This window comes from Platalea leucorodia, assembly GCF_965183815.1.
Source record: "Platalea leucorodia genome assembly, chromosome: 8".
In the NCBI taxonomy this organism is placed as follows: domain Eukaryota; kingdom Metazoa; phylum Chordata; class Aves; order Pelecaniformes; family Threskiornithidae; genus Platalea; species Platalea leucorodia.
In genome coordinates this window covers 13,770,176-13,898,022 of record NC_138830.1, presented here as the reverse complement: position 1 = coordinate 13,898,022, position 127,847 = coordinate 13,770,176, and the positions used below count along the sequence as shown (strand labels likewise).

The 127,847-nt window shown below is 45.9% G+C and overlaps 3 protein-coding genes across 3 annotated transcripts; 1 reads left to right on the top strand and 2 right to left on the bottom strand.

Moving 5' to 3' along the window:
* Positions 1-27,896: 27,896 nt before the first annotated feature.
* IL1RAP (interleukin 1 receptor accessory protein) lies at positions 27,897-75,698 on the bottom strand (the record flags this gene model as incomplete). The annotated part of the gene is made up of 11 exons (XM_082320690.1): positions 75,620-75,698; positions 60,207-60,274; positions 47,851-48,136; positions 46,910-47,102; positions 44,962-45,127; positions 43,910-43,981; positions 42,629-42,758; positions 41,514-41,662; positions 39,248-39,397; positions 38,136-38,279; positions 27,897-28,621 (listed from the first exon to the last, which is right to left on the bottom strand). The coding sequence occupies exons 2-11, from the start codon at positions 60,271-60,273 to the stop codon at positions 27,897-27,899; spliced, it is 2,082 nt and encodes a 693-aa protein (XP_082176816.1). The 5' UTR covers position 60,274; positions 75,620-75,698.
* A 24,872-nt stretch (positions 75,699-100,570) lies between these two features.
* On the top strand, positions 100,571-104,676 carry TMEM207 (transmembrane protein 207; the record flags this gene model as incomplete). The annotated part of the gene is made up of 5 exons (XM_082319568.1): positions 100,571-100,645; positions 102,472-102,509; positions 102,928-102,972; positions 103,419-103,561; positions 104,528-104,676. 5 exons carry the CDS (start codon positions 100,571-100,573, stop codon positions 104,674-104,676), a joined length of 450 nt encoding a protein of 149 aa, XP_082175694.1.
* A 7,958-nt stretch (positions 104,677-112,634) lies between these two features.
* On the bottom strand, positions 112,635-119,798 carry CLDN16 (claudin 16; the record flags this gene model as incomplete). The annotated part of the gene is made up of 5 exons (XM_082319977.1): positions 112,635-112,774; positions 113,117-113,308; positions 114,404-114,568; positions 114,822-114,924; positions 119,685-119,798. 5 exons carry the CDS (start codon positions 119,796-119,798, stop codon positions 112,635-112,637), a joined length of 714 nt encoding a protein of 237 aa, XP_082176103.1.
* Between the last annotated feature and the right edge of the window lie 8,049 nt (positions 119,799-127,847).

Genomic DNA, 127,847 nt, shown 5'->3' with positions numbered 1-127,847 from the left:
GCGTTGCCCAATATTGATTCACTGAATTTAAGAGTCCTGAAATGATTTTTTTTTGGGGGGGGTTGTGGTTTGCTTCAAATTCACCAGCTCCCTTCACCCTCCCAGCATGAGTCATGAAAATAGATTTCCAAAACCCACCAAATAGGTTAAACTATCACCAACATTAGTTAGCTCAACCTACCAAGCTAAAGGCTAGGTTAGAAAAATATTAATAATAACAGTGAAGAGAGCAAGTTCCTCCTGAAGTAATGAATATTTTTAAGTATTTTCAACAAGCAGGACGGGTACTGTGAGTTAAACAATTGTCAAGGCATTCACAGAAGCAATCCTAGCTATTTATTCCCAAGAGCAACCGTGTCTGCTATCTGCTAACATACCTCACCCACCTTTACATACTGCCAGTGACAACAGCATCACCTTCAGAATAGGGTCTATTATTGGTAACTCCTGAATTCCAGCCCTCTCTAGTATGTGAACTTATGAAAAGCAAAACAAAGGCATATGGAGCTTGGATAGTACTCTACTAAGTATTTACATTACAGCAGCACCTGGAAACATGACCAAGACCACACAAAGGCAGGTGCTCCATACACACTAAAAAGATAGTCCTTGCCAAAGAGAGTTTACAATCTTGGCATACCATGGGATCTTGGTTAAGCCTATTCACATACTACTGACATCTCCAAGGGTCACAGACCTGATCCTCCCTCTGCCAAGGCTGACTTCAGTGAATGCAGAGTCCTGTCAAGGGCCTGACTCCTGTACTATGCCCAGCTAATGAGCATGTGGAGGAGGCAGCAGCCTAGAACAGGCTGCTGTAACTATTCCTTCTCAAAGCAACGTCTGCATAAGGTGCAGGAGTAGTATATGCCTTAACCCACTTTTGTCACAATAGGGAGGAGACCTTGAAATTAAAGGCATATCTTTAATACATTTACCCACTTTGAAGACTGCCTGGACAATTCCATGGCTAAAACAGGAGATGTAAGAACTTCAGTTACTGCAGAGAGATCTTCTGCATGCAAGGTATCAAGTATATTTGTAAGGACTGACAGGCAGCACAGGGCCCTCATGATCCAGGACCCCATCCACAACACCCAAGCAAAGCAGGCCACAGAAAGCAGCCAGGTTCAGCTGAGAAGCCAGATCACTAGAGAAATCCATGGCAATGAAGCAGGTTTGAAGTCAAACCAGGAAGCCAATCCACAGGTCAGATCCAGTGATGACCAGGCAGGTCCAGGGCAGCAAAGCATATCCAGGGTCAGACCAGGAAGTCAGTCTATGCATTGGGGTCTGGATCAATGGGGTTCACTGCCAGGAAAGAGCATAGCCAAGCTGCAAACCAGCACTCCCCTGCAACACAACTCAAACCAGAACTCACGGAGCCAGCCTGAGCTTAAATAGGATCCCTGGGCCAAAGAGCAAGGGCTGTGGGTAGAGGTCCCAGGTGAGGTTGATCAGGGCAATTAAGAGCTATTAGTGCCATCAGGGCCCCAACCCATGTGTAGAAGCACTGTCTTAAAGGGTGTAATTGTACATTTGTCTACTAGAAGAAAGTGATGAAATTACTCTGGGATCCTTGAGAGTTTCTGCAGCCTCCTGCTTGCTTGTTGCCCATTCCTTAGCATATTAATTCAACCTAGAGAGAGTCCTATGCAGCTGTGGCTTGAATAAGTAAGCAGTTGCCTTTGTAAGATAAGTAGAAAGCTCAAAGAAATTAATAGAAAGCTCCTTTCCTGTGATTTGAGTGGATTTTGAATCATCATGCAACAGCATATGAGCACCTACTGTCTTGGGAGCCACAGGGACACTGTGTGCTGAAGAAATCATTCCCACCACTCATCTGGCTGCTGGGTTAAAGGTTTATGTTGCCACTGCTTTCCTCTCTCCAGTCCCTGTTTCAGTAGTTACACCCATGTTGCCCGTTAACCCCATCACTAGCACTGCTCCAGCTGTCTCTCAGTTGGTGACATATGGAAAAACAGCTCTGATTAATTTTATTTCCAAGTCATTTACCCAAAATGGTATATATTGTTCTGACTGATTTCAACTGGAATCTGTTCATAGTTTTCAATGCAAAATGAGATTAGAGGTCAATATTCTGAATTGTTCATGAAGTGCCACATGGAGATACACTGGGTACAAAGGTCACTCTGTCTACACTCCAGTTAGATATTGTTTGAGTGGTGAAATCTGAGTTCAGGTAAAGGCAAGACAAGTTTGTTTTGAAACAAAACAGTGCTCCTGATTCTGGAAATTAAAAGAAATATTGGAACCTGAGGGAAGAATCTTCATGATGGCACTGCCAGACCAAAGCAAAACTGACTCTGCAAGCCAAGAAGAAATGTTCAGCAACACCCTCAGCTTTTGGGGAATCTACTCCACAGGTCAGCTTTCAAGTGGGACACGATCTGTACCTCCACCAGCTTTATAGATATAGAGACAGCAATGACACATTGCTGGTGTGCTGGCACAGAGGTGGGTGGGTGGGTGGGTGGGTGTGTACGTACGTACGTACGTACACAAAACAATTTGGATTTCCATGACATTCTGATTGTGCTCCCTTTTCCTCCAGTGAAACATCTCTCTGTGACATATCCCAAAAGAACTTAAAAAGTGGAAAAGGAGGAAGAAATGCCTGGCAAAGCAACCAAAAGCCATTTCACCTCAAAGATGCCGGGCAGAATATGGACCTGGCTTGCAGAAGATGATTTCCATTATTTGATTTTTATTTTCTTATTAAAAGAATCACTGAGAAATTTTAGTCTGGTGTTTCTTGTTCCCCCTTGGTAAAAGAGTTTCTCGGCTGCTTCAGTATACTTATATCACTAATTTTTTTTAATGCTCTAAAGCCCAGGATGATGACTTTCACTTGACCTCCTATTTTACCAGACAAAAAGCCAAGTCAGAACCCTGTTGTATTTGATGCAATATAAACAGTGAAAACACTCCAAGAGCTCTAAAAGCTAAAAGAGGTGCACTACATAAAGAAATGGCTTATAGAAGAAGTCAGAGGGAAGATGCTGCACAGTGTATTTCCTATTGGTAAACGTGAGTGTGGTATCCAGCAGCCTAAGGGCTGACAGCTGAACTGCTGGGACCATTGGCTCTCAGAAACTGATCCTATTTAATTACATTCCTTTTGCTTGTTGCTTTGTCTCTATTTGTCTTCCCAGGGCTTCTCCAGTATGTGTCTTTTTGTTATGTGTACACAGAGCTTTTAACAGAGTGGGACTGAGTTTCTCAGAGAGGCTCTAGTCTGCTTGACTAACCACATCACCACGCTCATACCAATAGTCTCCACTCTTGCTCATTAGCAAGACAAACTGTGTGGGAGAAATGCCGTGGAGGGCCTAGGTCAGAGAAGGAAAGCGATACTAGAAGCATCTGGAGAACGAGGACATGGAAAACAGCCACGAACAATTTCCAGAAATGTCCCAGGAGATCATTGCCTTATTCAACGCCTCTCATTTCTGCCAGCCTATTTTTGTCCCAGCCCTGAATGTGTCCATCTCAGTATAAGCAGCTAACTTGGTAATTTTTAACTCATGGCACTAATTGAATTGTTATTGAATGTGATTAATTAGAACTGGAACAAGCCTTTAACAAAGAATTTATCAGATCCTTTTCTGCTCCCTCCACTGACTCACTGCTTCCCAATGGCTTCAAAACTTGCAACTTGGACATGCTCATACAATCCTTGGCAGGTCCGGGGAACCTGAACTCCACTGGAACTTGCTGCCTTATGGGCATGATGCCAGTGTAGGCAGCCTGGCCCTCCTCCGCCCAAATATGAGCCACCAGGTGGGACAGGTTTTTTGCTTACACATTTTCATCTCCAAGAGCACTGAGACTGGCTCAGCAGACCACTGCTTGGAGCTGCAGCACTCAGGTCGGATTAGTCAAGCTGGAATGATGCACACACCATAGGACAACAGAAGGATTTGAAAACCAGCCTATCTAGGCTCCTAGATTTCAATGAAAACTTAGATACTAAGTGCAGATTAGGGTCTAAATATCTTTGTGGTTCAAACACAGTGGCAGAAGGTTTAATATTACATGCAAATGTATTAGAATGACTTATGATAACTCTGGAGATATGTGTGTATGTACACACAGAGATACATATATATTCATCTCAAGTCCAAGACTTTTTATGCATCTTGTGATATTCTTGACCACAATGACGTCAAATAACACTGAATTCCCAGCCTGATTGTACCTGGAACGGCAAATGTAATTTTAATTGGTTTTGAACTTGGCATTTTTTGTTTTATTGGCCATCTCTTCCTCTGTTCCCCATGGAAACAAGCAATGAATACCTTACCTCAGAGGTCCTTGGGCAGGAAAATTGCTATCCTTGTGTCAGTTGCAAGTGTTTGGTAATGGGTGCCAAAGAAAGGAGCAATTTGACGCCAGGAGCTACACATCTTTCAGAGTATGATCTGGGCAGGCAGAGCCTCTGGTGGTTTTGATCTTGTTCCTTTAACTTCTGCTGAGAATGTCTCGTTACAGGAGAGGAGCACGAAGACAACTAGAAGGGAAATTTTAACTGAACTGCTTGTCAACCAAAACAATGTTTTCATCTAAATGAAAAAGCAGTGTAGTAAAGCCAAAAATAGAATGATGTTTTTCTAAATCATTAAAACATTTTTTAAAATCCAATGCTTCCATTTTTTATTTCCAAGTGATCTTTCAAAATGAAATAATAATTGGGTTTTTTTACTTGTTTCAGGGGAAGTCAGGTTTGTTTTTATTCTGGAATTCAAAATATGCTGAAATTATGACTTCTCCTGAAATGTTCACTTCTGCTGTGGGACAGCTTCAGCCCCAAATCAGTCAAAAGCTGGAGAACTTTCAGACTGTTCTACATTGAAAGTCACACAAACTGTGAGAAATTAGCATTCCCCAGAAATTATTTCAAGCACTAACTGAGGTACCTCTTCTGCATGTATAAAATTGAGCTTCTTTTAGGGGGTTGCACGAAACTGAGGCTTCAAATAAACTTAGTCAGGGAAAGTCTTCCATCTTCTCTGAATGTAGATGGAAGAATTCAAGTCCTGACTCAAGCAAACCCAAATTTATTAAGCTAACTCCAAAATATGGCCAGGCAATTGCTAACTCACAGAGAATTATGGCAGTCTGGAAATTAAAAAGAAAAAAACGCAAAAGTATGGCAAAGCTTTCCTGTTGGTCTGTTTAGTGCCCAAGCAAGACACACAAGATATGTTTCCCCCCTGGCCCAGCCATGAAGTAGCAGAGTGCTGGGTGAGTGGCACATCAAAGCTTTGCACAACGCCAGACTTAAGTGCCCGTCCTGTTCTCCTTAGTTGAGTACGTGCTGCGTGGGTATTTAGAGAGAAGAGAGATGCAGCCTGGCATCAGCTCAGCTCAAGCATTATTTTAAAACACGAGGCATAGCACACTTAGACAATTGTACTGAAAAACAAACATAAGTAGGTTGATAGCTATTTACACTAGACTTAGAGTTCCCTTTTATATGATGTCTCAACTTACAAAAAATACACATATTTAATTCTAATTTTCCAAGACCTTCGTATATTCATCATCATGGTAACGTGCTTTGGCACTTGAGATCAAATTAAAAGAAATAAGGACAGAACAAATATATACTAAGAAAGTTCAGTCCCACCCACTTATTTGAGCTAATCGTCTCATCTGTAAACTGCTCAGCAAACAGAAGGTGATCCAAATCGGCTGTCCTCCCTGATTTGCCTGGGAAACATAAAGCAGGTAGAGCGTGTCACCTGGCGGGGTGAGTTCATGGTTATTTCTCCTGCCAGCTTGCCAGAAGTCCTGTTTTGGAAGCATTGGTCTCAAGTGGAGAACCAAGAAAGAAAAAGTGACTTAATATCAAGTTGCCAAGTTTGGAATGAAAAAACCATCTCATTCTTTCATCAGTTGTAACTTCAGTGGATGTTGTGGAGTAACTTGTAACACAAATACGCAGCAATATTTGAGCAATCTCCAGTTCTCTCTCTCTGGGCCTTGGGTCCCCATCTGTACACATTGGATACTAGCATTTTTCTGACTCACAGAGGTATTGAGAGGATAAAGAGGTCAAAGCAGGAGGAACAGGAAGGGGATGTTATCAGATAACATAAGATACTTTCACTGCTGCTCCACATGTAGATATAGCACACTTCAAACCAGCTAGTAACAGCCTCACCAGCAGTACAGCTGTGCCACAGGGAGCTCAGGACCCTGCCCACATCTGGGGACAGATGCTGAGGCAACCAATCCTCACCATCATCTCCTTAGCATTGTCACACTCAGAAGTGTGAACATACCCATCTCTGGATGTGTGTCTGACAGGTCTTGGGGTTGTTAGATTTTGCAATGACCTGTCAAGAGCTCCAGCTCTCTTCTAAGGTCGCAAGATGCAACTCCTGTCCAGTATGGCCAAGACCTGTCCTTACTTTCAATGTGTTTTGACCAGCCAGTGGTGGAACATTTGCTTACTACCACCTACTTAAATTCCTTTTTCCTTTCCACCCAACAAATATTTATCCAAGCCAAACACAAAGAGTTATATTGTACACAGTCTTTGAAATGTACACTTAATTTTCAAGGAGGCTGTTTCAAGGAGGGCAGCATACTTGTAGGCATTTTGAACTAGAAAAAGAAAAAGAAAAAGATAATGCAACAGTGGAGAACTGAAGCATGACTTTTCTGATGTTTGGTTTTTTCTGTGCCAGCAAAGATTCAATAGTGTGGAGGATTTGTCTGCAAAGTCATTCTTTGCCCTTCCTCCCTTTCTTTCCATTTCACCCCCTCTCAGCTGTAGTAGTTCTTTATTCTCATGATAGTTCATGAAATGCCTCATTTGCAAAATAAAGTATCACCAGCACCTGTTAGGTGAAGGAAATCATGGCCAGCATGGTGCTGTAACCTGTCCACAGGACAAAAACAGATCAGCGAGGCGCTCAGGTGGGAAACCCCATTTGGAAACTACCCAGGCTGCTGAAGCTGTGGGTGTTGCAAGATGTGTTTCTCCTTTCAGTCAATTATAAACCACTGTGTTTGCAGAAGCGGTACATAAGCTGCAAAACAGAGGCCATGACTATTCATATTCATTGAGTCGCTTATTTTTGCAAAGTTCAAATATGCCCTTAAATCCCAAGGCTGTACATTGAGTTTCAAGGTCTGTGTTTGTAAGAAATTTCCACATGCAGATCTCATGTCTGTAAGGAAGGCTGGTGGATTAATTCTCTCTGTATCAACTGTCCTTCCATGAAATCTGTGTCCACAGAGGCATGGGAAAAGGATGGGCAAGAAGAGGGCAAGGCTTCTACTGAGATTGTCTGGAAAAGGATAGATCCCCAAAGTCAGATATCTGCCAAAAAGCAACTGCAGTTACACACGTGGACATCTGCAGATTACACAAGAACAGGTAGACCACAAGTTTCTTGGGTGCTGATGGCACAGCACTTCAATGTATCGGGCCTCACTGTTAACAATATTTTACATTTTAATTGCCTGTAATTTCCTTAAAAGTCCTGCAAAAAGATTTAAAACGTTAGGTTATTGAAGCGGTAACATATTGTAATTGAAAGCAAACTTTCAGCCAAAGTGCTTTTGGCAGAAGATCAGAACTATTGACCTTTTCCAGAACTTACTTATTTTTTTAAATTATAAAATATTTTAAGAAAAAATGTATGGCAGAGCTAAACATCAAATTCTGTTCTGATTTTCAGCACCATCATGAACCTCCTTCTAAGTATTCATGGTGACTGGGTTGCTTATGGGTAAAAAAACTGAGGATAAAGTGGTTCGCTCTTATTACTGAAATGATGGTTGACATCAGGTGGGGTGTTAGTGCCTGTGTACATATGTCCCAGAGACAGAAAGAAGTTTACATTTAGTAGTTTTATGGAAAGTCCCAAGGAATAAACCAAGAAACCTTTCACAATCTGCCACTGTGAACTCAGAGATATTGCCAACACTTGAACAAAATGATCCTCACTTCTGGAGGATATTTAATCATTGTGGGTAACGAGGTGGCAGAGGTAGCATCTGCTTTTTTACTTCCATATCCTCTGACTCAGCTCAGAGCAGAACACGCTGCTTGACAGTCGCTACCTGTCCACCAGCCTGCACAGCAGCTTCGTGAGGATCAGACATGTGTCAGCCTGTCTTGCTTGCTTTCTCTTCTCTCCTTCTCAAAAGAATCAGTCTCCATTGATTAGACTTGATTTCTTTGTCACCAGAAAAAAGCAAAGTGTGTACGCTCAGGTGAGAGTGTGAGGCTGGTGCACAGACATCCAGGTGTGATGGCAAGGAACACTTAATCCCACTCCCAACAGCGCAGCCTCCCTCACGCTGCACCCCCCTGTCCCCATAACACTACAGTTACTGTACCTTAGGCAACTCTGACGAATGAAGGATTTAATTACAGTCATCTGAAGGGGCAGCAGAGGTGAAGAGCGTAGGAGGTGAGGAAATGTGGGGATTTGCACTTGGGTGATGCTCGGTGAGTTGTTGGCCCTGAGGCTGAAGGACAAACCGTTGGCAGTGCTGGGATACTGGTGCTGCAGGTGGGCAGGATCGCACCCCAAAGGATAAATGACTTCATGATAAATGGTTTTCTGGATGTGTGGAAAATGTTTTGGCATGAAATTTCTTCCCAGTGGAAAATGTTTTGGCATGAAATTTTGTACAATGCAAAGCTGCTCTTGAAGTCCTGTGGCACATCCAGGTCCATCAGAGGAAACCCAGGTTTGCTTCCTTTCCAAGGACGGTTTCCCAGCCCCAACAATTCAGCATATTGTACAAATAAGAATTTTATTTACATGGAAATGAAAAAGACGACTCATATTTTAAACAATTATTATCTGTCACAGCAGAAAAAGTTGCATTTCTCATGTATTGCAGGCAGACAGGTGACACAAAACACACTTGGCCTCTGACTCATTTAATTTCTTACTGTTACTTTGTGGTTTATGCTGAAATTGCTTAGCCACGAAGCCTTCAAATTCACTGAGGATCGTCTGTGGATTTTCTAAGAATATGTCTGCATTAGCAAGTAGGATGGACTAAGAGGAGGAGAGCCATAGACCAGGAAAAGTTTTGCTGAGGACTTGACATCCACAGTAAATGTATTTCATGGTTGGATTGTTTCCGTTTGGGATTTGTTTGGGGTTTTTTGGGGTTTTTTTTCCCTCTTTTTAATTCATGCCATCCACAGTCTGGTCCTAGGGACTGTTTTCCCAGTAGTGGCTGGAATGGATTAGGGGAGCATGTATTCCAGATAAGTTTCCTCCAAACAGACACAAATTCAAGCATCCTTAAGATGGCACCACAATGCAAACCAATCTATTTCCAAAATGAGCTCCTGATCTGAACTGAAACACTAATGCAGACACAGACTTAGGTCTTCACAATGGTTTTCATTAATGAATCTGTAATCTCCATCCAGATTTAGGAAGAAAATCACAGTTAGCAGTGCTAAGAGAAAAAAATAAGGACTCAGTATTCCTCGAGTATTTGTATTCTCTAGAATCACTTCAGATGAGGCATTAAGGTTACTAAGGATATGAGATGACTAAGGTTTGCTCTGCCTTGATCTCCAAGGTTGTTGATTTATGAGTTTTATCACCCCTCCAGCTACTTATAAAGCTAAAGTAAGAAACTTCCCATCTTGTTGAATAAGGGATGGGCTATTTCTCTTTCTGTAAATCTCACCTGACCTCAGAGGGAGTGGAAGAAAAGCGGCAGGGGACGACTAAGAAAAGAAAAATAAACAAGAAATTAAGCATGGGATAAGATCAATACTACTATTCATTTGTCCTAAGTGTGTGAGATAAATTAAAGAATAGAGATCTCTATCTGGGCAAAATGTGCATCCAGTACCCTTCTTTGCCTCCACTCAAGTAGGAAATTTGTAGTTTATGACCAGCTGGGACAATCTCTACTGAATGGCTTTGAGGCAATAAATCACAGAAGCTGGTTTGTCCACATTTCTTTCTTTTCTTCAGACTGTTTGGCTAAATCTCCCACAGAGAAAGTTACGCCATGCAGGGGATTCGGCAAAATGCATGAAAAATGTACTCAGGTCACCTACAAATTCTTCAGCTCTGGCCAAGGTCCAGTTGTGGCTTTAATACAAGACAATGCTTTACTGCTCTCCTTCCCCGAATCCTATGAGGGCAGCTGTTTAAACATTTATCATTAAATGTTGCAAAAAAGAGCTCACTGTAGTACAATGATGCTATTTGAGCCCTCAAGTTTTGTTTCCGGGACCTACAGAACACATGCAGGTTTGGGTGGGGTCATCCCATAGTCCCACAGTTGGCTTAATTTGCTCACATTCATGCTAAATACCTCACTAATATATATTTTTTCTATATGTTCCCAATTCTTCACCAACTATTCAGCAAATCCAAAGCTGTGGCAAAAACTCAGTTGGGAAAAGGCCTCCTTACAGCTGCACCAGGAGAAGTCGAGCCAGAAGAGAGCTGGCTTGCTTTCTCATGTTGCTTCCAACTGTTCCTCATATGCATTCTCTCTAATTCACTTCTCAGTTTCATTCAGCCTATCCCCATCTAAGGATGCTGTGGGTGCCACAGGACTACACGAGACCAAGGAGGACAGAGAAACTTCCTGAAAGAGAAATGCATTGAGTTACTAAAGACAGAGAAACTCCTGACACTGGCAGTTCCTGAGCAGCAAATAGTTGGGTTTGGAAGAGCCATATGTCCTTGCCAAGTTCTTACATGTTTTCCTGTGGATTGCTTTTGTCACTGCTGGAGACAGCACACGAAGATAGATGGACCTTTGGACTGAGGTGGTACAGCCATTCTCATGTTCACAGGAGACCACTTATGTGCAGAATCAGGGTCCTTCTCCTGTGGACAGACAGGCTCCAAAAAGGACCACAGTCAGCTCATTTCACAGTAGGATACCAAGAGCCACTGTTTGAATGACCTTCCACCCTGAACCACGCATGAGTCAATGATCTAAAAATGTATAACACTGATTGCCACTTTCAGAGGTCCTGTGGGGCTGTGGATCTCCTCTGTGTTCTGGAAACATGGTGTCAGGAAAGGTTTGATTCCTCCTGAGAAGCTGGATTATTAAATGCCAGTGTGGACTTCATGGCCTGAGTTTGAAGGCTCCCAGGTTGCCTGTGCTGTTGCGATGCAGCAGGAAACAGCAGCACGGCCTGCCAGCGTACACCCAGAGCTAATCTGTGCCTCTGTTTGCCTTTCAACAGCCAAATTTCTTCAATCTGGGTGGCTGAAATGAGGCAGCTAATGCTATACTTAATGACCTATTTAATGGCCCATTTTCCAGAAGTGATGAGAACTTACAATTATCCCCATGCTCAGTGTGAGCTGTGGCTGCTTAGCAATCAAAAAGTCCAGAAGAGGCATTCAGATGCTTCATTTTGAATGGGTAAAAGTAAAAAAAAGTAGCCTTAGATCCTTGTCCTTCCTGCATTAAGGTCAAATGTAGATAGATCAAAATAGAATACATCCTTCCATTGACTTTCATGGGACTCTTACTGCGAGCTGGGAGAGTTGGTCTTTCCTAAAAGCAGAGTAGCTCCAGCTAGCAGCTCAGCAACTGCTGTATGCCCTGGCCCTGCTCTGCATCGTGTAGGCTGCACACAGATAGTCGGTCAGTCTCTGCTGAGAGTGCAAATTTGAGCTGGGTGCCTGCCGGTGCAAATCCACAATCCCATTGACTGGAAAGTCCTTTCCAACCTCCTGTGGGTTGCCATAGGCCTCCCTGACCAGTACATGCACCCCGCTTATTTCAGGGATTTCAAGGTAATAATATATCTCAGCTAAATGGCTCTATGTAGGAGATTTGCACAACTCAAAAAGCAATTATCATTTCTCAGTAGCAAGGCCTGAGCACAGGCTTTGTTGATTTTGGCTCAGGGTTGGGCGTACTGACTTGCCTGAGGTGCTATTTATGAGCTGACTTGCCATCTCAGAGTAAAGCCCTACAGACTGAAAAGCCTCTCCCATGCAGGAAAAAATATGCTGGCGCTCTGGAAAGGGAAACCCTGCTGCTCATATGAAATCCCTCATCAGCCCAATGCAGGCCCTTTCCGTCTGGAGCTCAATCCACCCCTATGGCACCAGGTACACCTGCCAACAGCCAAACCGTTTTCTGCCATGTAAGCTGACCCATAGTGACCTCCACTCCCCATATGAGCAGGGCTTCATAAGTGGCAGAGTATGGAGTGATGGAGACTGACTGCAGACATTGATTTGAATCTTGGTACTCAGAAACTTCTAGCAGAGTTGGTTGAAAAACGGGGTTTCAGGTCCGTGAAGGACAGGGGACTTTTTTCACCCAACATTAAACACTTTAAATTGAAGTCTCTTTTGGTCAGCGGATCTTGAAGTCCACCAGTTATTCTGGAAACACTGAAACATTTCTGCTCTTAGTTTTGGGAGTGTTAATATTCACCAAGATGCTGAGAATCGGGAAGTTCAGCAGCACAACTCTCAGGTCAGGGCTTCCTGCTGCCTAAGCACTCTCCAAAGGCATTTTAGTGCACACTGATGTGAAAATAGCTTACTTTTGGAACAGTATCAAGAGAATATACTCCTACACATGTGATACTTAAGGTTTCATTGGCACCTTTTATTGTCCTGGCTTAGGTGGGTTCTCAATATGTTGAGGATGCAGGCTTGCCAAAAAAAAAAATATTCTATTGCCCTAGAGTTGTCATCTCCAGGTTTCACTGTCCCAGTGTCCTCCTCTGCTTTCTTAGTTGACTTTTCACTGGTTAGCTTCACACTGACTTCAAGGGGTGGCTCCTGATCGGTCATGCAGGATGAATGACCTAGTGAAAGTCCAAACCACTGCATACATTAGGGATTTTCATCCCAGAAGAGAAACAAATAGATGAGAACATGGCAGAGCTACTTTAACTCACAAAGGGCTCGCTGAGGATGAGAAGGTGGCTTCAGCTCACTGCCTCCAATATCAGCATGGGGGTACATGGTATGAAGCAAGCAGGCAGCATCTTCGAGGGAAACAAAAGGAGGTATTTTTCCACACAATGCCCAAGTAAACTCTGGGCCTTCTGTGCAAGAGCACTGTAGTTCACTAGGGGCTACTGGGATGCAAAGAGCAATCAGAGAAATAAAACAAAAAACTACATGTTATCTACAGAAGTCCCAGCTTTGCCTCTTGAATTATCTGAGCTGCAGCCCACAGTTGGCTGGGAGGATATTCTGGGGAAAACAGCTCAATGTATTTTTCCCCTTGGCATCTCCTGTTAGCGAGATGCATGGCAGAATGGTCACTGGGCTACAAGGACCCTTGCCTTGACCTTATAAGATGCTCTTACATAAGCAAACCAAGAACAGTCAGGCTGGGACTGTCTAGCTCTGTCCCTGCAGGCAGGACCCCACACGAGAACCTCATGAGCCAAAGACAAGAACTGGGTAACCTGCCTTTGGGCTGCAGGATTGCGTTACAGAGACCTGCTTTGCCCTCTAGTGACTATTAAGCATAAAACAGGAAATTTTGCACCATCTATTCCAATCAATAAAAATCAAGTCCTGCTGCATCTGCTGGCTAGCAGACAAGCAGTGGGGTTGTTCTGACTTTGTTTGGCCTAACTGAGAATATCCCTCTCCTGAGACAGCCTGGTCATTGCTCTGTCTGGGAGGCATGCAGGATGGGGCAAGGGAAGGAGATGCTATTCTGAAAAGTTGAGATCAGGCACCCTAAATTAGGGAATGAATGTCCAAGTGAATTGCAAAGGAAAATCCTCCAGGGCTGATGCTATTTCTAGTCCGCACATGCCTTGGAACTGAAAAGAGGCTATTTGGGGGAAAAAGGAATGGATGAATAATGGAAGCAAAAATAGTCGCTCCACATTCCTCTCCAAACCCGTGTTGCCTACAAACCCTTTGGAAACAATTGACAATTCATCAAAACATGAGCTCATATTTTGTGATCTATGGGGCCATAGACTTTGTGATCTATGCTCTGTGTAAGTGACTATTAAAAGACCTCTTAGCTGGAAAAATAATAACACTGATCTTTGTTTAAACAGCAGCAAAGGAAGAGAGGGATTAGAGTAGATATCTAGATAGCTGCAGTAGCTGAGCTGTATGGAAAGGAAGCTCTTTGAAAACACTGTATAGAAACAAACTCTTTTCCTTTAAATGTAAGAATAAATACTACTATTTTGGATTTTGAAAGTGCTAGTCTGTCTTTGCTTTCTTGGTTTATCTGTAGCAAAAGTATCTCTAAATTAGCAAATGTAGTTAGATTCCTTAGTATCACAGAAATGGAAAGAAATCAAATTTCCATTTGGAAATTCTCATACAAATTCCTGTGGTCAGAAAATAAGGTTATGATTGTGATGAAAAAATACTTTTTTTGTGTGTTTTTATACACAAATCAGCAATTTTATGGAATCTTATACTCAATCTAGAGATTTTGTTCAGTAAATATTCAGTATCTCAAATACTCCGACAAGAACATTAAAAAAGGCATTTTGAATACCAATATTCACTAAACCAAAAAACCCTTGGTTTAGTGGCCATAAATGAATTTTAACAGAACACTTAAGCCCAGAAATAGTCTTGGGTTTTGTGCAAAGATTAACAGATATATTCCAGGCAGACTGGAAGACATTCTCTCACACCACTAAGTAGACTCAGTAAAAATCAAAGTCTATCTATCTCAACTAATTCAAGAATAAAAGAGAGACTGCATTAGACAACTTGCTCAGCTGTCTATTTCAAAGCATATTTTTCATTTGGGTATTACAGCACCTACAATTGCACCTAAGAACTTAGTCTTAATTAGGATTTTCTGCAAATCAGTTTCACACACTGGGATACTGTTGGTAGAGGAGAAATGTTTGGCTCCAGTTGTTAAATCACTTAGACCTACTGCAGAAGGATTTGGAAGAAACTGGGAAAGACTCACACAAAGTCTGTAACTATGTTTGAAACTGCTGCCTGGCTGTCAGCTCCATATATATAATGGATACCCAGAGCTTCACATCAGCATCTGTTTTTTGTTTTTTTTTTTAAGGATGCTCCTTTTCTGGGTTTTTCTGCACAGAAATCACTTTCACAGATTGTTTCCTGCTGGGGTTTTCTAGGCTACAGCTGGCCAAACTCTGCTGCACCATGTCTGTGCTGGGCTCTGCCATGGATTCAGTGGCTTGATTAATGCCAGCAGATGATTAGGACCGGGCTCATCTGATTTTTAACTTTACGATTCCAAGAATAACTATTACTTGCAGTTCTCACTTCCCAAAAATGGGTTGTTCTACAAACTTTGTGCTCTTGTCTAAGAGCTCCTGGCCCCCAGCAGCCACTAGATGGCATCAAGCAAGGCGAGTCGGAGGGGACTGGGTTTGGGCATGGCCCTGCTCTTGCTCAGTTAGTTTCAAAAACGGGTAGATACACCCAGAAGGTATCTTTAAGACACGGGCTGCTCTTCTATGGGCAAATTCTGTTTACCTGCAATCACTGTCAACTACAGTGCACGTGGATGCCTATCCATGCTTAGCTTTACCATCCCCAAGGACTATAAACTAATGCAGACAGTCCTTCCAAAATCAGATCAGCCTGAAAATCCTGATTGGTGAAAACAATGATTTTGAGGCTTTTAAAACTTTCTTTCTTTTTTTTTTTTGACCCTTTGGAGACATAGGAGTGACTGTTCCATAACCCATAGCCAAGTGTTCAAGATCTTGCTTCTGATAATAACCAAGCGCTTCACAGGAAGGAAAACCACAGCAGCAGATGTTTGATAGTCTCTTGCACATTAGTTTGTTATTGCACATTAGTTTGCTACTGATCTTAGTAGCTTGTAACTGATTTAGACCTGGAAAACTAGAACTGAATCACTTGATTGTCATGGACCACGTTCCTTAGCTCTTCTTGACAGCGGCAAGAGGTAGAAAAACATCAGGAAAAGAAATGTGATCTTCTTTTCTGAATAGTGACAGCTGATAGCCATCCCACAGAACAGCTCAGGAATGCCAGGAAGCAATAGAAAGGGTAAATCAGAAGCAGTTCTCCTCTGAGTTTCCATATATGTATCTAAATGAGCTGGTTTCACGCCCATTTCATGTAGACACGTGTCCTCAGCGGCAAAAACGTGAGTATTGCTGGGCAGTTCCAGCTCTGCAGAGCTGCAGGGTAGGCTCAGACACAGCTGAGGCAGCATGAGGCTCCCCTGGCTCCTTGGTGGGAGCTCCGAGGATGCCATTCTCCTTAACCTGGGGAACCCAGATAACACACAGAGAGGTTCAGTCAAACAGTGCTGAAATCTACCCAAGGCAGATCTAACAGCACTAAAATTAGCAAATGCATAAGAGGGCACAAACTCCCTTCAGAGTTGTCCACCTGCACACAAGTGCTGCTGACAAAGTCCCACAGTCCACAAAGGTTTTCCCTAGAGCAGACAGGTGTTATCAGCATGTACATCCCACCTGATTCTCCATCTCTGAAGGTTTCTTTGTGTCCCTTTGTCTATGAAGAGTCCTAAGAAGGCAGTGCTTTGGCCTGGCCATCCACAAGAAGGGAGGTCGAGGTGCAAGGGAGAGAGGAATAGGCTGTGACAAAAGGTGCTACCAGCCTATTACTTCATGGGGAAAGAGAACAAACAGGGAAAAAAAACATGTCAAAGCTGAAGTACTCAAAATTAACCTTGTTCTATTTTTCACAAACAAGTAAATTCTAACGAAGCAATTAAGATGGTTAATTGTATTAAGGGAATAGGTTACTCTGAAGGAGAATAATGGAAGAATGATTTAAAGAAATATCCAGACTTTAAAAAAAAAAAAAAAAAAAACTTATTCAAGCTGGCAAGGGCTGCTGAAATTTCCCCTAGAGTGAATTAGCTGAACTAAACCTCTGAACCATTAGTGATTACATTCAAGGAGGCCAAGGCGACAGCACAGATCCCAAAGGAGTGGAAAAGGGCAAGTGTAATACTTATCTTAAAAAGAGGGCAGAGATGGGCTCTGGTGATTAGCCTTTCCAGGAGCCAGGAGTGATTACCGAGCATCCCATCATTAGTACCAAATGGATAATAAAATAAGGACCTGCCACCAGGGATTTGATGAGAACAAGTGTGTCAAACCAATCTGAATTCCTTCAGAAGGTGAGTGACCTGATGGAGAAGGGGAAACAGATGTGTGCGATCCTAGCTTGAGAGCAGTAAGGATTTCAGTGCTCTTTCCCTCTGCCATCTCGTAAGTGAACTGAGGAATTATGCTAACCACCACTGACTCACCGACACTGATACTGAGCAGCTGGGCAGGGAAGTGCTAATATTGCTGTCATTCCTCTAATAAATTTGCACCCGACCAGTGTCATTATATCAAGAGTATCTTCTGCTTTCTTACCTGCGTAAGCTCACTTCTCATGTCCTCACTGTAACAGGTGAGGCTGGAAGCTTTAGTACAGACCTTTAAAGATCAGCACCTGTGAGGCCACTGCAGACCATAAGTGTAATCAAAAGAACTATATGAAGGTTGAGATAGTCCAGAACAAAAGTCTGGATCTCCCTCGCAGTAATTTTTCTTCCTCAAACCTAGACATAGATTGAAAAAAAAAAAGTTTTTATAAATTCCCCATAGCTTTATTAGCATTTGAGCCAAAAGCCACCTAGGCTAAATATGCACTCTAGCAGTGAAGTACTTTGTGAGCCAGATTCAATTTCTGTGCCCAGCCCTGTGGGTACATGCTCAGTGTCAGCCGAGGAGTAAGGCTCCTTCTCCTTCCATAGGCCATTGCGATGTTTTCCACAACACAGAGAGAGAAAATAATTATAATCTTGAACCACATTCCAGCTGGGGAGACCTGCTTTACCTTTCCCCAGTTTTTTGGGAGAAAGGTACCACGCCTTGGAGTGGTGCAGCATTTTCTGATCATCTCTACCAGAGCTCCCTTCAAATTGGGAGGCATTAGAAAGCAGCTTGGCAGAGCCTACTTGACTAGATTTGACATCTAAATTGAATGTCCAGGCCTCAAATTCCTAGGATTTGATTGAAAAGCCAGTAGGACTGTCTCTTGGTAACTTGTGGACTGTAGAACTGGCTGCATGCTCCTCCAGATAAGGGCTTCTTTGTGCAGCATTGTGTAACGGCTGCCACAGGGTTGATGTGGGCCAGACCATAAATAACTTCTGCATAAATATTTTTAGCAAATACTTTCCGCTCTCTTGAGATACACTGGACAGTTTGAAGTGTGTGCATCTGCATGTGAAGTAGGTGGGGGAAGCTAGAAGAGCTCCCATCCTGAGCACAGAGCAAACATCACAGGACTCCTGATACGCATGTTAACGCAATAGGAGCTGACGCCTCCATGCAAGAGTGTCCAGAGCAAGCAAGACATCTCAAAAGAGCTGCCTTATCAGAGTGGCAAGGTGTGTTGTCCTGTGTTAGAAATGTAAATGAGCCCAGTGCCCATGAGAGGTGGAAGCCAGCAGAAGTGCTCTAAGCAGGACAATTCACAGCCAAGCCCTGTGCTGCCATCCTCTCTGAAGGGCCCCCTGCCAGCCATCTACTGACCTTTCCAGTGTATGCTTAATGCAGAGGGAAGTGCAAACTGCTGGTTGCATACCCTATGAGGATAACCTGCCTTTTAGGCTACACCTGAAGGGCACTGTCTCACTCCATCTATAGAAAACACCACTAATCTCTGTAGATGATTGTCCAGCCCTGGAAATATAGCAAGGGTTAACAGGGAAGCACAGTTGCTAGAAGGCTCCAGCTACAAGGAAAAAAGTGAACCCTTCACCACTATATATGTAGCCATATACAAGGAGCCCAAACATCTCTAAAAATGCAGAACAACAACAAAATAAACTACTCACATTTCCCCCCCACACTCCCCAGGCACTTCAGAAAGGTGTGATACACTCCCAGTGTGTTCATCAGCCTGTACTAGCTACAGCGAATGGCACAGTGCAGAAGGTACAAAACTAGTTATAGATTTCACATGTATTTATCATTAGTGATTATCTGACTACTTCTATGCAGAGCAAGTCATGAACAGAGTGTCAGACTTTTCCAAGATTCTGTGTGCATCTCTTCAGAACTAAAGAGGCCAGCAGAGAAGGAGCAATAAATAGTTGGGTTGGGGGTGGAATCAAGGAAAAAAAAAAAAATTGTGCTTTGGGTTGATCCAGACTGGGATTGTCCGGAATAGGCTGTGCATTGCAACAGCTAGTCTAGGGGAACTTCATTAAAAGGGTTAACTTTACAACAACATGGAGAGAAGGAGAGAGCACTAAAAACTATTAGGCTCATTAGTTAAAACATCCATTTGGCATGTAACAGGACATGAGGATACACAGGAGAGAGCAATCTTGTCTAGTCAGCTCTGTAAGTACTAGGAATCTGGACCCCCAAAACTCAAAGGAGCTCATATTGAAAGTCACAGTGAAGCACCAGCACATTTGCCTTCATTTTTTCTATAGAGACAATGCAGAAGCCGTATTTCAACTGAACAAGCTAAGCTTAATAGACGCAAAATTAATCTCTCTGCTCTACAATGAAGTCTCTATGGAACCAGGGGCAATTATCTAGAGTAAGGTATCTGGAAGTACTTAGATATCCACCTCCCAGTGTTTTTTTTCTTAAGGGAGATAATAAGTCATACTTTACCATTGTGATCTGCAGGAAAAATGATCTCTGATGACCTTCACTTCCAAAGCACACATATGGTGATATACCTCAACCCAACCCTGCTTCTCAGTCATTTCTGTGAGGGCTTGCTTGCCTAGCTATATTCCTCAGACACAGCTGATGTAATTAATAAGCATTGACTGATTAGTTAACGGGGTGAACCTTAAGGGAGTTGCTCGAGTCAGTAAAGGAATTGCTGTAGGTGGGACTGGTTGCAAGGATTCTCCTTGCCATCTGCTAGCAATGTTACTTAATTATTTGGTGCTTTCTATCATTCAAAAATGAAGGAAAATATTGATGTAACTGCTATCTAGTATTAACCCTGTCTGCTCAGCTTTCTCAGCCAGGGATGAGAGGTAGCAAGAGCTTCTAACTATCCCTAGTTATAAGAGGAGGGAGGTTACAGCATATGGTATTTAAAAAGAAAGGCCAAATGCCAACCTGAGAGGAAAGCAATGAAAATCAAATAATGCAGTAGTTATTCCAATGGAGCAATAAAGGTGACAGCAGCTAATGGGAAATGCTGCTAAGGTGCCAGCCAGGCGGCTGTGAATTCTCAACAATAGCCCTAGAGCTTGCTTTTGGGCGAGTTGCTCTTCTTTAGTGCTTCTGTAAAAGCACTGGCTAAACAGGGAACAATAAAGGTTACCTTTAGTCTGTGAAGTGAGTGGCTACAGTTTTACTTTGTAGTGTTATAATGGAGAGCTGCTATTTGCCTGCTAAATGCTGTATTTCCAAAAAAAACCCCTAACTCTACCATAAATAAAAGTACAAATGAAAATGCCAGGATGAATACATTTTTTAATTGGAATGATGTGATCTATTTTTCTGCCACATCTTTCCTTGTTCCATCTCCTTTCATAACATCACCTACCAGAGACTAAATATAAGCTATCCACCAAACTGAAACAGCCGGTGACAAGAGGTGACACCCTGCAGGCTGCTTGGATCTGGATGCTCTGGCATTACGCTGGTAACTGGCAGACAAGTGTCTGCACACAGATTTGGACCACATTTGCTGATGAAGTCACTGCTCAAAAGCATATGTTGTGTTGACCTCTTCACTGTATGCAGGGCCAAACTGGGGAGACACAGTGTACCTTCAGGAAGTTTACTGTCAGGCTATGTATGGCAGCTGGGGTCACACAAAATAAGAGCAGAGCCTCTTTAGAGCAGAAGGTGTCTCCTGACATCTATGTAGCACCTGGCACACACTTCCTTACCCATGGAGGCTGGAGAGAAAGAATATGCTAGAGACTGAATTGTCCAGATACTGTTACAGCAGGGGTATAAGGGCAGGAGGCAAGCTGCTATATTTCAGCAAGGAATAAGTGAGAGAAAGAAAGCAAACAGGTAGGCTGGAGTACAGCCAGACAGTGAGTTCCAACCACCTGCTAAGTCTCTCTCCCTCTAATAGTCAGGCTGGTGTGCAGAGCAGCTGGGAATATTTGGATGCTGCTTGTGTGCATGACAATGGTTATCAGGAAGCTTCAGATACAGACAGGCAAGAACGAGGGGTAGCTAAATTAGAAATGAGGATGGGAAGCTAAATCATCGTGATCTAGTTTACAAGGTGGTGACCTTGGATCACCCCCTAGCATAAAATTCATGTAAGAAGAGTTGCAAGCAGTTGAGCTGGACTGAGCAAAGCGTTAGGTCTGGAGTGAGCTTTGGACATCTTCCCAATGATGTCTGTGTGTAGGAGCTTGGCAGGAGTGAGAGGGGGCCTGTGGGAGAGGTCTGGCTCACTGATAAGAACAAAGCAAAACAGCGGTGCAAGGTGTCCCCAGGGAAAAGGGTAACTCAGCCCGGTTACTTGGGTCTGTTTCCATACATCCCAAAAGAAGCAATAATTAATACTTAAAATTCGAGTGATATGAATGGATTCTGCTGACACTATTGGCATTTATTAAACTGTATCCTTGAAGACCTCAAGGGAAAAGGGAGGCAGGCAAGCAGAAAACTAGCACCTAGCATCAGTAGAGCAGCCCTATATAGGCTCTGATGGTTGTTTGAGAAGCTGGGTAGTAGGTGTTGACATAGCCCAGATGCCCTCACTTTTCTCCATTCAGGTCCAGCTTTGTGCCAAGTGCTGGGCAAAAGTAGACCAACAGAGCATTTACTGTTGTTTGGGTGAACCAGGACTCTGGCAGGATTGTGCTGCCGGAGTGCATGAAACCAGCCGAAATAGATGCAAATATTAGGGGACAATAGCCAAATATATGATTATTTTTTTGTCATATGTGAAAATCTGAAGGGTATAGTGAATGAGTTTGAAATGCTGTCCAATGCCATCAGGATGTTAAATGCAGGTAAATGAACATGTGCCAGTGAGGCTGATACTGAACGGGAGCAAGCAGCTGCCCTCTCATGCATCACCACAAGTGGAGCAGATGCTTTTGAGGCAGAGATGTGAAACAAAATGATGGATGTTGCTCTTGCCTGCCTCCAGAAAGGAGCATGCAATTAAAATGTAAGCATGAATGGAGCAGAATTTTCTTTCACTGGCAACAGTGTGCATTGAAAGAGTGTGAGCAAAGCAGAAGGCATGGATGGCTGTCTTCAGAGACATCTCCATTTGTGTTGGCAATATATAGGAGGAAAGAGGTAGTGAGGCATTATCCACAGCCAAGTTCTTGGACCTGATACACAAACATGAGTGAGATTTGAGGAGCTGATATGATCTGATATGCAAACATGTTGATTTTTTCCAGCTAGCTGTAAGAATACAGTTGGAGGCTTTTCAATTGCTAGAGGGTGGGTTGAGGAGCTCATGGCATCACTGGCCTAATTCTTTAATAAATCTTAGAAGACTGGGAAACTGCAAGCACTGAAAACTGAGAATGCTGGGCCAATATGCAGAAAAGGGCAAGTTTGATAACCAATGCAGATCTGATAGTGTGTTTATAATGGAAGCCTTTTTTTCAAAGGAAAATGCTGTTTTCATTTAAGTCAAAATGTTTTAAAAGGGACTGGTCTTAAAAAAACATGCTGTAAGCAAAACGGAAGTGAAATACCAACACATTTTTGACACTCTTGGTATAGCGCATTTTGAGCTTTGTTTAAAAAAATTTTCAAAACATGTTTATGTTATAGAAAATAGAAGTTAAAATGGGAATCAAATATTTCCCATTTGCTATGGATATAGATTGCTAAGAAAATTTCATGGAAAATTTTGATGTCATTTTGTGCTATTTGTTCTCTGTTTAATGACAGGAGAGGAGACAAAAAAGCCCCAAAACAATGGGATTTCCTGTGAACTGGAAACTCAAGTTCTTTGTGAATCTGTGTGGGTCACTGCAGGCTCGTTCCCCGACTGGTCAATATAGAATTGCCCACATACGGAATTCCAAGGTGTCAGTGTAATTAATTAGTAGCTAGCAATCATGGCTCTGTGGGAGCAGATATTCCCAAACGACCTTTTTCCATCAATAGTATCTCCAGCTGGGCTGGTAACTGTGGATACGTAGATCTGGTGGTGTTTTGTAAGTATCACCCTGTGCACATTAACAGCAGGTTTTTGGTTCTTCATCCATTAACCTATAGATCTCGAAAGATGAGTACTTGTCATTGAACATGTTTCTAATGGGAGTCAGCGTCTTCATGGCTGATCTGGAGATAAATAAAATGTCATTTGCTAATAATCGTGGCAGATGGCACAAAGATTGTCTGTCATCGCTATTTCCTGCTTCACCAAGCATGCAATGTGATCTGGCTTGCCTGATGAACTGGCCCCAAGCGGATATGGTGCAGCATAACAAAAAAATTCATCTAAGATCATGCTGGTGGAGTGCCGGGGGCGGGGGCACCTCAGCCATAACACCTTCTTGGAAAAGGTGTTGGAGTGGATGATCAATGAAGTCTGCTTCCCCACTGAGGTGTGGTGGCATGAAGGAAAGAGTCAGTGGGAAGCAGTGAATAACCGTGGGTCAGGGACTTCACCTCCTTGAGCAGCCCAGGCAACAGGAGAGACATCTCTGTCACCCACGGTCTAAAAACACTTAAATAGCAAAGGAAGAAAACCTTTTGGAAAACTTGAGAACAAACCTTTCATGAGAAATGGATTGCCAGATGATTTGGAAACAGTGTGCAAATACCCCCATGGACAGAAAAATCCCTGAGAAGTCTCTTCACTGCAGCAGAGGAAGGTAGAACAAGAACCCTGCCTGGAAGCAAAAACCAGGCAAAACAATGATCCGGCATGATATTAAGGGTGAGGCTGATTATTCACTTGAACAAATACTGATGAGTTGGAAAACTCTTTAATGTTTTCAAGCCAAATGACTTTGTGGCAAATATGTTTTAGTAAAGTACAAATCATTAGCCTGATAACAGGCATATCAGTGTAAATGTTGTGTCCCCTGTGCCTGGTCATTACCATGTCTGGTATTATGAAGAATTAAAGTCTTATTCTTCTACAAGCCATTCTGCAAGACTTATGTGTCTCATTAACACCTTTACAAAAGGAACCTGAGTGGTGCATTTATTGTGTCTTTTTAGAGCCACAGCCTCTCCACAGCATGACCAGTAACAGTACGTAGCGTGAACACCCACGTGAACAAGTCAAACCTGGCCTCTTTCACATGAATTTGGGCAGTCAGCTATGGGGTCATTCATTGGTGTTTCTCCCTACTCCTGCCACAGTGTTTTAACTCACGCATTTCCAGAACAGCACTGCATGTTCCTGGGTGCCAGATGGGGCCGAGTGCCTGGGTGGTGAGCAAGGGGCACATAGGTCCCCCCAGGCTGCATCTCCATGCTACGGGTGCACCCTCTTGCATACCCTCATATGGTCTCCCCTCGCCTGCTTGATGTGGCTCTGGGTTATACCCTTACACTGGTATGTCACACCGGGCAGACATCATCCCAGAGGTGGTGCTGCCCTTAACAGAAATTTGTGGTAGATGAACAGTAGAAGAAAAAAAATATAAATATAGAACAAGGATTAAGGGTTTGAAGCATTTTTTCCCTATTTCTGGCATCTGTCAGTTCCTTCACGGTCTTGTCATTATTTGGGAAAATATCTGCTATAAATACACTTAGACCAGATGCTCTGAGATCAGCAACTAGTGTAATACATGAGAACAAAATTCTTGTTTATGCTAAGAAGAGAGTTTGTATAAGTTCTTGCAGGTTAGTGGTTCATCCAACATTTCAGATGTAAGGAGCAGCCCATTACTGGCATGTCCAGTGGAACTTGCCAAGGAGAGACCTCATGGGTACCAGAGCTTTGCAGTCACTAAAGTGAAGACAGGTTGATGTTGAGATGGACTAAGTGACTTGCCTGTGTTCCCTAACTGCCTAGCTAGCTCTGTTCAGTGTCTTCATGACACCACCAGCCTTTCACACATTAAAAACCCCTAGGTAACAGCGGAAATATTGTACTACTGGCTCTGCACATTATGACCTGGTATCCTTGTACCCTTGCATGCCATAGGTAGGATATACAAGGTTATAGGAATGTTTTTATATTAGGACATGGTGGAAATTCTCCATGTATACTACCTCTACTCCCCTCCAAACAGTTCTTTTGAGAGGACTGGGTGGGTGCAGGGGGTGATAGTATTGTGCTGACTGTTAACTTTGGAGATGATTGTATTTTTGTATACAACTGACAAATACATGTGTACCACAGCAGTGATTACAGTCCATCTGCACCACTCACTGTCAGATAGGACATGAATAGATTTTAACTGATTTTCAGAGAGCAGAATTCAAACCCTGTGCAAAGAGTTGGATCTGGTCTTAAAGCAGGACCTTATGCTGATGCTTGGGGGTATTTCCAAGCAACATGCTTAGGATGTAGCTTGGAAATACCCCCCAAATACAACTGAAATTGGTTCTAGGGTTTAGTCCCTGTGTCCTTGCTAAGACACCCCATCCAGCACAGCATGCCTTCAGGCTCTGGGAACCTGGCCTCAGGGAACAAAGGCTCTGCACCCACTGAAATCCATCATGTCTCAGTATTTGTTACAAGAGCAACCAAAACCCTACGTCAGTTTGGTGGATAGTAAAAGGGGTAGTAAGACTGCACGAGCTCTGTTGAGGCAACAGGAGAAGCAATGGTCCTTACCAGTTTGCATTTGTTCTTTCATGAAGAGATGACAGTTTGCCCAAAAAGGCTGGAGCTGGCTATTTTGTACATCTGCTACAAGCTCCAGCTGTTGTTTCCTGCATCTTTGGATCGCTATAGTCAACCAAGACAACACCACGGGCAAATAAGGGCAAAGTCTGTAAATAAAAGCTGTTTAAATGCCAACAAATAACAAATATGCTGACTCTGGAGGTTGACTAATTGCAAATTATTTGTATTTTGTAGCTTGTGTTTTCAGCTCTACCAGATTCATTGACAGCACCATCCCACATCTAGTTGTAAGCAACTGGAACCATTTAACCATTTAACGGTACTTTGATTACTTCTTACAAAGCATTCTGCAATTTATCAGCTTGCTTTCCAAATATCTCATTCGTGCTCCTCCTCTTTGATCACTGAGAGTGGCTGCATATGAACAAAACTTTTCTGAGCCATTTACAATGTGTCTGCTTGAAATTACAGAGAAATCCACACCTGGAGAGTTCTCTAGAGTCTGAATTTCTAATTCCTGTAAGCTGGTAGAGGTTTTTTGCCCTTATTTTATTTAGATTGACTCAGCACCAGGTTTCTTGGTTTCTATTTTCTCGGTCTGTTGCAGCAGGTCTGTTAGGATTCAGCTCACAGAGACTTGTAATGGGAGAGCCATCAGCTGTGCTTGATCTCAGAAGAGGACTGAAAAAGTCAGGGCAATAGTGGGGAACAGGGGCTGCTGAGGGAAGGAAAGTGATGTGTGAATTATAACTGGGCTTCAGCACTATTAAAAATGGGTGAGCTGTGGCCCTTCCTTCCTCACAGCTCCAGGACTGCACCTGAGGACATCAGATAAGGGTCTGGTCCTGGGGGCCACAGACCCTGTACCCCAAGGGCTCAGCCCATATTTCCAAGGCAGAAGAAAAATAATTACCTACCAACCTGAGAGGCAAGAATTAGACTGACCAGAGTGATGAAGGAGACCTTTTTTTTGTTTCAGGGAAAGAAAACAAATGCAGTGTATTACTCAGTCTGGCATGTCTGAGCAGCAGCTGAAGGCAGGCAGCCGGCTCCCAGGATTAGCACCCTTCCTCGGTGGGGAGAGAAGCCGTTATACAAAGCAGAATGAGGCAAATGAAGTTTTCATTGCAGATGAAGACTGGGAAACTCTGCTGACAGCCAGCTCAATAGGCTGATGAAACAGCAGCCCCAGGGAGACTGTTCAAAGGCTCTTTTGGTTATTTAATGAAGTGTGGTTGAGTTTTGACCCCTGAGCTTCAATGCCTGAGGTTTTCTGTGAGTGTTTTAGGTCTTGCTCCTATCCCTGAGCTCATTGACTACTCAGAGAATTTTTAAAATCACATTTCCCTAGATTTGTAATGGTTTTCTTTCTTGCTGCGTGAAAGGCCACACAACTGACAGAACAAATTCATCACATCATGAAGCCAGGAGAGGGACAGAGCCCAGGAGCCCACTGGAAGCACTGGGAACAGGAGGGGACCTCAGCCAGCTTGGGCAAACCACCTCCCCAGGCACCGCCTGCTGAACAAGGCTCCGACATTTACCAGTTCCCATGGCACTTGTAACAACAGCAGGTTAAAGAAATCAGTTTTATTTAGAGAGAAGGTACTTGTCTTAAAACTTTTGACCAAGTTCTTTTAAACCACAGTGGATAACGCACCGTACTGCACGGTGCACTCCTGCACTGGCAGGGGCTCCCATTGCCCTCATTAGCAAAGTTTCATCCTTTGCAGAATGCAGGCTTCCTCCCCTTCTCCAGAGGTTACTGCCAGGAGCACAGCTTCTCCCCCCTCCCTCCCTCCCAACCCCTGGCTGGGGACCTGCTCTCCCGCACCCAACCCCAGCAGCAGCCCTGCAGCAAACACGACCACAGCTGGGGAAAAGCAATGCCAGACAAACACATTTTCAGCTCCACTTTGCAATTTAAATTAAGAAGGACCTGGGCAGGCAGCCCCCAGCCGCTGCTCTGTGTATGGCTGCAGGTACCCGGCTCAGCTCACCAGCACTGGTGATATTGCTGCAGTCCTCCGTGCTGGCATGGAACTGATGGTGAACAACACCGCATCAGCCTGTGATATCATAAAAATATCTTGGCTGAGGCTGCAGTGAGTTTCTTTTGCTGGCCCAGCACCTGCAGTGCTGTCAGCCTCTTGGCTAGAGTACGTAGAAGTCGTTGTTGTTCGACAGGTCGCTGTAATGGCAGAGGGCGAGAGCTGGAGCCTGTGCCAGCGGGGGCTCGGGTCGACTTCTGCCCTGAACCCCCTGTGCCACGGGCCTGCCCAAGCCTGGCTTGCAGAGATGAGTGTCCCACCTGGGCTCAGCCATAGCCCGATGCTTTCGCTTGAGTCTGCTGTCACCATTGCAATAGGTCCCACAACACCGGCATGTCAAGAAGTGCTTGGCTCGGTGTTTGGCCTTTGACTCAGGGGCCAGGGCCATCCCCCCAGGAGTAAGAGTCCCTGCCGTGGCACCCCGTGGGTCAGGCTGCCCTTTCAACTGGCTCCTTCTCCTCTGGACGGGGTCCAGGCTGATGTCCGACTGGGAGGAGCAGCTCTCGTTCCAGCTGGTGCCGGCGCTCAGGCTGCGCAGCGGCAGGGCGAGCCGCAACGCCTTCCAGAACTGGGAGCCGGAGCGCTTGGACTTCTCCCCCTTCCAGGTGACAAAGGAGACAGATTCCTTCAGCTGGAGGATGCTAGGGTGGGTGCACTGCAGTGGCCTGTACTCCACCACGATGAGCTTGGTGGCGATGGCGTTCTGGCACATGATGCCCAGCTTGAACTCCAGCAGGCTGATGCTCTTCTCTGTCAAATAATCGGGACTCAGGACCACGATCATCCTGCGGCTCCTCTGGATGAAGTCGAACACAGCTTCAGTGGTATCTAAGAGTGCAAGGACAGAGGAATTGGGGTGCACAAGGGGGAGGGAGTGGGGAGAGAAAAGCTGAAGGAAGCTGTGTAGTGGCATACCTGCACAGATCCCCCCTTCCCACAGAGGGAAACTTGGCACAAGCCCAGTGACTTTTGACTTGCCCACGCTCCTGCTAGCAGGGACTGCAAGAGCAATAGCAGCATTTTTGTTCTGCAGTAGGTTTTGGAGAAGGCTGAAGTGGTAAACAAGAAGCCATGACGGCAGGTTAAGTCAGGACCGTACTCTGACTTCCGCACTGCACAGCATCACTCTTGCCCAGGGAAGTGCAGGTGTTTAATAAAAGGCAGGTCTTGTTCGGGAACCACCTGCCCACAGCTCTGGCAGCCCTTTGCGTGGGGGGAACGAAGTGAAGCAATCACGTCATTGTGCCACAGCTCGCACTGCTGAGGCTAAGACCCACCTCCCTCCCTCTCATGCTCTCTCATCTAGAAATGGAAGCCTCCAAACTTAGAAAGCAAAAATGTCAGCCTTAAACCTCTCCATCAGTTCCCCTAGCCATGATGGGGGGTGAAAATACTGTCCTTCAAAGCATTTCTTGGGATTAATTGCAGTTTGTAAAGCTCAGCAAGATGCTTAGCTGGAATGCTGCCAGGCAAGGGCAGCATCTCTTTTATTATGAATGTTGAAAAGCAGCAAACCTGAAGGATGTCCTTGGACTTCTATCTATGGCTTGGGATGCAGTAAGCATTTTGAAGATGTTGTGGCTAATAGGTGAGCAGTAGAAAGGATGGGAATTAATATGGCTGTGGCACTTAGCAAGTTAACCCAAGCTGATTAACAGGACTGTAAATACTTAAAAGAACTCCACCCACTCACTGAGTGCTGGTGCCTGAGATGGGGCGGGGGGAAAGGGACCAGGGACCAGGGACCAGGACCTGGACCTGGACCTGGACCTGGACCTGGACCTGGACCTGAAGACAACGTGGTTTTCAAGCAGGACAGGGATCATCGGAGTAAGAGCTCTTGCACACTCAGAGAGAAAAACCTCCCTATAGGAATGTCTTGCAAAGAGCTGTTCTGGGGAGATGAGCTACCTGCTGCTTCCATTGCCTTTCACACTGCTAAAGCCTTGATTCCTCACCCTGGAGACTCCTCTCCCTCCCTGCCAGTGGAACACTGGTCTTTTATATAAATAAAAATACTGCTCCTTCCCTGCAATGGCAATGCCTCTTATGCTTCCAGCACTTGGTTGTCCCTTTCCTTATCTCATTGCAGAAGGTGCACTGTGTTGTACCTGGGTGCATCTTATTTTAATATTGTACAAAACAATACATTTTTTTGCAAAGATATATGACTAGTTGTAAAACTCATTGTCACTATATTATTTGGGGACCAAGTACTTGGGATAGGAAAAATGCTTGAACAATAATATCCTAATGGAGAAAGTAAGGCATTGTTTGGTTCTTTAACATAATACTGGAATTTATATAAAAATATTTAGAGTATTTTTTTCTTGTACACCAGGTTTGGGGGGATTTTCCTCCCCAACACACACAGGAAAACACTGATTCATTGAAACCGAAAGTAGATGACAAAGTCAGTTCTGTCAGAATTGTCACTTAACACCGTGAAACATTCTTACCACCCTATTTCAAAGGCACAAAGAATTGGCAGCAATCTCCCAATTTACTGAGTCCAGACCTCATTCAAACCGTTCTATAACTGATTGAGATCTATTTGGAAATCAGCCAAGCTTCAACATTTTGTGAAAGAAAAAGCTCCTCTGCTGGTTTGAAAGGTCCTTCTTTTTGAAACTGGAATCACAGAATCACAGTGAAATGTAGGCAGGAGCAGCCCCTGGGAGGTCACCTATTCTACCCGCCTGCTCAAAAAGCACAGGTTCAATTAATGTGAGCGATTCCAACACTGCTGAAATGAAATGTTTTGATTGAGCTGACAGTGATGGTTTTCTTTTATCAATTTTGAATTTGCAACACTTTTTGAGGCTCGACATTTTTTTGGCAGAGAAAATGCTCAGATTCCCAAAGATAGATTTTATTTCTGAGAATGTGATGCTTTTAGACTTGGCTAACCAGGATACCTTGGGATGTTCAGTTTACAATGTAATCCCAGCTCATGACAAATCCTCAGTGGCCACTTCACAATGTGCAGGCACGATGGTCCCTCTCAGTGACACCAACAGCATGGGATGGGACAGGCAGCAATAACACTGCAGGGATTTGGATACCAACAGAGCTGGGAATTTGATATTCTTGGATATCTGCTTTACACTAAAAAACTTCCATCTTTACTACATGGTTACAAAGGACACTGCGTATTTTTGTTGGTTTACTTGTGTCTCCCCTAATGCACCCCAGAGATGTAACAGAGGATTATAAGAGCCACACATTTGTCCCAGCCCAGTAAAAGCTGGGGGGGTCATAGACCCCGTACCCATACCCCATAGACCCCAAATCCATAGATTGTCACAAGAATTCATTTTGCTAGTGGTCTGGGAGTGCTAGGCTCTCTCTCAACTTACCCGCTACCATGCAAACAAGGGAAAAAGCCAAGAAAGTGTCTTGGATGAGAAAATACGGAGCTGAATGAACCTTTTCTACCCAACTACCTGGAAGGTGATGGGCAAAGCAGCCTAAGAGTGAGTTTGATTTCTGTGGTTAGGGCAGATTTCCAAGACTTCTCTTCAACATTCTGGCTTGGTCTCTCAAGCAAAGGGATAGTGTTTCCCTCCCGTCTTTCTATCTTGTGATAGCTGAGTGAGCGCTCTCCGGGTCAGAGACTTTCTGTATGTGCATGTTCACTGCCGGGTGACATTTAAGTGCTGCGTGGCATGGTGTTTCTGCTTGCATGGCCCTGGTAGTAGTGGTGGTGGCTCAGGATCTCTGCAGGCACACCATGAAACAGCCAGAAAAATGCCCCCCTCTACAGAGGTGTCCCCAAATGATCTGGATGCTTGGACTACACACAGTCATCTTTATTTAATGGCTTTTCACAGACATAATGGGAAGGAAAATGATACTTATGAGAAATGCACAAGGACTGAAATGCAAAAGTGAAAATGTTTTATTGAAAAGCAAAATAAAATAATACTGACACTTCACAGACCAAATATCACAAAGGCAAAAACATACAGAAAAGAGAAGGGAAAACTCTGGAACAGCTGTACAACATCAAATGGCACAGGGGGAAGACATTTTTTCCAATTTGTGCCACACTGTTTCCCCATGAAATAGCAATGAGGAACTCTGTATGAGCTGCATATTGATAAATGTTAGGTTAGAGCACAGAAACTCAAATGAATCAACTGAACTAGACAGACGCTGTGACAGAATCCCATAATGGAAACAACATGTGGCATAGGATGAAATGGTAGGCGTATTGGAGGTGCTTTGCAGATCTGCATTACAGCTGAGACTGGGGTTTACCTCTGGCCTGACAGCTCCCAGCAAAGCCAGTGGTAAAGCTCCTGCGGGAGCAGAGCCTGCTCCAGTGCTATTCCTTCCACGCTGCTCCCTCTCGACCTTTCAGGCCCTCTTCAGACCATCACACCTTTTGCCTTGTGGGTGCTCTGCTGATGTCTCTCAGTAATCCTGTTCTGGGGTTGCAATGGCACCAAGGGCTACTGCAATGTATGCTAGAGGAAGTCCTGGTCCATTGTTTATTTAGAAAACTCTTTGAATAAAACCAGCAAAATAAGTGAGGTGGATTTAACTTCCTAAAATAATCAGACTAACTAAAACATCAGCAGAAGTTCTCTTGGTACCTCAGCCAAAAGTGAGATGGGATGTTAATTGAATTTATGCATATTTTTGAGTCAATTTTTTAAAGATTCAATTGTAATCTAACACAGTTCTGCTTTGGCCTCAGGGCCTTCCCTCTGCCTGTAGATCTGGCAGCTGATTACAGGAATGCTGAAAACACAAATAGGTGAAGCTGAGCAAAATGATGTGGTTGCAATGGCTTCATAAAACTGAGCATGGTTTTGGGTGCTCTCTCGTACAAATGAAGCTTTCTGGAGTGTGGGAAGCAGCTCTGCCCCTCCACAGACAGCCACAGTAGAAAAGCTCGTAACAGCAAAGCTTTTAAGCACCTCTGAGCAGATGAGGAGCTCCACTGCCTTCAGCGAAGCTGACTGCAATTTTACCTGCTTAAAGCAAAGCTTACTTGGGAGGGGGGTGAGGATGAAGAGGAAGGTGAGAAAGAAGCTCTATCTGTTCCACATGTGTACAGTACCTGCCCAATGGCATGGGTGGCTGTGGCTCCCCACTGCCCTGAAATAACATTATTAATCATAAGATGCTAAGAGCATGGGGCTTTGCTGACACCAGGATTCAGCCCCACACCTTTAAGGCTGGGCTGTTTACTGGGACACCCTCGAATCTCGCTGCTCAGCTGGGTGAATAGTGCATAGACTCCAGATTGTAATGCTTTTTTAATGCCATTATGAATGGCTATGCTTCACCCACTGGACACCAACAGAACAAAAGCATGAATCAGAGGTGACTCAGAAGCAACCATTATCGACAAAAAATAAGCATGCACTTAGTGTGTGTAATACTGAATTCCACAATTAAGAGGGTAGGCCATTGCATCAGGAGCTACAGGAGTCTGGAGACACCCCCAGAGCTTGTAGTTTTATATGAAAACATTGTGAAAAACCGTACCAGTCAATGCCAGGGTCTCGCTGTGCTTTGGTCTGTCCTACAAGGGAAGGGATGCCCCCGCCCCAGTCTGAAAAGCCTGTCTGCCAGGGGTCAAATCACCGGGTCCTCTTCTATGCCTGCTGCCTCCCATTGATGCAAGGACTGATACTCAGTGGTTTTTTATATTTCCATTTTGTGCAAAGGTTGCAGAAGCTCAGATACATCTCCTGTTCTGCAACTCTGGGCTAGAAACAAGATGGGTGGAGACTTGCTTTGTAAAGCCAAGGCTAGTTTAAACCTGAGCCCTGAATTATGAGTGGTGATGTTGTTCATACCCAGGCAGAGAACACTGCGTCTTCATGGAATCATAGAATAGTTTGGGTTGGAAGGGATCTTTAAAGGTCATCTAGTCCAAGCCCACCCTGCAATGAGCAGGGACATCTTCAACTAGATCAGGTTGCTCAGAGCCCCGTCCAGCCTGGCTTTGAATGTTTCCAGGGATGGGGCATCTACCACCTCTCTGGGCAACCTGCTCCAGTGTTTCACCACCCTCATCATAAAAAATTTCTTCCTTAAATCTAGTCTGAATCTACCCTTTTTTTAGTTTAAAACCATTACCCCTTGTCCTATCGCAACAGGCCCTACTAAAAAGTCTGTCCCCATCTTTCTTATAAGCCCCCTTTAAGTAGTGAAAGGCTGCAATAAGGTCTCTCCGGAGCCTTCTCTTCTCCAGGCTGAATAACCACAACTCTCTCAGCCCTTCCTCATAGTCTTACTGAGCTGGACAGACCTAGTAGTTTTTAATAAGCTCGAATAAGTTTGTAGGGTCTCCTGGGGAGTTGAACATACATCCAGTGTCACCCCAGAGGCCTCAGCAGCACCTTGCACGATGCTTTCCCCCAGCCAGCAGAACAGAGAGAGTAGGTGGGTTCAGTAGTAAACTGGGGTTCCTTGCAGTGCTTGTTAAGTCCCTGAGTTTACTCTACAAAGAAGCATCTCTCAGACATGCTCCATGGCCTGTACTAATGAGAGGTCTTCCCTGGATTATGAACATTACAGCCATGAAGGATCTGGGGTACGCAGGAGACTGCAGAGTCCTAGAGATTGACCACTTATTAGTAGAAATGCTACAATACAAATATCACTTAGCAGAGCCTTTTTGTTGTTTTTTTTTTTTTAAATGCTTTTGTAAACTATCTGAATGCACCTGCTCCTACAGAAATGTGGGGAGCAAAGACAAGGAGCCTCAAGAGTCTACACTCCCCCCACTGAAGCAGAAATCTGTGATCCCACAGTGATCAGGACTATATAGCTGGGACGTGTATGAAAGGCTCTATATGGGAGTCACCCTTCAAACTGTTCCCCAGCCTCTGCAACAGGGACGAATGACCAGGAAGGAGTGAAGCTGCTTAAGAGAGGAAAGGAGCTCTGTCCTGGATGCTAACGTCCCATAGGAACTGGATCTAGGAATACTGGCCTATACAAATACCATGCTATCACAAGGTGCTGGCTGCATCCCACCTGGATAGCCTGAATTTAGACCTTGAGCCCAGGGCTGGTGTGGCTGACGACAAGGACGTGCATTTGCAGAGAGGAGATGTATGCATCTTTGGTGTCTCTACTGCCAGGGCAGTAGAAAAGCTGCAGGGAAACATGACTGTCCTCTGAAATGCCTGGGACGCAGTCCTTCATGGCAAAAACCCCGAGTTCCTTCCCACTCCCTGGCCTAACCTGTGGATTTTTGACGTTTGTTTTGTTTTGTTTTCTGATGGTGTCAAACATTTTTCAGGGATACGTATGAGCCCATCAAGGCTCAAACTCCTGCTAATTTTTTTCACTGGCATTTCCACCTGCAGCTGCTTCCAGAACCTGCTCTTTGGGAACTTGGATTTCTCGCCTTTCCATTTAATGACAGTCAAGGCCGCCTTGGCCTGCTTCAGTTCCTTCACTTTGCTCTTCTTGATGGCTTTGTACTGCACTAGAATGACTTTGATGTTGCCCTTGGAGGCCATATTCTCTAGACCAGCCTTGAGCTCCAGCAGGGCCTGTGTCCCCTGCAAGACGTAGTTGGGGCTCAGGACAACAAGCAGACGGCGGCTTTTCTGGATGAAGCTCAGGGTTTCGTCTGTGACAACTGGGAGAAAGAAACATTGAGGTGGTTAGTGATGGCCAAGAACACGCTGCTGAACAGCTAGTGTGACACCAGGTGTCTCTTGAAGGGGACAATAAAATCCCTTCAAGGCCCTCTCTAGAGACTATACTGGTGCTTCCCAGCCCTGGAAGCGATTCCAGGTAGGGCCTCCTACACCATGGCTGGTATCCACTGCCCCATACAGTGACATGTTCTACTCCCAGCCCCAGGATGCCTACAGATGTGTTTCCTCCTCCCCATGCCACACGCAGATGCTCGACGTAGCTACATCTAAAAGGCACTGTACCACGTGGCAGCGACACCACCCAATGCTACGAGGATGCCATGTGGCCAAGAGGGCTGCTCTGGTAGGCTCAGATTTTGCTTCCTTCTAGTGAGAGCAGAGAAAGAGACTCTCTGGAACAAAGCAGGAAAATTGCCAGCTGGACAACACATGACCTCAAGGAAAAGACTCAGCCTGAAGAGGCATCGGGAAGCCTGAATGCCTACTCTTACATCCTCCTCTGGTAGATGTCCAGAATGACTCTGGGTAATCCCTTCACTCCTCTTGCCTCAGTTTCCCCACACCAAACACACACAGTAAGTATCTACACCCTCCCTGAGTGTCCTCATGGGTTAATTTGCTTTGGAAATACTACCATCCTAACTCCTGTTACTCATCCAGCTGTTCCTGTTGCTGTCATCGATGAAAGCAGACTTGAGTGTTTCTAGAAGTGACAAGTAAACTGCTCTGAGGACTTTTAATGAAGTGTCCCAAAAGTTACACCCTTCGAGCTGGAGACATGTCATCCTCTTTGATTTTCTAACATCTGCAGGTAGATTGTCCTTGGGCACCTTTCTGTAATTAATGTGAAAATTCCTTGTAAGCATGAATCCTGGTGCTTGCACTCTCTGCGGCAGCATCTCCCACACTTCATTGACAAGGGAATGCTCTTGACTGGTCAGAAAATACAATGGAGAATAAAATAACGCTGACAGGCAACTTCATTTAGCTGTCAAGCACGTTTGATTAGTTCCTGTCAGCAAACTTGCAGGATAATCCATCTCCCACTGTTTCTTCATCAAGGACAACATAACTCTCTACCCATGACACAGATGCATGCTCTGGAGGCATGACACCAGCTGCCAAAAGCTATTTCCTGGCCCGCCGTGCTTCCCCAGGAAGGAGATTAGTCAAGTCCCAGCTAAGAAACAACGGGGAAGCCCCAGCACTGTTGCAAACGGCAGTGCAATGACAAGCCACCCCAGCAGTGCTCCGGAGGGCTGGTGCTGGATTGAGGCTGGCAGTCACTGCCATGGTGAGCAGTGATGGGAGCACTCCGGACGTGAGGGTGAAGGGCAGGGAGCCCAGGAGAACCACACTGGGAGGAAAATGAGACCCTCCAAAAAGGAAAGGGGAAGGATGTCAAGAAGCAGCAGAGGGAATGGGAAGGAGATGTATGTCTTGAGAAACAACTGGTGAGAACAGCTCAGAGCAAACCTGCTCTGAGCCTGGCGCTGGCATCAAGCAGATAGAGCCTGGAGATTGCCCTGCCATGTCATCCAGGCTCTCTCTAGAAGGAACAGCATCAGGATTGCAGCTGTCTCCCTGTTCCCTGAGGCACACATATTTATTTGCCCTCAAACTTAGAGGTGCTGTGTCCTGGCAATGATCTAGGAGATAAAGATAAAAAATCTCAGACTGATTCTGCTCTGTCACGCAGCTGGGCTGGGACTCCAGTAATCCCTCCTTTCCTACCCAAAAGGGACCCCAATGGACTTTATCAGCACAGGTTCTGCCATCAGTGGGGCCCTGACCCAAAGCCCATGAATTCAAAGTGGGGTGATCTGCACTGGCAAAAGTTCAGGCTTTGAACTTCTAGTAGGTGTCAGGGATCATACAGCCAACTGAGCCTCCAAGACACTGGAGATTGAGTGTTGGCTAGATTTGTGCCTCTGCTATGGCACCTGTGTGACTGTATGCATATCTGGAGAGTTTCACAAACTTCCATTCTTGGTGATTCCCTGCATCCCTCCAGCAGATGCTGTGTCCAGAACCTTGTATGACTTAGCTTGAAACAGTGGAAAAAATGTACATCTTAGTGAAGAGATGAGTCTCACTACCTGCAACAAAGTACTCTTAATCATAGCAACTTAATTGTATGCCATGTTAGACACAGACTCTCTAGTTAATGAAGGTGAGTGGGAGGCCTTCTGGGAGGGCACGTTATCTTCTCACTGATGTTGGCATGGTGCTCTCCACACGTCCCAGAAGCAGACACTCCTGGTTTATACAGGCATTCACCATTACCCTCTGTGAGCTACCAGTCTGGTCCAGTATCACACTCCCCCTGCCTCTTTTCTTTCTAGCCTTGACTTTATCCCCCCTTTTTTAAGGCAGCTCAGAGGGTTTGCATGAAGGTCAGCGGTCCGGTTCCCTCATGTTGATAAACCAATCACTCTTGCACATCACTCCTGGGGAGAGCAACTGAAATAACCAACTACCACCACTTGCCTGCTGCAGCCTTTTTGGTGGCCTGGAGCATCTACGACATTGTCACGTGAAGCAAAAACATTAGAAGATACCAACAAGAGATCATTAATGGACATGGGGAAAAAAACCAAAGGACAAAGGTAATCTGGATAGGCCAGTTTCTATCAATTATCAGTATCTCAAAGAACAATAAAGAGAGGACGTGCATGGAGCACAGCCCCCTGTGAAATACTCACTTCCCCCAGGGAGGCTGTCTCTGTCGAAGATACACAGCTTGTACCCAAACTCGTTCTCCAAGACTCCCCGCAGTGTCAGCAGCACAAATTCCTCCTCCTCTGCGTTGCGCGCGTAGGACACGTACACATCGTACTCCTTCCCATCTGAGTGTTGGGAGTGCAGAGAAACACAAACGGCAGAAGAGACACTTGTGATACAGCACATGCTGAGCCTTTGACTTGCTTCATGGGAAAAGCAGGTATGAAGGCTCACTTTGAGCCCCAGCACCGCAGGTTAAGACACATTGATTTCCATAATTACAAGACAGCAGCGCTGCCTCTTTGACTATCCAGCCTGAATGTGCAGGTACCCAGACACTGCTGGGTCGCTGAAGGCACGAGACCACAGCAAGATGACCAACCTGTTCTGTCCAGGGTCCTTTTGTCTTTTGATATCTCTGACACTGCTTCCTCTCATTGCTGTCTATCCACATGAGCAGTCCCACCACACACAGACTTGCACCCTGCCTACACCCTCTGAGAGCCGCTGCACCCCCTTGGCAGGTTCACACCACAAGCTGTGAGGGCTCAAACACCCTTCTCATCCTAGAGAGGAAGAAATCTCAGCTCAGAGTCCCAAGAGGTGAACTCCCAGTAGCACAAGGAAGCTGCGGAAGAACTGAGGACAGAAGGGTGATTTCCAGATCCATCCTTTTGGATGCCTTCCCACATTTTAAAGCAAATCATCCTGGATTTGTGAATCCTTACATAGTCACCAGAGAAATCAGGGACTTACTTACTGAAACTTGGTGACTTATCTTGACCATCTAGATCAGATGAAACAGCTAGCCATCAGCAGGGTAGTACCCCAGGGAGCCTGACACATCCATGCTTCACCTCTGCAGAGAATACAGAGGACTTTTCTTTCTTTTCTCTTCTTTCCCCTGACCCAAGCCTGACTCCTCTTGCTCTAAAATGACCCACACAACTGAATGCAGGTATAGAAATGGAATGTCAAAATGTCATCATGCTGTGAAGAGGGTTAAAAATAGCTTATATGAAAATTCCTGTAAGAAAACAAAGGGTCTGGCCTGCAGCAGGATAAAATAAATGTAAGCCCTTTAACTCCTTACCGAGAATGGTTTCATCTGTTCCAAAATGAGCCCGATAGAAGAGGACCATTTCAAGCCAATAAACGTGATAGATGACTATCAGCACCACAACGAGCAGGATGGTTGCCCCCAGTCCACAGGCCAGCTCCACAGTATACTTCGGTGCTACAACTGGGTTCGAAAAGAAAGAGCAGGTCTGGTTTACAGAACAGGTTGGGCCTTCAGCTAAGCAGGAACAAGCTTGTGTCACATGGGAGCAGGCAGATGGCAGAATGACCTGTTGATGGAAACCACCCGCACAGTCCAAAGTCAGCTCATGAACACGACCATCTCAGCAGCATATGCAAAGTCTTGGGGCAACACAACAGCACTTACTTCTAGAAGAGCCAGCCAAAGCTCACCTGCAGCAAAGGCAATGGCCACCATTTTACCTCCCCATCAAATACACAGAGTTCTTGTGGCTTGTCCCAGATTGACAGCAAAGATATTACTAGCCATGGCCTGACTGTTTTCTACCAGGAAAGAAGAATCAGAGTTCATTACAGAAAAGCTGAAATGCTTGCAAAAAAATACAACAACCTGTGGACATCAAGCCAGAACATCACAGGTCCCCCTCCAACTCATACAGTGTCTGTCACACCACTGCTGCTTGTTTCTATTAAGGACAGAAAAATAACTCTTCTAACTGTATCCCTGGGCAACTCCATTTTTATGGCAATTCAGGTGGCAGCTGACATGCACACCAGCAAACTGCATGGTAAAAGAACAGCAATGAGTGGAAACATCACCAAATTCCAAGATTTAATAAGTTTTATTAGAAACTGAATTACAAAAAAGAAAATTTAAGGAATTTAACAACTTTCATTAGGTGAGCAGCAGTAAGTACATGAGAAGGAGAGGGAAATCATCCAGAAAAAGCAGGAAACATATATAATCTAATGTAATGAATCAGTTGGAGCCAACATATATAGCTACTTCCTAAAAACTGGAAGACAAGTGCTGAGGGGTTAGGTTCTGGCATGCTTGATATTCCTATGTGCAGTGGGATGGTCTGCAGCGAGCTTAGCTTAAGGTTGCTCTGCCAGCAGTGGTTAGGGATGGTTCTTGGATTTTGTCGTGGCGCAGAGCAGAAAGGAGGGGTGGTGAATAACCAGGTCTGCTCAGAGCAAACCCACTCAACTGCCCAGGAGCAGACGGGGGAGAAAGAGAGAGCGTAGTACAGATCAGTCCACTAGAAAACAGCATTTAGGCCTGCTGTATAGAGAAAGAATCTGAAGATTTTAGATTTGCTTCTGCTACATGTACAAACATTATCATCCCAGAAGAATTATGTATGTAGGATGAACACACTGGCAGATGGTTTCAGTCTTTCTCAGTTGTATGTTTGGTCTATTGTTCCTTCCTAATGATCCAGAAAAGGTTTGTCTCAAAAGAATGGGACTAAAAAGGAAGGAGGACAAAAAGGAAGGAGGCTCTGTGAGCCTTCCCATGCTAACAGGGCAGAGTAGGGGGAAGAAGGTGTCTGGCATGAGCTACACAAGACAGGGTAGCATCCCTTATGGGAGAGGGGAGGTCCAACCTACAGCAAGCCGGTGTTGAAGCTCTAAATGAGGTTGATAAGGAGGCAGAAATATCCACCTTAATCAGGAAACCTCACATACCTACAGTGAAGGCTCAGTTCTTATGACTGAGAGGTGGGTCTGGGAAACAGGAACAAAATCTTTGATGAAAGGAAGACGTAGGAAAAAACCCATACTGAAGAGAGCTGGATCAGTCTATACCATCCATGCTGAGATGGCTGTATCTAGACTGGAGCATCATCACAGCAAGGAGTAAATCCACAAAGCATCGTGGTTAGACTGCCTCACTCCCTGAGCAGTGTCAACGAGTGCAGCCTGCCTTCTGGAGGATGCCAACCGGTAGCTGTTGCATCATGCAAAACTCTCACGCAATCAAGTAACCTGAAATCACTTCAAGCAGCCTGTCCCCTCAGGTCTGCTTCAACTGTGGTACATGGATGGAATGAGAGGTCTATCCACTCCTCTCTCTCCCCAAGCACTTGACTGTGATAGAGTATACGTGACACGCGTCCTTTGCTCCCTGTCTCCAAGAAGTGGTGCAATATGACAGCAATAATACAGCAGTGCATACAGAACAGCATGTGTTGGGGAAAGGCCTCATGGAATTATTTGTTCCCCTACTGTTTTGCAGGGCAAGGCTCAAGGCAGTACTGACAGCCCTCTCTGAGCATGCCTTATTTCACACCCACGCTCTGCAGGTATTTTACCTTTCATGCGCACTACGGCCTGGCTATGGTCCTCGCCCTTGGCGTTTCTGGCATAGCAAGTATAATTCCGTTTCAAGTCCTCTGGTGTGGCTTTTGCAACTGTTAGAGTCCTTATGACAGTTTTGTCTTCAAAATCTCTAGTAATTTCACTGTAAGAGAAAAACTAGAGCATTACATATGTGAAACTGCAGCAAGTTCTTAGTGACAAATACTCCTTTCCCTGATACAGCCCAACTCTTTCTTTTAAAAAAAAAAACAAAACACCTAAACTGATATTTATAAATCGATACATACTTCAGATTTTAATACAGCTGCAGCTGTTCCTTTACCTGATTTTCTTTAATATTTATTTTCCCACTCATATTTTCTCATTGCAGATGTGTCACATTGCATTTTAGAGATAAAGGAAGTTCTTGCCTACAAAGCAACAAGATCTCATGAGCTCAGGATTCAGAGCCCTCGTCACATTCCCTGTGCAATCCTGGATGAGTCACTTTGTCTCTCTCTGCCTGAATTGATCATGTGCAAAATGGGGATAATAGTATTTCCTTTTGCCTTTCCTTTTTCTGTGTAGGTTTGCAAACCGATTGGGGCAGCGACTGCCTTCCACATGTAATTCAGCACCCAGCAAACGGGACTCTGAACCTCATTTGGGTTCTTCATGTAACTGAATCTCTATTCCTCCTAATCAATACTATGTATATTACTACATTTTTGTTTTCAGCCTCTGTTTTTTGAAACATTTTTATCACTTATGCTATTCAGGAACGTTCCTCTAAATAAAATTGTGTCTGCCCCTGTTTTAGAAGTCCCATAATAGCACCAGCTGTTGGCACCACTACCAGTGAACAAGTGATGATGTGAACTGGTAAACAAAGCTCCCTCAAATCCTTCTGTAAGACAAGACACTGTCCAGGTCTGGAGACCTCCTCCCTGGAGGTCCTGGTGCTCATCACAGCACAGTGCAGACACAGGGGTTTGTGATTAATAGGGAAGTGGGGGACTCCACACTCCCTTGCAAGGGAAAATGGGACTGTCGCATGTCTGCACCCACACCCCTCTGCAGGACCCAAGAGAGGGTTAGATAAAAATGAAGGTTCACATTACTATGTTACCTTTGTGTGACTTTTATCTTGGAGTCCATGATGTCATCTGTGTTTTTCCCATCTATGGTCCACCACACCTCAGTCCGAGAGTCCTTCAGGAAGGTGAAGAAGACCTCACAGGGCAGAACAAGGTCATCTCCTGGGAAGAAAGGAGCACTGTGAGGTATTGCAAAGCAGGAACAGCATCACCTTGACTTTTGTGCTTTCCAGTGATCCTACCAGCCTGAGCTCTGCCTCCCTTCAGGAGGGAATGAGGCCAGCATCCACCTTCAGACATCTGATAACAGTTTAACACCCCGGACATGTCGATTTATGACAGACAAATAAATAGGAAAAAATATCCTGCCTTCTCAAATGTGTTACAAATTCCTTGACTGCACCAAGTGACCCACCCAAAGGGAGATGCTCCATGCCAACCACTTCCTTGGAAAGCTGGGCAGTGTTGATCATCCCCACTGCACAGGGGACAGATGTCATAAAGTGAAGGATCCAGCTCCACAAAAACATTTTGGTGTGGGAACACTTGTTCAGGCATTTAACTTCCCCTCAAGATCAGGCTTGGGAGTGTGAATATCTTTGTGATCAGCCCGTAAGTGATTTTATCTTATAGAGTGACTGTGGAAGAAGTCTGACCTTCTGAGCCAAAAAAGCTGTGCTTTAAAGTGAAGACTCTGCTGCTAATCATCATCATTGGCACCACAGTTATTATAGTAATGTAATGGGACATGATCCATTCAATATAGGGAATTGCTCCAAAGAGCTATCAGTCTGAACAGATGGGGTGGGGGAAGGGGCGCGGAACCCCGTTACACAATGCTGTGAGGCCAGCAAAAGGAGAGCTGTCATTAATTAGGAAGTAATCAGCCAAAAAGGGAGAGGAGATGAGCAAGAAGTGGCCAGAAGGCTGAAGCCACTGAGGGGCTGAATGAGGGAGGGCTGGAGCAAACCACAGCCAGGGACAGGGCTGAGACAAGGTCCTACAGGAATTTCTCTAAGTATCTGAGGGTCCCCATTTCGTCTGCAGCTGCAGTTCTGCATCTCTGTGCCTGAATATCTATCTTTACTTGTGCTTGCAAAAATAAACTTTTAAAGCTGTGCTCTCCTATTCTTGCATCAAGAACTGGCACCCTTCACTGTCTGCCAGGCAACTTGTGGCAGCTCATGTGCTCTGCCAGGGAAAGCACCAGGGATGCAGTGGAATGGGAGAGCTTCTGTGCCTGGCTGGGTCTCCCTGTCCCAGCAGGCAGGCTGCCAGGGCAGTGACAGCAGGCAGCATGCGTTGCAATTTACCTGCTTCCAGTTCGTAGACAACCTTCTCATTTGGAGAGGTGAATTGTGGTGGCAAGGCCTTGTTCGGAGATCCTGCGGGAGAGAACAGAGAGCCCCCGACGGGGACCGGGACTTCATAAGTACCTGGGGTCCTTGCAGCCTCGCTCATGATGCCCTTGTGCCCCACTGCACGTGCCCTGCTGCACGTGCGCCAGTCTAACTTGTGATACAATCCTGCTGCAGAATTCCATGCAAAGAGAAATCTAATCCTAGTCCCCACTCAGGGCCAGACCCAGATTCTGAGGCTCCTCCAAAGTTTAGGTAAGTCTAGACACAAATTTTTGGGCCTCTCGCATCAGAAGAGCTCCATACCCCTCTCATCTCCCACAAGGCACAACCTGTACTAATTTTTTTTTATTGCTGCTTCTAGAAAACAAAATACAAACATAATTTCTTGTTGCAAGTATTTAATTCAGCTGTCAAAGCAGCAGTTGCCATGGGACTCCGCATGTGCTCTACTGTTCACTAGGTTTTTAAGCTCTGTCTACAATTCCCTGGCAGGCAGGCTGAGCCCTTGTGCCTGGGACGGACCTGTCCAAGCACTGGGCTGGGTAACTGGAGCCCTGCCTGGCCAATTAACAGTCTCAAGCTCAGCCCACAAGGCTTTGAGATTGCAAGAAGACCAAGGTAAGTTGGCTACAATGGGACAATCCCACAAATAATGATGAGCAAAGGGCACTGGAGACAAAAATGAGCAAGAATGCCAGGGTTATGCATTCACATGCCAGCAGAGGGTACCCCTGGCCATCTCATGGGCTGTACCGCACCAGCCTAAGCCTGGTCACCCTCTCTGTTGTTTGGGGCATTTGATGTGGTAGTGGATAGGACCTCCAGTGCAACGTGTCCTGGGCAGTCACACGAGGCTGACCCCAGCAAGCAAAAGCATACCAAGTCAGTTGGGTAATGCAGATTGAGCACAACCACAAATGGATCCTGTGACAGACTCTTCTAGCTGTTTTCACCACTTCTGCAGTTATCCACCTGCATTTTACACATTTTAAAGTCATTCTTACCCACCACCTTCATCTTTACGGTTCTGGTGAGATTATAGGTTCTTCCATGGTCCTTGAATGTCACAATACAAGTGTAATTCCCTTTATATGCACTGCGGACAATGCCAATGACAAGCCTGGGCCCTTGGGGGTATCGCTCATAGAAGCCATCCACCGAGTTGCAGTTCTGGAGTCAGGCAGAAAAACACTTGAGTTTTGGGATTCAAAAGTAAAGATATTGGTTTAAATGCTACTACAAAAGTCTGTTTTTAAACTATGAATATGATACTTGGAATTATGATGTAGGTCAGACCTAAATACCATGAACTTTGAGCATGTTGGAATACAAACTGGTATGTTCACCTTGAAAATGAGGTGATGAAGCAGATGACCCTAAGAGTTTTATCCTACCTTAAATACAGACAATTTTATAAGAGAGATGTCTGATCCAGAAGTACATTTGCAATGAAGGCGAGTGCCTCAGCAGAGTGAAGAGTGAAAATAAAGAGAGATGGAAAGAAAATGCTGATGTATTCATAAATGGATACTAAGACTAAAGGACATGTCCCCCGTTGATGTCAGTGTGTCTAACTCTTTTGGGACTAATCAAGCTACCTTCACTGACTTCAGCTGAGGATGAGGCCCCAAAATTGGCAACTAGCAAATGAGAATCTGTAGTACAGAAACCTTAATAACTCTTCTCTTTCTGTCAGGCAAGGCAGGAAACCTCTGCCAAGTACCAGGCTAGAGATCCCTTTTCAGAAAGGGGTTATGCAGATGACATCTTGATTGTCATAAAACCCAAAGATGTGCACATTTTCTAAGAGATTATTTCTGAATGGTACATTTCCAAATCAGATACATCCTAATGGGGCAGTTCAAGACAGGGGTCATATACCAGTTTTAATGATTTTTATTAGGCATGGGATGACTTGCTGCCTGAAAAATTACTTCCATGGGGCTTTTTGCTTCATTCTGCTAATTGATTGTTGAGACGTGAATTTCAATGAATGGCACAAGTAAAGCATTTCAACTACTGGATTGAAACTGCTCTTCTTGCATACAAAAGTAAGTTTTTCCTGAAGGGTTTGAGAGATGTTTTTTTTCTTTTGGGGTGGGTTTTTTTGTTTGTTTGTTGTTTGTTTGTTTTTTAAATCAGCAGGTATATTCGTTGCCAACTTTATTATTAAATTCACTCATACAGAACCTTCTATCTAGAAATCCGAAAGCACTTTATAAGCAGTTAGACAATTCAGTCCCATAACCCTCTGGCTGCACATCCCGTGAGAATTCTTATTCTCTCTTGACTAAAGGCATCTGCCTAGAGAAAAACACTGAGGTCAAAATTTAATAAAATTGAGCAGGAATTCTGTAGGCAAGAGCCTGAGGATGGCTGCAGACAGCCTAATTATCAGAGCAGTATGGAGGGTGGGGTAGGGATGTCTCCATCTTCAGAAAAGAGGTTTGCTTAATTGTGTCAAACAGGGCACCCATGGTCCTTGCAGAGGCCTGATGTACAACTTCATACCCAGACCTCAAAGAGTTTTGGAAAAGATGCTATTTTCATTAGCAGGTGGGGTTTTTTTGTTTTGTTTTTTGTTTGTTTGTTTGTTTTTACAGAAGAGAGAATATGAATTACAGTTTCCTTTACAGGGATAATGACTGGCTCACACAGCAGATCAGGTATACCTGTCTGCAGCTGAACTGAGGTTCCTAAATCCCTTCTTCTACAGTATTCTCCACTTGTGCACGCTGGCCAAAAAAGTTTCAGTGTTAGCTCTCAATTCCCTCCCAAGAGCAGTTTTACCCTTGAACTCAATGGAAACAAAGCTCTTAAAATTAGTAAAGCTTCATTAACAGCTTCATCCCTGGGGAGACTCTGAAACATAACTCCATGATTCTCATGCCAACCATTGCTTTTTCAGATACAACACTGCATTCCTCCACTGCCCAAGTAAGTCTTTCTTACCAAGTACCACTTGACAGTTGGTGTTACACTAGCAGGGTAAAACCCATCAATATCAGGACATATGATCTTCTCATTGGCGTGCTCCAAGTAGAACATCTCCTCAATGGGTTTTATTGAATGGCTCACACAAGAGTGTTGGTCTTTCGGAACAACCTCCAAGGGAAATGCAACTTTGCTACAGTAGGTTGTATTTCTAAGGACAGAGGAAGACAGGGCTGATTAGTTAAAACTTGTTTGCTCCTATAGCAGTGGAATGAAATAAAAATCACACCTGCAATGAGCACCATAGCGCTGATGAGGTATATACAGCCTTAGTTGACTCATTTATAAATGGGAAAGAAAACACCATCAGAGATGGCCATACTAGCTCAGAAAAGCCTATAAAGATGACTAACAAGCAACATCCACTCCCCTGCTGGTAAAGCAGATAATAGGGTCAAAGACACGATGAACAAGAGACAACGTGAGGAAGATCAAAAAGAGCTCAGTGCATAGCAGATGCTATGTTCATTTTGTACCACACTTAGAGACACTTTTAATTTCCTAGAAGTCTGAATCTCATGAATCTTTGCCAAATTAGCATGCAGTCAAAACATTACCCCTGCATCTGAAGCTATTTTTACTCTAGACATACAGATCACTTCTTAATGGTGAGTGCCTGTGGATTCTGCCATGGGCTCAGCAATAATATTTTCATGGACACTTGCAGCTAGCAAGGAGAAGCATGCTCATTAATGTTTGCAAGGCTCCAAGCATTATTACGATGTAAATTGGCTCAGCACTGAGCGGTCTTATAATTGTAACATTCTTCTCCCATTAAGGCTTATGTAAATGGTCTTCTCCCTAAAGAAAGATCTGGTGCTAACAGCATAATTTTCCCGCTTCTATGAAAGTCCTTTGATTACGCTGAAAACACACAGAAGCTGCACCACACAACCTACCTGAGCATGCACGTGTAATTCCCAGTGTCATTTTGAAGAGCGGGCCAGAACCAAAGGGTGTCTTTCTCCTTACTGATGTGATTGTCCGGGAGACGAAAATTAATGGGCTCCTCCAGATCCCGGTCCTGCCCGATCCTGTACCAGATCAGGGTTAAGCCAGCAGAATGGGCTGTGCTGTAGTTGTACTTCAAGAAGGTCTCAAAAAGTGGGCATTTGATCTTGGCAGGTTCCCCATCATAAATCTGGATCTGCTTCATGGTGTCCACACCCCAGTCATCGCAGCGTTCTGCAGCCAGGAAGAACAAGGTACCTTAGCTTGCAAGTCTGCAGGAGAAAAACAGTTCTGCCCATGATCCCCACAGCCCTTGGTCCTGTCCCCATTAAAATCAGAGGCAAAAATGTAGTGTTTTCAGTGGAAGCAAACTGGGCTTTTATAAAGCAGAGCAAGAATACCGTGTTCATTTCTAGAGAACCTGCAAACCTCTACTTTCACTTGTACACCTCCTGCATTTCTTCCAAGCTATTTATCCCCCATCAGGACAACAGGATAGGATATTCCTGCATAACAGCAGGCTTCCTAGAGGGTTCCAAGAAAATTCAACCCTAAAAATCTTGTGTGGGAAGATAAAATTTGGATGAAAACAATGCTAGAGGTGTGTGTGCATCCACACACAGTGACAGGGAAAATGGAAGTAGAGGTGTTGATATAAGAGAGAAAAAAAAAATAATGCAAACATCAACGCTCCCTTAGAGCTATGGGCCATTGCCCCTGACAGAAGAAGCTGGACTGTGGGTCTGGGGAGCGAAGTCTGTCTTTCTTGTGATGGATTCATGCGACGCCTGTGCACGCCCTGATAACACAGAGTACAAGCACTAATAAGTGACATGTAGCGACTGTTTATAGCGAAGTTTGGGAAGGGAGGCTGGGGGCAGAAGAGGCAGTATGGACGAGGTTGCAGCAGGTTCTCTTGGGGATCCCCAGGCAGCCCCCAGGTGCAATCCCCAAGCACAGTTCAACAGGTTCAGCATGGTTCACAGCAGACTCAGGCTGACATAGAAACTGGGCAGCATGAGAAAAAGCTGTGCAGTGCCTTTTTATTTATTTATTTATTTATTCTTGTCATTAGTGAATAATTTCAGGACAAACAGCACAGTCAAAACCTATTTATCTTCCAAGTGCTCCTTTCCACTCCATTCCTCCTACCCATCAGGATGCCCAGTCACGAAGGGACTCGATGCAAGAAAAGCATGGTACCAGGCTGTCGGCAAACCTGAGAGCAACCTACACTGCTGGCGCCAGCCGAGACACACGGAGAAGCTGCTGTCACTGCACCTCCCATCTCCCTGCGCTGACGAGGCAGAGCGTGGCACGGCACGCTTCCCAGCGCATCTCTTGTAGCTGCCGGGAGGCATTAGCTAGGGCAGCCTGACGTCTGAGAGCCCAAAATGAGTCAAACAGGAGAGGGGTGTGCTGCCTGCAGCAGTCCCCGGGAGCGGTGTCTCAGCGTATCACAGGCACACCAAAGGCAACACTGCAAAGCCTCTCCGCTTTGCAGATATTAGAACTCGGACGGAGAGGAAAAACAGAATACAATATGCTCTTTGAGCCCAATTCTTCTGAACTGACTTCACAGGCCCAAAGCAGGATTTCTGGCATTTTATCTTCCTTAAAGAGACAGTGGGATGTAGCTTGGCCCCAAATTCATACTTAATTAAAAAAAGCAAAGAGATAAACCTTTGAGAAGACGGGCCCAGAACGCTTAAAGGCAGCAATGCTAACTCCTGTGGCTCAGCAATGGTTAGTCACAGTGAGGAGGAATCTGGGCCAGTAAGAATAGAAATGTTTCCTGGCGGTTTACACATAAATGTAAATGCAAACTGCACTGCTCCTCCCGTGGTATGCCAAACACTCACATGACACAGTGCTACTTCTGAAGGAAGAGAGTGAATTGGCCTAGGAAGAGACAGTGAAGCTACCCAGAGTACAAGTATTTGCTAGTAGGAACCCCAAACCCAAATGGCTGGAGAGCGCTATCACTCGCCATCTAAGAAACATATAGATATGTCTTCCAAAACTGCACAGCATCATCCAGTACGGCTGCTACCACAGCCAGCACCAAGGCTCATTTTGAAAGACCAAATCACTATTGGAAGTCTTATACCATGGGAAGGTGGATAGTCACCACTATGGTCAAGGCCAACTGGAACCAGTACGCTGCTTTATTCCGGTGGGGTCAAGCTACTGGATTAGGCATGGTGAAGTTTCCATAGAGTGGTAAATGAGACAAATGAGCCTGCCAGAGACTGCCTGCTAATTGCATGATAAAGTAGTGATTACTGTTCATGAAGGCAGGGCATTTATTTTTATGAAGAAAGGCTTTCCCTCTGAAAGGGAGCAGACCTGGGTCTGTAAATCAGGACATCCAGGTTCTCTTCCCAGCACCTGACTTTGCTGTCTCCTCTTGGGCTGCATAAAGGCAAATTGTCCTTATTACTTCAAATGGCAGGACTGGAGAGGAAGAAAACTATATAAAATATTACAGTACTGAAATTCTTGGAGTCAAGATCAATGAAATTTGCAATCATGAACAGCTCTTGCATTTTGCAAGAGCTCATAAATCAGCACTGTAAAACTACTTACCCGTTCTACCTGAATGAGTTATTGAAAATAAATACAACTATTTTTTTTTTTTTGCTTCCTAGATTACTCAAAAGCAATGTATGGGCCTTGTCTTCTTGGCTGGGGAAGAAGCGACTGTTACTATTCTTTACTATAAGAGCTGTACCTGGAGATTTTATCTCACAGCTGGCTAATTTGCCTGACTTCAGGAACACTGTCCCACCAAACAGCTAGTACTAAGACTCCCCACGTGTGTCCTGCCTTGGGGTGCTGCATGCTGAGCTGAAGCCCAAACAGAGCACATAACCGTGCTGGTAACAAGCAGCTACACCAGCAGACTGTGCTTGCTACCCTGCCGGCAAGGACTCCTCCTGGCTGCCAGGGCAAAGCCAGCCCAGCATGGCTCCGAGGGCTCAGGGAGTAAAGCCACAACCCATCGCTCACAGCAGAGATGGCAGAAACACCACAGGCTGCAGTGAGACCACTTTCATGCATAAAACACGAGGGCAGAAGTTGCGGTGCTTCGCACAACTTCCTTCCTCCCTGTGCCATGCTGACAGTAGTACTGCTATTTCAATTTTTTGGGGTGTTTTATGCCTGAGGTAGCTGGGCTGTGCCTGACATGGCATGTGAGGGGACTGCAGGGCATCCCTCGCACACACCTCTATGAGCCTCTTCCCACTCGGCTATGATGTGGCTTTCTCCCTGTGCCAACAACACCCTTTGCCGTGGTGGCACTTTTGCAGCAGACCCCAGCAGATGGGTCAAGCCCAGACAACCGGCTCCACTCCCCCCACGCGTGTAAGGCAGAGGAGATGCTCGCATTATTATCACTATAATTTTATTTGCATCCAACAGCTCCCTGCAACATTCCGTGCCCCTTCCACTATTTTAACTTTTATTGGATATTCAGAGCCGATTTGCTGCTAACATCAGCATGCAGCTACTTGAATGTCAGTCTAAACTGGAGATAGCCTGAAAAAAATGCATGACTTCACACTGAATCTCACTGGCATAAAGCAGCTCCCTCTATGGAAAAAAAAAATATATAGATACACACACATTGATATATCCTGACTTCAGTAACAATATTTGAGGGGGCATTGCAGAAAGAAGATGCAAGGACCCAGTTCTAATTGTGAGAAACAGCACTAACTTCTACGGTGCTGTGCCCATTTGCAGCAACTCATGCTTGTTTTCACTGGCTAAGCCTAGGAAGTGAGTTTCTTCTCTCTTGAAATGTTTCCTGCACAAAACAGCCATTGGAGTTAAGAGCAGCTCCTGATTAAATCAAGTGGGATCAGCATTCACGCGCCGACTTCAGAGGTTCACTAATGAACAGAAACCAGTGAAGAGATGGGGGAGCTAGATGCCACTCCATGGTCCCTTCCATGCTGCAGCAAATGAAGCACTACACACATAACTGAGGGACACAATAAAACTCTCTAAAAATCCACCATCCCACAAATGCATCTTCCTAGAAACACCTCTGTAAAACACTTTTGGAAGAAGCCATCTTTTTCTCATTACTGATGAGGTGTACTGCAGATGCCTCAGCTGACCCTTCTTACTGCTGGGTGCTCTGTAATCACACAGCAGGGCGGTCTGTGACCCATAATACCTACCCGTGACAGACGACGCAGGAAAAAGGCAAGAAACGGTCCTGTTTCCACAGCCCTGCTTGGGAAAAGGGATGAGGATTATACAGGCTGGAGGGAGGCTACATGGTAGAAGGAAAGACAGCATTGGAAGACAAAGTGCAGACAGAAAGGTCAGGCTAAGGATGCCCACCTTGATTTCATGTGCCTTGAGATAAAGATAAGAGCAGGCTGCTGCGCTACTGCTCCTCCCTGATGCACGCTGGGAACTAGGTGAACTGGCAAAGTTAACTCCAAATGTCTTCCTTGCTTGGACTGTATGTTGCAATCCATGTTCGTAGGGGTATCTACTACTGGTACAAGGGACAGAAACCTCTTCTGTACAGAAATAGTCAGATCGTCCTGTTGCTGAATCTGGTGCTACAACGCCCTTAAACACCAGGCATCCCAAAACAGACTCCTCCTTAGAAGCCAAACAAAGCTGAAGAAAGTGGCTTCTCCAGATGCAAAGTAGAAAATGAAAGGAGAGGAGAAAAAAAATGATGATGTTGCTCAGCTGCATAAAGGTGAAAACAGACATTTCTAGAAACCTTTCCCAACCTTTCGCTTATTGCACTGATTTACCCCCTTGGGAACAGAGCTCTGAATACACACACCTGAAATGCTTCTGAGATACATCTGCAGCACCCATTAGAAGCACCCACACAGTCAAAACAGAGATGAAATTGGTGCTATTATCTGGATTTTTCAAGAAGAGACAAACTGCTTAACCCACAGATCAAAAAAGAAAACCAGAGTAAGGCCACATCAAGAAATGCCATCCCATTTTCTCCATGGTTTGGCATTTCTATGCAGTCATTTTAAGTACCTTAATTTAAAAAAAATTTTCAACCACCAAAACTCTATCAGGTCCACACCGCCTCCACCCCTTCCCTCCCTAGACCCCTGGGCTACAAACAAAAGCTTCCCCTAGTTAAAATTTCTGTGAAGAAATAATAAAGAGCCATTTTTATGAGAGGCCATCTATCATGCTAGCACAAATTACCCTGCCACTTGGCAAACTGATGCGCCCTTCTTAATCGTCTCTAATTTTGGGAGGGGCCCTGCCTTGCACGCAATTGGGACTGCACAGCAGGACACGAAGCCATCAATGCTGCTGGTTGAATGGCATAGCAGACCCCTCTTCCCTACGCCATTTCAGCATGAGCATCAGATTGGGCTGTGCTATCTCAACAGCTTCCTATTTTCTTCAGCCGCCCCTGCTGCATTATCTTAAAGCAAAACTGATGTGAGTCAGCCTTCACCCAAGGAGCATGGCCAGGCCAGCGGTTAGCTTGATGCAAGAATCAGCATCAATAAGGCAGAAAAAGCTGGTCACACAAAGTGATTAAGTGAGAATTAGTCATTAGTACCTTAAAAAAAAATTTTTTTCCCCCCACCCTCTTTCAAGCTCACAGCAGTCCGTGAGAAGGAAGCAGAGGAAGTCAGGCTGAATGGAGGAGCAGCACCGCGAGCACAGGAGGTACCAGCTGTGGCCAGCAGCCACGCGTGGGTGCGCTTTCCATTTACGCCGGTGCCAGGAGCACCCACTCTTCCACTGCGTCTGCGTTTTTCCTTTCACACGTGCATCCTGCACAAGACCACCCCTCAGCAGCGTGCTCCCTGGCCATGTGCTTTGCTCACCAGCTGAGCAATAAGGCAGCATGGCAGGGCAGCCTTTCCCATGCGGTCTGTATCCCATCGGGAGGAGGGAGGGTAGCGTGCAACAAAACAAATGAGAACACCTTCCCTGAACAGGAAGAAGAGGCACAGACCCAAACACACTGAAATCAGTGGGAATGACAGAGAACTTGGGTTAGCCCTAGCCAAGATCAGGTAGGTCTCACCATTTGCTCCCACTATCTCTACAGCAGCGATAGTGGTCGGAGAATGCCCAAAAACTCATTGCAGCTCAATGCTGTCTTGGAGGCTCAGCCTGGAAGCTGCACAAACTCTGCACGAATTTATAATCTGACTTCCAGTGAAAATACATCCAAAAGGGCCTGTCATAAGCTCACTGCCTTCTTCCCACAGTGTCTCCAACAGAGCAAGTAAATAGAAGTGTTCCTGGCACAAACCTCTCTGTGACCAGCTCCGACGCACAGCACGCAGCCCGGCCCCATCTGCGCAGTTCAGCTGCAATGGCACCAGCGACGTGGCTTTACGCTTCTCCCGAGTCTCACCATATTCATCCTGTGGTGCCACTGAGCTCTGATGCCCCCATGGAAGCAGCTCCACTGGATGCTGCACAGAAGGATGGAGTCTCTCTCTCTCCCCCCCAACCACTTTTATCATTTAAATAGATAGGACAGCTGAGAAAGGAAGAAGGAAAAGGACTTTCTGTTGCAGAACAGCTCATCTTTTCTAAAAGCACCTATACATTGTGGCTGTTTAACTTTAAATCCTGAAAGTCTAGTTTAAATAGGCGTGACAGTCAGCCTCTCTGCCAACTTCACGAAAAACAAGCTGACTGTGTAAACTTCTGTTGACTTCAGCACAGCCAGAACTTCAGAGGAAGCAGCCAAGGCACGACATCCAGAAAATGATGATTCTGTAACGGAGCCCATAGCTCCTGACTCCAAGTTTCCTTATCTAATCAAGCACAGCCTGTAACATGGGGAGGGGTAGTGGTTGGTTGTGTCTTTTAAAACTCCCCCACATTGAGCTCCATGCCTGCATTCTCTATCTGTGTGTAAAGCTGTGTTTACTGTATATGGCACAGAGTATTCTGGTTACCTCCAGCAACAGGGCCAAAAAAACAAACAAACAAAAAAGTATTCAGTTTTCTCTAGCAAGCTTGACATGTTTTCCTGGAGGCTTTTTTTAAAAATTGAGATCAAAACGATAAAGGTAGGGGTATGAACTGCTTCAAAGCCTGAAGGAGAAAAGGAGCAAATAGCTACTTTCCATCCCACTTCATTGAGGAAACTGCTGCGTGAAGCAAAGCAGAGCAGCACGGGAGGAGGGGGGAGAGTGAGAGGAAACGGAACGGCCCGTTGCAAAATCCTCTGTAGGAGAGGTAGCATGAAAAGGAGGTTTACCTGATTAGCACCACCATACAGCTGTGCTCACACTGGCAGGGGCTCTTCTGTGTGCCTGGGACGTCAGACTAGGACTTGACAAGGTCCAGGCTCAACCACAGGCTTGCTTAGTTAAACTCACGCAGGCTAGTTATTGTACTTAGCCAGGGTCTCTGTTGCCTGCTTTAAAATATAGTTAACAATTCTGCACTGCCCACCACAAACATCCACAGGAACGGCTGTATAAAAAAAAAAAACCAACACTGCAGCAGTTGTTCTCAGATGAGGACAGGAACTGAAAAAACGCAGCAGGCAGTAAAATGCACCGTAAGGGTCTATGAGCCTGGCAGAAGTCACTTGTGTGCAATAAAATGTATGAGACTGAGCGCACAACTGTGCGGCTGCAGTGAGGGAAAGTGATGGACAAGGAAGGTAGAAGAAAGGTCCCTGATGTCCCCTGACACCCTATTTGATGCACACAGAGGAGCAAAAGCAACCGTCTAATACCACATCAGCAACACACCCAAAATGGGCTTCTTTCTTCCATACGTTTCCGCACTTCTGCGCAGACAGGTCACATCACGTTGACGCCTGCACAAAACTCACCTCTCACAACCTATTTCCTCAGCTGACAAGAAGCAGAAGGAAGTTCTTATCTCCTCAGCGGGCACGACTCTGGCTGGCGAGGAGGGAGGCTGGCGGCTGCGGTTACACATCTGTACCCAGGCCAGCTCTGCTCTGCAGGTTTTATCTCCATCCACTTCAGGACTATGCACCTTTCAACACCCTCGGTGTTGGATAACTTCATGCCCCCAAGCGCCATAAACTTCTACAACTGCAGTAAGTCACAGACGGGTATGGATGGTTATAAAATCAGGTCCTAAATTAGGACAGCAAGAAGCTGAGATTGGAAGAGTAGGAGGAAGTCAGGAAATCCCAGGAGAAGATGATGGGGGAGGGATTTAGTCTCTTTAGAAAACAATAATGCAGTTTAATCTATTTTTCTTTTGACTTTACACACTAAAATAAGCTTCTCAGCTTCTGGGGCTGTCACAAATCATAAGGAAAATAAGGCCACTGGAACCCCATCAGTAGAATAAGAGCTATATAGTAATAATCCTGAGGAGCTACGCAGGGCTTTCCATCTTCAAAGTGTTTTACAGACGGTAATTTATTAATCTGCAGATTTCCCCTGGCCATAAGTAACTACTCTGCCTCTCTGCTAAGCGTGAGACACACAGTGCAGATTGGCACTTGGGAGAGATGGTGCAGGCAGCAGCTCCGACCTCCAGAGCCAGACCTCAGTTTCTGGCTCGCTGCAGTCAGACCTCCACTGCTTCAGCCACCACCTGAATCCAGAAGCACTGGTGATGTCTGGCACTTTGGAGCCAACTTCAGAGGGGACAAAATCGGTGCCTGAGAGCCACTGGTATGGGGAAGTGTAAAAGACATGCTCAGAACCTAGGAAATAATAGCAAAGTCCAGAATAAAACTCCCAGGACAGAGGCTCCTGGCTGCCTTACAGCCACTGCCTGACACCCTCATGCTGGGGTGTCACTCTGGGCAGAAGCTGGCCCCAGTCCTGGGCTCATCCTACCACGCAGCCCATCTGATAGCCCCCAGGGGAGCTGTCAGAGGAGTTTCCTATGCAAACACGATGCTTCCTCACACCAAAGGACTATTTATGCACAGCAGTTACCTGTTCACACTAGGTTGGTCCTTTAGGTAATCAGCATGAGGCTGCGCCTCCTCTCCTGGCAGCAATATTCTTCTGCTTTTCTAATTCCCCAAGACAATACTCCTAACTGTGATCCTCTCCCCAGCCCTCACTCTGTGAAAGCTGGGAGCTCGTGGAGAATGAGAGAGCAGCCTGGTTAGCAGAGAGAGAAAAATGGAACAAGGAGCACAACTACAGCTGCACCTTCTAAATAAGTCAGTATCTAACATAGGCCAGGAAACAAGAAGATAACATTATTCCGTATTCATACTAGCTGTTATGTTCTTTGTCCGTGGTTTTTCATCTCTTAAGCCAGTATATATTTATATGACTTCAGTAGTGCCAAAGAAGTCATCATAAGACCAAAACTGGGTTCATTGGGTTTTGCTGTCCTTCTCTGGCTATCTGGGTTCCTTCTCTGAACATCTGGGTTCATTAAGTATCCTACAACACAAGTGCAGAGATCTAAGCCTTATTTCCATTTTAAGGACAGAAAGGAAAGCAGGAGACCCTGAGTACCATTGCAAACAATGTCCCAAAGGTCATGAGAACGGAATTCAAACCCAGGCACTGCAGATCATGTATATTCTCAAGACCAGAAGAGATTTGCCCACGCATACAGCATGAGTGAGTAGCAGACTCGGGCACAAATTCAGTGTAGAGTAAAAGGCTTGGAGTCTGAGACTACTCAGATCACATTTCTTTCCTCTTCCAGCTTCCAGCTCCCTTTCAGCAAATGATTTTGTTTCAGCACCAGCTTCCATACGAAGCAGAAACAGCAGAGCCCAAAGAATGGATGTTTAGAACCACAGTGCTGTTGGCAAAATTTCTGGAGAAAAAAAAGTTTGCAGGTTTGTCTCTCCAGTAAGAAGTAGGGTGCAGTACAACACTGAAGCCTTCTGACACACTGCCAGGGAGACTGTCAGCCATACTGGCTGAACTGGATGGAAAGGCCATCTGCATTATAGCCGGAGCAGTGCTGGTGTTCTATAGCTTAAATTTAGTAAATGTTGGGTCTTTATCCCCTCTGTAAGCTCAGAGAGGGCTCAGGACTCAGCAGAGCTGCTACCCCTGGCTTGGGGCAGTCTGGTCAGTGCCGCTGAACACGCTGCTCCCCCAGGAAGGGCCACAGAGGCAGACAGGAAAAGTGGCAGCAAACGCCCACAGGACTCCTACTCCTGCCCCTGCCTCCAGCCTTCCCCAGCCAGCCTGGGCTAGAGAGAGAGCTGGTCCTGACAATACAGCATATACACGACCATTATAGCAAAGCACAGAGAAAGATCCAGCTGAAATGACAAATCCCTACCAAGCTATACACCTTAAATATGCCAGAAGCCAGGTTCCCCAGTGAGAACTACCCATCTCCATGGCCTCGCTTGGTGTTAGGAGACCACGGGGGCAGCTGCAGACTGTGCACAGCCCTTCCGCGTTCACTCCGGGTAACCTCTGCTCTTCTCCCCTCACCTACGCTCCCCGCTCCGAGAAGAAAAAGCAAACCCAAATGCTGTAACATTATCAGAGCATGTCCGCTCTCTCACACTGGTCTGTGTTTATGACTTTGCAAGGGTGAAACGAGCTCCAGTTGCCTTTTGGTGCCAGTCCCAGGAAACCCCGCAGTGTAACAGAGGGTTGCACAGACGGCTGCCCCTCCATCCAAGTACAAACAGCCATAAAAGCCCGTCATGAATAACAAAAAACATTTTGACAGCCCAGAGTGGTTTATGATGTCCATGGAACAAAAAGGGAGGTCTGAACTGAAGAGTGGGTCTGTCACCCACAGACCTGCAGAAAATTAAACGCATATGCTACAGTGGATTTGCAGAAGAAATGTATTTTAACTGATCATGTGTCCCATACATCGCCCTTTGACACTTATGTTCTTGCAACACTCTGCAAGGGCTCTAACCATCCTGTACAGAAAACCTCTGCTAAAAGAGGAATTTTTAAAAAGCACTAAATACCTTGCAGAAATGCATGGAGGGTTCTGCCAGATCAATTGGCACAAGCCTGTGTGACCCAAATGCCAGGGTGTTAATTTCTCAGCTCCCAGCTGACAGTCTCAGCTTTTAGAGTTGCTCTAACATTTCCTGGGCAATCCTGCTTCAATTGCACCTACCTCCATTTCTGAAAAAGCCCAAGATGACTGCACGTGGGGTGTTGTAATGCTGCCTCAGCAGGAGGAGGATATTGCGTTGGTGGAGAGCAGAACAGCACGTCCAGAAGCACACACAAAGCAGGGATTTTCCCAGCAAGCAGCAGCAATCCATGCTGCTCGGTCTCTCTTTCCCTTTGCTGTTTCCCAATTGCTCACCGCTTCCACCAGGCGCCCGTTAGCCAGGATGGGACATCCCCTACTGAAGACTACACCCTACTGTGAATGCCTGCAGCCCTTGGGCAACCCAAGGAGAAAAGCCTCCCAGCCTTCAGCCTCTGCAATGAGCTCTGCACTGAGATGAACCTTGCTGAGGTGCATGTTGTGAATCTGGCCCCGATAATTTATCGTTGTCTCTTGGACCATGCTACAAGAGCTGTTCATCTGCTCAGGGTGTTATAACCACTTGTTTGCCAGTGCTGGAGAAGGGCAAGGGCTCATGGGGGGACTTGCTCAATCCCCCTGCACAGCCCTTATTTCTGAACATTTCCGCCTATAAAGCCAGCGCCTGTTCTTTCCTCCCTCCCCCTTTCCACTCGCCTCCTGCAAATCATGCTGTCTCCCTCCACCCCCAAATAGGAAGTCCGGAGCCGAGACACACACAATCTGCCTCTTCACAAGAGCGGGGCTGAATGTGTGCCAGAGAAGCTGCGAGCATGACAACAAATTTCCTGTCAGGAAAGTGACTCAGTGAGACGGGGATGAGAGCTCCTCTTACTCGAGAAGTTCCCCTCTCCCCTTGCGTTGCTGAGGCATGAGTCAGAATCCGAGAGCCGGAATCTCAACCCCCTCCGGATCCAACCAGGAATAGCAGAGTTCAGGTTCAAGCCCAGGTCCTGCTTGCAACTCAGTGACAAGTCAGTGCCACGTGCTGAGCCCTGGTTTCACCCCTCGCAGAAGGGGAATAACAATACTGACCAAGTGGACAGCTTGAATTTGCAAAGCACTTTTAGGTCGAGGTGGTGCCTATTGCTGTTTGCTAATGCACTCATTTACACCATGCTCATAGCCTCTATACATGAGCATTAAACAACACCCACACAGAACTAACATCATGTTCATGCATTTTGCTGAAGTATTTTACACATGACCATTTCATCCAGGAATACTGTAAATGCTTAAAAATCCCTGCAGCCAGTTTTCTTTCTCCAGCCTCTGATCAGCTCTTCCTGCGATAAGCGGGCAGACCTATCGCATGCCATGTCCTTACCCGAGCCGCTGCCGAGGGTGACCATGCACAGCCAGAGCGTAACCAGCAGGGCACCGACCATCTTCATCCTGCTGAGACAAAGCACACACAGAGGTTCTGGTTATTTTACACTATTTCATCACTACAGACAATTTTTCAACTCTGAATGTCTGTGTTTATTCCTCTGCCCACCCAATGATCCTTTAATTCTGGTATGTTCTTTTTTTTATTTCATTAAGATTCCTTAAGAAAAGCATCTGTATGGCAGCATTGTCCTGCCTGCAGGCAGCTGCATGAGCTCTCCAAGCCTGGGATGTGATGGCTCAGAAGAGGACAGCCAAGCTCATTGACTTAAGTCACTGGAATAGCCTATGTCCATGAGCACAAGGAGTGAGGTAGATGCTTGCAGGCTAGGAATCCCAAGCTTTGACTCCCAAGACACTAAGGTCCTTTGCCGAGACCTCATTCTGCCAGCGCACACACTCATTTCTAAGAATGAGCAGAGAAAGCGCTTGTGATGGCAAGCAGTGGCTGAAGCACATTTGCACTGAACACGCCTCTGACAGTTCGGTGTGACAACCATGCCGGTGCAGTCCGATTTGCAAGCTCTGCTGGCGACCTGCGAAGAGGCCAGCTGCCAGAGTCCTGACTGCTTCACCCCGTTCCTGCAGGCAGGTCAAGGCAGGACATGGCTCCACCAGCTCTTTCCAGCCAAACCCTCCTTGGAACGGCCACCTTGCTGGAGTAAATAAGTGCCAGGTTTGTATACTTTTCAGAAATGATCTGAACAAAAGTTCCTGCTTTCAAAGCAGCACTGATAGGCAGAAAACAATCCCAGACTTCTTTGTTCCCGCAACAGAGCACAATTTCCTGTAATTTGAGATAAATGTACACTGCCAGAGTTTCACTTGCTGCCTGCTCAGGTATCTGGCATTCAGCTCTCAGAGCCTCTCACACTCTAGAATTAGATTTCCCTGGGTTTCTAGGTTTTCCAGGATGCAACTTATAAGCTGGTAATCACGAAAGCTGACATTTACTAGATGCTCTCATTAATGGGGTGAAGGCTGCATTTGATATTCCTGGGTGCTGTCAGATCACAAAGGAAGAAGAGACGGTTAAAAAGCTGAACTTCATCAAAGCATCTCAGTTCGGCAGGCAGATGCGGTAATGAGCATGGTGATACTGTCAGGAGCGCGCTCATGAGATGACAGGGAAATCTGCTCCATCAGGGTGTGCAAAAGGGCGGGGAGAGAAGCCACCAAGCTTGCTTAAACATGTCCTTCATAAACCTGTGTATAATATATGCATTACACAGAAGGGCTTCGAGCATAAGCAGAGAGCACCTAAGATTGCACAGATTGCAGAGATTAACAAGAACAGGACGTGTGAACTGCACTACTCAAAATCCAGCAGCGGATATTGAACCCTTCCTTTTCAATGCTGGCATCTGAAAAGCCTTTGTACGATGCTTTCCCTCTGCTGGGCTCATCTCTAAGAGACAAAGGAAATCCAGAGCAAGCCTGCTCTTCCCTCCATGGTCCATTCAAAGGGCTGCAGCTTGCCTCAGAAGCCATAAGGCCTTCAGAAATGGGCAAGAAGCTGGGAAGAAGGTAAGTTTTCTTCCCTGGGGTCCAGCTGAGAGGCCTGGTCATCCCCTACCTCCTTCATCCAAACTGAAATGCCAGCTGCTAATCAAATCCTCCTCTACTGCCATCTACAACCAGCTCTCAATGTCACTTAAGACGACTCCATAGGGAGGAAACAAAATTAAGTACCCCTACTCTCTGGAAATGCTGAAGAAAGAAAACATCTTTACGCCATCAGATTAGACAGACAGAACCAACATGCTGCACTTTTGGTGAGGATTTAGGAACTTTTGGGAATTCAGACGCTGGAAGAGAGGGAGTGTAAACGGTGCGGGGATCATTTCCATAATAAATATCCCTCATGGTTCCCTCTCCATTTGTCATTAGATAAATGCACAGCGTGTCCTAACTCACCCTTATTTTCCAGTGATTCTTTCCTGCATTTTGCACAAATCAGACTGAATTCAGCCCTGAAGCAAGCAGGGACAACTACTGACTTTGGATGAGTTTCTCTTGTTTAGAGCAAGGCCATTTATGTGGCCCGAGGCCAAAATAAACTACTACGTTTCACTCAGTGATACATGAACTCTGCAGCGAGCTAATATTTACATGCATTAACTATGCTCATAGGAACACGCTCCTTTGAACTGTCTCAAAGAACCACCAGGTCTCCGTTCCCACGAGCAAGGTATCTAAGATTTCCACGCTCTGCCTGCTAGTAGGAAAATTCTGATTTTAAAGCTGGGTAGAGCAAGAAGCCCTGCACAGCGTGATTTACTTCTGGTTCATTCCAGGCTCTCCAGAGATCTTATCAGTGGAGACAGACGGACACAGAGCCTGTCAGATTACAGCAATTTCCCCATTACAGGAGTGGGACTCAGTTGACCACAGCCCTGGCTGCTCTCACACTATATAAAATACAAGAAGCCATGGAAGGCACATGCACAGTCAAGGGTTGGTCAAGGAGAGTCATCACAACCTCCTGGATGCGGTGACCACGCCAGCATTTGCCAGCTGAGATGAAGGAAGAAGATTCTCCCCCTTTGCTAAAGAAATGGAGAGCTTGCACACACAATGAAGAAGAAGGGGACTGTAGGGCAGGACGGTTTCTGCAGTCCAGCTTCATTCCTGTAGCATATGATTATTCCAAAAAATTCAATTAATGCCACAGGATCTGGTCGTCTGTGCTACTAACACAGCGCAAGGACCAATTCTTACGTACTAGTGCTGCTGGCACTCCGATGCCTTGCTTTAAATGGCCTGAAATCTGTGATGCGCCCCAAAGAGAAAGGTCTTGCCACAACAGTCCTGTAGTCACACAATGTCATCGTCTCCCCCCATTTCAGGGAGGATAACGTGATTCTGCCAGCGACACCAGGAAATGAGCATTGCCCCCATTCAGTTGCAGAGAGGGAGGGGATGGGTTTTGTAATGCCCTAAGAACATGACACCACAGGACTACAACCCACCACAGTCTTGCCAGGAACAGAAGAGCTTTCTCAGCCTTTTCCAGCAACCCGCTGCTTTGTTTCGTGACATCAGAAAGCATGTTGCCATTTTGCCTGTATATGATGCAATTCTAGTGGTGTCTGATTAACTTCTTGCACAATTTGGCATGGCTGCACTGAAACACCAGCATCTCTGGCTGCAACCAAAGGAGCCAGCGGTCAGAGTATGCAAACCCGAGGCTGCAGCGGAGGAGTTCACCCAACTGCATCCACCCAAAAAGGCCACAGACCTCACCTCTAGTACACAAGCAAATAAAATAAAAGCAGACACTAAAGGGAGGCACGAATAAAATCAGCAAGCACAAGAGCGTACCAGCTCAGAAATCACACCACAGCGAGAAAGCAGGCAATCAGAGCAGCCAGCAGAAGGCTGGAGAGCTCTGATACATCCTCATTGCTCCAGGAACTTCTTGTGAGACCAATATACTCTGAGGTGTTTTTAATGCCTCCATAAATTAACATTTTAATAATAATAATTCATAGAGCAGTTGGGGAAAACAATCCATCACTGCTGTTGCTGGAATTTTTTTTAAGGAACAAACTTGAAATGTTCCTTTTGTTTCAAATCAGAAATTGTTTCCTTTTCATTCCTGAGCATTCTCTTCTTCAAACTTTTACCTTCTGTCTACTGGGGAGCAAAGGAAAGAGGAGTGGGGGGAAACACAGTCATGGAAGTGTCTCCTGTTCTTAAAAGCAGAGGTGGTGGAAAGGTTTGGTTTTTCATATGATACTGGCCAGAAGTGGCCTTTATATCAGAAAAAAAATTAATGTTTTCATATAAAACATCTTTTAATAAAACATGAATATTTTCATATAAAAGACCTTTTAATAAAACAACCTTCCCAAACACATCTAGGCAAGGAATCATTCTCTCCTGCCTTTAGCAGCATGGACCCTGCAAAGCTTTCCAAATGATTATAAAACCCAAGACAGATGTCAAATAATTAACGAAGAGAGCTGCACTCACAGTAACTACTGTACACCTATTCTCAAAGACACTGTACCAATTCTGCAGAACAATGCTGTGTTTTCCAAGAAAACGCCTTTGTCCCTCCTAACCACAGGCACCTAGGGAGAGCTGACAGGTTTTTTGCTTTTCACTGAGAAGTCACGCTATGGCATGCAGAACAAAAGCACCCTTCAAAACCTTGCCACTGAGTGCTCTGGCTGAAAGGGCATTTAAAATAAAGCAGTTTCAGAAAGAGGAAAAAAATAACACCGACCAGAGCAGGTATTATTTTCTTTCTGTAATTCTGTCCCAAGCCCCTCTGAGTCAAAAGCATTCGACAACACAGGACTGGCCCCAGGAAAAGGGATGCAGACACAGGAAGGCTAGCAAAAACCAGGGTGGGCTACCTTAGGAAATGCTTTGCTTCTATGCCATGTGGACTTGGGGCTGAAGGCTGATGGGCTGCAGAGTAGGGACGGTGCTCAGGAAAGGGGCACAGCTCCTCTGCTCCCACATCACTGCATGCCCATGAGCCCTGGGTCCCTGCATCATCATGCAGCAGCATTGGAGAAGGTTGCTTGACGAGTTTGCTGCGTTTTCTTATGGGGAAAATAGATGTACAGTCCAAGTAAATTCAAAGAATCCAAAAGGCAGACAAAGGGCAGCCGGCAAAAGCAGCTGCAGAAAAGTAATAGCAAAAACACTAATGGAAAGTGGGAAAAGGCCCTTCAGCCCTTCAGGAAACACTTGCTTTTCAGTATGTGCAGGAGTAAGTCAGACAAAGGGTGGAATTACTGTAGCATAAACCATCTTGGTGCCACTTAGCCAGGATTTGCGCAGCGTCTCTCTGACCCTGCCTCTCCTCCGGAGGCCATTTGGGCACTGCACGGCACCGCCCTTTGCTACGGCACTGGCGTTTCCATTCGTGCCCCTGCCCAAAGCAGGGCCACTCCTGCAGCGAGCTGGCTGGTCCTGCGGACAGGCCTCCTGAGCAACGTAACGTTACACTGAAATCTCTGGAGACATGGGTAGAAAAGACAGGCAACAGGTTCGGAAGTCCAGCCTTTTCTGCCCAGGAGGAATTAGCATGTTCATTAAAATTTTCCTTCCCAGACAGCTTCAAGGAACAGAATGGGGAGGAAAACAGCAGCAATTTGATGGTGAACACCATAAGCAGCTCAGTGCACTTTTCCTGCTCTCCTGCACGCTACGCCACACTCATCACTTCAAACACAGGCACGCTGACCAAAGGGCCCCCAACGCTATCCTCAGAAAAACATTTGCATCTCTCCTAAGGGCAGGGAGCCCAATTTGTCTTGGCAGCAGCTCCCTAACAGCCAGGCACATTTCAGCAGGAATCAGCCAGGGCTGAAACCTGGCCTGCAATCAGGGATACTGCAGGAGCCGTAAGGGTGACCCAATCAGCGCATCTAATGGTGACACATTCAAGGCAGGGACCTGCGAGATCGATGCTGAAGTCTCACTTTTCCCAAGGTAGCTGCACTCACCAGGCTATTGCATGCCTGACAACAGAGTGGGCTGAAAGGATTTTGTTCTGGGATGTTTCTATTATAAAAGCAATTTATATCATTAAAACCAAGGAAAACATTTAGATTTGAGCAGACTGAAACTTTGTCACTAGCTAGAATCACAGCAAATATTAATTGCTTTTTGCAGAGGGAAAAAAAAAAAACAATTAAACTAGTGGGAGTCAGATGGAAAGCTGCTCTGGTGAGAGGTCTCCCCCGTAACTAGCACAAATCATCTTCTGTCTTCCTTGGCCAGAGCTGGCCTGTCACACGGGACCGGGAAGCACAGGCTCCCGGCACTGGGGAGCTACGGTGTTCACACGCAGCTTTACGCCCAGGTCTACTGAGTACCCAGAAGAAAGAAAAAAAAAACAAACAACCAAAACAAACCAAGAAAACCTGGAAACAACCTTCTCAGTCAGTGGCTCAGCCAGCTCTTTGCTTGAAAATATCTCTGAAGAAAGTCAGTATCCCCTCCTTTCCTTTTCAGTTCTCCTGGGGTCCTCTCAGGGCTCGGCAAAGCTGAAACGCTACAGATCTTGCACACTGCTCTGCTGGAGCCCAGGGTGCCGCTGATTATACTCTGGCAGCTGTTTAGCAGGCAGAGCACGCTGCATTTCATACATTTAAAATAAACTAGCTCAATAATCTGTCACCTCTCCGAAATATATGCACACCTGGTCAAGAGACAAATAAACAGCTGGGACTATCACCAAGAGATTTGTGGAGTGGGCTGGAGTGGGGCAGGTTGAGCCACAGCTATGAAATCAAACAGCATGGATTACAAATGCATACACGCTGGCCACCAAGCAGTTCAAACACCAATCTACAAGAGCACTTCTGTGTTCAAGCAAAAGGTATCCAGCCAAGATAGTCTATTTTTTAAGTCTGAATAGCCAGGGAATGAAAAGCTTCCAACAGAGCTTCAAAGAGAGCTGAGACCTTCCATGAAGTCAGACACAATGCTTCTATTTTGGACGGCGATGTTATAGTGAAAGGAGAGCTCTGAGAAATAACCACATATTGCGCTACCGGAAAATACACGGACAAACTAATCTTTGCACAGAAAAAAAAGAAATCTGCAACCAACATGGCTCAAAGACCTGAGGAGACTTAAGGAATCCAGAGTGAGATTCCTCCCTCGCTGGAGGAGTCCTGATTAGCTCTCATGGAGCACCTGGAGACACCTGAGAACGAGCATTTAATTTATACATTCTGCCTCCTGACCTTTTTAATGGCTTTTAGATGTAAGCAATTCCACTGCCCTCCCTAAGAGGTTACTCCACTGTCCCTGTGGACATAGCAGCACATCCACATCGTGCAACAGATTGCACAGCAGCAACCCCAAGCTAGCTCAGCCCAACTCTCTAAATCCAGAGAATACAATGCAGACTCAAGCAGGTTTATCAATCAGCTGGGCTTACTGCCTTTCACAGGACCAGCCTGGGACTCTTGAACTCCAGGGCAGCTTTCCCAGGAGAGGAGTCTCGTCGCAAGCCCAGCCTGGCACAGCAAGTGCTCTGCAGCCCCACTGCACATCCCCATCATCACAACAGGGGCTGCACCCAGCCCTGCTGAGAACTAGCTGCAATGGGCTCTCAGACTCAAAAAATGCTCCAAGAGTTTCTTAAGTTCAAGCTCTTGCTGCCAGCTACATACCTGCTCTTTCACTTCATCTCCTTCCCTTACAGCTTGCAGATGAGATTCCCAGGATGGCTGCTCTACATTCAGCCAACATCTTCCCCTTCTTTTTCCCTCAGAGAGGGACACAGCAGGCAAAAAGCCTCCAAGCACCACCATGCTCCAGAGCACAACATCACTGTGTTTCACCCCCCTTTCCAAGCATTCTCTTTTACTGTGCCATTGCCACAAAATCCCCAGGCAGACTGCAGCATCTCCAGCACCGCTAGCAGGTTTACCCATACTGCTGCCAGCGATGAAGACCTGATCTCCAACTCTCCCTGCAACATAAGAGGAGGATTTCCTCAAGTGACTCTGACTCTGGGTACCCTGGGATGAGCAGCATACTCAAGGGTAAAGGCAAATCAGCCGAGTTTTTCTTTTTCAAGTTTGGGCCACACAGTTTTTCCACACCTGGCACTTACATTAATCATGTTAATTTAATCACATTTAGCCTCATAAGAAAAAGCAAACAAGAATAAGATACAAAGATGCTTCATTCCCTCTCCCCCAGCTCAGACAGTGCTGCTCTGTAAGTGTGCTTTACATATTAATCCACAGCAAAATTTAAAGCAATAGAAAAAGGAACAGCAAAGCCACTGAAAGCCCAGGAGCTACCTGCCTCTCCCAGGACAGCACCCCACTTACAAGCAGATTCCTGGAGGTCCTTCCAGCCCTCCCATGGGCCTCCACATTCCCAACCCACCCACTTGGTCCTCCTGGTGACTATCAGAGCAACTTTCTTCTGCATGCCTGCCCCTTCCTGGTCAGCACATTACGGATGGATTCTGCAAAGGGAATTAGAAAAATCCAGGTACAGACAGAAACAAAGGAGGGAAAGAGAAACAGAATGAGACAATCCTTCCCCTGCCATGTGTATCACATTTGCTCCCCACGTCTCTAACATTTCCTTCTGGTAATATTAGGTTGTACCATCACAGGGAACTTGCTTGGGCTCTGCCTGCACTGACCCCATCAGTGCAGCTCTAAATTCAAGCTTCAAAGAACGGCACCCTGAATTTTCAAATCCAGGAGTCTCCTGCAAGAAGCTGTGCTCTGTGACCCACAGCACCTACACAGTGGGAAGGCTGAGAAGGAGCTGCAGGCAGCAGTATGCTGTGATTGTCATCAATATTAATTATTTGGGGAGAATATGATTGATCTCATGAGGGCAATGAATTCATTTCTCCAGCTGAATTACAAACAAAAGGCAATATATGCGCTGCTGACATTTCCAAAGGCTACAAGGAGCAGCGACAGGAGGAAATACTGCTATGTGTTAAAACCCTGCTGCAAAGAGCCAAAAATCTGAAAAAAAGGCTCCAAAATTTTCATTTCTGAGCACTTTCAATGCCAGGAAGCGGATGCCTTCATATTCTCAAATCTGCACTGACCCTAGCCCTGGGCTGGCTCACCTCTGCACTGAGAGGAAGCAATCACTGAGTGTCTAGGGAAAGTTGGGTTGAGTTTCCCCTCTTGCTCTTTGACCCTTCTTGTCAACAACTACAGAGTCATTACACCTGGCAGGTAAGGGGAAAAAAAAAGAAAAACTTAGAAAGGGGAAAACATTGCCTTCCTGGGTAGGCACAACCCAGGGCTATTCAGCAGGGCTGAAATCCCAAGATGCAGCTCCCCTGTACAAAGGGAGAAGAGGAGGACACAATAAGCCTGGAGAAAAGCATTCCCACCTCTTCATGGCCTCGGGTCAGGGGTGTCTGTGTACGCGCAACCTCCCAAGGAGCCAGAATTAAACAGAGTGTCCCTAAAGTCCACACAGCAACATGAGAGAGAACAAGGAAGGTGAAGAAAGGTAAATGCACTGAGGCTGAAGCTATTTTTGCAGGAGGACGGAGGAGGGGGAAAAGACAGCTGAGCCCATGGGGATATTAGGCCAGCGGAGTCTGAGTTTTGCCACGTCCTTCAGTCACCCCAACACATCAGCCCTGTCCGGCTCAACTGCAACCAGCACAGTTTGCTAGAGCAATGCACTTTGGGATCCGACAGCACATTTGTGCTGGTGCCCTACAAGCCCTTCACAGCCTGCCAGCGTTATCATGCTGGGCAGCAACACATGCATCCTCCTCCCATTATCCGGATCCCTCCTTATAAACAAGGGCTGGGAGGTGTCTGTGCTTGTAGGAAGAGGGAGGAGGCTGCTATTCCTCAACAGAACAAATCCAATTATTTGTATTAGAGAGAATTTGTACAGCTCTTACTGTCAGAATAAGAATTTTCTACAGATCCCAGAGCTTTGAATCAACAGATTGCTGAAAAATTTATGTAGGTGGGGCCCTGGATGTTACTATGGTGGGGCGGAGGTGAGGTGGTTTTACTTTTGGTTCCTTGTGAGATTTGCTTTTTGCAATAGGGCTAACCTGATTAAAAAAAAAACAAACAAAAAAAAAAAAACAACAAACTAGAAATTTGGGCTCCTGCTGCTGCCATTTACCATGCTCCCCTAAGTCTCTAAGGTTGAGTATTTTAGAACAGTCTACTAGTTTAGGGTAGCAATATGAGTTTCTGGTTAATCTACATGAAACCTACAGAGGCATCAATCACCAATTGTAGTGCATCAAAAATTGTAGTGCCTCCCCGATAATCAGACATCGGAGACCTTATAAACAGCAGTCCCCTGAACTGAGCACATTAGGAGAGGCTTCTGAAATCTGTGCCTCTGTTTCCCCAGCCACTTTTATAACAGCCTCTCCCCACCTCGCACCACAGCTGTGCATCTTAATGTCTCTAAAGTGCTTAGAGATGCTGAGATGAAAGATACCATATGAGTGCAAAGTATAGATTAATTCCCTGAGCTCAGCAGTCACTGGAGCTGATGGGGCTAAATGTACCACATACCCACCACAGAAAACTTGGGTTCTGAGCCTGTCTTAAATAGTAACTACTTAAGCAGCAGTTCCCTCAGAACAAGTCATTTTGGGGCTGGTTGGTTGGGCACATGGAGCCCCAGCAGGCAGAAAACACAGAAATGCAATATACTACTATGAAAAATAGATGCTTTTCCAGAATAAGGTCTCAAACCTGTTCCTATAGAATTTGGTAGTGGGATTTCAACTTATTTCAGTAGGAATATGACAGAGCTGTTCAGGTTTTAGGAACCAGCACGTTAAGAACATGGCCAAACATAATTTGAAAAGCTATTTCCATTTCTGTTTGTTTTTTAAATGATTAAAAATCCAGTTTAAATATTGCAAGGAAAACTTTAAATTGAGCAAGTTTTGGCTTCCTTCCGAGTAGAAGGCAAACCCCAAAACACCACTCAAAACCTAACAGATGGGAGTTATTTTTCACTCTTTAAAAATTCCATTCCCTTGCACTGAGATTAACTGTAATTAGCTCTTTGTTTACATCTAGGACAAAAGGTAAAATTATAAAGAAAGGCAACTATAACCACAAATCACAGGCAGAAAAAGGCAAAAATAAAAGCAAAAATTCCCTCTGAGAAGAAAACGTCATGTCTTCCTCGCCAAGCAGCATAATCATTATAAATATATAGTTAAACAGCTCTACAGCATCCTGTCAGCACTAAGGATAAACATTTAGGTCACAGTTTTGCAAGCTTTTTACACACAAGTTAATCAAATATATAAGAATCGCCCTCTGAACATCTGAAAATATCACATCCCTATGAGGGGACAGGATCAGGCCTAAGAGATCCAAGATATTCCATTATACTTTCATTTCAGTCATGCAAGGGATTAAGCAAAATCAGGAGGGGGGAAAAAGAAAAAAAAAAAAAAAACAAAACCCAAAGCACACAGCAGCTTTTCTAGTTAAAGACACAGAGAGGTATTAAAATTTACTTTTTCATTTTTTTAAGAACTCTTCTAATAACACTTTGGCTTAGTAAAGCTGAAGAGGCTTCTGAAGTATTTGTGCAAATGTGTGATTCATGTTGTATCTTTGCCTTCCAGTTGCACAACAAAACTGTCCACGGCGCTTCACGCTAAGCTAATGACCGGCCTTTTACCGTGGTACTGCCAGGCTGTAACACAGAGCTCCCAGCCCGCACAACCCGCTGGCCCACAGCTCTTGGTGACCCTGCTCTGGGTGGGATTGCCAAGGTGATGGCTTTCCGGTGCTCCCAGGAGAAGGAGCCACCTACCATTCCCCTGATTCGGCCCAGGATTCCTGGCAATCTCTTATTCTTTGCCCTAAACAGAGCTTTTAAGTTAATGGTCCCTTTTTGTTAACATATGTAAATCTAAAAAGGCTCCATAAGAATCAACGTAACTTTTTCATATAAATATGGGAGTTGGCACATAACAAAAGAGAGACAAGAGAGAAAGAAAAGAGAGGAGAGAGAAAGAAAAGAGAGGAGAGAGAAAGAAAGACTGACCAAACCCAACACCAGGGACCTTGACTCCACTCACTGCAAAAGTTAAGGACCAGTATAATTCTCCTCATTTTACTTGTACAAGAAAGCGAAGCTCTCACTCTCTCACACTCCTTCCTTCACTTTCCCTAACACTCTCAGAGACTTCTATCTTTAGCCAGTTATCCTTGCTGTAATTTTCTTAAAATTGTAATTGGATAATCATCCAGACTCGGGGGAAACCTATGTCAGAGGAATTCCTGGGGATAGAGCCCCCATTTGATGAAACTGAGGGTTGCTAAAGTAACAAAGGACTGACTAAAGATATGATTCTTTGCTTGTAGTAGAAATCCTCTTTTACCAACAACTATTTTTAAGGAACTCTATAACAAAATATGTACACTTGTACATTCATGTTCCTGTATTTTATTTTCTGTCAAATAAGACTCTGAATTTATGAACATCATGATCCGTGCATGTGTCTCATTGGGACCTCTGAGGTTGAAGCTAGGAAGCGAGCTGGCTAAGGCTGACATTCCCAAAAGCATAGGCACCATCTGAACTAATTTCCCCGAATCAGTTTCCTTTTTGCACTCTCTCCGAGCGTATGTGTGGCGCAGTTGCTTACAAAAGCCCTACATGTAACAAAACTGTGGCTGAGAAACGTGAGATTAGCCTTCTGCTTTGCGAAAACATTGGGGGGGGGGGGGGGGGGGGGAGCGATGGTGGTGGTGTAGAAATCCTAAAATACCTCCCAGAAGAAGAAGCTGTTTTGTTCCAGTTTACCAGTGACCAAATCTCAGCCATACGTTTTGCTGGCAGTGCAGAACAAAGCAGTTACAAACCCTGGAGGGAAGGAAAGCCACCTGCACGTGGGCCCCCGAGCTACACCCAGGCTGCAGAGCTGGGGGAAGAGAGGGGTTCAGCTCACGCGTGGCAAGCGTGACAGCCAGCTTTGCCTTCCTTCGGCTCTGCATCTGGCCCACCTCGCGCAGCCAGAGGAGCACTAGCTCTCACCCACTGGGCACAGAGATGCTACTAGCTGGGCTGCATCAGCCTGGCAGCACAGAGGAGACAGCTCTTGGATCTGCTTATGGGGACAGCAAAATCCATGAGCTGCATCAAGAGAAAGGCAGGGGAGGAAGGAGGAGAGCAGGCAATGTCTGAACTGCGAGCTCCACTGTAGAAAGTGTTTCAGTTCCCAGATAATGTGGCGCTGTTCACAGATTTCAGCTTATATAGGCTTTTCCATATATCTATTTTTATTCCCGAAGCATTCCCCGTTGCTGTAAGATGAAAAGAAAGACCGGACAGCATGGATGCTCACAGATATGTGAACACATTTGCATGCTGGTTATAATCTTCCTAACTGTCCACCTTGCTAACGCAACCTGTGCTCCGAGAGCCAAGCTGGGACACCTCCTCTCCCACACTGCCAACTGCAAGGGTTATCTTCGTGGTAAGTTTTTGCAAGTCAGAATCTTGCTGAAATGCAAGGATATTTGACAACAGTGGGGGACCCAGGACAGATGGGGAAAGGAATATGAATCATGTGCCTGCCAAAATAACCAACATAAAAATCCAAACATAAGTGAGAAGAAGGAATAAAAAACATGTTCTGGCCTCTTATTCTGAAGGAGTGAAATGATTCTTCCCTAGTGCTGGCATCTGGCATATGCAGGTATTGGAGGAATAAAGCTGGGACAAGCTCTCTCTGCTTCCTCCTTCCTATATGCATATTTCAGAGCATAAAATTACAGCACTGGGGCCAGCAAGGAGGCATTCCCCATCCCTCCACGTATCCAGGCACCATCCAACCTCCTGCCACACTGCTCTCCCAACCCTCCGAAGTCTCTCTTACCTATGTGTTCATGCGGGGCACTTTGGGGTAGCGCTACCTGACCCAGGGTACGAGCCTGCTCAAGCCCGGATCAGTGCAGTACTCTTCCCCACTGCACACTAGCTAATGCTTAGCTGGAGGATGCCTGCACAGAGCCCCAGAGGTCTGGAAGGAGAGAACCCTGATGTGTTCAAACACAAGCTTTGCTTCACAGACGCTGGAGGGACCAGGCATGGGCAAACTTGAGCAAGCACAGCTCTTCATAGCCACTTTGAACTCAAGCTACATCCAGAGACATGGAAAGAAGGTCACAGGCCTGCGTGCACATACACCTGCCCTCTGCCTTGCACAGAGGCCCTGTGTTAGAAACTTAACCTCACACCCCACAGCGCTCTGCTTCACCTCCATGCAGCATCTCCCACCTTCCCAGCTTAATGTCTCCTGATCGTTTCGGTGCCCTGCACGTTTCCACCAGCCCAAGTCCTCACAGCCTTACTCTCCACAACGCGTGTTATTCTGCATCCTTAACTGCTCTTACAGAGAAGGTGTTCCCAGTGACAAGAACAACTCTGCACCTACTTCAAGAGCTTAATCCTTTCTGCTTGTCCTTCCCCGCTCACCACAGCCAAGCAGGCAATGGAAGCAGAAAGCAGGACCCTTCCCAGCAGCGAGCCCTCCCTCCAGAAAGCCCTTGGGCTGGAGTGATGCTCTCCATGCAAACAGGAGAGGCTGTTCCTGCAAGGAGCACAAGACAGCAAGTAAATCTTCTGGAGCTGCCAAAAGCAACCTGTTATAAATGGCCCTCTAAGTTATGAGATATGGACTCTCCACAGCACAGTTAATAAATAATACCCCACAATCCTTCTGTGTATGGAAGTGTAAGTTCAGTAACAGTTCTGCTTATCCAAGAGGGGCCTGAGTTAAAAATGGAGTGTCAGAAAAATAGTACTTTTTAATTACATAGCAAATATTTTTTTATAAAAGATAAGGAGCTTGCTGCAATCTCCCAAATCCAGAAGTAAAAAGGCCTTCCTAGGACAACAAAACTAAATGCATGGAACAAAAGCCATCATTTGATAAGAAAAGAAGATCTGTAAAAGAAAACAGAATTTTATCCAAGCATTGTAACTAGCTATTTACAAAGCAGAGGCTAGGACGGAAAGAGAGAGCCTGCATGCAAGAGTGTATTTATAATCCAGTTTACAGTAACATCCTCAGGCCCTGAGACCAGGATCCCGTTGTGCCAAGCACCGTACAGACACACTCCGAGAAACCAGCCCAGGCTGAGGAACAAGTACTGCCACTGTAACGAAGGGAAGTGACACTGGCACAGAAAAGGGCCACCTGAAGCACCGGAGTCCTGACGGTCTCTTTTTTTCCCCCTCGTCTTCCTTTTCAGGAAAGCATTCCCACCATCCAGTTTCCATCCAGATACCCTCCCCAAAATGCTTCGCATAATGGGGCTGCTGTCCCCAACAAATACACAGCAAAAGGCATCTTGCTGCCAGCATCTAATCGCTTTCAGGCTGCTTTCTTGGACGTGTCTCTTCCACTTTATTTCCCTGCTGCGGCTTAAGCCTGACCCCTTCCTCTCCCCCCTTCCATTTCAAAGATCTGTTTGACAGCAGAAGAGAACAGGTATCAGAGGCTCACGCATTTGCAATGAAGATGAAAATTAAAGTTGCATTCGTCGGTGCATGTAGGACTCTAGCTAGGAATATCCAAATTTCCCTGGCCTAAAGGAGGGAATTTAAGCAAACCACCCCACATTTCGGGTACCGGAGGCACGGCCAGCGCGGGTGCAGCAGCGGCGGAGACCCGCATCTGCGGTCCTGCACCTCAGCTCAGCTTTGCCTTCACACCGGCTGCCTCCTTTCCCGAGGGGCAGCGGAGGGGTCGCCGGGCCCCGGCAGCAGCACAGGAGCCGCAGCGCCCGCTCGCCTCCCCCGTCCCCCGCTCCCGTTCCCCCCGGCCCGGCGGGGCTGGACGCGGCCGCGCACGATCGCTCTCACCGTCCAGAGGCGTCTCCGGCCGGGGGACGCCCGGCGCTGCTGCCGCGAAGGCTCCCCGGGCTCTCCCGAGCCTCTTTTCTGCTTTCTTTCCTTTTTTTTGCCCCGCCGGCCGACGAGCGGGGGCTGCTGCCGGCTGCGCACCGCCACCGCCCGCCCCCCGCCGCGCACCGCCGGGCTGGAAACCGCCTCCTCCGCCTGAAACTTTCCCTGCGAGCGCGGGGAAGTTCACGGCCGGGGCGGGCCGGACCCCGCTGCCCCCGTCCCGTCGCGCCGCGGGGCCGCGCCTCCCTCCCGCTGCCCGCGCCTACAGAAACGGGCGCGCAGCCCTCCCGCCCCACGCACCGCGCCTCACCTGAAAGCGCGGAGGGCGCGCACGGCCACGGCCACGTCCCGCCCGCCCCGCTCTCCTCCTCCTCCTCCTCTTCCTCCTCCTCTTCCCCGGTCCGCACCACCCCAGCTCCGCTCCGCTCCACCCCGCGCTCACCGGCCGCCCCTTTCCCCGCCGGCTCCGCTCCTTCGGCGGGCGGGGAGGGTTCCCCCGCCCGCCAGCCGTGCGGGGGGGGCGGTGGGGGGGTGTCACTCCGGGGAACGGGCAGCAGCCGGGAGGCGGGAATGCGAGGCGGCGGGCGGTGAGGGAGCAGAGGCGGGTCCGTAACGCGGAAGGCTGCCGCGATGTCCCTCTCGCAGTTTGCGGGGTCCTGCTGGGAGGGAGGAGGCGGGTTACGCGGCCGTCAGCGGCCCACGGCTCCCTCTCCTGGCCTGAGCTCTCCTGCCGGCTTGAAGCTCCTGGCGCTGGAGGGGCGGGCGGGCGGGCAGGCAGGCAGCTGCCTGAAGTCAGTGCCCCGTCCCCCGGGCGGCCCCGGGGCATCGGGAGCCTTTGGAGCCAGCCTGCTGCCTCTTTCGGTAAAGCCTTGATGCTGCTGCAGCCCCCTCCGCTCTCTGCGGGCCGCTTGTCCCCCGGGAAAGCAAAGTTTCCCCTTCTCCCCTGTGTGCTGGGAGGGAGAGGGCTCGTTGGCAAGAGCCGTGGCACTGCACAGCACCCTGGGTGCTGCGATGCCACCTCGTCCCGGAGAAGTGGCGCCTGCTCAATGCAACGTGGTAAATAAAATTTGTATCTGCTGTGGTGGGACGTGCCCAGAGGTGCTGGGGGCACTGCTCTGCCAACAGCTGGCCCTTCCTGCTGCCCCTTTTTGACATCCCCGGGGGCTGCCCAGCACACCTCTCCATGTCAGCAACACCAACACCTTTTGCTGTATTGCTGCCATGATGCAGCCCAGATGAGACTGAATTTGGTGATAGATGAGGAGCAGGCACCTGAAATAGACTCCAAGGGAAATGATAGTAGGTCTGAGGAGTGGAAGAAGAATCCGCAGAAATTTGGGCTGGTACCTTCTCCTGGAGAATGTGGCCAGGGACAATCAGCGCAGCCCCTAGTGTAGGAGTGCCCTTGCCCCAGGCAGGGGAGGAAAGCTCTGTGTCTCCTCTCAAGTTGGTCAGGAGGCTCTTCCATCCTGGCAGTGGGTGACCTGGCCTTATTTGTGCTTTTGGCAGCCTGGCAGCAAAGCGACATGTCTGGACACAGAGCCTTTAGTGCTAAGGAAACTCCTATCAGTTCAAAGTGCTGCAGCACTTCTTCACACTATTGGCTACAACATTGCATCTATGTTGGACTGAGTTCAAGATTGCAGTCGTTATCCCCAGGAGGTGGCTCCAGGATATCTAGGAGACCAAATTTCACTCCACCCTGTGAAGCTCCTCTGCAACAAACCTGTTCTGAAGAGCAGGGCCTGGCCAGTTGCACCTGGAGCAACCTCTGACAGCCACCACCAAGGAAGAGCGGCTGTAGCCTGGCTGTGCCACAGGGTGTGAAGGAGCTGCGATGGGAGGCCAGCGCTGTTCCTGCTGCTCTGGCAGGGATAGCTCTTCCTCCTGCAGCTCTCTTCCCTTCCCTTCCCAGGGCTCTGGCACAGCACAATTAGAAAGTTTCTTATCTCGGCAGCTTTCTTGTCCTGGTGGTGAATGCCCTTGAAAATGTGCCTACTTGGTTTGTGCTTAGTCAGCTCTACTCAAGCCATCTCTAACCCAAATCTATCCAAGTATTGCAAGTAACTTGTTAAGGCAGAGCTCTATGTAGACTAATTTACCCCTCACTTAGGGCAGATTAGTCCATGTTTTGCTCCATGCTACCTGCACAGCTCCAGGAGCCAAGCTATCTTGTCTGGAGCTACTTTAGGTATCCGTGCACTCAGCTGCATTACTGAATATAGGCAAAACTGGAATAACAAGGCACATTTTGTGAGCTGTATTTTCCAACATACTTACAGAGAAATATGTGCTTAAAATCTTCTGTTGAAACACGACAGTCCACTTTTCTCACAGAAGATGAAATAACAAAAGGATTGCATATTTTAGTCGTGATATTTAATGCAGCTGTGGGAGCAGCTCAACTGCTCCAGTGATTGTTACAAGAATTAAATAATAATAATAATAATAATAATAATAATAATGGTACCTTGTTCTACGTAATATCTGCCATCCATAGATACAGATCTGCGATTGGACATGTGATTATTCTTGTTTGGGAGGATCCAGGCATTGTTGCAATAACAGTAATGCAGGTTAACAGTCATCGACACATACACCCTGGGAAATTCATACTCTTCCAAAATCCTAGCCTGCCTCCACCAGTGCAAATTAGGGTGTTTAGGCCAGTGTCATTAATTTTCTCTGATTTTGATGGAAAGCCAGAATTCAACTTTAGACTTCATTGAAAGGCTCATGAATTAAAGTTCAAAATCAAGTTTCCACAGATTGTTTTAAGGCTACAGCTGATAGCAAAGGCCTAAACCACACCTGCTTATTGTGTTTTTATGGGAAAGGTTCCAGACTCTTTTTGCTTATAGATTAAAAGAATCAGCAATTCCCTACTGTAAAATAAGGGTAATATTGCTCACTTGGGCTCAGTGCTGTCATAAGGATTATTTTTGTATTGCTATTTTTTCTCCCATCCTCTCTCCACACTTGCACATGCTATTTCTGTGCAGGTTAAAATGCAACACAGTTACACCCTAGAGTGAATTATACTACAGTTTGAAGAGCAATTCAGTAAATAGAAAACATTTTTAAGCACAAAAAAGCAGCATTGTGCCACAATTTTTGGGCAGGGAGCAAAGAGTAGCATTACTAAGTAAAACCACGGGGGGGACTTAAATAGCAGAGGAATGTGTTGGTGTTTAGCCAGGACACTGGAGCTGCTGGCATTGCAACTGCTGTGAAAATATTCCACAGATCTCCAGTAACAAGTGGCCAAAGGCCTCATTTTGCTGCTGTTCTATTCCCGTTAGTCAATTTAGAGCTAGAAGCACAGGAGGAGCCTGGATCATACAGCCCAGTTTTCTGCCATGTCAAGCACAATGTTGTTTATGGTCCTTTTCATGAAAGGACCATGCTCCAACTTAAAATGTGTTTGTGTTTTCTGCCTGTTACTCCTTCTGGGAGATTCTGCTAGACTGTCCATGTCCCTGATGGTCAGGAACCTTCCTGTCATTTCCATCACCAGTTTATTCCCACACATTCTGGCACCAACATTGGCTCGCATTTCAGCAGCTGTTTTGCTCACTACTCCTTACTCAGGTATTTTTATGGAGAAGGTTCTTGCCTCCTTTTCCCCCCGAGCTACACAGAACTGGCTTTTCAATCTTCTTTCCTAAATGACTTTCAGTTCACCTCAGACCTCTTCCCTCCATCTGCTCTGGTTTCAATTAATCTTGAAGTGCATATGGATGATCAAAAGGAGTTACAGTATTAAATGAGAGGAGGTCTCACTGATGCTTCATACAATGACATTAAAGTCCCTGTTTCTCGCTGAAATATCTCACCTGGTATTCCCAAGATTGCATTTATCTTTCTGCAACGAAGCTGTAGCGGTGAGCTCATATTTCTCCTCCATTTTTGCTTGCAATGGTAAGTTCCCAGGCTGGATCAGAAACTTGCTACTATTCCCTTGTCAGTTCCCAATTCTCTTGTATTTTTCCCAACTCTCAGCCTGCACGCAGTTTTCTGATTTGTTTGTTCTTAGCCAGCATTTCTGATGCTGGGATATCAAGGTAGTTTCATAACCTCTAAAAGACATGTTCCTGCTTGTTACTTTACTCACACCCACCTAACCCATTTTTCCTCCTTCCTAGTTCAGGAAACAAGCCCTAGACTACATATAATTATAGTCTGTGTAGTTATAAATGAATGTGCCTTCTGTGTTTTACACCTACGTTTTAACTGGCATTGAGAAGAGCACGCCTGATAACCTAAGATAGAGGACAGAGAAGAAACTAGAGAATGACAGACATTTCTATCATAGCAGCACATGGACCTCCCATCTGCTTCTGTCAAGGAAGCTGAGGTTACCCACACATGGGTGTAAGGGCTGAATATTTTCTGCTGAGACCGCTTTCCAGCGAGGAACCTGTGCCTGGCTGTGCAGGCACGCGTGGCTTTCAGACAGGTATGCACTGCTCATTCACCAGACTGCACGAGGAGTTGCATCTGTGTCAGGTGAGCTTGACTAACACAGATCACGTATTCTTTGCCCTATTGACTATGTCCAAACTAGATCTCAAATCATCTCACTCCCCAGTGAGGCATCTTGTGTGAACCTCTATAAAAACCCTGCACAGTGAGGAGGGATTGGAAGCACGGCTTCGTTATGAGTTCATCTACGTTTATTCCTGAGGATGTAGCAAATAGCTGTTGTCCATGTTCATGTGCTAAACATCGTTAGCGTCTCTTCCTCTGTGTTACCGTGGTGGTAGGGCTGCTAATGCAAATGGTTCTCAAATGGAAACTTGACCTTAGATGACTTGCACCTAAGTCCATTCAAATCTCTGTCACAAATGTTTTGATACAGCCTGGGGTCAGACATATTTTCCAGTCCTATGAGTCTGTGTTTCATGCAAGCTAAAACTATTTCAAATCAGCGATGGAGATGACTATCTTCTCATCCTGCCAAAGGCTTCAACTTTTGGCAGGTATCTGACCTACAATTACACACATGTTGGCCACGGTTTGTGTTTAGGATGCCTGAACATCCTTCTGCACAACACATTCAAACATACTAAATTTGTATAAATTGCCTGACCATGGACTTTTCAGGGATACTCAAACTGGGCTGGTGTTTCAGATTGGGCAATCTGTCTCAAACAGTCTTTGAAGAAAGCATCTAGCCTGGGCATTAATTAGCTGCACCTTCCCTCACTTGCTCACTGATGCCAGTGGGAAGCGGCAGGCTGTCAGCAGATTAATAAAGCTGGATAGTCTCAATACAGCCTTGGTCATCTAGGCAATTCCCTGCTGCTGGCTATTTCTACACAGAGTGGTCTCTGGAGTTGTTTTCAGCCACCGTGCTTCTCTGGCTGATGGTTCGCTGACACCACTGCAAAAGGGAAAAGGCACTGAAGTAGCACACTGTCTTTCCTGGGTAAATGGAGTCAATTAAAAGATCTTAAGAAAGTATGAAAAGCCTTAATATGTCCTGTTTTTATCCTACCTAATTGTAAAAGCTCTTCCTATCTTGACATAAGTTTATACAGATGTTTTGATGCTTTAATAGTCTTTTCAATAGTCTTTTTTTCTGGACAAAACCCAGCTTTTCTGAGTATCTGTCCCATGATGAACTGCAATGGTTATGGAGAAAGGAGAACATCAGGTCTGGTGAATGAAAAAAATCCCATTACCACAATCCGAAAGCTTATTATTATAATCAATAACAGTTTACTTTTTCCCCTAAAAATGCAAGATCATTTTGCAGAATGGCCTTTTAAATCTTTGATTTCGCTTCAGCAGTGATGAAGCAACGTTAACCTTTAGACTCTCGGTTTATCTGTGCATAAGTTAAGGATTTCTTAAGGAAAACAATCCTTTTGTGTAACTCTTAGAAAGGTTACACAAGCAACAGAAGATTTTCGGAGCAAACTCAAGAAACTGCAGAAAACCTTACACAATCCCTGGAGAGGGCAGCTGCAGGTTAGCAAGGCCTTGATGTAGGGAGATGCTGTTACTTGCCAAAAGTGGGAATTCCTCCCAAACAGGCTGGCGTGTTTTAACCAAAGGGCAGGACCCTCTGCTCCTGTTAATCAGCGCTGATGGAGCTGTAGCAGTTCACGCTGGTGGAGGTTCTTGGCAACGTTGAGCGCTGTGGTTAGGCAGAATACCCATCTGCACAAAGAGGGTTTCCTGGCATCCTTGCAGCTCATTTCCCAGGTTAGTGTATTTCCAGGCATTTGAAAGTTCCTTTCTCTTAATAGCTGCTATCCATCAGTATAAAAATGAGCATAAGAGACAAAGCAGAATGGCCAGTTTTTCTCTAACTCCATTGACCTCACTGGATTTACATTAAAGAAGACTTTGGAGTAGTAAATTTGCATTTGCACAATTACTAGGAACGTACAGTAATTCCTCCCACCCCGACTACTATTGATTTCCCGGGTGCCAGATCAGCGCAATGCAGCCCCATGCAGCTGCAGTGGACCAGCTCCGGTGGCAGAAGCAGGGAGACGTCCTGGCTTTGCTGGCACCGGGTCACGGCAATGGTGCTGCTTGGTCGTGGGTGGCTTCTGCTAAAGGCCCACCCCACCCCTTTATCGTTACTTCCTGAAGCACCAGGGAGGAAAGTTTCTGGAGCAGCCTCCTGGCAGCTGCAGGAAGGGTAAAACAGTCTGACAGATCGATCAATTTTTAAATGGAAATCAGTATGATTATAAATGTCATCATGAGCTCTGTGAAAGCAGAGGGCAGGACTCAGGGATGCTCCTGGTAACTTCTAGTCCTGGGTTTCCGCATCTATCTTCACGGGAAAATCAGAAGCCCTTAAGACTTTTTTCTTTCCTATAGCAGGAAGAAGGATTGAGCCAAAATTTGCAAAGGTACAATAAATGTTATTAGCCTCCTAGGGCATAACAAGCTTGGACAAAGGTTTTTGAAGGAATGGGTGAGAAGGAATATTTCATTAATTGCAGATGGTATTTGGAGAACAGCTGTAAAGATCAGCAGAGGAAATACTCAATTTGTATGAAGAATGATGAAAGGATGCTGCCTGCGTGTGTGGGTACAACAACCTACAGCTCTCACAGGAATGTGGGCACCTTGAGGAAAATGCTTTGGTTAGGGCAGTTAATTACTGCTAAGTAATTTGACAAAAAAAGACTGAATTAAGTCAACGGAAATTGGACAGATTTATAGCCAACCTTAAGACACAAGCCGCGCTTATAGGAACTTTTTTTTTTTTTGGAAGCAGATCACCCACCTGCCTCTTCCTTATGAAATGAGAGATCTTAAAGATCACTGAAGAGGAGGGAATCAAGAGCAACGCATTTGTTAGCAAGTCATAAATTTGCAGGGAGAAAGCGAGGGGAGCAGAAAAAGAATGAACTTGAATTTCACAAGGGCGAGAGGCACCCTCGAACCCCGGCAGTTGCTCGGCTCATGGCAGAGAGCCATCAACTGGGAGATGCAAAGTCGCAAAGCAGCATCTGACAATGAAGTTCACAAGTCGTTAACCAGCAATGTAAAGATGTGCTTGACAGGCTGCAAGTTAAACGACCTCCCAGGTTTAACACTTAGTCTTCATAATATGCCAGAGAAACTTCTGAAGAGAGTAATTGGCCAAAATGAAATAAACAATAAACCCTATGATGGAAGTCAACGCTCCTGGAAGATTTTATTATTTTTTCAGTTAAATTTCTCTCTATTATTATTTCTCTGTGTATAGGATGGATGAAAGATCCTGGATGAACTGAAGTCCTCTGCCCATCCTCAGAAGGCTGAAGTTAGAGGACGTTTCAAAGCAAGGTCGCTCATCCTGGTAAACATAAAATCTTCATCTGATCTGAAACAAAAGGTGTCCTTTCATGTTTGAGCCACTCAACTTTTTTTAAAACCATTTAAAATACTTTAAATTTGCATTTTTTTCTTTAAGATTTGACTTCTATTTCAAGCACATTAAAATTCTCCCCTCTACTCCTTTTTAGTCAAAACTCTTCACTGAATTCTTCTTCAGTTTATAAATAGTTTTGGTCCTCTAAACCATCATTTTTATGACTTTCATATTTCTGGAAAAAAGGCACTGCTATTATTAGTCACCTACAGTCTTCAAGATATTACCCAAAGCACTGTCAAACAACTTCTGTTCCACTGTTGCTGGGAAGGCACCCTATTAAATGAATGTTTTTTCTTTGACCAGACACTTCAGACAGGTTTCTCAACCCACAGTTGTGCAATCAGTTACCAAATTATTTTGAGGTTGAAAATACCCTTAGAGGAAATTTCCAGTTTGTTCTCACATGGTTGTGTGTTCCCAGCTGCGCTTCTCTCAGCTGAGCCCAATTCACCAAGAATGACGCCCGTCCATGGGAGCGGGAATACATATGAGATCCCACCCCAATGGAGAAGTGCATTGCGTTGGGCCATATTAAGTCAGGAAAAAGTCGTGTACCTGGTGCTACAGTATAACATGGAGAATTTAATGTTTCTGATGCAAATGTGGGTTTATGGGGAGGGAGCTGTTTGGACAAGAGCTGTGACTCCCCATCACTTTCCAGATGTATCTCTGCGTAATGTCTGGCTGGTGCCTCCCCTTAGCTCTGCTTTCCTGCTCTTGCCACACCTGAGATATAATTACAACCTATTTCATCTGTACTTAAGTCAGGTTTAGAGTATAATTTTTAGCTCGTTCAAGATCTAATTGAAAGTTCTCCCTTGCAGTGGGTGATAGTAGAAAAGGTAACAGGAAACAATGTCTGCTAGCAAGCCAGTTAAATAACTTGCAATCTGGACTTCCTCGTGCGGATAAATATGGGGCTGCAACTCTTCCCTTCCCCATGAACGCTCTGCCCTGCTGGTGAAAAGAGATTTCCTTAAGGTTTTTATCCGGTGAAATCACCTAACCTATCATTTTCAGGCATGGAATTTTTCTGCTCACACATGCTGTCAGTTGTTCTGTGGGGTTATTTCTCATGCAAACCAAAATAGTTCCTGTTTTAAAATGTTCCTCAACCTGACTGTTCACATGATAAATGACATAATGGAGTTGCATTCGTTAGCACCACAAGCAAACTCCAAAATAGAACCAGACAATTACTAAACAAATATTCTGTAATTATCTTTTCTTTCCTGACCAGCTGAACGATGAAGAAAGCAGCAATGTGTGGAGCTCGTGATTAGAGCTGGTCATTTAGGCAAGAAAAAATATCGGATTCAAGTGTATTTCATCAATCAGAGTGTGGAGGGAGCTGGTTTCAGCTGATGGGACCAATATTGTAGCGGATGTTGATTGTTTTCCCGGTGTTGACTCCCACTGACTTCCCTTTTTATACTTTTAATCTGTCTCCTAAATCACTTCGTGCAGCTTTCTCTGGTTTATTTTCTTCTATCTTGCATTAATAATTCTGTTGCTTTTAGGCATGCCCTTGAACTTCAGCCATTACCAACACCTTGATATACATCTTTGGACACATCATGCTATGTATTACATTATACATGTTTGAATACTACATGGAGTTGTTTACAAGTAGGCATGTCCTCATAAGAACTGCAAGAGTCTTTTACAGATCTTCGTTAGTCCTTCTTTGGAGATCATTAGTCCATTATCTGGCAACATAATAGTCTTATTCTGAGGCACACCATTATTTCAATTACAGAATGATCATAATTAGGCTCTCTGCTCATTAGGACTTCATTGCTTAGTCTACAGATGGGAACCTGTATAAATCTTAATTAAAAGGAAAAAAATTGCTTGTTGTTTAAACATGAGTTTAACCTTAAATACTGTCCTACAAATTAAGGACAAGCTTAAGTGCTCTTTTACATATGGCGAGGGTAACACCTATTTGATTACTTGCCCAAGCAAAAGAAATGTTCCAGATGTTCGAGGCAAAACAGCTCAGAGATGTTGCACCTGCTTGTGAAAGAATTTGTGTGGTTTGGACTCTAAATGACTCTGAGCAGACACCTCTGCTCTATGTATCTCAAGTCCAGTCCCCAAGGGCCACGGCTACCTCAGAAATGTTGACCCTAGAGGTATTTGTTGGCGATGCAGGTGAGGACTGCACAGCAAGGAGGGCTTGGGAGAGTTTCTGCATGATGCAGTGCTGGCTGAGCAGCAGCACGGTCCCTTCTGCAGGCTGGTAAAGCCAGGCACTGCCTGGTGGTAGAGGGGCAGGGAGTTTAGTTTCTTAATATGCCATTCTGGCAAACATTTCACTTGTTGAATCAAGAACCAGTTCCTTTCAATGTGAAGCATAAATTGTCACTAGGGAATATCCTGAAGGAAAGAGTCTGAAGTTTAAGAATTATTTGTTCAAAATATTCAGCGTGTTTTTACAAACAGTGACGCACAGCCAACGACTCAACAACTGCAATGCAGGGTGAAGTTTTCTCATTCCAGAAAGTATTTGTGACAGATGTTATCGTTAGTTTAATTCCTGATGAGCCCTAACAAGGGAGTGTTTGGCATCATGAAGTTTTGTGGCTCTGTGGAATGGGGTCTCTGGAACAACCATCACCTGAGTCATCACTGGGGCTTGCTCTAGATCATAAAAAGCCAGGCAAGGCGGATTGCTAGAGACTTGCCTAAAGCAGCAGTATGTTCATATACATCAGTATATTCAGAGCTGGTGAATCCTGCAGGCCTCCTCATGTGCCTGCCTGCAGAGGAAAGGAGCTGTTGCAAGTCCCCAGGGAGCTGCTCTCCATTTTTCTCTCCCACTGTAGCCAGGTGTGCTTATACTTCTGGAAGTAGCTAGGTGAATCCTTTGCATTTCAGTTATATATCTAAAGAGCATGTGCTTTTCTTATTGCTGGTAGCATCTGTCATCTCTTCCTGAAACAACTCTCCAGGTGTGAGGTAGATAAAATTTGGGGGCACTATGGATAAAATCAACTACTGCTAGTTTCTGTAACAAAATAAGGAACACCCAGCCTTGCATTCAACACAAGAAAGAAGGTTTAATATGCAGAGAAAAAACTCACAAGAAATCTATTGTCATCTTTCCATTAACCTTTAAGATTAGTCTAGAGAAATATGAAAAGTCTGTCCTTTCCTACTCCCATCATTGAGTTTGGTACAGTGTCCAGGGCTTTACTTGGTAAAGTGCTATTGGGCAAAGACAGCTCTATCTTATGTTGCCTTGTAATAAGCACTGGATTGAGGATACAAGCACAGCTACTTCATCACCGTGACCTAATGACATTCAGTAAATATGAGTGCTTTGAACTGCTTTGATGCCAAGAGCAGGGGGTGCAATGATTGATTAAATCTTCAGCATTTAGGATCACAAATGAAGTCAGGAGGATGCTGCAAAAGGCCAGGAAAACTGCAGGAAATATTGACTGAAAATCACTTCAAGTGTTAGGGAGCATCTCGTCCTCCCAGACCCAAGGAAAACATTTAATTTTTTCTATAATTTTTTTTTTAATCAGTCAGTATCATCAAACTCATTCTGCTGGTAGACATTATTCTGGTCTTCCTGATTTTTATATGCTCAGCAGATTATGCAATATCAGATCAAATATTATTGCTCAAGGATTTGTGCCTTGTGGTTTGAAGATGCAACACACAAGTGGAAGTGCTGGAGCAGAAGGAGAACTGCCCATGTCCACCACTGCCGATGGTGAGAGCAGGGACTGGCAGGAGCAAGCAGAGTCCACCTGCCCAGCTGTCAGACATCCAAGTATGCCTGGGAGAACTGGGAATTTTTTGGCTTTGAAGATGAATCAGAAAAGTGGAAGCATTGGTCTAAGACCACCTAAAATCAAATTTGGGGGGGGGTTGCCTTTTTTCTGGTGAGTACCCCCTGCCTCCATTTCATGCTGAACCACTCCCAGTGCAATACACAGTTTTTTAGAAGCCTTATGCAAGGGTTGAATTGATCGGGTCTTAGGAATAGTGTTACAAAATTAAAACTTGTGAAATCGCAAATATAAAAATCAATCAGCTTTTTTATTTCCTTACTTTTTGAAACTATCTTTTGTTATTGTTTTTAGACACAATTATTGAGTATGGCCCACATTAATTTGTTTGGGGTTTTTTTGCCAAAAAGTATTGTCTTAGTAAAAACCAGAAAATTCTGTCTATCTCTGCATACAAACGATTGTTTTCAGCTGTGATTTTCTAACTCCCAAGGGAATTAATGATTAAAGAAGAGCTCTTCGTAATGCATGTGTATATGTGTGTATGTCTGTATATAGATATTATATTGCTTATTTATTATTTATATCGTAGGAACTTATTCAAAACATTGCTCTAGCTTTTTCTTTGAAAATACTCATCCAGAAAAATTACTGGGTTGTCTCTCCATCTTGTTCCTTTCAGTGACAACTCAGGTCCCTTTTTGTGTCCCCACAGTGGGCTTCAGTGCAATGCCCCAGCCTCTGCCATGCATGGGCTGGGAGTGGGGGGGCCTGATTCATTCTTGTGGTTCCAGTTGCTGGTACATCTGAGACGTGTTGTACAACACCAGAAAAGTTGTTTCACTCCTTGTGTCTGCTCTAGCCCTCCCCTGCAGCGATGGCAATGAGGAGAGGCACTTGGACACATGTGGGATGCCGTCCATGGCCCCACGGAGGCAGACCCGCCTGTGTGCTGTACCAGCACCATGCTGCCCTGAGGAAAGCCTCCATCACTCCCCGGTCAGCTGGGACCTAAGATTTCAGCACCCTGCTAGCAATGCCAGTCTTCTGAGGGAGCAAGACACAGAAGGCTCTTTTGATTAAAAATAGGTCAAGATTTAATTGAAATGAGGATACATTTTCGGATGTGCAGAAATTTGAACCAGCATTGAACCTTTCTTTTTTTCCCCCATTTGATGCTCATTATTTGAAAGATGTGCAAAATTTCTGGATTTCTGGAGTCAGTGGTGACCCAATAATGTAATAAAGCTCTCCCCTCACTGCCCTCTCCCCCAAAAATTTCCTGAAGTTTTATTCATCATTTCACACATCACTAAGTAAACATCCCCCTTCCTGTCGCTGGCCTGATGGAGACTTACTACATTAATGCATAAAGCAGAAGGGTCATGATATGAAATGCAATACAGAGGCACAGGCAGTTTCAGTATCCTTGAGGTATCTCTGTCAGGAGCATGGAAAGTAGTTCAAAGTGTAATGAGATTAATTTGTGAGTCACTTTTATTGAACCTTCTGTGATTTTGGTATTCTCTCCAACAATTACAAGTCTTGACTAATAAACAGTGTTATTATATACAATACAGAATATTTCCATGTCTCTCTGTGCAGTGTGGCTGAAGAGGACAGACTTCAGCTTGATTTTTTGAATATTTTCCAATTAGATGACCAGGCATTAGCGTTCAAACCTGTTTGGTACAGGTTTCCAATCATGGCTCCTTAGCAACTGAAGTAATGTTAAATTAAATTGATAAATGATGCTCTAAAAAAATGAAGAACTCCAGCAGAGAGATTAATTTGTGATGCCCTTTTAGGAAAGATTTATGGGATGTGATGTGCGTTTGCTATCTGCCAAGTGCAATTGTTCATCACCTGAGTACACAAGCTTTGCAAATCTGTTTTCTGATGAAGTGTAAAGTTAGATCTACTCACCCTTCCCAGCCGGTGAGGAAAGATCTACCCCTTCGTTAAAGCTCTTCCCCTCATCCTGGCTGCAGCCCTGGGGAGAACTGGCCAGCTTGGGAGATGGCAAGGCTGTTGCTTGAGGCACTGGTCAGCCATTGGGCACTGGGACATCATCTTCTAATGCCTCCGGCCCTGATGCTATGGGCCAATGATCTCCAGCATTGGTTTCTGCCATGCTGTTCCACTTCTTTTCACTCACAAGATACTGAACTTATAAACAAAAAACCACAGCCTCCACACCCCAAACCCCATTTCATCGCTCGTCCTCTGTCCTTTCCTCCTCAGTTTAATTAAAACTACGGTTTGAATCCAGCATGTGGAAGACTTTGAGACCAAGCTTATTCATTTTGGGTGATGAGAGAAGGCCTGTTCACTCCACTCACAGGGGCCAGGTGGCAAGTCCCTGCCTCCTACAAGCTGCTCCTCCAGAGGATTTCATGTAGGGTAGCACTGAGACAGACTAGCGAGGAGTGGGGATGGTAGGAATGAGGTTTGAGGTGGACCTTGCATGCACAGTGAGGTGATGCTGCGCCTACCTTTCTGAGCCCACCTTGGGAGCCTCCCTTTATACACTTGGAGAAGGGGATCAATGCTCAGGCCAATGCAAGACTGCTGGTGCTTTTTCTGGGCTGAGCTCCCCAGCCATTTCCATGGCTTTCCTCTGGACTATCTTGACATGTGACACTGCCCTGCCATGACTTCTGGCTCCTTCACAGTGAAGTCACCAGTAAAAAGCTACTTGTTTTATACCCTCCAGTTCCCTTTTCCTTTTCACTGATTGCTTTATATTGAAGGCAGTCCATCTGACACATGCACTTCATCAGTTTGTGACAGGAAGATGGGTCAATGGGCGAGCTCTGTATAAACAGCCAGACCCCAAAACTGGAAATAGGGATTGCTCTGCTGAGTACAGTTCTGATATCCTGGCTCCCACAACAACCAGAGGAAAGTAAGAGAGTAATTATGAGTTATGTTTCTTCTGCACCTCTGTTAGTGTGAATATAGTTTATTCATCAAAAGGGAAAGGCTTTCCAAAAAATACTTCATTGTTCTACAAATTCTCCTTTTCCATGGTGGTGTCCAATTTCTTTCTGAATTGTACTTGGCTCTTGTCCTCAATAATTCCCAGCAGCTTTGTATTTCATGGGGCATTCATATACTGGCTGTAAAATCTTTTGATGGAGTTTAAAAGGTTGGATTAAAGGATTTGATACCCATGCACTACCTGCCAGTTGGCTGCCAGTGCCTTCTAGCTTCATTTCCTTCTCTTGTTGCTAAATTTTAAATTCTTGCCCAGAGAATATTCCCAATTTGCCTTGATGGTGGCAGTGATTCTCAAAGTATCTTCAGGCTCTTCATCTTTGATAAAAAGACTGAAACAACAGTCCCAGGCTGGCCTCCATCAAATCAACACATCTACTCCCATGGGATTGCACAGTCTCGGGCTATGCCTCAATCCCTTCCCCTGAAGCCAAAGACATTACAGATGGAAGCAGCCACCTCCAGGTTAGTTATTCCACCTCCAGATGAACTAGTCCATCCTCAGGTTAAGTGGTCCACCTGCTTCCCCAGAAAACATGTTCTCCACTCCCCTTCTTAACAGGTTTTATAGCAGGACTTATCCCTGCTTCTTATTCTGCAAGCGTAACCCATAGACCAATGAACAGGTCATTTGCTCCCCATAGTTACCTCTTGCCTCTCATGACAGTCCTCTGTGATCTTTCCCTGCTATGAACAATGACTTACATTTTCCAGTATCTGTGCAGAGTAATAGATGCCCATGGAGTTTATGCAGCCAATCCCCTCCTTCTGGTTTGGGAACACAGTCTTTCTAGCATTATTTGCCCAACAGCCTGCAAAATGCCAGACTATGGGTCATCAAAGTACAGGAAACCCAACTGACCCATTGATTTTAGTGGAGTGGATCTGTTTCAGTGCAATGTTCCCACTGTTCTGTTGATTTTTAGAAAATGACATAAAGATATTCCTAGACTTCTTGTGAGCCTCAAGAGAACTGGTGTTTTGTCATGGAGCAGAGAAGAGTTTGTGGCTCCCTCTTGCTTTTAATTTCACCACCCATGAATTCTGTTTGTAATGTTTTGGATATAGCATTGCCTTTCCTTCACTCCATGCTGTCCTCAAGCTCTTCAGGCAGACAGCAGCTCTGTCACAACTGGATGTGATGCTGGAATTTACCTTCCTTCAAGGAAGACGGTTTGCAAGTAAAAGTATACTTGGGGTAATTCTAGATTTATTGAATCAAGTCTTTAACCTCAAGAGGTAACGTGTGCTGTATTTTATATAGAAAACAATTTTCCCTGCCAGATGAAATCTTAGGGCAGAGTGTCTCTTATTTCATATAGCTGCTTGGGCATTTCTCTATCTTGGGATTAATGGTGATGCTGTAATTTAGATTCTGTAACAACTTGAGACAGATGGATTTACAGAGTTATCAGTCTAGCCACATACAGGCGGCTTTGCTTTAATTGAATTTAGTGCCGAGGAAAGGAAGAACTTGATGAAAGAAAGTGCTTCTCCAATGCCTTGAGAATAAAGTTCCAGTTGAGGCAGGACCAGCACACTTTTCCTGTATTGCCAGTGCAGGCAGTAATGGCAGGTGGGATGGCAGAGGAATGATGTCTGGGCATGCTGTCACAGCCTGCACAGAGCAGGAGGGAGGTTTGCTGCCTTGTGGTGCCCATCCCAGGGCTTGAGCTGAATGGCAAAGACTTGTGAAGCAGTCCAAGGGGAGCTTATAGTCCACCTGGCAAGTCCGTACTGGAGGTGCATTTGTTTGCATCACCTAATCTCCTAAAGAAACAGGGCAGCCTGATCAGATGACTGATGTCCATCTATCTCATTCCTGTGGCTCCACTAACTGATGACCATTTTTAGTCCAATTTGAATCATCTCAAATCAACTCAAACTTAATAGTGACTTCCTACAAGTTTAGGAAAAATAGCTGACCAGTTGAAAAGAGAGAAGTGTTAATGGTCCCCTTAGAAGAAGGACACGTCAAATACAACGACATTGGGACAATATGAGTCTGGGGCTGTAAAGCTGAGACCTCGAGTGGGAAAGGACCATCTCGCTAACCAGGACCAGCTTCGCAGCTTTACCCAATGCAGCAGAAATGCCAGTCTCCCCACTGCCTCACTCAAAGCCTGGCCACCCTCTCTTTTTTCTCACTGTGTTGGCAGGAGATTTGCGAGTACATCACTATGCGCCATTTCAAGCTTCATTTGAATAAGCGTCCCATATAATAGACTTTTATAGCTCTCTTTCTGTGAATTCTAAATTAATGCAACTAATTAAAATGTTCCAAAGTTTTATGTAAATAACTAATTAGCATTTGAGAAGGAATAGTAAATTCACAGATGGTTGTGCTCCATTCAGGGCCTACTCTGCTCACGCTGGCTGTAGCCAGTGCAGTGTTGGATCCCTGGTGCAACATCCTCTCTGATAGGAACCAACTGCCCAGTTTCACCCCAAGGATGACCCGGCATCATCTGCTCTGCCTGCAGGCAGCAGGAACTCTGTGTCCTGCAGGATTAGGCCTATTCTTTCTGTCCCTGACACCAGAGCTTGCAAGAGTAAGGACAGCATGAGAGGATGGATGGGAACCTCAAAGAAGATGAGGTCTGTGCACAGATGAGGTGGGTGTCTGAGCTGTGATTTTCAGTGTTCGTACTGCTGTTGCTCCAAGGATGTTCCTCTAGAAAGCCTTCCCTAGGCATACCTTTTAGGTGTGCAAGCTATGATACTTAAGACAACGCAGCTGAACCTCATCACTCCTGGGTTCCAGCCCCAGCGCTGCCACCACATCCCTGGAAGTCTCTGTTCTGTCACTGAAACACTGTGCCCAAGCATCCCAAAAGGCAACATAAGCTAAGTATTTTCTCCTTTCACAGGATTGGGGCTAATTGATGTCTGTAGCATACTGGAGAGACTCAGGGAGAGTCAGTGCAGGAGTAATAACTTGTGAGAATGAGGAGGTCTGAAAAATAGATCCATATGTAATGCTGTCCAGGTGGAAGTAAAAAGAATGTCACTTCTTTGATATCCAGACTCTCATATGTATCAGGAGACTTAGTTTATACAGCCCCTATCACCCCAGACATCTAAGTGCTATTACAGCACAAAAAAAAACCCCAAAACCTGCAAATACAAGAAAAGTCTTTACAGAAGTGGCCAGTTGGAGTTTGTTTGCTCTAGAAGAGAAAGATTATCATCACAGCAAAGAGGGGTAAGAGATCATTTCCCCCCTCCTATTGAAGAGGTCCTATACAATGACCCTCACCTGTTTTAAGGGCAGCGCTGAGTGTTTACACCTTTTGCTTCCAGAGCTGCAAAGGCCTGTGGGATATGGGGAATTATAAAAACCTGCTTCACAGCAAGCTAAGGCTTTCTAGTGAATTTAAGCTAGATCTCTGGGGAGGGATAGGTGAGCTTGGGAAGATTCATGTTGCTAGGATGATGCTGCTTGGCCAGAGGGAAATTGAGGGAGCAGAAGCAGGAGTCAGCGGGGAAATCAAAGTGTAAGTTTCACAGGACAGGTTAAATGAAAGAAGTGTGCAGAGTGTTGCTGTTTGAATACATTGAATTTAAAAACAGGAGTGTATTCTTCAGACATATTACTAGAGGAAGATAGAAAATGGAGAGATTAAGTGAAACAGTAAAGCTGGTGGGGGATTTGCAAGGTGAGGGAGAGAAAGGGTTGTGCTAAGCATGACTCTTCTGTGGTCTTATTTGTCCTGGAAGAATCCCCCGTCTCTCTGTTTATACATGCAGCAAACTCCTGCAGGGCAGTGAGGAAGATGCAAGCTCTCTATCTTGTCTTCCAGCCAGTGTTTCTCACCCTGGCACCAGCCTGGAGAGGAGGTGAGGTGACCTGGGTGGCTGGAGGGCAGCCTAGCTGTGCTACAGGGCTCTGGAGGCTGATGTGGAGGGAGCAAACCCAGAGAAGCCTCATCATCTCATCCCTACCCTGATCCTACCTGTGGTGCTGCAGCATGCTTGGGGAGCACAAGATGGGTACCCAGCATCTCACCCCAAGCATCAACTCACCATGTTCCCAGGCAGAGCATGTGAATTTTTTACCTGTCACAAGAGGAAAGCTAGAGAGCAGCCTGCTAATGCTGTGTTTGTTTCTTGAATCCATAAACACTGATGATGTGAGTCCTCCCTAATTCTGGGTGTGCAGGCGTTTGGCTGCAGCCTGTTCTGAGCTGACTCTGCCTGCAAGAAAGGAGGGTCTGAGAGCACTGCTTTTCCCTGCCTGGAGCCCAGTGGGTTGGGGGTGCTTGGCAGGGGACAGGCTGCACCTGAGGCCCCCAACAATTCAAAATAAGCCCATAAAGGGCAACTGGCATGAATTCAAGATACAAGGTAAGGCTATAAGCAATCAACTGTGGTAACAGTCACTAGGTATTTAGAAAAATCTGGGGAAGCTGAAATGTTAGCAGGTGTCTTCACTTACGGACACAGCACATAGAGCCTTTGGTGCCTTGGGTCTGGGAGTTGCAGAAGGCACCAAGAGACGTGTGTGTCCCTGTGCCCATGTGGCCCCTCTTGCAGAGCGAACCCCCAGACTGGGGGATTTCTTGGCTAAGTAGCACATGTGCCAGCTGATAATGACCAGCAGTGTGATGTATTTCAGCATTCATTGCTAAGTGGTTCTGCCTGGAAAATTGACTCAAAAATGTGTTTCAGGATGTGCCAGATATTCTCATGCTAATTTCTCAGCCAAAACCTCCCATGTGGTGTCCAATGTGATATCAGTAACTCAAAGGCAGGGGAAAATGAAGCCTCTATCTCCTTTCAAGCAATTTATTCTCCTTTTGTCTTTTTACACCCAGCAGCTAAGTAAATTACAGGGATTAAAATACAAAAGACATTTAATTTTTTAACCGTAATTTCTTAGCTCCTGGCAACAGAGTAATGAAAAAAAAAGAGAAATTACGAAAAAGAATTAAACCCCAAATATAATTTCTAATGATTAAAATACACATACAATTTTAACTGATTAAAAGTAAGAGGACCTGTTTGAGCACAAAGAAACAGCAGCAGGCTTCAGGATTCAAGTAGCCATAATCAGCTTCAATTTCCCATTAAAAAAAACCAAAGGGGAAAATTTGTGCTGCTGATTACTTTGACTGTATTTCTGATATATTTCATCTTTCTCTTTTTTCAAGCTGCTTTTAATTTTATCAGCTTTATCCTTAATTCTACTTTTCTGTTCCTCAAGTCTCGAGGGTTATCCAGCCCTTTGATTTCTGACATGCTCTGTGGGAGGTACAGTGCCTATCTAGAGAGCTTGCGAGATGAAAGGTCTCTTACATCCTTTTTCCAGGTGGGCTGTAATACACAGAAGTTCATGGATATGTGGCAAGTCAGTGACAGCTAGGAATTATCTGAAGTCCTAATGTCCAAGCCAGAAATAAGAGAAGCCAAACTACCATTTATTCCTCAGGTGCAGTAGATCTTAAAATGTAATTCTGAGCTCTGAATTCTCCTGTGAAACCAAACTACTGCTAGACTTAGCCTAAATCCTGTTATTTTGGCACTTTTTTTTTAGAGTCCAACTTAAGTTTTCAAAACAAAACTCACCTTAGAGGGGAAAAAACAAAACAAAACACACTTTTCTAAATTCTTTCGGCTTCCCATTGCCCCACCACAACACAGGTCTCTGTAAAACACTGCACGCTGTTTTCTGTTTTTAAAGGTGAGAGCGGAGCCAGTTCCAGAGTCGTAGGCATGCAGAAGGTGCTTCCTGGAAAGGTGCACTTCTCAAAGTTGCTTCCCCCTGTGAATTCCAGAGCAAGAAAGCTCCTGCCTAAATCCTTTCATGTAGGCTCAATATTGTAGTTATTGCAGAATCTATGTCAGGTGTTCATTGTAGGGTTGGAACAGGAGCGTTTGGACAATTCACAGCAATCTCTCACAACAATTCAGTGAACTTTGCATAGTTTTAAAGTTTTGACTTCCCATGAATGTGTGATTTAAGGACTCCATGTACACCTATGTGCTGAAGACAGTTTTCTGTAGTTCTCAGTCTGGGATAGGTATGCACATATAGGAGAAATCCCTTTTACAAATAACTAACCTAAAAGGAGATTCCATTTCCTTTAGCTTTCTGCCAGGCAAAAGGCTTCACTGACCCCATTTGCCACTGGATTTTCCCTACCGATACACCAAGACAAACAAAAGGGCTCTCTGGACCATCCGAAACAGCGGAGGTAGCTGCAGTTGCCTCAGATCCAAGGGTGACCTGCAAAGCCTTGTTCCTGGGGAGGATGAAGCAGAACAATGTCATCCTTGTTTGCACTCATTTAAATCAGTGCCCAGAGTCTTTCCTTCCCTCTGTGCAGCACGTCCCTCACACAGGCTCACAAAGGGCTGTATTCATCAGTGAGCAGCAACTAGTTATAATCCTTTTGAAAGACAACAGGCTGTGCCAGCTCTACCAAGGCTTGTCTTAAAGAGTTCATCCTTCCTTGCTCACGCAAGCCGGGGGCTGTCTCTGCTGACTCCTGTGCATGCAGATGGGTTTGAGGGTCTAAGGACAAACTGGGGTAGGTTCCATGGGGTAGGAAAGGACTCCCTGGGTCAGCAAGTCCAGCTGAAGCAGTTACATCCCCTGTGGGAGCTCGATGACTTCCATCCTGGGAGCTGTTTGGTTTCTTGCCCACACTCCTCCCACGGACAAGCTGCTGTACAACCTCGCTGCTCCGGATGAGGCGAACCTTCTTTGTGTTTCCAGCCTCAATTTATTCATGGCCAGTTTGCTCCCATTTGTTCCCATGCCAGCACTGGCCATTAACTTAAATGGCTCTCCCTGGTGCTGGATTTATTCATCTCGGTGTGTTTGTAGGGAGCAAGCAGTTCCTTGCAGCTTTCATTTCACGAGGACGAGACCAAAGCTGCTTTAGTTCTCTTGCAGATAGGCAATGCTCAATCCTCAGTCCTCCATTTTACCCTGCTCTTCTCTTGGGCTAAACTGAGTTTACCTGCCCTGAGTCTTCCCAGGAAAGTCTGGGAGGGATGATTGCAGCCAGGATGATAGCAGCCTGGCTGAGCCCCGATGCCGAGGATGCAGCTGCAAAAGCAAAGACTGAGCCAGCCACAGCGGTAAAATTGAGCAGGGAGGGGAGAGTTCCCAGCAGACTTGGGCTGGAGGAAAAATTGATTGCAGTGGTGATGGGAAAACACTGCAACATAAAAAAGCCAACACATGCTTAATTAACTCTTGTCAGTCGACCTTAATGTAGAGAGCAGGGCTGCTCTGCCTTTCCTTGTCTCCCTTCAACAGCACATCTCTCTGTTCTCTGTCCTCTCCTATGTCTGCCCCACCTCTCTTCCTGCCACTCTCCCTTCTTACTTTCTTTCTGGAAAAGTCTTTCATGGTCCCATTCTGGACTGTACCAGGAGGCTGGTCAGAGCTTAGCAGGGCCATTTCTTTCCCAAAAGTCATCCCCAGCAGCCACCAAATGCTCTGAAGGCAGCTAAGGAAGAGCTTTAAACAGGTTTAAACTGCTAGCTGTGCTTATGAGCTGCCAGGGGCTTTGTGTGGGCTCCTGTTTGCCAGTAAATTCCCTCCCACTCTCACCAGAATCCAAGGTGCCCAGGGTGTTCCCTGAAACTTTGACTCAAACCAAAAGCATGACTGAAAATTATTGTATTACATTCAAGCAAGCAAAGACCATCTCTTCTAGCACGCATATACACAAGAACAAGCTCAGTTCCTGAAATCCAGACCCTTAATCCAAACTCAGGCCCATCAGACTTGACAAGTTAAATCAGCTTCTCCCAAATTCCTCCTGTCTCCCAGTCTTGCATTCCCTCTCATGAAGCCCAGCAAGAACCAGCCCCCAGCAGAGGCGGTTTCTGTAGCAACTCTAAAAGTCACCCTTTGGATGATCCTAGAACTGCACATCTTCCTCCCATCAAAAGGACCAGGCACTTTAAGCAAAGAGATAATGGACAATCATAAATTGCTGTATATTGCAGTAGTCCCTGTCACTGCCTGGGAGATGCATTTGTCACCTAGCAACGACATAAGGTGACGAGGAAATAACAGATTTTTAATCTAATGGCCATGAGTTAACATCTATCAGAGAGCAGCCTCCCAGGTCCACTGATGAGGTAGATATAATTGATTGAGGAGGCAAGAGATACCACACTTTTCATCAGTGGATGAGAAGGACAGAGCAGGGGTTACCTTTCATGTATGTATATACATATGTGTGTATATGTCTCCTCATGGGGGAATGACAAAAAGCCTAGAAAAATCCCTCAGACTGGAGATAACCCTCAGACACAAGGCTACCCAGAAGCTGAGTCTCTTGGTATTGCAAAACCCCAAAGGCAGCAATGTCATGGTAGGCAGGGAGCGGGCTGGAGGGGTCGCAGTCTGCCATGGGTTTCAGTGCAGAGCTCCTCTGGGTTTTCGGTGTCAGGTCCTGCCTGGCTTAGAGCAAGTGCTGGGGCTTTTTATGATATTCATGTATTCAAGCTGCTCATCAGATCGCAGACAGGGAGAGTTTTCCTGCTGAAGCAGCAGCTCTTTTCAGTATCAGGATCACCCCTCAAGCAAAAGACAGGGCTGTTTGTGGACCCTTTCTTAGCCAACTCTCTCTCCTCCCAGCATTGTTATCGAGAGTACAGAGACAGGCTCCACAAATTGCCACCACCACTTGAAACCTCTGTATGGGACCAGCCAGCAGAAAACTTCAAAGTTTGCCTTTAGGCCAGGAAGCTGAGCAGTGACAGAATTCAATTCTTCCCTTTTTCTTCTAGAAATAGACCCAGAACAGATGCTATGCATTATTTTTCAGTACCAGGAGCTCATTTTGGTACCTGCCCCCTGAAATACTGGGGATGATCCATTCGGTAGCTCTAAATTGGAAGTATCCTGGGTGCTGGCAAGAGGGAAGTAATTGTGAGAGTAAGAAATCCGAAATCAGTTCACTGATGGATGATCTCTTTGAAGCCTGAAATTGTAAGAGTCACAAGGTTTCCAGCAAGGCTGTGCACATTTTTATACTGCAGGAGCTTTTTCTTTTAAGAAAACAGCTAAGAAATTGGTTTGGCAATTTACTGTTGAACAAAATTGAAAAGGATTGGTCTGAACCAGGACACCAACATGTTCAGACCATTTATATTGGGTAGCACATGCACTCAGCAACATGATGAGAGATGGCATTGTTTCAGAGGCTTGCCTTTAATTAGCAGTGATCTGAAAGTAAACATTTGAGAATACCAGGGTTTGGACTGGCTTTATGCAAAACTTTAACAATAAATAACAAACCTGGGGTTAGTATGTATATCAGAGTTGGTTAGACTTCTTGACCTTTTAGTTGAAGCAAAGCCACAGAGGTATATCTCAAGAACAGCTTAGCTTTGTCAATCATTACTAAAGTAATGGCATCACAACATAATGCTTAACTTCTGGAGTGACGGCTAAACATATTCATGGCAACACCCTTTGTGTTAAATCTGGAAGAACTGTAGTTAATGGTGTGTTTCAGCCACAGGCTGTAAACCTCAGTGACAATCTATTACTGACTGCCGAACAAACCGGGATTGTCCGTTCTGCAGTGATCAGAGCTACAGTGCAAACCATCTTCCCCCCCTATTTTACTATGTCATCTGACTGTATTCATAGGATCACATCAGTCCTCATATTGTGCAATGAAATGTTGTACCCCTCATGAGAACCATTGGGGATGTGTGGTTTTTTTGGATACATTTTCCTAGCAAGCCAACACCTGGCAGCTGCATAACAGCAGTAGAGGTGCCGCTGGTGGTTGTCTCAGGCTGGGAACCGTTTCCTTCATCCTTGGTGCATGTTTGAGGTGGTAGGCACAGTGCATAGGAGATGGTTGGAGGTAGCTCTGCTTTTTCTGTAATGCCAGAATTGTAGCTGAAGGCAACATGTAATGAAAGCATGGCCTCACAGTATGGTCTCCAGTGATTCTTTATTTGTAGCAGGTCCTGTTAAATACAGCCGTGGGTTAATATGGAACTAAGCTTCAGCAACAGGAATGTGTGAACAGCTATGAAAATACCGAAACAACTGCAAGGTGCTGACCTTAAACTAGTGTTCCTTTAACTTCTAGCAGCTGTTTGAGTGTGTCCATGCAAACCCAAATTCGTTCCCTGGCTAGCGGTAATTTCTGAAGCGTAGGAAGCCATTGGGTAACGTGTTCTCTGGCTGAAGGCACAATGTGCAGAGAAGTTTTAAAACCTCCAAATTACAGAGGGTAAAACATTGCTGCAAACAAAGCTCTTCCCACGTTTCTCCTGCTAGTGATGCAGAGACCCAGAGCTTTGTGTTTCGCTTCATGGATCACAGGAACTGGAGTTCTGTGTTTAACCTTCTTCCAGGTAACCAAACCCTTCACTAGGACCAGGCTGAGTTCAGGGATTTGGGGTTGGGGGGGTGGGGAAGTTTTCAACTTTTATAGAATTTAGTCACCAGCCCTTTTTATTTTTTTGGGAAGAATTTTTTGAGGACCTGACAAATTTGGGGAGGATTTAATGTTCGCAACAATTGCAATTAATGCGGAGAAAACATGGCTGCCTTAATCCTTTATTCTGTCTATGGCTATTGAAATGGAAGAGCATGGGTCTTCAGCAGCACGGGTGGGTGTTTGGCTGCATTGATAGATTACTGCCTCAGAGCAGATGCACTTTGCTGCAGTTTAACTACACTAAGGTAGCTCTGCCGAGGTAGATTGAAGGATGATAAAAGCGAGTCCAGAGGTTGTCATTCAGCCATGAAGAATACTCAGGGTACACGTAATCACAGTAATCGGCTGTCTGGTTTTGACCTGTTATTCTAATAATGACTTGAAGTGCAAAAACAAAATTAAAATATTCTGCACCAGGGTGCATGTGTGACATGGCAAATTAGCTCAGTTTTAAAAGGACACGTCTGGAAGAGTTGAAGCTTCTGTCTTTTTCTCTATTCCTCATTTGGGTTTCAACCGCTCATGAAATTTCATAGATAAGGTTTTATATGAAAGACTTATTATACCTAAAGACCTCTGGTGAAACTAGGGACTGAAAGGCAGTGTGTGCACATGATCAGACATGTTATAGAGATTTGTGGGGTGATTTCTCGCTGTTTACAGTGACACAAGCTTTGTAGAACAAAATCCTTACAAAGAAGTCCCGGTAATTAGAGATGTAATGTGAGATCTCTCAATTATACAAATTTGATACGAATTTCCAATACAGAGCAGAGCTTTCCAGTTTGACTCAAAGAAAGTCAGAAATCTCTACATGTTGTGGATATATGCAGAAGGAAATTCAAAGTAAAGTAATGATTTACAAATTACATTCTAATAGTTTTCTCCAAAAAATAAATCTAAATTCTTCCATCTTTCTCATTCTGCTTCCTAGTGTTACTGCAACTCTATACTTGATCTGAAGTTTTTTGTAGCAAATTTGGGCAAGCGTTATAACACACGTAATGCGAGTCAACCAAAAATTGTATTGAATTTGATTCAATCATACTGATGAGCCACTCCAGTTACTTTTTGCCCAGATAATCTGAAACTGAGGCTAAAATCAACAAGGCTTGCAAAAATAAACTTGCTTGAGTGGAGAGTAGAAAATATGCCTGAAAAACAAGTTTCAGGTTCACATATTTGCAATACCTGAAACCTGACTCTGAGAATGATGCACCACTACTATCAGAAAACAGGAAAATGCTGGGTAGAGCACATGTCTGGTCAAAACAGCTCCAAATTACAGCTACATTCACAATTAGCTACTGGAAAATGAGCTACAGACCAAGAATTTGGTCACAGAACATTTTCAGCAGACATTTCTGAATAGCAAAGCCCAGTTCTGTAAACAGGTCTCTGACACCTGCTTGTGTCTCCCTGCTCTCATTCTTCTCTCTTTCACATCAAAAGAAATGCTTTCCCCTTGGCCTAGCTTTCATCTGCAAATTATTGAATTTATTGATCTCTCTGTGAGGTTATCCACTGGTTTCAATATGGGCTAGCTCAGACCAGAGATGTGTAGAGGTGAGAGCTCAGCCCTGTGGTCTCTAGGGAGAGGTCTGGTTTTCATCCCTGCAGGAGCCAGCACCAGTACGGCTCTTCCTCTCTGACTTTGCACTCTAAGATCAGTAATTATACTGGTAAATTATAAAAAGACGATACATATCTGCCCTCTCTGATTTACACATGTGTTTTCAGTTAGCAGACTCTGAGTCGGACTGTGAGCTTGGAGAGAGGTGAGTGTGGCTCTGTGTTTTCTCACCCGTGGCTGCTCCCACCCTGGGCTCTTTTGGGGATGCTGTGCTCCTGCCCGGCACACTGACACGGCAGACAAATGAGGGTTTCCAGGAAAGGACCATTCAGTTTTTCTTCCAAAAGAGGAAAGGGAGACTGGCAACCCTTTGGGTTTTCAGCAAAAACGCTGGTGGTAGGTGCCAGTGTTCAAAGGCAAACCAGTTGCACGCTGCTTCGTACATCCTCTGCATCTGCTCCCATCTACATAGAGAAACTTTTAATAGGGTTTACTTGATGTAGGAAAACTTCTCAATCCTCTACTTACTGATGATGCTTATCTTCATGTTGGTAGATGTGTGTTGGAGCCGGTACAGTCCACTCACGCTGGACTGAAAGTTCCTTTTATTTTTCCCTTGTTAGGTGCATCAGGCAGAGTGATGAAAACTTTAGCAGCTGGTATGTGTGGTAAGTTTCAGATCTGTTTTAGAAGGAAAAACTGGCAAATAATATTGTTTGATGGATATATAGAGAGAAAGGCATTAAGAGAGACTGATAGCTAGAGAGCATTGCTCCTGGGCTGTCCCTGTGTTCTGTCTTTACTGACTAATGGGAATCATTTATCCATATCCTCCTCGCTGTATGCTGACAACTGAGCTGGGCAAAACTGACGAATGATTTTGGGGAGAAATGTTTGAATTTCCAGCCAGCACTCGGCGCTGAGCACTCAGCACTGAGACATTGGTTTCCGGGGACTTTGATCATGTCCAGTACATTGATGGGCAAACCGCAACATTTAACGGCTATTTGCAAAAGATGTTAGTGAATATGTTAATTTGAAGACAAGCAGCCATCTGTCGGTGCTGCCCGCAGATGGTGATGGTACTGTTCCTCCCCTGCTGCCTCTGCCTCAGGTTCCTGATATTGTTTTTCCTGGCCTTGCTCCTGTCCTGCGGGATCTGCTGCTGCCTGCAGTGCTGGCTGAAACGGCAGAGCTGCCTGCCCCGCCGACGCACCCTGGCTGTCTTTGCGCTCAGCAACTCGGATGCCTTTTGTGGTTAGTTGTCTCCCTACCTGCTGCAAGGTCCCGCTGGCCCCGGTGGGCTTCTCCGTGGCCCATCCATAGCCCAGTAAGAGGCAGTCAAGCTTGAGTGGGAGCTGGACTGCAGCCGGGTGCTGTGTTTCTGGTGAACAGAGGGGTGCCCAGCTCAGGCATCTTGGGGGGATGTTCGGACCATGGACTGGAGGGCTTAAGCAAGCCACGTCCTCTTTTCCCCAGCTATACCTTCAGCTGAACTCAGCGCCCTCCCTGTGTCCATGTGTCCCAAAGGTGCCTAGTCGGGGCTTGGCCATGCTAACACTGGAGATATGTGGGACCTTGTCCTTGGTGCTGGGGCACACAACATGCTCAGCCATGGGCACTGCCTGGGGACAGGCAGCCCTTTCCAACATGTGACCTGAGTTTCTCACTCAGGCAAGACCGCACAGGTCTACTTGAGCCACCCCAGCAGGCAGCTCAAATGGCTGATACACCCTGGGGTCTGTCAAAAAGTTGTCTTGGTGGGTGCTGTTCATCACAGTAGGTGCCCTCAGCATTCCCACAGGAGCACCCAGGCATTTGAGGACTGGGTTACAATGACTATGTGTAGCACCCAGCACTGACCTGGGGTACTGCCAGGAGCATCAGCAGTCTGGGCCAGACAACAGTCCCTCCAAGAAGAATAAAGCTAATTCTGTCATTAGAGTAAGCCCTTCCCAGAGGAGGTATTGCCTGCTTTCTGGGTGGTCATGAACAGTGTCCTCATAGGGAGGACCCACCCTAAACCCACCCAGATTCCTCTCTTCTCAATTCTTGCATCTGGAGTTTGTGGTGAGAGGCTTTGTGATGCCATGCTTCAACAATTACATCCATGCCTTTCTTGTTTCCAAGTGGTTTGACAGCTCCTCCCAGGCTCACCCCTCCCACCCCCATGCTTGCTCTTCACGCCTGTCTATGAATGGTTATGGCTTTGCTTTTTTCCAGCAAGTGAAGCACCTCAGTGCCCGTTCTCCAGATCTCCAAGCCCCTGCATGACTGTGGAGATGTCCTCTTCTCCTGCCCCACGGTTCGGCCTTGGGGGAACTGAGTTGCCTCCATCCTATGAGGACATTATGAAGGAAAACAAGCTCTAGATGCCACATGTTGGCATTCTGCAATTCCACTTGGTTCATCAGAGATCTTCCATTATGCTACAGTAGTATGAGATCAAATCAGCACTTTCCACAGGCTGGACGAGAGACTGAAAAGCAGCACATATTTCATCTGAACCTAAAAGGGAAGACAAAATGCAACAGAATAAATGCCAAAAGCATGTGTTGAATCTGTCACAGGAGCTCAGCTTGACATTTTGATAGGGCTCTGGATTTCGAGAAGCTCCCTCAAAGGTCTGTGTGTATTTGGGGTTTCTGGCTCAGCTTCCAGATTTATCTCTCTAAGGCTGCTCGAGCTGGTGCAACCCCATGTGTTTTAGGACTGAATGTTGATAAATGACTTGATAGTTACTTCTCAAACTTGGGCTGCCTCCTTCACTTGGCACAGAGCCAAAAAACACCCTCTGGCAAAGTCATGTTGTTCTAATACATTGTAATGCAATCATGCCACTCTGTGATGAAGGATTGTTTGCCACATTTAAAATATTTAGCGCAGCATATCAGATTTGTCTAGTGCAAAAGGCAGAAAATTTATGGTCAGGGAGGGAAAGCAAGAGATGGGGATTATGGGGGGAGTAGGCAGTGGCAGGAGCTGGCTACAGAACATGAAAAAAACTGAGTTTGCTCATTTAAGCTGTTCTTAATTTCATGGTGACTGTCCCCAGCTACTCTTGCCCTAGCATTACAGACCTACAGGGTTTGAATGGCCCAGGACCCACATGGCAGTTCCCCACAGACATGAATTATGGGGTTAGGTATTCGGTGCTTAGCTACAGAAATTTATTAGGATAAAGAATGCTGTTTTCTTTGAGGTGACCACTGCAGACAGGACGGGAAGAGACTTCAAGAAGACTGCCTTATACCCAAGCAGGATCAGCTTTACCTAAGCCATTCCTAGGAGGTATTAGCCTGCCTAGTTCTCAAATTACAGAGGAAAGATGCCAAATTTCCCCCTTAGCTGGATTCCAGATGAAAGAAAAGATTTCCTTTGTTTGTCATGGGCAGGTCACTGAAGGCTGGATTCAGCCTGCCTGACCTCTCTACCACTGCTCTCTCCATGGTGAGGGCTGGGGGCTGCAATCAGATGCCTCTTGGTCCAGAAGGTAAATGTCACACCTAGTGCCGTGCATTACGTGCCCAGGGAGCCATGACCTCACAGTCAAAGTGGGCAGCTGGGTCCATCTTAGGTACCCCAAAAGATTAATGGAAGCCCACAGCCTGCCACGCGGAGCAGATCCCCACCTGTAGAGTGGGGTTAGCACCAGTTCCCCTGCTCAGGAAGGAAACTGGGAAGATAAATCCATGAAAGGTTATGAAGTGCTCACATATTCTCGTAATGATGCTATGCAAGTACCTTCGCTAGATAAAAAATTATAGCATATTTTGAGAGACAAATTCTCTGCCAGCACCACCGCAAATTATCTCCATAAAATCTTATTTTAGAAGCAGCTTTAATGTTTGACTCTTGTGTGAAAGGAAATAAATGTTACTGTAGCAAAATGAATGTTTGTGCCAGCAGGCTAAAATATTACAGGGATTATTAATAAGGAAAATTAGCAAGTACAGACTCAGCCAGTGAAGAAGTCGAGCAATTCCTGAGTGTCCTTTCGCTGGCTGAACTTAGTAAGAATTGCAGGTAATCAGCACCTCTCAGGATCAGACCTTTAATATATATAACTGCTTCCACTACTCAACCCCTTCAATTTATGCCCTGAAGCATGAGATTTGATTATGTTTGTCACTTCAGCTTGCGTAGCCTGCTAGTGGGCATTAAATAAGCCATCACTTCCTTCCCACCTACACACTGCATTTGCTTCAGTGACCCCTTCGTGGAAGTGAACTCCACAGGTTGTCTGCATTATAAGCTGCATAAAACATTACAGTCTCCTGCTTATTAATTGCTTGGCTCTAAAGAAATTGCTGCCTTTAATTTCACTGAATGTCACCTTCTAATCAGATGGTTGGAGAGGCTAACAAGCAAGGACTGCTCTGGTTTCAATGCCTCCATCACCCTGCGTCCCTGTTTCACAAGGTCCAGTAAGCGGCACTCATTACCGAAGCAGTAAATCCTTCCCCAGCCACCCAACAGAGGGCAAGCGAGGCTTTCAGCAACACAACCAGGAGGCTGCTGCTCTTGCAGAAACATTCGTGGGAACAGGTTTGTGTTTCTCTGCTGCTGGTGCGCATTCAAGTGCATTCAGCTTCGTGTTTGGAGTGCTTTAATTATTCACAAAAGGAATAAAATTATTCCATCAAAACTGCATCAAGTGGCTTACAGTAAAGAAGGCTACTGGCTCTCACAAAATTAGGCTCCAGCTGGACCCATCTGCAAAAAGAGTTCGTGTAGGGTTGCTTGGCGGGGGAGGGGGAGGCATAAACTGACCTTGCTGCTGGCTTGGGGTGAGGAAGGAGAGTACCCTGAGAGGGGGCTCGGTGGGCACTGCCCTGGTCCTTGGCTTCCTGATCATTGAAATGGAGAAAAGGATGGGTTCCTTCCTTCTACAAATATATTTGGGATGGCCCCATTGACCTACCATGTCCTGTGAAAGCTGCTTCTCCCAGCCTGCCCCCTTACTCCCAGGTGCTCCGCAGAATGGGCAAGGTATCTCCAGACCTGTGTTACCATTCTTACAAAAGCAGAGATTTTGCCTGGTATCTTATGCTTTTGTAAGCACTCAGCCCTTAATGAGGGCAGTTAATGCAGTTTGGCTGACGTTTCCAGAGTTATAAGGAAAGGTGAGCCATTTCTTTATAATTCATCACCTTAGGAATAGGGTCCACTTTGGAAAAGCACTTGTTCTGCTGTGAACCTCTGGCTGCTGCTCATCCTCTGACTTATACTTCCTGCTGACTTTGAGAAGAAATGGCAAACTGCTCTAGAAAAACCCAGAAAACACTAGAAGGCAGATGTATTTCTGGGGGAACTTGTCAGTAAGCCTTGAGGGGGGAAATGGGAGCAGTGCAGAGGAGCTAATTGCTTGGTGACCATCTGGAAGCAAAAGACGAAGGGAACGTGGTGAGATGCATGGCTGGACTTTCACCTCCGTGCATCAAGAGCTGAATAATGAAGTCATAAACTGGCTCTCAGGCAAAACAGAGCAAAACCAAAGGCAGCTGAGTCACAACAGGGGATCGGTCAGGACTACCAGGAGAGTTGCACATGAAAGATGGGAAAATAATAGAAATGCTCATTGATCTGTTTTTTATTGTCATCTGAAGACTCTGGATTGTGGGCTAAAGGCTTTTGCACAGGGAGGAAGAGGATGGGGCCGGCGACAGATGCTCGCTCTCTTTGGGTCACTAGATGGCACAATTTTGGCTCTTTCCTTTCTTGCTCAAAGGCATCTTACAGCAGGGACCCAAGAGCTACCAGGAGAAAATTGTTCTCTGCTCCCTTGTAACAGTGCTTGGACAGAGTATTTTGGTCATTAATCGCTTGCCTGCAACATTTAACAGATGCAGAAGAGCAAACGGTGGGGGTCCAGCCTCAGCTGAGAGAGAAAGCCTTGCTTTCCTGGTGGAATTTTACTTTTCTCTCTTGGAAAGTTTATAAAATGACTATAAGTAGATGTGTCTAAACTGAGGATAAAGTCTACAGCTGTCGAAGAGCTGTTGCTGTAGGTGTGCACTGGGGTCTGGGGTCTGTAGCTACCAGCAAAGGTCTGGGCAGCCTCCGAAATCAAACCCCCCTTTCCCAAGGGCTAGTCCTGTTTGGGCTGCTGCCTTTTGTGTGTCATTGCAGGAGAGCAGTGATTTCCCTCACAAGAGTCAGAGCAGGTCACCTGGCAAAGCACCTTTCTGGGCGAAACTTGGACGTGGGTTAGAGAAACAGGACACTCAAAGGCAACTGCATTTATTACATCTCACTAATGTTACAATATGTAAGGAAAACAGAATTCTGAAGTAACATTCTTATCTACTGCAAATAATTGTTCAGATCTACTGAATTCACACTAAAATCACATTACAATGTGTGTGAAAAGGCGGCAAATCCATATTTTGGGAAATATTCATGCAGATGCAGTATGAGATAGTCTAGTACACAAGGTCACAGCAAGAGTAAGTCCTAATTACAGCCAGAGTTATTAAGAGCCCTTATGAACAAGGCTGATCGAGGTAGTGAGAGGACAAAATATTGCATGCAGAAAAGGACAGCTATTGCAGATGTCATTGTTTTATTCTCTCTCTCACTTGCGTATATCAAAATGGGAAATCAATACCTATCTGTAAGACATGAAATCAAATTAGCAAAGAGCTTACCTACAAGACTTTGCTATTTTCCATAACTTGCAAACAGCCAGATCCCTGGCAGACTGCACCAAGCTGTGTGCTGTGGAGAGGGCAATGGGGAGCCCCAGGTTCAAGGAGACACCACGGGGCAGGTACAGCAGGGAGGAAACGTGGGAGTCCCAGCTCTCAGCTGTCCCTGACTCTGCCTATACCCTGGGAATTGAAGCAATGAGACTGAGATGCCCAAACATACAAAAATACTCCTTAGAAGAAGCCTAAAAGGCTGCTGGTACTGAAGGATTCAATGTTTGGCCTCAGCTGAAAATTTCAACTGAACAAAGAGGCTTGGTAAACCGTCAATGGCCATCAGGAAGGCAAAGTCAGTCCATTGACATTCCTAGCAAGCTGCTACTGAATGGGATGTAGGTAGGTATTAAGGAAATACCTTAATATCTGAGCTCACCTGGAGCGTCTTTAGTCTTAGGAACAGGTTGTGATTTTGAAAGAAAAAAAGAAGTCCTGTGTATTTTCTGAGAGGTTTCTTGCTAATGAATAAACAACCAAACTAAAATAGATCTGCATTGTGTCATGGTAATGAGCTAATGAGGAGTGAATACTGCAGTCATGAAATCAGAGTCAGAATTAAATCAAACAGTGAATTAACAATTAAATATTAACAACTGATCAAAACATCAGATAGGCTGTCAGCAGGATTTGAATAATGAAGCAATGCAGCATTGGACTGGTTGTTACAAAACATTAACCCAGCAAACCTAAGGCTTGCTGTGACCTTTTCCTAGTCCTCTTGTGCAGGAGACAGATCCGCAAAAGCTGTTGTAGACTGTAGCTAGAACAGGAACATGGTTAAAGAATTAACCCTTATTTTACATAGATACTGAAGAAGAGAAAGGCTCATAAATGTTTATGCAACATTCTTTGTATACATGTATATTTAAGGATGATGCACCCTGAGTTAAGGCAGTACTTGGGATATGCATGTGCCTTATTTGTGTACCCCCAGGAGGAGCACAGGGCTGGAGGGACTAATGAGACCAGTCCGCTATATTCACCCCTGACCAGGGCATACACATTTAATCCCAAAGTGTCCACTGTGCCGCTGCTTGGTGTGACCCACGTGTTGCAAGTCACAAAACACCTCCCACCACCTTCAAACAAGCTGAAGACCATTAGGACAAAGGCCCAGAAGTCTCCTCAACTACAGCTTACAGGAGAAAAAGAACAGGAGAAATCAATGGTTGAGATCTGCAATTACACTCGCATTAGCAGGCAATCCCAAACTATTTCTCCTCTGCTAAACAAGAAATAAATCTTCCCAGCAAGAGATAATCTTCATGCCATAGTCTGGGAAGGATTTGATTCAGGATTTTGGTCCAAGTGATGATGTCTTTGCTCAGTTCCTCCTCCCGAGGAGCGTCTCTGCGCTGGGTGAGTCAGGCTGGGGCAGCCCGGGCTGTCCGGGCATCTCTCCTCCCTCCGGGAGGCTGAGGCAGCGTTGGCCTCCCTGGGGAGGAGCAGTGGCAGAGCACAGCTTTGCCTCTGCAGCAGGTTCACCCTCCCTCTCCTTCCCGGCATGTCCCTGAAGGAGCAGGGAAGCAGAGGTACAGCCCAGGAATCAGACCCACAAACGTCCCCAGAACTTCCCTCCCCAACACGGTGTACCAGCTCCAGCTCTTCCACCCCAAAAGACCCACAGCAAATACATGTTTCTGACATGACTGTGAAAAAAGTTTTTCAAAAAAACAAAAAAGCTCTGGATGTGGCCTTGCCTCTCCAGTTTCCTGCAATAACAGGCAGAAATTCCTATCACCTCCAGATCTCTTTGTGCATTCTTGGTATAATCCGTGAATTCATCACATCGCTCATAACTCTTGTACTCCTCATCTCTCAGGACGTTGTAAAAAAGCTTCCGTCACTTCTCCTACTGTGTTTACATCTGTTCAATATAGCTCATCTGTTGGCAATAAGTTGCTTTCAGTTTGGCTAACATAAATGTCTGCCAACCAAAGCAGCATGAACTCTGCAGGCACAAAGCCTCCCTCGCCTGGGCAGCAGTGCTGCCACGAGTAGTCTTGCTGAGACGGTCGCATTATGGTCTGAGCCTTGTGGAGGTGCTTGAGCCCATAGCAAAACCATATGGACCTGCTGTTGTCCCGTCTGTCCCAGGGCCTGAGTGTTATTTGATTAGGAGCCATGTCAGGGTTGGGTTATGTTTTACCATTGCTGGTCAGTTCTGTGCTGCAGCACAAGATGCTGCTTCCAGGAAAATCCGTGAGAGGACTCAGCCCCTCATCTTCCATTGTAGGGGCTATCAGAGGTGCTCTTTGGGACATAGCCCACTCCATCCACAGCCATCCCATCTCCCTCTGGCCCTCATAACATGAGGATTCACTTCATACTGCCTGTGGGGAGGAAGGGAGTTTCTCCATCCAGTCTCCCCACCCAGCAGTCAGTGGAGGAAGCCTACCTCTGGTGGAGCCTCAGTACCCACGGCTGCGCACAGCCTCCTGAGCCTCCACTGTTGTTCCTCCACTGCCCCTGAACAGGTATATTTGTGCTGAGAGCCTTTTCTCAGCCCTTGGTGCCCATGACCATATGATGCGGTGCCCATGACCATATGATGTGGTGCCCATGGTAGAAAAGGCTGGGTTTGGGCAGTTCCTACCAAGCCTAAGAAAACTGTGTTTCAGCTTCTCTTTCCTTCAAAGGCATGGAAGGGCTGTCAGCACTTTTGCGTCCATCTTTGGTGAATGTGTTAAACCACGCTGGGTTTTTTCACCAACCCGAGTGAAGACGTGGCTGATGCACTAGCCTCACCCAGCCTATGGCAGCCTGGATTGCAGCAGGGGACAGCAGTCCTGAACTGGATTTAAATATCTTTTGAATAGAAAGGGACAACAGATTTTACTATCGTTTATCTTAGTTTCTAGCTGGTATAGACATATTGTCATGCACAAGGTCAGATATTGGATCTTCACTCACTTTGTCTTTGTTCAGGCAAAATTTTTACTAAGCAGAAAGAAGCTGGCAATTTCCAGATCTCAGTAAGTCTAGAGCATCTGTAATGTACATTTTAACACTTACTGAGAAGGACTGTATTTTGCAGGGAAGAATGCACCTGAATTTGCAGTGTTTTCTCAGTGCAGAGGTTCATGGGCCAAAGAGAGGGCCAGGCATTTAACACAGCTCTGTATCTTCTGCTGAACTCTCCAGCTGCCTTTAAGAAGAGCAGACCCCCATGCTGGGTGCACAGGGTCCAGATGTTGGCCAGATGACCAGTCCCTCTCTTCACCTGTATTTTCTGTCGACACATCGCCAGACATGGAACAGACCCATCTTACAGTCTGGGGATCTTCATGCGGAACACTGGGGTCTCATCCAGGAGCGGCTGATTTATCTCACTCGTACCGATAGTGTTGAGCCAAATGCTGAAAGAGTTTGTTATTTCAGTCTGTGCTTATGCAAGTGGCCTCAGTGCTCAAGACATAGGATTCCCTAAAGCAAGATCTTCTCAGAGATTACTTTCTTGAAGGAAGGTTTTTTTGAAGCTCTCATAATGCAAACATTGTAGCATACAGTAGGACGTCCTTGAAATTTAACTTTGCATCTGTATCACAACCACAGGAGCTTGGGTCTCTGTGCAATCCACTACAAATAAAAGTAGAGCTCTTTCTGGAGCACTTACCTCCCTCTCACACTCTTGTATCCACTGCATACATTTTGGCAGTAGCTGTTTGTGAGGATGGCAAATGCATGTTTGTTACAATTGTTCCAGCTGAGGAATAGCCTTTCCTCAAGGAGTAGGTAGAGTGGAGTCTTCCAGAGCTGGTCTCTGTGAGGCACAGGGAGAGAAACAGGATCTGCTAATGAGTGCTTGGTGACTTTCAGCTACAAAGCCTCGAAATGCAGAGAAAGCAGCACTCCAAGATATGACATAATAACACATTTTATGTCATACTTACACCTCAGCTCCCACCTGAAGACCTTCATGTGCTTTCTAGAGCTGCTGAAATAACACTATTCCCATTTTACAGCCGAAGATATTGCTGCTGGGGATGAGCAACCATCCTGAAGGACGTCCCTGAAGGACTTTCCCCACCCCGTGTGCCTGTAGCACGCCCAAAGCAATGGCTCTGTCTCTGAACTGTGTTTCAGCCCAGCCACAGTTCCTCACCTCTGAAGAGATACATGCAGCAGGTGAGCAGGGCCCCGGATAAGAAACAGCCGAGTGACCCCGCCATGCCGAGCCAGCACGACCAGCCAAACTTGTACTGGATGCCCAGAAACACGTTGTGGAAGACCAGAGAGGAGCGCTCCACGTAGACATCAATGGCATACCACACCGAGCCGGTAATGCCTGGGAGACCTGCAGGACAGGAGGGAGGTGCCATACAGAGCTCCCAGATGGACCACAAGGAGATCACAAACAAAATCTGGAGCTATAGCCTGCTGTTTGCTGGGTCAGACTTTAGGATGGGAAGACCTTCCTCGGATGGCAGGTTTTGGCCCCTGTTCAGTCTCAGCCCAGCCACTTTGGTGGATTCACCCTGGCTCCTACTGATACCAGCTGGAGCGCTGTCAGGCAGAGGTTGTGCCTTGCGGCCTGGCACTCACACACACCATTGGTGCCGGTTGGCAGCACTCAGGTTTCTGCAGTAAAAGGCAGAAAGCTCCTCCCTTCTCAGCTTGGTTATCAACTTGTTGTGAAGTTGCTTCAAGAATTTAATTTTCTAATCCGTTTTGACTTTCAGAACTTTGATGGTGTTTTTCAGACAAGCTTTGGGAGGTGAATGGAGGATGTTTAAAAGAACATCTCAGAGTGCTTTACATGTGCTCCCAGTGGCTGGGGTGAGTTATGTGTTAAATCTGCTTACACTGAAGCAGAGGTAGATACTCAATATTGGCATAAAGTCAAATGAAATTACTTGGTACCTAGTTGGCTGTCTATTTATTTTTGCATTTAAAACTCTCCGACTGGCTGTAACAGCAAACCACCTCAGTCAGTTGGGTATTTATCACCTAGGAGGGAGGGATGTGTTATTATCATTTTATTAGAGATCAGCTGCAGAGATTTTGGGCTAAGTGACTTGCCCAAGGTCACACAATCTGTGGCAGAGCCAGGAACCAAACCACGATGCCAGGACTTTCTAGTCCTTCAACAATTAGGTCTCTTTGCCTCATCAACAAAGCTGACTTCTTCACAGTGAAACAGCAGTAAATGGAAGTCAGTCAACTCAGAGCCAAGTCACCTGGTCAATACATGAAATGAAAGCAGATAACTATGTGCTGTTAGGGGCAGGCAGTGAACAGAGGAAGCTATATTGCACAAATAAAGCAAATAAAGATCCTTCCACCATGTTTACCCTCTAGAAACTCCTCTCCCCAAAGTAAGAGAAGGCTTTAAAGCTTCCCCCCTTTGCTAAAGGGTGTTCTGCAGCATGGGGGTGCAGCAGATGAATACCTGCGATGAGCAATGTAACTCCAGACACCAGGCAGATGCGCAGCTTGATCAGCGGCTCATCGGGAAGGAATTTCACGCAGTCCAGTCCCAGGAGGAGGAAGAGAAATCCAAATCCTGCCAGGATATCTGCTGTGATCATCATGGCTCGGGTCAGCACCAGCTTCACTGCAGGACAAAAGCAGATCATTCCAGTGCACAAGGAATAGAAATGTGGGTGGGTAATGATCCCGTGGGAACGTTTTTTTCTGGGGTGAAGCTTTCTGCATCTTCCCCTGGGATTAATACCTCACTGAGAAAAGAAACATGGCTCTAATACGTATGTGCACCAAATCATCTGTCACTGAGAAGAACAGATGCTCTTTTTGTCTACACTCAGGTGTCCCCACCACTTGTAGAAACACCTTTGACTCTTACATACCAGGATGCTCGGCGAAGATGGAGTCATACTCATCGCAGGTTTGGATCCCGTCAAAAACATTTGTGACACATTCCCACCACAGGCCACGGCATTTTGTACTCACCTGTGGGTTGAGAAGAGAAAGAAGACCGTAAGTTAATATATCCACAAACACAGCAGACGGTCAGCTATGCCTTTCAACAGAAATCCTGATCCAGTTACGCTGATGGCAAACCTGAGTTGTTTAGCTTGAAGAACAAAAAAAGTGGCAGGATGGAGAAAAAAGGACAATGTGTTCTGTGTCCCCACTAATGGTTTTAAATTAGAACAAAAGAAATTCAGACTAGACATTAGGAAAAAAACCTTCCTATTGTTAAGGATAAAAATTCTGAAGGAAATTTCTGGGAGGAGCTGGGACGTGGCTGGTGGGAGAGATCTAAGAGCAGGTTTGATCACTCCTTGCCAAATGCTTGTCTAGGCTGAGCTGGGCAGGGCTATGGACCAGACGACCTGAGACTTTGCTGTCCATGCTCCCCTTACATCATCCTCCTGCCAAGAAAGAGCAGCTCAGAGGAGAGGATGACTGGCAGGGCAGGCATTGCACCAGGAGCCAGGCGCCTGCAATGGGAGGTGGCCGCGGCAGGGTAAAGGAGTGCTTTGCTGCAGAGCAGAGGTGTGGATGTGAGCCCCTCTCCAGACGCATGTGGAGGTCTGCCCCCAAATGACTCAGCTGTAAACACTGGCTGGAAAATGAGAGGCAGCCAGCGCTGATCCTGGCCCTGGGGCTCCCAGTGTGCTGCCGGCTATGGGACCACGCGTGCCCAAGCCACACTCATCGCTGAGACATCCAGACTCAGTAGACATTGCAGTAGCATCATGGCTAATCGTCTCCGCTGTCCTGAAGCCATAGATACCGTTCCCAGCCCAGTCTTCCATAAATCACTTTAATATGGGAGGTATTTTCATTACCAATGCAAATACAGCAACAAGCACCTCTAAAACATTCCTGGAATTGCTCATACAAGGAGCAGAGTTAATGTCGGTGCAACTTTGGACTGCAGCCTGCCCCACTGCTGCCAGCGACACCCACTGCAGTTAATGGAAAGAGAAACTCTCCCGGGGAATGGGTTTCATGCAGGGGAAGGGGACCAAGCTTGCTTGGATGACACAATAAATACATTTCTCTTGCACTGTGGAAATCACAAAGCAGATAATAACATATCTCAGCCACTTAATAAAGTCTCATTCAGGATGCACTGAAGTCCATAGCCAACCACAATATTTTCTCCACAATACAATGTCTGAGCCAAACTGTACACCCTCTCTGTGATACTGCACCGTGGATAAAAGGTGAGTAAAAATGACTCACTACTTCAGACTGGCAAAAAAGATATTATTTATGTTTGAATGAAAACAATCTACACGTTTTGTTTCATGAAAATGAAAACCACTTACAATTACTGAGAATTTCAGGGCAGGTTTAATGAAAAATACCACAAAAAATGAGAAGCAGTGTTGGAAAAACCTGGTTTCATTGATTCTGTGGTTTTCAAGAGAACACTGTCATGTAAAAAAAATTTGCCATGTTTATATTAGATGCAAGTTTTACTGTGGCCCTCTTAATCCAGCTGCAGCTCCTCTTCTGTCTTAACTCACCACTGTTCAGGCGGTGCTTGAAATTAGCATATTTTTATTAAATTACATTCTGTTCCACTTGTATTTATATCATTTCATGTTCCTCCCAAACTACTGTAGGCTTATTGATACTGCTCTGTATTGAGCTAATAGTCTCAGTTACTTCCTCACTTGCTCACATTACTATTGTTTTTTAAATTTTACAAGCAGCATCTTCATCTATATTATTTATAAGGAGACTAACAGGATTCCAGGCTTTGTCAGCCTCCACACAAAACACAGGTCTTAAGGTGCAACAGTTGTTATCATGGTCTAGCCTGTGAAACAACCCCTTTCCCACACTAGAAAAAACTTGTTAAGTGTTTTGTGTTTCTTGGGATGTTTCGGTTGTCACCTACTCCTGCTAGCGCTGAACACGGGCAGAAGCAGGGATCAGCCCATCTCTATGCAGCACGTGCACAGCCAGGGAGAAGTATCCATTGCCTGCTGCAGGACTGGTGGGAACAGACATCGGAGCAGGGGCCTGTGGCCGGCCTGAGCCACTATTGAGCTAGTCCGGTTTCTGCTATCTGCCTTTTAACCTTCTTGGCCATCCTCTGCTTTGTGCACCATTTGTCCTTCCGGTTGTTCATCTGCTCCCAAACCACCCTTGGGCATCTGCCCTTGCGCAGACAGCACAGATCCTCAAGCACACGGGAGCTCACTGCTGTAAACGGGAGAGGGGTCAGGGCTGGCTGGGGCGTCATGTGGGGGCATGGATTTCTCAATCCCATGGCCGGACCCATGCACCGTGTTGGTAGCACTACTTCCCCATCACCTCTTTCCCCCCATAGCAAATCTGTTCCAGCTTACCTGGGCCCAGCCAAGGACTCCCCGAGAAGTTAAGCATCACGGCCAAACTCCTCATCTCCCACTTTGATTACAAAACACATTGCCACGACCTGCTTTCCCTAACACAAGTATGCATGTAAAACATAAACTGCGTAATGACTGTAATATATATATATAATTATATCCTATGCATAATGTATAATTAATACGAAAATAATTCTAATACAAAAAAATGACAGAACAAGCACACACTTCCCCTTCTGGGGAAAGCGCAGAAGACAAACATGTGAGCAATGTTAGTCACAGTGTTTTACTGCACTGTAAAAAGAGGCCAACATACAATGATTACAAGCCCAGCACGAGAGTAAAACAGGCAGCGTTTTACAGTAGTGGTAATATTTTTAATCCGCCTGCAACAGGGAGTGACTGCGTATACAATACAGTGCTTGCTGGGAAGCAGATTAGGGTTTCTTTCCAGCACAAACTATTGCACAAATTGATCCAGGCTTGTCTTGATGCTCACAAGGAATGCACCAGCTTAAACCACTTTCTGTGTTGCCGTAACCTGGTTGGTTGTGAACGGGAGGCGAGGGGCTGCGAGAGCGGAGCGCTGGCCGGGGCCCCCGCAGCCCCTCCGGAGGCGGCTGCTCCCGGTGCTCCCCGGCCTCGATCTCCTGGGCTGCTCCTCTCCAGTGGGACCACAGGGAGGGCTTCCTCCTCCCCACCTGCTGCGGGCCAGGGTCAAAGCCAGGCGACTTTCTATGCTGGATGGTGGAGTTCCTTTCTCCCGAAATCAAAAGTTGCCTGAATTGCCCCTTTACCAGCTGAAAACAGGAGTCACTGTGGACTCCACGCGTTTCTGGCCATGAACAGTTTACTTGCATTCCCGTATTTAGAGAGGCAGTGAGTCATTAGGGCCATTAAGGAGATCAGTCAGTCAGGTATTAAGGCTGGGGGCGGTTTTCTCCATTATTTAGTATTCACACTCAGAGCAGGAATGTGAGAGTAGTGGCTGCTAATAACCAAACCAGGTGTTAATGGAGCACTTCGTGACAGCCCAGCCCAGGTGCCTTTGTGCCAAGAAGACAAGGTTACACAGCCTCAGGGTAACGGGCTGGTTCTTTCCTGGTCTCGCTTTACTCAGGAGCTGGGGTTCCCTCTTCTGATTTTCTTGGAAATAATGGCACAATCTGGCATACCTTTAGCTTTTCTGAGTATACTGATATCTTCAGCTGACTCCAGGCGATTCACTGCTTCCTGAAATTAATCTAAAATATCTCCTAAATTAAGATGATAAACGAAGAGTGATATTCCAGCCAGCATCAGTGGGTGCACACTGTTTTCCCCATAAAGACACTCACTGAGCAGACGCACTGACCATCAGCAACCTCACAGCACTGGATCTATGACCACCTCAGCATCTACAATCACCTTCCAGGGTGAGACTGGCAGTCAGATTGTCGGGATTTCATGTGGCATAGAGAAGAAAGGTATTTTTCTTGTAAGCACTTTTAGCCTTCTTTCTTCCGATAATTCATCACTTGATGTGATGCAGCTAGATGTTGCATTGAGTGCAGAGGAGCTCTTCTCCTTTCCTATGCTGGATAGCAGGTAGAAAGTTTCCTCCTGATATATTCAGCCAAAATCTGTGTCTTGGAAGGTGTTTCACCTTCACTGCATAAAGTATCCAGTTTACCAGAGAGCAGATTCCCACACTGTGGACCTGCAGCCTTTAAATATATAGAAAGTGCTGGCTGGCTGCTCTGGGAAGAAAAATACAAACTTGCAGTACCAAGTGCTAGAGAAACAACGATGGTTTGGGGTCTGGAGTCTCTGGGGCGCAGTTTGCATGTATGCAGCATTCTGCTCCTTTGTTGTTTGCAGTTTACTTTTGCCAATGCTTTTCTCTAACATGAGAGTGCTAATGTCTGCCCAAGTTCAAGAAGATATTTTTGAGTGCTGGGTCTGACACCAGTCCCCATGCTCCCCATAAATTTCTGCTAGCCCTATAGCTCAATGGCTGTTAAGAAAAAGACCTGAAAAGCACAGATGTACGCGCTGGAGTTTTCCACCAAGGAGTCTGACCTACAGAATTAGAAACATCTCCAAAAGATCCACGCAGGCTGGAGATGCAGGATAACCGCACTCAAGTTCATGTACATTTCAACCTAGAGCCTGTAGACCTTTCCTGAACTTACTAAGTGAGAGCAGAGTCTGGATAATGAAGTCTGGCAGGGAGAATTACACAAGATATCACTTTCCCCCTGCTCCTGCCAGAGTCATTCATTTCATTTTCATCCACTTTCATCCAGCACAACAGGGAAAAAGTACATGAGAGTGGAGCAATGATGCCAGGAACGAAACTTTCTCAAGGACCCATTTGTTTTGGTGATCAGGCTCTCCTAATCCCAATCTTACCTCCAGGGAATCATCAGCATTCACCATCCAGCAGTCTGTCCAGGTAGATGCTATCAAAAACCCAGTAGAGAAAAAAGCAAAAAAACAGCCCACATACTGGAGGAAAAACCTCATGCCAGCAGGTGCTCAGCACATCCAGAGGGGTGAGAAGAACGGTGCCCAGCCTTTGTTCTTAAAGCTGGGGTAGAGGCAGAGCCTCAGTGTCCCAGGTCACTGCCACACTCTTCCCATCGCCATGAACAGTGGGAACTTCTCACTTCTGCAGATGCCATCCGTTAGTGATGGCCACAGCAGCAATGCTGACCTGCAACGGGGACGGGAGGAGGGCGAGAGCGTCCACGGGAGCTGCTGCAGCCAATCCGCCCTGCACAGTTAAAGCTCTTGTCATGCCTGGCTGAAGAGAAATGGGGTTGTGCAGAAGTGGCATGCAGGTAACTGGAGTCCTGGACTTGCAAGGAAAACGGATATCATTGCAGGTTTTGGCAAAGTAGGAATTAAAAAAAAGAATCAAAACTTGTTCTTCAGACAGAAGTTTTGAGCACTGCTAAGGGACACACAGAAGAGCTCTCATGTGCACGCACACATTTGTTCCTGTACATTGGTTCATGCCTTAGCAGTGAGCAACTATAAAGTGTCTTGGTGTAGATCCCAGGCCTATTGTTTACCCTGTTGGTCTCTGATGCAGTGATGATCTAGTTCAATGTCGCTGGAAAGGGAAGAGAAAAGGTAGCAGTCATGGGCCTTCAGAGCCAACACCAACAATCATCCCAGCTCAGATATGGAGCTCTCTATTCTGCATTTAAGCTCAACCTAGATACTTCTCATGCCCTGGACTTCAATTTGTTCATGGCCTGAGTCCAGCTCCCATGTGGGAATCTTGAACTTTCCAAGACAGTGCCATGTGGGGGATTTGGTTTGGTTGGATTTTGCCTGACTCGCTTACTGCCATTGCAACCTTCCTGTTTTCCTGCAGGACCCCCTGGGTGAGCAGGGATCACACAGGCTGCCGGGGACAGAAGGACAGGGTCTCTGTAAGGAGGCTTCTCACTCAACGCCTCCTCTTACGCAGCGCTGAGAGACCCATCAGGGCTCCAGGGCACCTCCCCGGAAAACCAAGGGGGAGTGGGACTAGAAATTCCTCCAATCCCAAAGGTGCAAATGCACAGAAACCATCACATCCTCAGTGATCTTTATTTTTGAAAGGAGAAGCCATAAAAGACTGGAGACCTGCCTTTAGTGGGCAAGTCTTCAACACAGGGCTCAGGAGCAGATTCTCGCTCTGCTTACAATCTGCTTTCCGAAACTGATGGTGTCTGTCATCTCAGCTGTCACCTCCAGATGGAGCCAATCGGTACTTTTACAGAACTGCTCAAAGCTTGCTTTCTCTTTCCGAGATTTTCCTCCAAATACAATAGCAATAAGAATTTTATTATTCTTACAATATATAATCCGTATAATTCCTATCATAACCTCATGAGGCAGTTTTACTGCCAGAGTTAACAATCGTTTGCCTTGATCCTGGGATCATTCTGTTCCTCACAGGTCACACCACAGAGGTCCTCAGCACATGCTTCGGAAGACACTGGGTGGAGAACAAAAGTCCCAAGTCAAAAGGCCAGGGTCTGCAGGACTCTGCTGCTTTAGCTTTTCTGCTCTCTGTTTTCTAATTCCATTCTTAGAAGCTGACAAGTGAGGAACTTTCCTTCTTCCTTCTCTGCCAGATGCATGTCTTGATATGGTTATGTGGGTATGATGTTTTCTGCTGAGCTTTCTGGCATCCAAGTGTCTATATAAGGCAAAAATACCCATGATCTTTACATCATGGCTTTATTTGACAAAGGTAGAGTTGTGTTTCCAACAGTTCTGACCCACAGGGACAGGGCATTGGCCATGCAGGTCCCATAAAGCATAATGACTTTCATTAGCCACATAGATATAGGTTGCATTGATATGAGACAGGTACTGATAACATGCATCATCTTCCTATGCTTGTCTTGCACTGTGGTAATTAACCTGTGGCTGCACCGGTTTTCAAAACAAGGTATCCTAGCCAGTCGTTATTAGTAGTAACGCAGAAAAAGTGGTGTGGTGAGCTCAGAAAAGGCCTGGAAAATCTGAGAGCACCTTCCACAAACAGAATTAAGTTGTTAGAGGTGGCAAGAGCAGAGTTTTACAGTAGCAGAGAATTAACCAGCAAATGTATTATAGCCATATGGACCTCCCTGCTTTCTCATTCTGTCCTGCACCCAAATACAAGCCTCTTTCAGAGAGGATAAGCTCAGCTGGGAGAACAGGGCCATTTTTCCTCATTTGGTGCATGGTGAAATTGTGCCCAATACAAGCATGACTGAGGTAGAAAGCAAAAAACTCCCAAGGGAACAGCAGGACCATGGTAATAGCCAGAGTGGTGCTTCTAAGCTTTTGTATTGGGCACATCATACTCTCTTCTTCCCGCTTAGCACATCAAATGTCCACGCATGTCAGCCCAAGGAGCAAATTCCACTAAGGGATGAAGACAGCGTGTCCAGGTGCCAGTGCTGTCTGTGCTTCACTCCATCTCTCCATAGCTGTCATGGCAGTCCTGGCAAACTCTTGTTTATTTTCCGCATGCCCAGCAATTCGTGTTGATGTCCCAGCTCCATCCACCTCCCTGTGTTCACCCTCCCTGCAGAGCAGGGCAGGCGAGTGACCCTTCCTAGAGCAGGATACCAGCGCTTCCCTGGCCGTGAGTCACTGGGGGACGGGAAGTGGCTTCACACCAGCCATTTGCAGCTAGCTCAGGGCTCAGGAGCATCCTGGCCTTGGCAGCAGAGCAGGTCAGGATCCTCCAGTTTTCCCTGGTGTAAAGCTGCTCCAGAGCATCCAACACAATGAAGATGGTTTGTGATTTTCACCTGACAGAGAGGCCAATCCAATGTCTGCTCCTTCTTTAGGTCCATGTCTCCAAACAGTCCCATGGAAACTGCTGGAGTTACTGGAAAGAATACACTTCTTCACCGAGAGGGTGGTCAAGCATTGGAACAGGCTGCCCAGGGAAGTGGTTGAGTCTCCATCCCTGGAGGTATTTAAAGAACGGATAGATACGGTGCTTGAAGACATGATGTAGATGGACTTGGCAGTGATAGGTTGACAGTTGGACTCGGTGATCTCGAGGGTCTTTTCCAACCTTGACGATTCTATGATTCTATGTCCCCTCAGCTTTGGAAAACAGCCCTCCCAAAATAATCTCCCAAGATGTCTTTGTATAGCCTAAACCCTGGCTGACATGACTCAGTGTAGCTTGCAAATGGATTTGTAGGCTGTACTATATATGCTAACCATATCGCATTCTCTTGGCTCACTTAACATTTACAGTACTTCGACACTAACAAAAGTATTAGGGTATCCTAATACTTAATTATCAGAGCTTGGCCTTGTAGGGTTCTTAAACTGTGCAGCATAACTTTGCTAATGCAACAGCCTTATCACCTCAACTACACACACTCCCAGCTAAGAGATGAATGCACTACAGGTCGATTGCTTTTATTACTCATTAACACAAGGTGGTCTGTGCTCTGCATTAAAGCCAAGCCATTATGTTACAGAGAGTGATAGAAACTACTGCCAGTCTTGAGAGGATCATAGCTGCTTTTCATCTATCTACCTACAAAACCATTCTTGCAGCAACACCCCAATGAAGTCGCAGTCCCGTGAGCAGGGAAGGGTTGCGTCCTCCCTTTACTTCCACAGTGTCTAATATATAGTGTGGCAGAGGGCCTTGAGCAAGAGGGAAGCGGTGATGCTGTGCACTAATGCATGAAATCTGCAAGCAAGCAAGCAGTCAGTGAGATGACTGTCGTGTTCAGGGCCAAGGGTTTGGCCAACGGGCATGGCTCAGGAGCCAGAGATGATGGAGAGCTTCAGGAGGGGTTTTCCTAAGAGCTCTTCTGCTGCTGTGGAAGACTCCATGGGCTTGTCTGCCCAATCCTTCCCACTCCTCCCTCCTGGTTGTACCCGCTCCATTTTCCTGCTTCATACACCACCATCCATGGCCTCTAAGTGTCTTCATTTCCGGAGCAGTGCTCCTTGGACATGAGATGTGTACACGCATGAATTACAGAGCAGTGTGTGTCAGCTGTAACGTACCACTCCAGCCATGCTCATATGGTCACAAAACCCTAGGAGTTAGCTTGGAGTTAGCTTGGAGTTAGCTTGGCAACCCCAAGGAAAACAGTAAGACTTCTGAGCAACCTGTGACTTTTCAAGCAGGCAATATATAGGATTAAAAGAACATAGGAAAGCAAAGGAATTTTCTAGTAGATATGAGCTTAAAGGATTGGTAAGTAAAAACTGTGTGTGTGTGTATGTGTGTATGGATACTATACACATAGGTATGATGCGTGCACACACTCCTTTAAAACAGTTTTTTTCAATCACTCCGATGCAATAAATAATAAAATAAGCCTTTCAATACAGTCTTTTCAGACTCTCAAAGTACCATGAAACTTCTCTTCAGTACAAGAAATTTCCTTTTACAGCTGTCTATGAAATCCCACATCTGAGAAACACATAATCTCAACGATGTATTACTAACCCCATTTTAGAGCTGGGGAAACCGAGGCACTGACTAAGTGCCTTAGATCGAGAGTGAGGAGTCACAGTCCCGCTCCTCTTTAACACTGGGGCAGCACTCTCTGCATGGGCGTGGTGAGATCCTTATCAGAGAAAACATGCGTGACCACTCGGGTTTCCTGAAAGCAGCCACCGAGAACACACAGTGCCGTCACTGCATACCAGCTTCACGCAGGCGTGTATAGGCAGAGGAGCTGGCCAGTGAATTAGACACACCTTTTCTTGGCATGTCAGTAGTTCCAGTGAACAGCCCTCGTCCCCAAGCACCCCAGCGGCTGTTGATGTCCTGCCACGTCATCCTCATCCAAGCGTGTGTTTCCCAGCGTGAGCCTGAACTTTCCCGTGCCCTGATGCAAAGGTGATAAAATGCAAGTGAAGCACAAGGTCTGTGCCACTAATAGCAATCGTGCAGTAAGGGAAGGGAAAGCAGGGTGAATATTTATCTCTTTCCACAGTACCAGAGAAAAGCAAAGGAAGAAAGGTCCCGTGGTGGAAGGGGTTTGCATTGTGTCTGTGCTCTGGTGGCTGCTTCTCGGAAACTTGGTTCACCTTAACCTAAGTGAGAGGGGCCATCGTACGTGCGCTTCACCCTGCAGGCTCTCCTGGCTGAACTCCAGCCCCTCTTGTGACTCACTTCACAAGAAACATCCGTTTCAGACCTCTGTGCCCCTCGCTCCTTATTCACCAGCCTGCTTATCGTAGAGTGATGAAAGACCCTCTAGGAGACTCATCGAGGAGGGGATAAAAGTAACTACTGGGTTACAAATGCACAGTTTGGTAACAGGATGTTTGATCTGCTATAACAAGGCAAGGTGGGCAAGAGCTGAGGCTCAGAGAAAACAGTTGCTGCTGTGATTCACAGCCCATAAGCACAGGACAGTTTTGGGACTTGGTTGGGTGAGTGTGGGTCAGGTGTGGGTACAGAATCTGCAAGGAGTTTCCCTGCAGAGCTCTGGGGCTGCAACTCCCTTAGAATCAGTGTCTGTCCACCTGTCTGTCACCAGTCCCTCACCACAGACTCGCTGTTCCTTTCTGTTTAATACCCAGCATCCAAGCTGGACATCAAATGCTGCCCGGAGCTGATGCAGAGTGACCCCCAGGTCTGACCCCCATGAGGCGCTGTACCTTCTGTGCACAGCTGGGCTCTGGCAAAGGGGAGAAGCCAACTGCAAACACCCCAAAGACTCCCATGAGGCCACCCCCTCACTCCAGCCCTCTCCCTGTGTGGGTAGGGGACAGGGCAGGGACATGTCTGCCCCTGCTGCTGAGCAAACTACTGTGAGCAGAGCCCCTCATGGCTCACATAGACCCCATCACCCTCTGCCTTCAGCTTGCAGCCAAGCTGTGCTGTTTGCTGGAGAACAAAACCATGGAGGAAGAGGAGGGAGGAAGGGGAAGGACAGCCTCATCCTTGATGGAAACTCCCTGAGGAATGCGGAGACATGGGCAGAGCTGCAGTCTCAGCCCTGGAGCAGGAGACAACAGCGGGTGACTCCAGCCTCCAGTGCTCATCTCACCCAAGGCATTTATTATAGGGAGTGTCTTCAGAGGCCTCCTCTCCTCTTGTGTCTCCTGCCTTGTCCTCTCCCCCACATTGGAGTCTCTCTGGGCGCTAGGATAAGAGAGCATGGCATGTCCTTTCCCTCTTTCTCCTATTCAGTACCTATTCTGTCCTGCTGGTCATGGTTCACATAGGGCTCGGCTTCCCTTTCTGTTCTTTATGGAGATGTGCTGTTCCTCATCTAAGTTCTCCCAAAGGAGACTATCCCTCTGCCCACTTCTGGCTTAGGCCAGTTCGCGCCTTCTTTGTCAACAGCACAGGATGTGGGCTCACTCAAGTGCTCCCAAATCACCCATCAGCAAAGCCTCTGTGTACATCAGGCTTAAGGAAGAGTTTTCATGAGCAGAGAGACACAACTGTGAAAGAAATACCTCCAGCCTCTGGCGTCCAGCCAGATAACTGGGGTTTTAAACTCCCTGTAGGCTTTGAAATATGGCCTTGGGTTGCCAATGTGCTCTCCCAGTCCTAACGATAAAGGGTGTGTTAGAAAGTCCAGGGAAGGAGCTCCTTCCCTCCTCCTCTGCCTTGCACACACATGCATGCATAAGTTCTGCTTCCAGTGCAGCTAGGTCTGCACTTAGCAAAGGGTTTTCAAAAGTTTCATTCCCATGTAGGCACTAGAATAACTGGCCACATTTAAAGACTTCTTTAAATGTTTGACCGTGCTCCCCACTGGAAAATCCAGGCACGTGTGTCACAGCAGCAGCTACCTAGTGCTTCAGAAATACCTGGCTCTGATTTCAGTGTCTTAAAGGGGACTGAAGCATATTGAATAGCAATACTTACCAATCCCATCCTACTGCTCCTCTCACTTTCCAGAGATGACTACTTGTTGGAGGATGGTTGTACAGGGTCAGCTGATCTGTGAGGATGCTGAGCAATTGTTCACCAGTTCTTGCCTGTCACATTTCCTCCACCTGAATGCTCACAAGTCTATGGGGCCAGATGGGATCCACCCAAGGATACTGAGAGAGCTGGCAGAGGAGCTTGCCAAGCCACTTTCCATCATTTATCAGCAGTCCTGGTCAACCGGGGAGGTCCCAGATGACTGGAAGTTAGCAAACATGACACCCATCTACAAGAAGGGTTGGAAGGAGGATCCAGGGAACTACAGGCCTGTCAGCCTGAACTTGGTGCTAGGGAAGGTCATAGAGCAGATCATCTTGAGTGCCATTACATGGCACGTGCGGGACAACTGGGGGATCAGGCTCAGCCAGCACGGGTTTATGAAAAGGAGGTCCTGCTTCACTAACCTGGTCTCCTATGACAAAGTGACCCGCTCAGTGGATGAGGGGAAGGCTGTGGATGTTGTCTACTCGGACTTTAGTAAGGCCTTTGACACTGTCTCCCACAGCATTCTCCTGGAGAAGCTGGCTGCTCATGGCTTGGATAAGTGCACTCTCTGCTGGATTAAAAACTGGCTGGATGGCCGAGCCCAGAGAGTGGTGGTGAATGGAGTCAAATCCAGTTGGCGGCCGGTCACGAGTGGTGTTCCCCAGGGCTCAGTGTTGGGGCCGGTCCTGTTCAATATCTTCACTGATGATCTGGATGAGGGGATTGAGTGCATCCTCAGTAAGTTTGCAGACAACACCAAGTTGGGTGGAAGTGTTGATCTGCTGGAGGGTAGGAAGGCCCTACAGAGGGACCTGGACAGGCTCGATTGTTGGGCCAGGGCCAACTGTATGAGGTTCAACAAGGCTCAGTGCTGGGTCCTGCACTTGGGTCACAACAATCCCATGCAACGCTACAGGCTTGGGGAGGAGTGGCTGGAGAGCTGCCTGGCAGAAAAGGACCTGGGGGTGTTGGCTGACAGCCACCTGAACACGAGCCAGCAGTGTGCTCAGGTGGCCAAGAGGGCCGATGGCATTCTGGCTTGTATTAGGAATAGTGTGGCCAGCAGGACCAGGGAGGTGATAGTGCCCCTGTACTCGGCACTGGTGAGGCCGCACCTCGAGTATTGTGTTCAGTGTTGCACCCCTCACTACAAGAAG